At 38.5% G+C, this 144,179-nt stretch overlaps 15 protein-coding genes, 2 long non-coding RNA genes, 1 other non-coding gene and 1 pseudogene across 18 annotated transcripts; 5 read left to right on the forward strand and 14 right to left on the reverse strand.

Moving 5' to 3' along the window:
• Positions 1-3,347: 3,347 nt before the first annotated feature.
• On the reverse strand, positions 3,348-4,348 carry LOC102531181 (olfactory receptor 2H1-like). The gene has a single exon (XM_006215271.3). The coding sequence runs from the start codon at positions 4,343-4,345 to the stop codon at positions 3,407-3,409; it is 939 nt and encodes a 312-aa protein (XP_006215333.2). The 5' UTR covers positions 4,346-4,348; the 3' UTR covers positions 3,348-3,406.
• A 4,775-nt stretch (positions 4,349-9,123) lies between these two features.
• Positions 9,124-9,225, reverse strand: LOC116284525 (U6 spliceosomal RNA). The gene has a single exon (XR_004194312.1). It is a non-coding gene; the product is annotated as a U6 spliceosomal RNA (small nuclear RNA).
• A 1,423-nt stretch (positions 9,226-10,648) lies between these two features.
• Positions 10,649-11,620, reverse strand: LOC102541023 (olfactory receptor 2H1). The gene has a single exon (XM_072944704.1). The coding sequence runs from the start codon at positions 11,602-11,604 to the stop codon at positions 10,666-10,668; it is 939 nt and encodes a 312-aa protein (XP_072800805.1). The 5' UTR covers positions 11,605-11,620; the 3' UTR covers positions 10,649-10,665.
• An 8,487-nt stretch (positions 11,621-20,107) lies between these two features.
• On the forward strand, positions 20,108-22,032 carry UBD (ubiquitin D). Its single transcript, XM_015248775.3, has 2 exons — positions 20,108-20,229; positions 21,542-22,032. Exons 1-2 carry the CDS (start codon positions 20,212-20,214, stop codon positions 22,007-22,009), a joined length of 486 nt encoding a protein of 161 aa, XP_015104261.1. The 5' UTR covers positions 20,108-20,211; the 3' UTR covers positions 22,010-22,032.
• Positions 22,033-23,645: 1,613 nt separating this feature from the next.
• OR2I1 (olfactory receptor family 2 subfamily I member 1) lies at positions 23,646-27,441 on the reverse strand. Its single transcript, XM_072945819.1, has 2 exons — positions 27,436-27,441; positions 23,646-24,587 (listed from the first exon to the last, which is right to left on the reverse strand). Exons 1-2 carry the CDS (start codon positions 27,439-27,441, stop codon positions 23,646-23,648), a joined length of 948 nt encoding a protein of 315 aa, XP_072801920.1.
• An 18-nt stretch (positions 27,442-27,459) lies between these two features.
• Positions 27,460-77,193, reverse strand: LOC140687614 (uncharacterized). The gene is made up of 3 exons (XR_012062009.1): positions 77,015-77,193; positions 76,352-76,402; positions 27,460-27,867 (listed from the first exon to the last, which is right to left on the reverse strand). It is a non-coding gene; the product is annotated as an uncharacterized lncRNA (long non-coding RNA).
• Positions 41,794-42,735, reverse strand: OR10C1 (olfactory receptor family 10 subfamily C member 1). Its single transcript, XM_015248694.3, is given in 3 exon segments — positions 41,794-41,918; positions 41,921-42,170; positions 42,172-42,735. Coding segments are annotated over 3 exon segments (939 nt in total).
• On the forward strand, positions 53,001-53,930 carry OR11A1 (olfactory receptor family 11 subfamily A member 1). Its single transcript, XM_015248796.3, has one exon. It carries the CDS (start codon positions 53,001-53,003, stop codon positions 53,928-53,930), a length of 930 nt encoding a protein of 309 aa, XP_015104282.2.
• LOC140687612 (olfactory receptor 12D1-like) lies at positions 59,344-60,287 on the reverse strand. The gene has a single exon (XM_072944705.1). The coding sequence runs from the start codon at positions 60,268-60,270 to the stop codon at positions 59,344-59,346; it is 927 nt and encodes a 308-aa protein (XP_072800806.1). The 5' UTR covers positions 60,271-60,287.
• LOC102540039 (olfactory receptor 1f45-like) lies at positions 66,287-67,216 on the reverse strand. Its single transcript, XM_006215395.2, has one exon. The coding sequence runs from the start codon at positions 67,214-67,216 to the stop codon at positions 66,287-66,289; it is 930 nt and encodes a 309-aa protein (XP_006215457.2).
• LOC140687613 (uncharacterized) lies at positions 68,116-70,013 on the reverse strand. The gene is made up of 2 exons (XR_012062008.1): positions 69,467-70,013; positions 68,116-68,262 (listed from the first exon to the last, which is right to left on the reverse strand). It is a non-coding gene; the product is annotated as an uncharacterized lncRNA (long non-coding RNA).
• Positions 74,297-75,239, reverse strand: LOC107032889 (olfactory receptor 12D1-like). The gene has a single exon (XM_015234344.3). It carries the CDS (start codon positions 75,221-75,223, stop codon positions 74,297-74,299), a length of 927 nt encoding a protein of 308 aa, XP_015089830.3. The 5' UTR covers positions 75,224-75,239.
• Positions 77,194-85,483: 8,290 nt separating the features above from the next.
• On the forward strand, positions 85,484-86,434 carry OR12D3 (olfactory receptor family 12 subfamily D member 3). The gene has a single exon (XM_006215270.1). It carries the CDS (start codon positions 85,484-85,486, stop codon positions 86,432-86,434), a length of 951 nt encoding a protein of 316 aa, XP_006215332.1.
• Positions 86,435-93,348: 6,914 nt separating this feature from the next.
• On the forward strand, positions 93,349-94,303 carry LOC102539790 (olfactory receptor 12D3-like). Its single transcript, XM_006215394.3, has one exon. It carries the CDS (start codon positions 93,349-93,351, stop codon positions 94,285-94,287), a length of 939 nt encoding a protein of 312 aa, XP_006215456.1. The 3' UTR covers positions 94,288-94,303.
• Positions 94,304-108,289: 13,986 nt separating this feature from the next.
• Positions 108,290-109,388, reverse strand: OR14J1 (olfactory receptor family 14 subfamily J member 1). Its single transcript, XM_006215269.3, has one exon. It carries the CDS (start codon positions 109,328-109,330, stop codon positions 108,365-108,367), a length of 966 nt encoding a protein of 321 aa, XP_006215331.1. The 5' UTR covers positions 109,331-109,388; the 3' UTR covers positions 108,290-108,364.
• Positions 109,389-116,499: 7,111 nt separating this feature from the next.
• LOC102539541 (olfactory receptor 2B6-like) lies at positions 116,500-117,444 on the reverse strand. The gene has a single exon (XM_006215393.2). The coding sequence runs from the start codon at positions 117,442-117,444 to the stop codon at positions 116,500-116,502; it is 945 nt and encodes a 314-aa protein (XP_006215455.1).
• Positions 117,445-128,969: 11,525 nt separating this feature from the next.
• LOC102539298 (olfactory receptor 2G3-like) lies at positions 128,970-129,911 on the reverse strand. The gene has a single exon (XM_006215392.4). The coding sequence runs from the start codon at positions 129,909-129,911 to the stop codon at positions 128,970-128,972; it is 942 nt and encodes a 313-aa protein (XP_006215454.2).
• A 3,986-nt stretch (positions 129,912-133,897) lies between these two features.
• LOC102539050 (olfactory receptor 2G3-like) lies at positions 133,898-134,839 on the reverse strand (annotated as a pseudogene).
• An 8,116-nt stretch (positions 134,840-142,955) lies between these two features.
• On the forward strand, positions 142,956-143,888 carry LOC102538801 (olfactory receptor 2G3-like). Its single transcript, XM_015248777.3, has one exon. The coding sequence runs from the start codon at positions 142,956-142,958 to the stop codon at positions 143,886-143,888; it is 933 nt and encodes a 310-aa protein (XP_015104263.1).
• The last annotated feature ends 291 nt before the right edge of the window (positions 143,889-144,179 follow it).

The raw sequence follows: 144,179 nt of genomic DNA on the forward strand, positions 1-144,179 counted from the left end.
GGGCATGGTGAGCATCAGCTGATGGGTGTCAGTGTCATCTGGACGTACGTGATGGCGGGGCCTTTGAATGCTCACAGTCCTAGGAGGACAGTTCTTGTCTACCTGTCCACCAGGCTGCAGTCTTCCTCCAGACTTGGTTCCCTGCACTCATAGGCTGTTTTCTCACCTCTACAAAGTCGGGGAAAAGTGCATGGGGAGGGGTCCAGGTAAGACCTGCCATCCAAGTATAGTCCTGCCTACACTTAGGCTTCAAACCTCCCCTTGTTCTCACTCATACCAAGGCTCCTTGAAGTTCCCTCTATTCTTTTTAAAAATCTCTCCACTTCCTTGCTTCTAACAGACACCTTGCCTGTAACACACACACACACACGCACGCACGCACCACACACACACATTCATACCCTATAAAAATATTGGGAGAATTATATGAGGCAATACTTGAAAATGTCTTGCACAGTAAGATATAGCAGGTGATCCCTAATTGTTACTTCCCCTTTCCTGTTTTCATTTCGTTGTTCACGCACTCATAAATTCATTCATGCATACAAAAATATTCAGTAAGTACCTGCCACGCCAGACACTGAGCCAGCACTGAGAATGTAAAGACAAGCAAGCCTCTAGACCCTTCCTGTCTCCTGGGGGAGGTAGACAACTAAACGAATGTTCTATTACTTCATGAGATGTGCTTATACAGGGAGATCTGGGGAGAACAGAGAGGAGCATCTGCTTCAGAGCAGGACGGAAGAGAGTTAGAGATGGCTTCTTGGAGGATGTGGTTCTTACGCTGAGTTCTTACAAATCCACGTTGTTTCTTTCCTTGTGTGAAGGAGAGTTGGAGGGAAAAGTTTTCCAAGTGGAGAGAATAGCATATTCAAAGGCTAAATGTGACAGAAAGCTTGGCAAGGTTCAAGGACTTTTTCAGGTAGTTTTAGGCACTTGCAAGATCCCAGGTGAGTCATGAGAGATGAGCTGGTAAAATCAGAAAAGCAGGAACCTGATCTTGGAGTTTGGGATCTGTGTTTAATAGCAGAGTCTTTTTTTTTTTTTTTTTTTTTTGGCTAAGGGAGTAATATGGTCAAATTTGTATTTTAGAATAATTACTCCTGCTCCATCAAATATCTCTGGTTTTCTCTCTTAGCATATTGTAGATTTCTTTTTCCTGTTGCAGTTAGCTGTGGCTATGAGACTTACTTTTGCAAATGAAAGATAAATTGAAGTGTCATGTCACTTCTGGGTAGAAGCTATATGTGCCAGATTGCCATTTGCCACACTCAGTCTTCCCTCCTGCCCCAGCCACTAGCAATGTTCAAGATAATGGTTGTTCTGTCAGTCTGCATACTGAAGTGAGAATTACGGCTATCTGGATGGCTGGCAGTGGGCATACAGGACGTGCAAGAAATAAGCCTCTGCTGTTTAAGTCACTGAGATTTTGGTGGTGTTATCACAGCATAAACTATTCTATTCTGTCTGATACACAGTGATGAGGTTATTACCATAAAAATGAGGAACATTCGGTACTCAAGAAAGATAGAAGCAGTGGGGATGGAGAGGAGTGGATACATGTGAGAGCTGTTACAGAGAGAAATTGACCAGATGTGGTGATTGAAATGCGGAAGAAGAAGCAGGTTCATGTGGGGATGAAAGAAAATTTATATGCTAAGGCAAGGCAAGACAAGAAAAAATTAAAGATAAATTTCTCTCCATGTGTCCTTTCGAGCCTCCATCTTCCCTCCCTAATGTGCAGTGTGCATCTGCGCTACCAAACCTTCTCAAAGGTGGGAGTGTCTGTTCGACCACGAAGATCAGTTTTTCCCTTTCTTCTGACTCCAGTAATGTAGTTTCTCAAAAAATGAGAGTTCTTTCCCAACTCTGTGTGGGGTCCTGGTGGCTTGCTGCTTGCTCTGTACTTGCTTAACTGGACTATGTCTCCTTGGTGAGCTCGTTTTGTTGTATGATCCTTTGTCTTGAAAACATATATGACTGTGCCTTCGACTTTGAATGGGTGCAACAGTTCTCAGAACTTCTCAGAGTTTGTCTCCTGGGATGTAATTGTCTCAGTTTGGCTCGAATAAAATTCCTTCTTAAGTTGATTTTTTAATTGAATTTTCTTCAACATTTAAGATACCGATTAGAGAAGCATCAGTAGATAAACATTATTCTTGAGCTCTTTTATCAATGGCCTTAAGGTCAAGATTCTCTGCTCTCCCCCATGAAGTCAGGATTGGCATCAAGATAATGTTGGCCACTGAAGGGAGGGGGCAATGTGAAGAGGAAGGATGAGACAATGATTCAATTCAAAGCAGATTTTCTTTGTATTCTCCATTAATTCTCTGTTCCATTCACTGAGGATCTAAGAAGGTAATGGGCATAGATAAACACTGAGGTGGGAACAGGAGTTCGTAGAAATTGGGGCTCGTGCTGTTGCTCCCTGTCTTCCTTTCTAGGTCCTCCTCCATCCACACTTTGCTGTAGGACTGTCACCTGCAACCTGATTTTATTTTTGTGCCTGGCCATCAGAGGCTGGTCAGAACCCCAGAATCCCACTGAAAGATGAATGCAGGACAGCTGTTATCCACTGTGTTGCAGCCAAAGAACAGACCTGTGACTTCTAATGGTCACTGTCTATAAAGAGGTTGAAACTTGGTGGGGGAGGAGAGGGCAGAGAAAAATCAACTCTAGAAAGGAGAACAGGTCTTCAGGAATTGAAAGAATGGTGCTATGATTCCTGGCCAGCTGTGTGGTTAGGGACCCCTAAGACTGAAGGGTCTATCTGATAATTGGATATAAATCCTACTGATGCACATTCGATGATGAGAAGAAAGCAGCTTCATTCTCAAAGCTCAGCATCTAGTTTTAGTCTAACAAATTCCTATGTGTTCTTGGATAAATCATTAAATTCTCTGGGCTTCAGCTCCCTTTCAACCTTCCTCAGGCAAGTAGAGAGAAAGCACCCTGATGAAGAAGGAAAGAAGACATGGTAGGAATCAGAAATAATAATAAAGAGGTGGTGACAAGGTGACCAGTTGGAGAGAGATTATATAACCAGAAATGAACATGGAGGACTTGGGGAAGCTATAGTTGAGGTGAAGATAGTTAAAAATAGAATGGAAAATAAAATAAATACATGGAGATTAAATAGTAAAAGTGGACAGGTGTAATAATATTATTGAGTGTTAGCTATGATTTAGAGATACTACTTCTTCTTACCCAAGTTCTGGTCTCTCTCTCTCTGTCTTTGTCTATCTGTCACACACACACACACACACACACACTCACCCCAGACATACCGTGACCTACTGTAGTGGCTTGGATAGGTATAGGGAAGGCTGTAGACTAGACAGCTCAAACTTGTTCAAATAAGAGTAAAGAATATCCTCTCAATGAAAGCACATCAGACAGCTCTCCCTCAGCTCTCCCTGGAGTCCTTGTCCTTCCCCAGCAACCTCCTGAATGCCTTCTTTACCTCCTTATTCCTCAGGGTGTATATGAGAGGGTTAAGTGTAGGAGTGCCCACTGCATAGAAGAGACCAAAGAACTTGCCTCTTTTCTGGGCATAGGGATTTTTGGGCTGGAGGTAGACGGAAATGACTAAACTGTAGAAGAGGGTGACCACCGTGAGATGGGAGGAGCAGGTCCCCAAAGCCTTCCTCCACGCTGTGGCAGAGTTAATCCTCAGCACTGCCCAGGCAATGGCTCCGTAAGAGATAAGAATGAGGGTGAGTGGCATGACCAGGAAGATGACACTCGACACAGCTAATTGAATTTCATTGTAGCTGGTGTCTCCACAGGCGAGTTGAATTAGAGAAGGGACTTCACATACAAAGTCATCTATCTGCCGGTGGGGGCAGAAGGGCAGGTGGAGGGTGGGTGGTGTCTGGACTGTCGACTGGACCAGACCCATTACCCAGGCTACAGCCGCCAGCTGCCGGCAGAGGCGGGGGTGGATGACGTTGGTGTAGTGGAGGGGCTGGCAGACAGCCACATAGCGGTCAAAGGCCATCACTGTCAAGAGGATGCATTCTGTGGTCCCCAGGAACAGGAAGATGAAGAGCTGGACTGAGCAGCCTAGGAAGCTGATGGTCTTGTTTGGGCCCCAGAGGTTGAACAGCATCTGGGGAACAAAGCTTGTAGTGATGCAGAGGTCCAAGAAGGAGAGGTTGGAGAGGAAAAAGTACATTGGAGAGTGGAGCCTGGGGTCCAGTGTGGACAGCAGGATGATGAGTGTGTTGCCCACCAGAGTCACAAGGTAAGAAATTAAGACGAGCACAAAGAGGATTCTTTCAAGTCCTGGGTGTTCAGAGAAGCCCAGAAGGAGGAAGTCCACTGGGGAGCTGTGGTTGACCATGACCTGTTCCTGCCCAGACTTAGAGGGTGAGAGGTATCTGAGCAGTGTGCCGGACCTGTTTTATAACAACTCACCCTGGGTACTAGTCAGGTCATACCAAGTAGATGTGTCTTTTCCTGTTCCTCTAACCCAGCATCTCCAGGCACATCAGCATCCAGCAGCCCCTTCTCTTCCCCTGTTCCTCCAGGTCAGATGTTGTCCAGGGGGAGTCAAGAAACCGTGAACATGCTGAAAAACAGAGATTTACTCTGGTACCTCAGACTTACTGGCTGAAGGCAAAGAAAGTTGATATACAAAATATGAATTAATTAATTAGTTTTGATTAATTCAACAAACATTTACTGAGTACCTATTGTATTTTAAGTACTGTACTCCTGCGAAATTTTCCCTTTATTATGTACGGAAGGAACTACAAAGAAATGCGGGTTGAGTGAATTTTCTGATCACAAGAATTTCTGGAGAATTAATCTTACTTTCTAGTGATGGGCATGAGTTTCCTAGAATCATTCATGTTCTATTTATTTCACACTTTTGCAGGGGATTCCACCAGCAACAGAAATGTGGACTGTGGAGATTTCTTCTCCATGTATAGGGAACAAATCCCTGAAGAGATCAATGGGTAACCTTAATCTTTAAAAAATTAGTATGATTTTTTAATTGAAGTATAGTCAATTACAAATTGTGTCAATCTCTGGGTACAGTATAGTGTCCCCGTCATGCATATACATACATATCTTTATTTTCATATTTTTTCTATTAAAGGTTATTACAAGATAAAAAATTATGATTTGTTAAACTAAAAAATAACCCCCTGCAAATGGAAGTCCTTAATTTCAATTTTCCATTATGTGTAATGTGGAAAATATGAAAAAATACATCAGGCAAAAAATGATTATTATCTGGTTCTATACCAGTAAAAATTCCATAAGAATTGAGGCTTAGAAATGAAAAGCTGAAATTTCAGCTCTATCTTTTCATATAAGATGCAATTAGTAGTAAAAGTGCACCGTATTGAGTTTGGGGCATTTAAACAGAGTTTTGGTTTTGTACAATGCTTGGCAGTTTCATTCAAATGTGATTAAAAGCTTTTTATTTTAAAATGAGTTTAAACTTACAGAAAAGTTGTAATAGTGGTTCTAAAGACTCCTATATAACCTTTATCAAGATTCATCAATTTTAGTATTTTTACTTATTTGTATTATCATTCTCTTTCAATATATTTACATATGATAAGTTTTATTTGAGACATTTGGAGGTACGTTGTTTGCGTCATGACCTTTTACTCCTTAATATTTCAGTATATGTTTCCCAAGACAAGTTGGTCTCTTGAATAAACACCAAATTCAGGAAACGTATTGAGACAACACTACCAGCTAATGTTTAGTCCATATACTAATTTTGTCAATTGTTCCAATAATGTCCTTTGTAAGAATTTTTTTTCATATGGGATCCAGTTGAGGTCCACATATTATATACTTGGATTTCATGTCTCACTCTGGTGTCTTTAGCAATTTCTTGTAAGCCTCTGAACTAAGGGATCTGCTTCAAAACATCAGACCATGAGGTCAGTCCATGCTGGAGGAGCTTATAGGCTGGAAGGGAAAATGGGCTCATGCTCCTGAAAAACTTTGGCGAGGACACTGAACATTATCAGAAGACCCTAAGAATTGAAGAGAAATAAGGCAAACATATAGGGAGGATGAGACACTGTGAACTGTAGAGAAAAGGAGCAATATGAATGGATGAATCAGGGAATGCTTCCTGGAGGAGGTGACTATTGTTTTGAAAGACAGGAGAGTTATGGCACAAGGGGCCAGCTCAGTGGTAGAGCCACAATGGCAGTTGAGAGGCTGGCAGTTGAAAGGCAGGAACTAGGCAAGTTGATAAGGAGGTGCCTGGAGAGACTATAATGAGATGGCATTATCTACCCTTTCCAGTGTCTCTTCTTCGGGTTTAAAAGCCCCATCTCATCTCTTTATTTGTCCAGACTACCTCTTTTTGTTTCTTTCCCTTTACTTCCTCTCATTGTTCCTTCTCACTCTGAGGGATAAGTGTTCTTTCCTTTAATTTTATATATATATAAAACATAAATAAAATTTTACTATATATATCTGACTATTTAAATCTTAGAAGCCTTTCTGTGTGGTCTTCCCTGATCACACCCACTTCTTTCCCCAGAAAAGGCAATCATTATTATTCTGATTATTATTTTTTTTTATAATTCATTCCTGTGTTGTTTTATAGCATCATCCTTCGTGTCCCTATAAAGTAGTCAACCACTTCTTATTCATCTGTCAGCTATGATCCTAATACTCTTCTGCATCCCTTACTTTCTTATTCTCTTGGTAAATTTTTTTCTATTAAAATTTTTTTCTAGAAAATTTTTTTTCTATATTATTTCTCAATCTCTTCAATTTACGTTACCCTTTAACTCTCTTTTTGTTCTCTCTTGTTCTCTGTGTTTCAGAACATCTTTTCTATCAACTTTTTTCTCGTCTTTTTTTCCCTTTGACAGTAACAAAACTCAAGCACTACTTTACTCACTTCCCATTAATTCCATATTCATGGATGCATTTTTTTTTTATTGATCACCAAAGAGCTAGTTGTACAGTAGGTGCTGCAAGGAAATGAGATACCGATTCTACTCCCCAATCCAACAGCGATAACCGCCTTACTACTTTAGTGGTTACCATCTACTGAGCATTTCCTGTATACCAGGCACTGTGCTAAACATTTCCTGACTACCTGGGTCTCACAGGCATTCTCACTGCTTTCAAGGTAGTTAGTATTATCCTCCATGTACAGAAGAAGAAACAGTCTCAGAGAAGTTAAGTAGCTTGCTCAAGGTTGTACAGCCAATAAGCATCAGAACTAAGATTCTAGACCCTGTTTGATTCCAAATCTGGTGCTCCTTATGTCTCTACTGTTGAGGATTTGTGGAAACTGAAGAATTAACTTGTATCTTGTTTACAATCAAGTCAGTATCTCCTCATCGCCTTGCTGCCAGAGCATCTCCATGACAAAGAGCTGGAAGGGTTGCAGCTCCCACTTGATCCTCACAGTGGGAACTAAAAGCAAACTAAGGAGAGACGGCACTCCTAAAGGGATTGGAGGTTAGGTCTCAGGTAATAATGTTGATTGCTAATGCTGCGGCCACACTTTCCAAAGCACTTTGCAACAACCATATGACCTGAATACTATTACTGTATTCTATCTTTGTTTTCAGATGAAGAATCTGAACCACAAACAGGTTAAATAATTCTCTCACAGTAATATAGCCAGAGCTGAGACGTGAATGTAGGTGGTCTCTATCATCCTGCTAGACGGATGAGGCTAGGGGTAGCTCTTTGCCAACGACGTCCCCTCCTTAGTCCAGGGAGTTAGCCTCTCTTTTAGTGGCACTGGAGATAGAAAGGGAGGCATATGAGGTGTTGGAGGGAGAGATCCCAGGATTCCCATCCCATGGAGAGAAAAGCTCATTAATTCTGTCAAGACTCTGGAGCCCTCCAACCTGCAGACAATTAATTAGCCACTGGCGCTAATGCTGGTTAAGAAAGGAGGGGAGGATCCAGAGGAAATATGCTGGCAGTGGTGCTCCTTGTAATAAATAAAAGTTCACCTTCTGCTTCTCTGTGTCACTGGGGAGTATGAGTGTATTTTTTCCCTTGTTACCATCATCCCTTGAGTGTCCCATCCTTTCTTCTCAAGCCTCTTTGGACCCATTCAATACTCCATTATTTTTTGTTTCTTTTCTCCTTGTTGAAATGAAGATATAATTTGCATACAATAAGAAACACACATTTTAAGGGTATAGTTTGATGAATTTTTATGATCTCAGTCACGATACAGAATATTTCCACACCTTCCCCCTTGCCTCTTTCCTTGATACCTGTCCACAGCCCTGCCCAGAGGTAACCACAATTACGATTTCTATCCCCATAGTTTAATTTTGCCTCTTTTCGGACTTAATACAAATGGAATGAAATAATATGTACTCTTTTGGGTCAGGCGTCTTTCACTCAGCATAATTCTTTTGAGATTCATCCATGTCTTTTCATGTGTCAGCAGCTCATGTCTTTTTAAAAAATCATCTTAATTGAAGTCCAGTTAATATCTAATAAAATGCATATGTTTAAGTACATAGTTTAATAAGTTTTGACCAGAGTATATGCCTGGATAATCACCACCCCATTCAAGATATACAGCATTCCCATTGCCCTAGAAAGTTCCTGTATTTTTGTCCACCAATTTTAGCATCCAACATTACAAATTCTTGACTACAAAAATTATTTCTGGGATGTTTGCCTAATGGAAACTATTTCCATCATTTCTTCTATATTTATTATTTTGAATTTTACTGAATAGAGAAACTATTCCTTTCATCTTATTTATTTACTTATTTATTTATTGTTGATTTTATTTATTCTTATGAGTAATGACTTCCTATGTGTTTGTTTTATTCTCTATTACTCTGATTATTTATTTTGTTACACAAACTGTATTATGTTTGACTGTTGGGAGTGACTTTAAGTTGAGTTCTGTGAATTTTTGACATGTCCCCATCAATTTTTGAGCATTTCCTTACTTTCTGGCACCAAACCATGTTAACTGTAGGTTTTTTGTAGATGCCTTCAATCAGTTAGGAAAATTTCCTTCTGTTCTTAGTTTATTGAGAGTTTTTTGTTTGTTATGAATGCATGTTGAATTTTGTGAAATGCTTTTCTGCAGCTACTGATATGTTTATGTGACTTTCTTCTTTAATTTTTTTTTAAATTAAAAAAAATATGAAACGCTTCACGAATTTGTATGTCATCCTTGCTCAGGGGCAGTGCTAATCTCTGTCATTCCAATTTTAGTGTATGTGCTGCCAAGGTGAGCACTTATTTAATTGCTAATACGGAGGATTATTGATTGTGTTTTGAATATTGATCTAGGCTTGCCTTCCCTGGACCCCGCTTGGTCCTGCTGTATTAGCTTTTTAAAGGTATTGCTGGATTATATTTACTAATATTTGGTTGCAAATTTTCCTGCTCATATAGGATGCTGGTATGTAGCTTTCTTTCCATATACTGTTTTTATCTGGTTTTAGTGTCAAGATAATACTGGCCTCATGAAATGAGCTGGAAAGTTTCCCTCCTCTTCTGTTTCCTGAAAGAGATTTTGTGAAATTTGTGTTATTTTTTCTTTAAATAAATCGGTAGAACTTGCCTGTAAAACAATCTGAGCCTGAAAATCATTTGTTTATTTATTTGGTAAAAAACACATTAACATATTCTCCATCTTAACCATTTTTAAGTATATAATTCAGTGGTGATAACTATATTCATAGTGGTGTGCACCAGATCTCTAGGACTTTCTTATTTTGCATGCTATAAATATCACCCATTTAAAGCATACGATGTATTGGATTTGTGCATATTTACAAAGCTGTGCAATCAACAACCCTATATAAATCTGGAATATTCTTATTTGCCCAAAGAAAAACCTCATAGTGGTCACTCCCTTTTTCCTCAGTACTGGCAACCATTGATCTACTTTCTGTCTCTATGAATTTGCCTATTCTGGTCATTTCATGTAAATGGAATAATACAATACATGACCTTTGGGTTTGGCTTTCTCCGTATAGCATAATGTTTTCAGGATTCATCCATGTTGTAATGTGGATCAGTAGTTTATTCCTTTTTATGGCTGAATAATATTCCATTGTATGGCTACTACACATTTTGTATATCCATTCATTTGTTGATGAACTTTTGGGTTGTTTCTACTTTTTGGCTATTATGAACAGTGCTGGTATGAACATTCATGTGCAAGTGTTTGTAAGAACAATTATCCTTAATTCTCTTGGGTATAAAGCTAGGAGTAGAATTGGTAGATCATATGGTAAACTTATGTTTAAACTTTTGAGGAACTGCCAGACTGCTTTCCAAGCCCTTGCCTCATTTAACATTCTCCACATCATTCTAGCACTTTCTTTCTCTCCCTTTCTTTTTTCCTCCCTTCTTTTTTTTTTTAATTAGTGTGTGTGATGGCATCTTATTGTGGTTTTGATTTTCACTTCATTGATGATAAATCATATCAAATATTTTTTCACATGCTTATTGCCCATTAAAAAAATTGGGTTGTCTTTTTATTATTGAGTTGTAAGAGTTCTCTATATGTTTTAGATACAAGACCCTTATCAAATATTGATTTGTATATATTATCTCCCATTCTTTGTGTTGTTTATTCACTTTCTTGATTGTGTCCTTTGAGGTATAAAACTTTTATATTTTGAAGAAGTGCTTCATAATTCAGAAAGCACATCAGGCAGCTCTCCCTCAGCTCTCCCTGGAGTCCACATCCTTCCCCAGCAACCTCCTGAATGCCCTCTTTATCTCCTTATTCCTCAGGGTGTATATGAGAGGGTTAAGTGAAGGGGTGCCTACTGCATAGAAGAGACCAAAGAACTTGCCCCTCTTCTGGGCGTAGGGATTTTTGGGCTGGAGGTAGATGGCCATGACTGAGCTGTAGAAGAGGGTGACCACCGTGAGATGGGAGGAGCAGGTTCCCAGAGCCTTCCTCCAGGCTGTGGCAGAGTTAATCCTCAGCACTGCCCGGGCAATGGCTCCGTAGGAAATCAGGATGAGGCTGAGGGGCACGACCAAGATGAAGATACTGGCGACAGTCATCTGGATCTCATTGTAGCTGGTGTCCCCACAGGAAAGTCGAATTAGAGCCGGGACCTCACACACAAAATCATCCACCTGCCGGTGGGAGCAGAAAGGCAGGCGGAGGGTGGGTGGTGTCTGGACCACAGACTCCACCAGCCCAATGACCCAGGCCACGGCCGCCAGCTGCCGACAGAGGCGAGGGTGGATGATGGTGGTGTAGTGGAGGGGCTGGCAGACAGCCACATAGCGGTCAAAGGCCATCACTGTCAAGAGGACACATTCGGTGGTCCCCAAGGACAGGAAGATGAAGAGCTGGACTGAGCAGCCTAGGAAGCTGATGGTCTTGTTTGGGCCCCAGAGGTTGACCAGCATCTGGGGGACACAACTTGTGGTGAAACAGAGGTCCAAGAAGGAGAGGTTGGAGAGGAAAAAGTACATTGGGGAGTGGAGCCTGGGCTCCAGCATGGATAACAGGATGATGAGCGTGTTGCCCACCAGAGTCATGAGGTAGGAAGCTAAGACGAGCACGAAGAGGATTCTTTCAAGTCCTGGGTGTTCAGAGAAGCCCAGAAGGAGGAAGTCCGCTGGGGAGCTGTGGTTGACCATGATCTAGAGGGATGAGGTGTCAGAGCAGTGTGTCCAGAGTGTATTATAACAACTCACCCTCGGTACTAGTCAGGTCATACCAAGTGGATGTGTCTTTTCCTGTTCCTCTAACCCAGCATCTCCAGGCACATCAGCATCCAGCAGCCCCTTCTCTTCCCCTGTTCCTCTAGGTCAGGTGTTGTCCAGGGGGTGTCAGGAAACCATAAATGTGCAGAAACAGACGGAGCCTCACACTGGTATCCAGACTTACTGAGTGAAGGTAAAGAAAACTGATGTGAAATATGGATTAATTAATTAGTTTCCATTAATTCAACAATCAGTTGTTGAGGACCTGTTTTGTTCTGAATACTGTGCTAGTTCTCAGTATTCCCTTATGTATCCAGAAAGAATTAGCAAAGGAATCCTTTTGATTGAATTTCTCTTTCAAGAGTATTTATGCAGGGTAGTTTTCTACTCTGGAGCATAAATTTTCTAGGATCAATTGTGTTTTCTCTACTTTACCCTCATTTGTAGGAGAGCCACCAGAGTCAGAATGTATGAATTAAGGAGTTTCTCCTGTGTTAAGTCACCCCACCACAGAGATACTAACTAGATGATCCTGTCCCATTAAAAATAATGTAATTTATTTAAACTAAGCACAAGAGTATTCTTTACAAATAAAAAGCACTAACTTCAACTTAACCTTATGAGCAATATGGCAAAATAAGACTAAAAAGGCTGCCAGTTGTCTTGTTTTATAACTGCAAAGTCTGTATGTATTGGCCTTAGAAATAAGAAAGATTTAAAAAAGCCTTTGCCCTTTCAAGAATTAAACAAGAATTTGTTTACTCCTTCCTTAATTCTATTCACTATTTGAGATTTAAATAACTTTTTATATACAAATATCATACTTAACAGAAAATTTCTGTCCAAAAAACTTTTGGGTATTCTTTATCTTTATCAATAAATTGTTAATATTTGACACCTTTTATTGTTCTATCTTTTCTTTTTATATTTATTCTGAGCTACTGGATTATATATGCTCCTTCACTCCTTTGTATTTTAGCATGTATTTTCTAAGCAAAAGGAAATTCTTTATGTAAACACAGAACAGTTACTAAATACATGAAATCCAAAATTGATAAAATATTATTATTAATCAATAGTTTATACTCTTAATTTGCTAATAATTGTTCTTTATAGTAATTCTTCCCATAAAATATCCAGTGTAGAAATATGGACTCTATAGAAGCCTTTTCTTAGCCAATGAACAAACAAACTTTAAAGCATAGGGTGATGGATTCAGTCCCCACCAGGAGAAGCTGTGAGGATGGAGGAAGTGGTGGCCTCATTCACAAGTTCAGTGCTGGAGAAGGTATGGAAAACTGTCAAGACCCTTCCCCCACCAAAACTGGAAGCAAATAAAGCAAAAATAATAGGTGTGTGAGAGAAGGAAGGAGGAATCTGGGAGGGGTCAGTCAAGGAAATCCCCTGCAGACTGTTTGTGTGGGGACACGCGGTGAGCTCAAAGATGGGTGTGAAGTGTGGCAGCCACTCAGGCACTTAAGAGAAAGGAACTGGTTTTCTGAGAAAACCAGAAAGGAAATGGCTTTCTTAGGAAGCCATTTAGGTGATGTGGTGGCAAGCAAGATGGTAGCCTTGTTGGCGGAAAGGACCTGGGAGTTTATGGGATAGCATAAACGTCTCTTCATCATAAAGTCTCCATTTTGTGTTAAAAACTGTATCTCATTCCCTTTTTAATAGGACTCCTTTTTGGTCTTCTATATTCCTTCCTGTGTATTTCTTTCCTCTTGAGGATAAGATTTATTTCCCTTAAAAGAACTGTGAATTATTTGAATAATGAAGAGTATATAAAATATGTCATGGATTTTACAGAATAATAAAATAAACACGTGGTACACCTGCTCCCCTCAACCCCAATTTAGGAACAGAACAAATGATACCCATATTTTAGAGCTTTATGTGTGTCCCTCCCTGCTCACATCTCCTTTACTCTCAAAGAAGAAAACACTATTCTGGTTATTTTATTTTGTTTTATCTTATTTTTTTTATGGTATCTGTTTAGTAGTTTCTTTTTTTATTTAAAATTTTTTCAATTGAAGTGTAGTTGGTTTACAATTTTGTGTTAATTTATGGTGTACAGTATAGTGATTCAGTTATACGTATATATATTTCTTTTCATACTCTTTTTCATTATAGGCTATTACAAGATATTGAATATAGTTCCCTGTGCTATACAGCAGGACCTTGTTATTCTGGTTATTTTAAATTCATCATTCCTTTTGTTTTTTTGGTTTTGTATTTTTTTTCCATCATTCCTTTTGAACTTGGTAGTTGTCATATCTTTTGTATCTCAACAATTAACCACCAAGTTTTATTCATCCATCAAGTGTAGGATTTCTCACATTCTTATTCTCTTGGCAATGTATTGTCTCACTCTACGTTATCTCTGAATCTCTTCAGGTTATACCTTCCTTTGACTCTTTCTTCTTTTTTGTTGTCTGTCTCTCTGAACATGTCTATTCCTCACCCTCTTTCTCTAGGTTCTTCTTTTCTTTTACACTGAGAAAGGCAAGCGCTTCTTCCCAGTTCCCATTAGTTCTATATTCATGAAGCATTTATTCCTTCATTGGTCACCGAAGAGCCAGTCATTTACTAAGAGCTACAGGGTTATGAGATGCAAATTCTGCTCCACAATCCAGTAATGACAATCTCATATTATTTTAGTTGTAACCATCTCCTGAGTGTTTCCTAAGTACCAGACACTATGTTAAAAAAATTCCCAAATATATGGATCTCAGAAAAACCACGAAAAAAATTGTTAATATTATCCTTGTTTTATAGAAGAAACAGTCTCAGAGAGGTTAAGTAATGTGTTCAAGTAACTTGTGTCAGGGCCAGGATTCTAGACCCTGTTTGATTCCAAACACTAGTGAAGATATATGGAAACTGACAGGCTGTAGGAGAAGGATTAATGTATAACTTACCTACTGTCAAGTCAGAATCTCCTCATCGCCTTCCTGCGAGAGCATTCCCATGATACAGATACGGAGCCTTTGGGCTGGTTGGAGCTGCCACTTGATCATCACACAGAAAGAAAAGCAAGCTGTGAGAAATATTATACCCTTGAAATTGATTAGAGTTTAGATTTCAGAGAAGGGTAATGACTGCTAGTGCTTACTTCCCCAGCCCCTTTTCAAAGCACTTCACAGTATATAGTTCTTATAACAATTTCAAGAGATAGGTGCAATTATTATCTTCCTTTTCAGACAAAGAAATGAGAACAGAAGATGAATCACTTGTTCTGGAAAGTGTAGCTAGTAAGCACCTGTATTGAAATTTGAACCCAGGTGGGCTGTCTGAAGAGGTCATATAATAACCACATCCCACCATTACTTTGCTGAACATGTGAGGCCAGAGCTAGCTCTTTACTGTGGAGCTTCTGGATAGTAAACAGTCCTCCTCAGTCCAGGAAATTAATTTCTCTTTCAGTGGTCTTGGATGTAGAAAGGGAAGCAGAGTGAGGTGATAGAGTGATCCCGGGAATCTCATCCAGTGGAGAGAAACAGCTCATTATTTCTGCCAAGACAAGGGGGCTCACAACTCACAATTAATTAGCCACTGCCACTAACGATGGCTAAGAAGGGCGGGGATCTACAGGAAACTCGCCAGAATAGTGCTCTCTTCGGTAAATAAAAAGCTCACCCTCTGCTTCTCTGTGTCATTGGGGAGTACAAGGGCATTGTTTTCTTCTTGCTACCGTCTCTGGAGTCTCCAATATTTCTTTCTCTCTCTTTCTTTCTTTCTTTCTTTCTTTCTTTCTTTCTTTCTTTCTTTCTTTCTTTCTTTCTTTCTTTCTTTCTTTCTTTCTTTCTTTCTTTCTTTCTTTTTTTCATCCTTCCTTCCTTTCCTTCTTCCTTCCTTTCCTTCTCTCTCTCTCCCTCTTCCTCCCTTCCTTTTTCATAAAAGCCCTATGTCAAGTCTTCCCTCTCAAGCCTCTAATGTGCTTATTCAGTACTCCCTTACTTTGGTTTATTTCCTTTCTCATTTTAAATAGAGGTATAATTTAGATAATGGAGTGCACAGATTTTAATGTACAGTTCACTGAGGGTTTTTTTGGGGGGGTTATTGATTTTTTAATTTTTAACACCTTTATTGTGGTATGATTCCTATACAATAAACAACGTATATTTCAGATGTACAATTTGATAAATTTTGATAGATGTATACACCAATGAAACCACCACAATCAAAATAGCTAACATTTCCATCACTCCCCAAGAGGTGCAAATTTTGAAATCCCAACTTATCCATTCCCACCTCCTTTACCCTTTGGTAACCATAAGATTATTCTCTATCTCTGTTTTGTAGTTAAGTTCATTTGTGTCCTTTCTATGGAGAGTCCTAAAAAAACTAAGAATAGACTTATCATATGATCCAGCAATCACACTCTGGGGCATATATCCAGAGGAAGAGATCATTCAAAAAGAGCCATGCGTCCCAATGTTCACAGCAGCACTATTTACAATAGCCAAGACATGGAAACAACCCAAATGTCCATCAACAGATGACTGGATAAAGAAGATGTGGTGTATATATATCTATATTATTCCATACATATAATGGAATACTACTCAGCTATAAAAAAGAACAAAATAATACCATTTGCAGCAATATGGATGGACATGGAATAAGTGAAGTAAGTCAGGAAGAGAAAGAAAAATACTATTGTTGCTTTCAGGTATCATCCATCCATTTTTATTACTATGGTATTCTACAGTTTAGTTATCTATTTCCCTATTACTAAAAGGCATTTGGGCTGTTTTAGTTTGTCATGTCCATGTTTGACTTTGACAGGTATTTCCAAATTGTCCTTCTTTGAGAGTGGACAAACTTTCATCCCAACCATCAATAAATGGGAATTCATAGTGGCTATTTCATTGCATTTGACGGGCATTTCTGAAGCAATACTCCTGATCTCAAAGCAGTTTTACAAACTCATTCATGGGGACGAGGCTTCTGCCCCAGGGAGGCCTCAGTGGGGGCAGTGACTCGCCCTAGCGCACCCCATCAGCTGGGAGGTTGTGGATATCTGAGGCAGTTGTCTTATAACCTGCCAAAATCTCCACAGCATGATCTCTGACCTTGGCTGGTTTTCTGAATTTGTCATAGGGGCAAATGCAATGAAATCTTTTTGCCTCTAAAAAAGTTTGTTGTGACACAGAGGAAAAAAAATAAGTCAGATGGACACTGTGGTAAGAAGCAAGGAAGAGGTCAGTTTCCAAGAAGAAATTTTACCTGAGGTCAGCAAACAGGCATGGGGTGTTTGGGACAGCCCTCGCCTTGGCCTTAGGCCAGGAGGGAATTTCACACAGGAAGGGAAGAGGGAAGAGAGAGACAGAGAACAGAGTCTAAATTTGTTATCCTCGTTCCTTGAAAGGACACTGTTTCTCAGAATCCAGATCCTCTATAGGGAGAGATTCCCGTGGACTAGTTTTCCCTGGGAAAATCCCAGGCTCGCCCTCTAGTAATTCTAGGCTGGAAAGCCCCAGCTCCTCTGTTTACTGCCACGTGGATTGCCTCACCCTGTTGTCTTTCAACACCCACAGGCCCGGGAGGGCAGTTCTCCTCCACCTTTGCACCAGGCAGGTGGCCTCCAGACTTTGACTCCTGCATGTAAGCCAAGTGGGGAAGCATCAGGCTGGGCGTGCTACCCAAGAATGCTCCTGCCTGCACGTAGATCCCCAAGCTCTGCTTGCTCTCACTCACTCATTCTGAGGCTCCTCTGCTTCCCTTTCTCTCTTTCTTCCCCCAACTTGTACCTTTCCTGTAATAAAAAAGCATGCACTTGCGCCACCCCCGCCTCGATTTTCATTCCACTGAAGCACAATATAAGAAGACAAGGAGTGTAGAAACAGAGGTTTGCATTTGAACGCTTGCTTACCAGCTACTACTAATATGATTATGGATGAGGTGGCCTCTTGTTTATGAACTAGGATACCGACCTTACCACATTAGAATGCTCAAATACTTAATGGGGTACCATTTAATAATACCTTGTGCGGTTCCTCAAATATAGTAAGTGCTCACCACATGTTATTTTCCTATTTTTATTCGCTTACTTATTCATTGATTTATTGATTCACTCATGCATTTGGTAAACATTTAGTAAGGATGTGCTGTGCCAGACAGCATGCCTGGGAAGTGCTGAAGATACAAGTTAAGACACAACCATGACTCTCAAGATTCCTACTGTGTACTGGGGGTGAAGGACAAGTAAGCAGATGGCCTTACTGTTGGAGACACATGCTCTGAGAGGCTTGCTGAGGGAGTATAAAAGGACAGAAAATGGGCAAATAACCCAGAATAGGAAGCAAGAGAGTTAGGGAAGTCTTCCCAGGGGAGATGTCACTTGTGTTGTATATTCTTACAAATCCATGGTGTTGGGGAGTAGAATGGGATGGAAAGGCATGATCAGTGACCTGGTGGCAGAGAGTTTGGCATGTTCAAGGACACGCAGGGAGTTTAGGGAACCGCACATAAAAGCAGGTAGACATACAGGTCTGCAGCTCGGGGCCGGCTGTGGGTATAGATCTGAGGGGAATCAGCAGAAAAATATCATCCCAGGGAAGTGTCATTCCTCGGGCTCCCCTGAGAATGCAGACATCGGCACCAAGATGGTGTAGGATGCAGAGGCCAGAGGGGTAAACAGAGAAAAGGTGATTAATTTTAAGCAGCTTTAACCATCTACTGTCCCTCTTCTCTTTCCAGAAATAATGTGGAGATCTAAGAAACTGATGCGTGCAAATACAACTTGAAAGCTGAAAGCAGTTTACTCAAGTCTGCGTTGTTCAGCTTTTTCTTTCTTGTTCCAGACCCACCCCTCACCGCACCCTACTGCAGGGCTTTCTCTTTCCATATCACTCTCAACCTGATCTGACATTTTCTGCCTGGCCACTGGTGATGTTTCAGAGTCTCCAAATCCTATTGGACAGTGGACACAGCCCTTTTCTGCTGTGCAGCGGCCAAAGGTCACAATCTTTTGTTCAAAACACAGGGACAATTGGAACCTGGAGATATATCTGAAGGGAGAAGAGCAGGGTCAAAGCTTCCAGTCGATTCTATCAGGCATTCGTCCCCCTTCATAGTCATTCTATGTGTTTAAAAAAAAAGTATGTCTACCTCAAGAACTATGTTTAAAGAAAAGTTGTTCCAATTTTATTAACTGTCTAATAAGAGCTTCAAATAGGAGAATGTGATTTATGTTAAGCTTGTTGAAATATTGGAATGAGCTCTTGGATCCCATTACTCTAAGGAAGCACTTCTATATAACCTAGTTCTCCAGGGTGGAAACCTCTGAAGTAAAAAGTGATCGTGTGAAATTTATCAGTGAGTGAAGGTACAGTAAACGGCCACTGAAAGCACAGCAAACAGAGATGATGAGCTGGTATTTTTACAGACTTACTACTTCGAAAACATTTGGAGCACTTTTAATAAATGCTTTTTAAAAAGTGGGTTTTATGGCAGTGTCCTGAGACTTTGGGAGAGGGCAGCGATTAATTTGGAATGCTAGGAGATCAGGGTAATCAAGTCAATTCCCTGAGCACACACAGCTTATGTCCTCTTTTTTTTGTCCCAATTCAAATCTCAAAAGCCAGGGAGTACACAGCACCTTAGGCATCTCTGCGATCACAGCAGTGAGTCTCCAGGAGTAAAGGTAAGGAAATAGAGGGACTCTGGTGTGAAAGTGGATGTGTGATTGTTCTGATGCCCAGAAGTCAGTAGTCGATTGTCGACACTGGATTGTTCTCAAGTAGTGGATTTAGTTTGCAGGTCCTCATACAGGATAGGAAGAGTGTTAGAAAGCTCAAGACCCAGGAATCTAAAGTTCTTTGTCAAGGACATTTTAAGAACAAAGTTTTCTGGGCCTAGAGGACACTTAGGAATTCTCTTCAATCATCATTTTATAGACCAGAAGATCAACATTTCACAAGGTGAACAGACTTGCTCAAGTTAATTTAGCAAGTGGCATCCCTGGGGCTGGAACTCATGTCTCTTCTCAGTCCAGGGTTATTTATCCTATGTTTTCTCAAGGCCTGCTTCACACATTCTACCAGGCGAGTGTGCACAGGCTGCTCCTGGTCACATCACTCCATCCCAACTCTCACTGTCCTTTCCTGGGCGTCTTTGCTCTCAGGAAGCTCCCTGACTAATGGACAGCTCTTAAAAGCAGCAGGGGAGGACCACAAAGTGTTAAAGGTCTTCAGGTCAGTGAGGGTTCAGGACTACAGTCTGCAAAGTCATGTCAGGACTGGGAGTGGTGGTTTGTTAATCACAGGAAATTTTTCAACAGAGACGAACCATCCCATATTAGAAACAAGGAGGGCAAATGGATTGGCTGAGGGGAGAAGTGCTTGATCAGAAGATATTTTTGTTTTTGACAACACAATAGCAAAAGTGAAAGAAAATTCACCAGCTTATATAAAAACAAAGGGCACAGGAAATCTTACCATAGTCAGCAGGCTGGGGTTTTCCAGTTTAGCTGCTTATATAAACTGCATTCCAGATCCCTTTCTGTCTCCTGATTCTGCTCCTTTGTTCGCAGAGATGGCTTCCTGCCTCTGTGTGAGTTGGGACTGATGATGGGGGGTGGAGGAAGGGAATGGGCTTCCAAGGTATGGGAAGAGATGTCAGGAAGGGACGAAGGACAGTGCTCAAGAAGGTAGGGTGGCTGGGAGGGCGTCTCAAAGGGGATGAGACATAAGCATAGACAGATAGATACTGAATGTGAAGAAAGTTTCTGTGAAGAGAACCAGGTCATTTGGTTCCTGATTTCAGGTCGTTTGGTTCCTGATTTCTCTTTTGTGTGAAATCTTGGACTGACCACTGTTAGGGACAAATGATAGGAAGTGGGAGTGGACTCTGTGCTTAGCAAGATGGTGAGATTTGAAACTATGATAATATTGTCCTGATCTCTTTCCCCCTTATCCTGTCTAGGGGTCCAGGGCTCTCAAACTTAAGCTTCCTTCTCTTCCCCAAAGAGAGGTTCATAAAATTCATTTATCCTAAATTGTTAATGACCTGTTACATTACCTTATGTAAGAACATATGCTGTGCAGAGAGAACGTGGAATGAGGGCAAGGCTTAGCAAAGAGAAGTGACCATCCAGTGAAGGAATGTTGGTGGCATCTAGATTGGGAAGATATTTTTGAATGAAGCCTGAAAGAGGTCCTCTGAGGCTTTCAGATGACAGCACAGGAGTTAGCTTCCCCATTTTCAGAATATTGAAGGAAGACTTAGATGTAGTCCCTACTTTCCGTGAATAGGGCCCTGACCTGATTAAAGGAGGAGGTCATATTCTTTAACAGGTAGATATAAAAATATAGGAAATATAGATGGACAGGTGATATTGAACATAGCATCACTATAATGCATTAGTTCCTCTTATAAAGGAATGAGATATTAAAAAAGAAATTAACAGTACAGAGAATATGTGTCCGAAACAGAGTTTCCTTCTAAAGCAGGCATGGAGGACAGCCCTGTGGGTATTTCACTAGGCTACCAAGTCTTGGATATTCTCTTGGAGAGTTGTTTTTCGAATCTGGTGTACATCTTTGGATGCTTTGTAGTTGTATTTAGTTTTTGACATTTGACAAACTTTATCTGCAGAGGAGACAGGTAAATAAGGTGGGAAATTATTAATAACATTTTGGGATGGATAAGAGGTATGGTTACAAAGGAATACGACTGGTTTTCTTGCATTATAACCTGGAAATTTCAAAAGAGACGTTTCAAAAAAGAGAGGGACACAGCTTGTCTTAAAGGATCTGGAGGACCAGATAGGCAGTGAAGGATGGGAGCAATTAAGGAGGGGGAACAAAGGGTGTAAAAGGTGACAGGCATTCTAAGCAACTGTCTCTTGGCTTTCATTGTCCAGGTGGTCCATTCTGAGCAATGGAATTCAATGACCTTCAATGCCAACTTGGAAGACAGAGTGAAGAAGATCAAAGAACATGTCCGGTCTAAGACCAAGATTCCCGTGCAGGAGCAGGTCCTCCAGCTGGGCTCCAAGACCCTAAAGCCCCAGAGAACCCTGTCATCTTATGGTATCGACAAGGAGACGACTATCCACCTCACCCTGAAGGTGGTGAAGCCCAGTGATGAGGAGCTGCCCGTGGTTTTGGTGGAGTCAGGTGCTGAGGGGCAGAGGCACCTCCTCCAGGTGCGGAGGTCCAGCTCAGTGGCCCAGGTGAAGGAGATGATTAAGGAGAAGACCGCTATAATTCCTAAGAAGCAGATTGTGACTTGCAATGGAAAAAGATTGGAAGATGGGAAGATTCTGGGAGATTATGGCATCAGAAAGGGCAATATACTCTTTCTGACACCTCACTGCATTGGCGGGTGACAGCAATAAAAAAAATGGCCTTATTTTCGACTACTTCTTACTCACTAATAATTACTCATATTACTGATAATGTCCCCAAATTAATGAGAAAGATCAGTAGAAAGAAGATTTGGTCTGGACTGGGGAGGAAGACTGTAGCATATTTCTGACTCTTTGATTCCTTGATTCTAACATGATTGAATAAGTTTCAGGACAGGGAATAACATTTAATCCTTTCTTGGTTCCCTCTGATTCTTAGAAAAACTCCTATTTCTTTTCCTATCCAACAATAAAGTAAGTTTTAGGTTGGGACCTATGTTTTACTAAATTCTGTGTTTGTTGTCTGTGTGCTTCGTGTATCATATTACTCAATAATCGTTGAACCAAGTTGACTTTCCATTTAGTATAGAACAGTGAAATGGTTTATTTTGAAGTGAATTAATTACTTTAACATCATTCTAACCTTATTCATAAATAATTTAGAAATTCAGTCGAACTACTTCTCCTTTCCTTATCTAAAGCTGTTTGGTATGAAACGAAACTTGGCACCATGCCCCCTCTTATACTCTGTCTCATACCCAATTAAACTATTCATATTTCTGGGGATGATGGTGGGCATGGCAAGATATTTACCTTGGGGATCTAGAGATTTTATGTCTCTAGTGGGGGCTCCTTGGGAACAGATGTGCTTCGGGAGGGAACGGACTTTTTGAGACATGGGGGATTGTGGACCAGTTTCTGTCCTGCCTGCCTTAAGGTCTAGCAGGTCTTCTCTGGGTTGGATGAAGGAAGTAGTGTTGGTTTCTGGGTTGAACCCCAGCACTCTGCCCAAGTTCCGGCTAATGGAGCTTTTCCCTCTCTGCTTCTCCCACCTTTCTATCTTCATTTACTCCTCCATCTCAATCAGTCATGTCTCCTTACTGATCACGTGCATGTTTATCTCACAGCCTGAGTTATGTCCGCCTTCTCCACTAGTTTAGTCTCTTCTCTTCTTTATAACTTGCTCAAGAACCACTTTCTGCAGAAGAGTTTCCCAACTCTACCCCCACTCAGCACAAACCAGACTTGTAGGTGTTCCTCATTACACCTCTGGGTCAAGTGCTCTGTGGTGGGCACTAGTCAGTCCCCTGGCTAGGTGGGCATTAGGTTGGACTGATTCCCTGAGATGAGAGACCATGGTTTCTTCTTCTGGATGGGGACTCCTGCAGGGCAGAGTTTATGATTCTCTTGCCATTTAAGGGGACACTTTTGGTGACAGGCACCATGAGGTCTTTCATGATCTCTTCCATCAGACTGGAATCACACCATACCATCTTTCCAGCATATGGATTCCTGATAGGTGGTTATAGTGTCCTCTGTGGATGGGGAAGGTCTTCCGGAAATCAAACTTTCTTCAACAGCTTAGGAGAAAACCCGAAAGCCATTTCCCCCTCATTAAACCTGCATGTACATGGCTGTAGGGGTTCTCCCTACAGCAATGAACCTTTCCTGATCCCCAGGAGGAAAGGATCTCCCCCATTTCCCTTGGCTTCTGTGAGCACAAATCTTGCAGACTCTCATTCAGAAATGAACAGCTTGAAGGCTAAACTGACTGACTTTCCAGTGGGCATCCCATCCTTGGGCCCTGGGATAACACTTCCTTCCCTACCAGATACGCTCACTGTCCAGCGTGCCCTCTCCCAAGACTCCCCAGGAGCCTCCTCGCTGCCCCCTTCACTTCCTTATTCCTGAGGGTGTAGATGAGTGGGTTGAGGGCGGGTGTGACTACAGTGTAGAAAAGTGAAACGAACTTGCCGTGTCCCTGGTTGTAGCTGAGCGTGGGTTGCAGGTAGGTGTAGATGGCTGAGCCATAGAACAGGCAGACGGCCGTCAGGTGGGACCCACAGGTGCCCACCGCTTTCCTGCGGCTCCCTGTGGTCCTCATGCCCCATACAGCGCGGGCCACCGCAGCATAGGAGGCCAAGATGACAGCGGATGGCAGCAGCAGGATGACTACCCGAGCAGCCAACATCTGGCGCTCTGGGATGTCCCGGCCGCCGCCGCAGGCCAATTTGAGTAGCGCGGGCAGCTCGCAGATGAAGTGGTCCACCCGGTGGGGCGGGCACAGCGGCCGCGAGGCCAGGAGGGCCGTCTGCGCCGCCGAGTTGGCGAGGCCGCCCAGCCAGGAGGCGCCGGCCAGCGCGCGGCAGAGGCGGGGCGCGGCGAGCCCGGCGTAGCGCAGCGGGCGGCACACGGCGGCCGCGCGGTCCAGCGCCATCACCGCCAGCAGGACGCACTCGGCCGAGCCCAGCGCCAGCGACGCGCACAGCTGGGCCAGGCAGCCGCCGCGCTGCAGCCACAGCGCCCGGCCGCGCAGGCTGGCCAGCAGCGGTGGCACCACGCTCGTGGTGAAGCCCGCGTCCACCAGGGCCAGGTGGCAGAGGAAGTAGTACATGGGCGTGTGCAGGCGCGGGTCGCGCGCCGCCAGCAGTGCAAGCGCCGAATTCCCAGTCAGGGTCAGGAGGTAGCAGAAAAGGACAAGGGCGAAGAGGACAGGCTGCAGGGAGGGCCAGTCCGAGAAACCCAGCAGGAGGAAGCGCTCCTCTGTGCTCTGGTTGGCCTAAAGGAGGGAAACTCCCAGAACGTTTGAAAGGACGACATACAAAAGGGTGAGGTTATCCCTTAAAAGCGAAGGAAAACCAGGGCAATTGGGGGTGGGGCGGGGGAAGGGATGGAAGCACACACGATGCTTATGTAAGCTCCTTGACAGATCTGAACCTTTAGTTTAGGAAGGTAACCATATATTAGTTATCTTAGTTGATATATTTACCAGATTCTATGAGGGAGATACAATCTGCATTTTATAAATGAACGAACTTGGGCTCAAAAGGCTGAAGCATCTCAAGGTCATAGCTAATGAGTGGCCCTATGGGCTTTACTTAAGCCTGTCTGATTTCCAAAATCAGTGTTTTTCAGCTGCTTCCCTGCTTCTGGTTGTACTCCTAGGGACCAAAGTAGAAATCGAATCTCCAACCCCCACTACAATAACCCTTCAGATATTTGAAGACAGATTTCACTCTGAGCTCCCAACACCTTCTTTGAAATGTGTAGTGCCTAAAAACAGGTGTAATACCCTCAGTTTGGTATAACCAACATTTTTGGTAAATGAGAACTGTCACCTTCTTTGTTTCAGGTGCTCTACTTCTATTAATACAACCCATTATTACCACTGACTACTGAATTTTAATCTGTGGTGAATCTCTCTTCTAGGCTGCTTCCAATGTCCATTCCTCTCTTGCTTACTGTCTAGTGTGATGATCACGATCAACACAGACAGCACATGTGTACCAGCCTTTAAAGTCAGAGTTATCTGGGTAGAGGAAAGAACACTAAAGTGAAAGTCAGGAGGTCTGAGTTCCACCTAGCATAACTGCCTTTGGCTAGTGATTTGATATGAGGAAGTCACTTCACTTCCCTTCACCTCAGTGTTTTCAAGTGTGAAAAGAGGAGTTTGAACTAGACCTCTGAGTTTCCTGTGCCACCTTTCTGGCTCTAATTTTAATAGATTTTTGTCGGAGCCAGCCGACAATCGATCAGGTCCAGAAAACCTGTGCTGCAGGACTGAGAAAGAAAGACAAGACTAAAAGGTGGGGTTGAGAGGGTCTCACTCTAGCCCGCAAGACGCTAGGTCAAGAGTGGATGACGAGTTTATTTCTAGCAGTTAATTTATATGATTTTAACCCATTAGCTCATACATTCCTGCATGTAGGCAAAGGTATTGTTTTAGGGTACATTAACAACGTGTACTAAAATCATTAACTTGTATATTGTTGCAGACTTTACTATTGTTTACAGTTCTCATAAAACTAAGATTAAGAATTCCTGAAACCAAGATCATAAACTAGGGTATTGTTCCTCTAAGCTAACATCGTGACTCGTGTACTATTATCTCAGGTGATTGTTCTTCAGGCTAAGATCACTAACTTGCGTGCCAATTGTATCTCTCCTTCCAAAGGTCCTTAGTGACTTAATAGCTCAGGATGTTCCTTCAGGCCTTAATGCACCTGGCACATTCCTCAAAGGGGTGGGGGGACAGAGATTGTCCTTGAGAGATTAACCTCAGAGCCTGACGCCCTGCACTGTGGGAGTTTAGGCCCAACCTCTGTGCTCGGCAGTCCTCAGGTCATGAGTGGCCCCCCGCAGATTTTTTTTAAACAAATGAAAAGTCAATGTAGAAGCCTTTTAACCCTTGAGAGTGATGCTGAATCAAATTTCCTTGGTGTACCAAAAACACCAAGACTGATGCAATGGATAGAAGATACATAGAAATCTTTCTACTGCATGGTTCCTGACAGTATCATTATATAGATAATATTCACTGTTCTTAATTCAAGAATCATAATCCCCTATTTTTTTTCTTTTATCAGGAAAGAACTCTCTTCCCCTTAACAAAATGTTATGTTTATATGGTTCTCTGGTTTTATCCTCTTTAAGCAGAACAAGTACTAATATTGTGATTAAAAACAGCACTAGGGGGTCAGACTGCCTGAGTTTCAGTCTGGGTTCTGCCATTTCCTAGCTAAGCAGCCTTGGGCAATATTGCTTAACCTCTCTGGGCCCCAGTTTCCTCATATAAAAATAGAACTGGTTAAGTAGGTCAAACACATGAAGCTCTTAGACCAGTGCCTGACTTACAGTAGCTGTTTAATAAATAGTAACTATGATCCCTATTTCACATGAGGAAGCAGGTTTTTAGAGGGTTCCTACATCCAGTAAGGACAGAATTGGTATGTAAATTTATATCCCTTTTCATATATTAACTCTGATCTTTACTCATCTGAAAATTAGATAATACTCCTATTTTACCCAGTAAGATAGGAGGGTAACTGAGGTTAAATAACTTGCCCAAGGTCACATGGTTTGTAAATGCTTATCAGGATTTCAACCTAAATCTGACTAATTCCAAGATCCTTGCTCTGTTTATAAACCTGGCTCTATCTAGTATGCTGGGGACTGTGAAGGATAAAAGCACATACAAAGACTGACTTTCATGTCTAGGTAATTTTATATTTATACTGGAGATCACTGAAGCATGAGAGTTGGCATTCAGGCTTATGGTCCAGTGGTGCTAGAGATGCTGAGTTACAAAAAGTCAAATTTTCTAACTCTGTGATGACATAGACACACACTAGTTCAGCCAGGCCTTAAGTCATTCTTCTCCAAACATACCAAACCCCGAAAACAGGCACACAGTGATCAAATTGCTACGTGTATGCATGAATTCCCAAACACATAGCCCAGACACATTTGTACATACACACAGCCCATAATTCCCCTCAGGCATCCAGAACACAAATCAGTTGTAACTAATATTCTATACTGTGTCTCCACACCTCATTTGGTATTCTAGAATGTGTCATGCATATGTAAGACCTTTCTAAGAAAAGGTAATGTAGTAATGAACCTACCTTCATAGCTTATTCTCTGGCACTAATATTTTGGCCTTCAGTTTCCAGATGGGAAGTTGGTCTCTTGCCCCTGTTCTGGGTTCTCTGGGTTTACAACGACAGTGGGAGGGATGAAAGAAAGAGCCGGTCTCATGACTGTTGATTTCTGGAATGGGTGCCTGAGATCAGAGCGCGGACCTCAGGAAGAAGATGTGGGTGGGGGTAGTGCCTTCTTGCTGATCAGCAGAAGAATGAATAGAATGTCTTAGGGCAAGAAGCCCCTTACGTCCTGTGAAACATTGAGATCCAGACAGAGGTGGTGATGTGTGTTCCCGGAGAGCCTTGGAACAAGGTATAGACAAGGCAAGGACTTGATCCTTGTGGTGGTGGCAAATCAGTGTTAGCTGGTGGTGGCAGCAAGAATACCCTTCCTGATTCTGAAGGGCACAGCAGCTGTAGAGAAAGAGAAAGGGTGTTGATAAGCCTCTTACTCAGGATGAAGCAGGGGAATCAATTTTCCCTGTTATTAGAAAAGAGGATGGAGCCCTGGGGAATCTATGTCCCTCTCTCATTAGTCTTTTGTGTGGAGGTGTCCAGAGAGGGCTCCCCCAGGGTAAGGAAGGGAAACTTCCAGAGGGAAATTTCCTTTCGGGTAGTGTCCCTGGCAGTGTGTGAAATTCCTTCTCACCGTCATCACTGCTCTTTTTTTTAACTGGTTTAGGATTTCATTCTCTGGTTGAGTGACCTTAAGCCAGCTGTTTAACCTCAGTGAGTCTCAGTGCCATTATCTGTAAAACGTGGGTAGCAACCCTTACCCGGGGGAGATGTTGTAGTTTCGATGACGTCATCCTCAGTTTTGAATGCAGCGTTGACCTTCATGTCATTGGTTTTGCCCGCTAACCCTCCTTTGCTGTCACCCCCCCCCCGCCTCATCCCCTTTGCTCCTCTTTATTCCTTGAAGATTTTGTCCCTGACTCACTCTCACTCTCTCCAGTGCTGCTACCATCATAATTCTCGGTGAATTTGGTATCCATGGAGATTAGACTTTATACTGCCTCCTCTCAGTTCCTTCCTCAGTGGGCATCTGGACATTTATCACTGTCCTTCACCTCCCTCACATCTTCACTTCTCTCTCTATATAGCTCAGATTTTCCCTGGTCAGTCATTACAATTACTCCTTTGCACACATACTATCAATGTTCCTGTTGAAATCCAATCCAGATCCAGTCCTTTCCCTACATTTGTTCAGCTGATTGTGGCTGGAGAAATAGCCATAGTCATGCTGAGAAGTTCCACTTTACACTCATGAGCACTAATTTGAGTTTTTATTTTTTCCAGTTTTATTGAGATATAATAGACATTATACACAATAACATTGTGTAGGTTTAAGGTGTACAATGTTGTGATTTGATACACCTATATACTGTGAAATGATTACCATGCTCAGGGCAGTTAGCACATTCTTCATCTCATATAATTATCATTTTGTTGCTACTCTCATAGCAACTTTTAAGTAAGCAGGACAATATTGTTAACTATAGTCACCACACAGCACATTAGGTCCCCAGAACTTACCATTTTGAAACTGAAGGTTTGTGCCTTCAGAACATCATCTCTCAACTTCTCTTACCCCTCAGCCCCTGACAACCAATGTTCTTCTCTTTGTATGAGTTTAATATTTTTAGATTCCACTTATCAATGATGCTGTACAGTATTTGTCTTTTTCTGTTTGACTTATTTTACTCACATGATGTCCTTAAGTACATTCACGTGGTAACAAATGGCAAGATTTCCTTTTTTATGGTTGAATAATATTCCTTTATACATATACATATAAACAATATATATAAATATTCACGTATTTAAATATATAAAACGCACACACATATATATGTACCAATTTACATTTCCACTAATAGTACACCAGGGTTCTTTTTTCTCCACATCCCAGGCAACACTTGATATCTTACTTGTCATGTAATCTAACAAGTGTAGGGTGATATCTCATGATGTTTTGATTTGCATTTCCCTGTTGATTAGTGATGTCAAGCACTTTTCATGCTTCTGGTAGCTATTTGTATGTCTTTGGAAATATGTCTACTCAGATCCATTTTTTAATCAGTATTTTTTTCCCTAAAAAATGTCTATTTAAGTCCTTTGATAATTTTTAATTGGATTTTTTTTTTGCTATTGAGTTGTATATGTTCTTTTTGTATTTTGAATATTAATTCCTTATCATATATATGGTTTGCAAGTATTTTCTCCTACTGTGGACTGCTTGTCTTGCTGTGCAGATGTTTAGTTTGATACAGTCCCACACGCTGAGTTTTTATTTGTTGCTTATGCTTTATGTGACATATCTAATATCATTGCCAAGACAGATGTCACGGACCCTTTTCTCTTTGTTTTATTCTAGAATTATTATGGTTTCAGGTCTTACATTTAAATCTTTAATCCATTTCTGTTAACTTTTGGAAGTGGTATGAGAGAGAGTCCATTTTCTGCATGTGGATTTCCAGTTTTCCCAGCACCATTTATTAAGGGGACTATCTTTTCCCTGTTGAGTACTCTTGGCTCCCTTGTCAAATATGAGTTGACCACAAATACATGTGTTTATTTCTGGGCTCTCAGTTCTGTTCCATTGGTCTTCTTGATTGGGATGGATGACCAGTACATACTGGGTAGCTCTAAATGGAACCTAATAGCTTTGTGGAACTAACCTCTGGCTTTGGATCCTTCCTGGGTAGATAAGATGTTGCATCTTAGGATTTCCTTGGACTCAGGGGCATATCTGTATAACCCTCAATATGGCCCCTGCAGATTCCCTCTTGTCAAAAACAAGATGGGCTAGGTCAGTCTTTGACTGGTATGATCATTTGGCAGCTATTTTTATTCCCTCACTGGGACTTGAAGATGTCATTATTTTACAGAAGCTTTACCTAAATTTATCCAACAAGACCTAAATGACAGCCACCAAGCTATAAAAATCTTTTATATTCTGAAATGCCTTTAAGAAGAAAGGCAGTCTTACAAAATCCGATGGCTCTTAACATTGTTCTGGTCTCTCAGGGTGGTACCTGTGCTATAGTACAAACTGGATGCTGTGTTTTCACACCAGATGAGTCATCTACTGTCACCCACTTGGTAAGTCATATGAAAAAGCAAACAAATGTTATGAATGATCCAATACCCAGTCTTGGAGATCAAAAGGTTAGTTTGGCTCAGGTGATAGCTGGCTAAAATCTTTGCTTATGACATTACTATTGATTCTTGCAATATTAATTACCGTCTGTGTATTCTACAAGTTGTTAATGCTTTATATCTCTTGATGCTGTATTATGATGCCCTCAACAGGAATGATGATAGCTTGATGTCTGGAGATGACTGACCACTCCTATAACAGTTTTCCTAATGAAGATCCATGAAAGTCTTCTGTTTTGGATGCCACCTAAGATGCCCTTCCTTCTTGCTCAAATGTGCCCATAAGCTTTATGAAGCAGACCAGTCACACAACCACCCCTTTCTGTCCTCCATGGGACATGACTTTCTGAGAATGAGCCTTCCCAGAGTCAAGGAAGTTAGTGCTGATGCAAAAATAATATAATAGTTGATCATAAAGATATTTATTGGACCCTGACCCTAAATAACCCATGACAGTCTATCCCTTAAGGACAAAAGTTTCTTTTTAGTGTCAGAGTCAATCATAATTCTTGCAAAACAATTTTAACCACCTTGTGGCTTTTGCCCTGACTCTTTCTCTTTCCTAGAACACTCTTTTGGTTTTACCAGAATCCGTGTCTCTCAAACTGCAATTTCTAAGACCCCCAAAGAAAGCTTTTTGTTTTTTGCAGCCTAGTTGTTGATGCTAGTTCAACACCTTGTTACCCAGCCCCCTGGCAGGTGATGTTGTCAGTCCTAGCCGTGGAGAGAGGAAACATGCTCAGGAAATGCTCACACATACCGGTTGGGTGTGGTGGGCAGTGGTGATGACAGTTCTGGTGGATGAAGACTGATAATGTTGTATATCCCTATAGGGTGTGGGATGGGGTGACGAGAAAGGAGACAGGGAAGGGAGGCTCACAAGGGAGAGATGGAGTGGGTCTGGATTTGGATGAGCTTGAGGGAGAATGAGGAGGATAGAAAAGCAATGCTGAGTGGAGGAGGAAGGCAAATCCAGATCATGGAGAATGTTTAGTATAAAGCACACTGTGGGGCCTTGATAATTACTTGCAGATTTGAAAGACAGATGGGGACTGGCCAGAAGAAAGGAGAGTGAATAGAAGAGTGGGTGGTACCTCTGAAGCCCAAAGTCTGCCCCTAGATCCCACTTCCTGTTTTTCTCTGCTCTCAGAGGACCATTCCGGGATTCTTCCTAGCAGCAAGCCAGGCCAGCTCCTCCTCCTCTTTCCCCTTACATCTCTGGAGGACCCCGGAGCCCTATTTCTCAGCAGCGTGGCTCACTGACTTGCCGTACATCTGAGGTCATGTTGAGTGAATAGTAAATTTATAGATTATCCTCCTTTATAGCACATGCATAAGCATGAATCTTTTTGTGCGTGTGTTTGTGCCTCATGCTAAGGCAGAGAAAGTCATGCCTTTGATGACTTCTTATTTTTAAACAGCTGAAAACTGTTACACAGACCGAACCCCCCAGGCCATCGGTGCCCACTAGCCTACTGAGAGGACTCTGGGTATCTCATCCTTTCTCACAGAGATCATCTGTATATGCATGTCTCTGGGTGTATATATGTGTTTATAATTGTATAGTTCTAGTATGTGTGTGTTTGTGTCTCGTTTTTGTTTAGGAGTCCCATAGCTCATGGACAGATTTAGAAGAACTCAAAACCAAATAATACATATTCATGTAGTAAATGGAGCCCCTTCCCAGTCTTCAGGCTAATGGAAGGGAAGAGTTACAAAGAGAGCCCAATGATGGAGAAGACGAAACAGTAAAAAATTAAAAAGTAGCTTCTGTTTGGTTTGGGGGTTTGTGTGGTTAACTACTATTTTTAAAGCAAACTCATCACATTAGCCTAAAGTTTGTTTTTTTCCAGCTTATCTGAACATATCTTCTCTCAACATGTTTCAACTTCTTGCAACAGTATCTGCCTAAGTGTTTTTAACTCCAGTGTTTTTCTGTAGGCCCTATTTCAGCATTCACATCTTACTTTGACATACTTGTTCTTTACTTACTGAAAGGAGATTTACAGTGGATTTATAATTTTTAAGCAAAATACAAGGAAGAACCATAAGTCAAGAGGAGAGATGACATAGTTTGAGCCTCAAATCTTCCAAGATACTACTTCAAAAGTCGAAGAGCTTGTCTTCTCTGTCAAATCCATTTCTCTTTTGTTGAATTTCTTGTGCACAGCACATTTCCTGAAGAAACTTGACCTTGATTCTCCCCTGAGTGAATTTCTGTGGGGCAGCTGCCAAAGGGGCTAGTCTGGGGAGCAGGCAGTAGGAAGGAGTGGCAGGTGCTGTTTGCACTTCCTCAGTTGATAAGGTGCACTTTTATCAGTGCTGCTCCCCTGGGGAGGGGGTGTGGGGTGACTGTAATAACCTGGGACAGGCACCAAGTACCACATGTCTCTGTCTCCCTGTAGCACCGGGCACGTTGCCCTGCCTTACCCCTGGTGCTTGAGAGTTATCCATTACGTGATCTATTGACCTCTACCCCTCTCTGTGCCAGGACTCCGTCCTCTACTCCTGAGTGACTCATACTCATCCCTCATAATTTAACTCCATATTCTGAATCTCTGGTTCCAGCCTTCTCCTCATGGCCGGCCCTAAAGTCTGAACTAGGTGTTCCTTCTTTGAGCTTCCCTGAGACCTTCTGCTTATACCTATCACAGCCTAATCAGTGTCTCTATATATTTATTTTATTTTTTATATTTGTTTTTGGTTGAGGTGTAGTTGACACATAACATTGTATCTGTTTTAGGTGTACAACATAATGATTTGATAAATGTATATATTGCAGGATGGTCACCACATCAGTTTAGTTAACATCTAACACCACACATTTTTCTCTTCTGCTGAGAACTTTTGATTTACTCTCTTAACAACTTTCAAATGTACAACATAGTATCACTAACTCTTTAGTTTTCTGAACATAATTATAACAGCTGCTTTGAAGTCTTTGTTACATCTAACATCTGGTATTCCTAAGTGATAGTTTATATCAAGTGTTGTTTTATTGCATATCGGTCACACTTTCCTGTTTCTTTGCATGTCTCATGATTTTTTGTTGATTGCTGGATATTTTAGACGATGTAGCAAAGACTGATTCTGATCCCAAGGGTAGTTGTTGCTGTTTATTTGGTTAATGACTTGCTTGGACTGATTCTTTGGGCTGTCTTTTCCTGCACTGTTAGCCATGTGTTTTGAAATTTTTGTTTTCATTTTTAAGGCTTGTTTCTTAGACATCTCCCCTGTATCAATCTAGTTTGTTGGTTAGTCAATGATTGGTTAAAGGTTGTGCTTAAACACTTTGGGACGTTGAGTCTTCCAGCCTTAACTGATGGCTCTGTGTGGCTTGGAGAACGCATTCAAAGCTCAGGCCAGTTTGTAAATTTGTCTTGGTTTTTACTTTCTGGGTTTGCAAGTCCTCATGTTCAGTCCCAGATGAGTGTCTTCCTCAGGGTGTAGCCTTGTGCACGTACACAGCCTTCAGATCACGAAGGATATGTAGGATTTTATCAAAGCCCACTTTGGGTGTGTTACGTTAGTAACGGAACCCAACATCATTAATTTGGTATCATTGTGACACAGTTTCTTGCTTTCCTGTCTTCTGCTACATCACCATAACCTAAACTGCTTTATAAAACTCACAGGCTGAAATTTAATGTGCTGCGCGCACACCAGTGACTGGCCCTTCCGGTGCCCACAGGGGCCCTGCAGATTCAGCCGCAGCTCACGGCTGCCGGTGCACTGGCACACGCACTCGGGCAAGAGGTCCTACCAGTGCCGGGACTGTACCAAGTTTATCAGCCATGGTGCCAACCTCATTCTACACAGGCGAGTCCACTCCCGGGAGAAGCCCTGCAAGTGGCGGGGTTGCTTGCGGAGCCTCAGCGGGAGCTCGCACCCTATCATCCAGCAGAGGGCGCCCAGGGGCGCGGCGGTGACCGGGACAAGGGCTTCAGCAGATGCTCCGATCTCCTCACCCGCGGCAGGGGCCATGGGGCGGGAAGCCCTAAGGCTGCGGCGTGTGGGGCAAGAGCTTCAGTCAGATCAACCTGATCATGCACCAGAAGCTGCGGGGTGGACAGCCGGCGGGCGGTGGCACTTGGCGGCCTGTCCAGACCTGGGGCCGAAGCCTGAGGCTCTTAGCTGGGGCTGAGCAGAGGCGACCCGCTTTCAGGAGCCTGGTCCTGGGCTTCGCCCCTCCCGGACTTCAGCCTTTCTCAGTGGGAGTCGTCAAGGGAGGATTTGGAGCCACACTAGGGTGGAGGTGCAGTGGGGAGCTTAGCTGATGCTCAGTAGCCGGCCTCTGCAGGGATCTTGTCGCTCTCAGGCAATTCCCTGGGGTTGCCGGGTTTCTAAGCAGGCTTCTGTTCTTCCTGCCTCTTCAGAGTCTCCCCCTGGCTTCCCCCAAGAAGTGTGGGAAATCCGAGAGAGTGTCAGACAGCTAATCCCTAGGTCCCTGGGTCCCCAGGGAATGATCTGGGAGCAGGAGATATGAAGCGAGAGAATGGCAGGTGATGTGGAATCCAGTAAAATCTCTCTGTAGAGTTTCCTCATCTAACTTCCCTTATCTTATTTTCTAAGGTTTTCACTCCCACTCCTTAGTGACTCATTGGAGCCCTTCTGGTCTACTTCCTGGGAGACATTAAAGAGGGAGGAGGAGGTAGCCCCCTTCTGAAGTGGTCCCTTCTTAGGTTTCCACCCCCAAATGACCTTCTGAGCCCTGCAGCTCAAGTGCCCTCATTTGCATCAGCCCATCAACTTCTCTCTTCTCCTTCCACCCAAATCCTCAGTGTTCGATTGAGATGCCAGGAAGTTCTGAGCTTCGGTGGGTTGGGGGATGGGATTTGCTTTAGAACTGTACTTGGCCTTTGCTCAGTGGTGTGATTTCCTGCTCAGGTTTTACATAGGGCAGGATGTGGTGGGAGTTTGGGTAGTTAGAAAATTAAAAAACAACAAACTGAAAAATTGTGCTCTACACTAGAATTTGACACAACATTGTAAAATGATTATAAATCAATAAAACAAAAACAAAAACAAAAACAACACATTTTGTCTTTCACAGAACTCAAAACTCAAAAGTTGGGGTAGAAGTTCAACATAAAGGTGATGGGGGTGGAGGGTGTTAGTGGCCCAACTTCCTCTTAGCACTTCGTATTTCCTGGTTGAAGTGGTGTCAGAAGTGATGTGTTATTGATGCAGGAAAACAGATGTGGGGCATGAAGAGGGCTGTGTCCCAGGCTTCAGTTGAGCCCCTGGAACGTGCCCCAACAAGTGTGGGTCCTTGGCTTCGCGCAGGAAAGAATTCAAGAGCGAGCCACAGTTGAGTAAAGGTAGAGTAAAGCAAGAGAAAGGCCACAAGGTGTGAGGGTTGGGTGCTCAGACTAAAAGTACGTACACATTCCACAGACAAAGTGTGGGCTGTCTCTGAAGAGGGAGAAAGAGAGGCGGCGGCCGCGAGGCACCGTGTTGCTGGTTTTTATGGCCTTAGTGTCTTCATATGCTAATAAGTGGAAGGACCAGTCTAAGTAGCCTGGGGTAGGGGCTGGGATTCCCAGGAATTTGGCCATTTACCACTCTTTGACCTTTTATGGCTAGCTTTGGGACTGCCCTGGTACCTGTGGGCATGCTATTCACCATGTTAATATATTACAATGGGCGTATAATGAAGCTCAAAGTCTGCTAGAAGTTAAATCTCTCAGCATCCTGAGCCTCAAGGCCTATTGGGGGTTGAATCTTCCACCATTCTGATATTAATTGCTGTGGCATGCCTTGAATGGCCGTGCCCTGCACCCTTCCCTCGTATCTCATGGTGTTATGGAAACGACAGGCCAGCCAAGAAACAAGCACCACTCGGAGGGTTGGAGTACTCAGGGTTATTACACCTGCGGGCTCAGAGGGACTATCGCTCCGGGGCTCTGAGCACCTCTAAGACGTGTGCGTGAGGTTTTATAAGGTAGATTACAAGCTTGGGGTATATTGGCCAATAGGGTATGAACAGCTCAGCAGTATCACAAAGGCAGAAGCAGGGAATCAGTAAACCGGTACTTATCTAGTAAGAACAGATCAGTTACTGACACTTACTAAACTTAGATTTACAAGTTATTCCAGCCTGGCTTTTCCTTCTCAGTGGGTGGAAATACCATTCTTTGCTCAGTCCCCCGCCTGGAAAATCAGCCTTTCTGGAGGCGAATGTTATTGTGGAGCCAACTGGCACTCTCTGGAGCCATGAAACCCCCTCCCTGGGCTTTCCGTATGCCTGGGGCCTATTGACACCTTAACCCCTACTCCCCACTGCAGGAGCCTTCGCATACCTGCATTTCTTCAAGATGTAAATCATCTCCTCCTAACAAAACCCATCGCCCCAGGAGATAGCCCGTCTCACAGTACACTAGGCAGACAAGCCTCATCCTGCCCTTATCAAAGTCTGAAAACCTATTGTTCAGAGAAGTCCCTGACAGATCTTACAACCAATCAGGTACCTGTGCATGAATTTATCATGCAGCCCTTACTCCTTTGTGCACAGCCCCTTCCCCCCAATAAAGGACCCTGCACGCCCATCCCCCACGCTCACAAAGGCACCTCTCATCCGAGTGGCCCACTGTTACCTGTAGCAGCATCCCTATTAAACTCTTCTCGAGCTCTGGTAATTCTTTACCAACCCGCGTGTCACTGTCACCGTGTGTGTGCGCACAACAGTTATTACCAAAATCCATTCGAAGCACCTGGTGGAGGTTGGGGATTCCCGTGTGTTTTCTTGTGCACCAGCTCTTCCCTTCAATGTGCCACCTTCTCACTGGAAGAAGGAAGTTATTTTTAAACTTGTGGTTGGTGGGAAGCCAGCATTTCTCTTTCTAGGTGAATTATTTGGAACAGCCCCACTTTCCTGTGCTGTCTTTGGGAACTGGTTTAAAAGATGTTGTTTACAAATACTTTTATTTTGGCTTTTTAATTCTCCTAAACTTTTCAGGAGCCTACCATGTTCCGAACAGAGCCCTTTCCCTTTAGCGACCTTGATACGGTGCTGGTCACAGTTAAAATGTCAGGATGCCAGGATTGGTGTGCCACCATGTGGCCAAGTTGGGGAACTGCATCGTCTCCAGTATTGTGGAGGACAAGCCTTGGTCCTGTATTGTAGCCACTATCCCTTGAGCTAAAGTCTAGGGGAGTAGTTTGAAACTTTAAGCTGGTTTTTAAAAAATCACAGAATTTCTGATTAAGTAGGTCTGGGAATTTACATTACTGAATTCGTGTGTGATGCTGTTGCTGCTGGTCGGAGGACAGCATTTTGAGAACCAATTTTCTTATGAAATGATAAACCAATAGTTTTGAGTTCCTGTGGTGGCTCCACCACTCCAGATTCCCACCGTATTCCACATAATAGGCGATCAGGGTGTTCCAGTCTGTGCAAACTGTGTTGGAAAGAGAGGAGGGTAGTCTGTTCCACGTCCCTGACCACAAGGGGGCACTCTATAAAATTGTCTGTTGCCTCATTAGGTCATCAGGAAAAGCTGAGAAGTGCTGGGAAATGAGAGCCCAGATGGGGTACAGGTTACCCAAGAGAAGCTGTATTGTTGACTGGGGCCCTACAGAGACATGGACAAAGTCGACTTTAGCCACCTTTCCACCATTCGAGACCCTTCCTTTTTGCTTTGGCCTCTCCACCTGTCTGGGTTCCAAGTCCTGTGGCATCTTACTCCTAGAACTCTCCTTTAAGCTGTAAATGATAAATGGTGCAGGTGATGTACCTTTTCAGAAATTCCTGATTTGAAACATTATCCATGATCAAAAGGGAAGGCCTTTTATGAGTGTTTAGGGGTGCAGTTTCAGGCATCTTGTCAGGCAGTTGTATTAATTTTTCATCTTGTGCCTAGTTTGCAAACCCACCATGATATTGGGACTGCTTTCAAATAACTCCATAGATGGTTAAGAGCCTTTCCCTTCTTTGGGAGATCTCACCCAGACACAGAGCTGACGGCCCTGTGTAAGATGCTGCATCTTAGACGCTGTTTTCTAGATGAGATGCTGGTTGCTTAGATACAGCTCTCAGATAGGGTGAGCATCTATCAGAAAGGGAAGTGGGGCAGAAAGCACACTGGATTTGGGAAGCAGGTGTCATTTGGTTTCTTGGTTCCTCAGCCCTGGGCGAAGTTGGACAATGGCCAGTCAGAGATTGCTCCAACAACTGGCTCCTTCCTGTGTTTTTTCCTTCTCTCATGAGCACACACATGTCTGCTCTCTGCTGGAAATCTCTATGTGAATAAAATAAACAGAAACCTGTCTGGCTGATTTCTTTTAGATCTTAGGTCATAGTTCTGAATTTAGAAACTTGCTAGCTATTTTGACCAGTATTTGCCATGGCAACAAAGTGAACATTCTTATGTTTGGTCAGGATTAGCTTAGTTCAAGATCCTTTGGTAGCAATGGTGAGGAGGGAACATTCATCATGATGCTTTTGGTTCTTTATGGGAGAATCAGCCACAAGCAGCAGAAAGTCCTTGGGGAAATAGGCATGGAATAGTGGAGCTCAAGCCTGACCTAATGCTCATTTAGTTCAGCTCTACTGTTTATTGGAGAAGAAATTGGAAACCAGATTGATGATGAAAGGAGTTTGTGCCAGGTAATATAAGTCTTTAGTAGCAGAGGGGAGATGTTAACTCAGGGCTTCGGTCTTAATCCAGGCTTTTCCTTTCAACTTCCACCCTCTGTTGTTTTTGGATGCTCATAACTCTAGCCTTGTTCTAGGTTCTAGGAAGTTTTACAGAGTATGCAGAAAATAAAGATGAAGTAGATTGGACAAAGAAAACTGTAGAATAAGAAAAATATGGTGCTATACAGAAGAAACTTGCATATCTATTTTATATATAGTAGTTAGTATCTGCAAATCTTGCTACTATGTATAAAATAGATATACAATAAGTTTCTTCTGTATAGCACAGGGAAATATATTCAATATCTTGTAGTAACCTATAATGAAAAAGAATATGAAAAGGAATATATGTATGTATCTGTATGACTGAAACATTATGCTGTACACTAGAAATTGACACAAATTGACACAACATTGTCAACTGACTACATTGCAATAAAAAAGAGATAAAAACAAAGAAAAAAGGAAAAGAAAAAAGAAAAGTTATGGTGAAGTCACATACCAGATGAGTATTTCAAAAGTATACTGTGAGAGCATGTACATTTCCTGGAAATGAGTTACATATTTGACTAGTTTACTAGTTGTTGTACAAACAGGGCAAAGTGATTACCTAGTTTCTTAAAAAGTTAAATATACATTTTTCATAGGATACACATGTCCACACCCAAATATTAACCCAAGAGAAATGAAACATTAAAAGGCTTGCACACAAATGTTTATAGCAGCTTTTCTTGTAATAATAAAACTGGAAACAGCCCACATTTCCATTGTTTATCTGGATTATTTTGTATGAGTAATTAAGCTTGGTTATTTGCAAGTCTGTAAATCCTCACAAAACTCCAAAGAAATAGATTCTATTATGATGCCAAATTTATGGGTAAATAATTAAGGCTCAGAGAGATTATATAATTCTCCTGTGCTCACACAGCTAGCTAATCAGCTGGAAGAATTAGAACTTTGAATTAAAGTCTGACATTATAATCTAATCTCTTAACCACTGTGTCATACTGATTCCCATATAAACTTACATTAAAAAAATTATTGAAGTATAGTTGATTTACAATGTTGTGTTAGTTTCTGGCTTACAGCAGAACTATGGTTTATTACAGGGTATTGAATATATTTCCCTGTGCTATACAGCAGGACCTTGCTGTTCACCTATTTTATATATAGTATAAACTTACATTTATTGAAACTTAATCACCTCTCCTCACTTTTTAAGGTTTTTCTTTTCACCTAGTGATAGATTTAATTAAGTATAATTAAGTGTGCTATTATATAAATAAATAAATAAATGCTTTACCTAGGATGTATATCAAATAACTTTAAGAATCATTACTTTGAAATGCAAATCAAAACTACAATGAGGTTATCACCTCACAGTCAGAATGGCCATCATTCAAAAATCCACAAATGACAAATGCTGGAGAGACTGTGGAGAAAAGGGAACCCTCCTACACTACTGGTGGGAATGCAGTTTGGTGCAGCCACTGTGGAAAACAGTATGGAGATTCCTCAAAAGACTAGGAATAGACTTACCATATGACCCAGGAATCCCACTCCTGGGCATATATCCAGAAGGAACCCTACTTCAGGATGACACCTGCACCCCAATGTTCATAGCAGCATTATTTACAATAGCCAAGACATGGAAACAGCCTAAATGTCCATCCACAGATGACTGGATAAAGAAGATGTGGTATATTTATACAATGGAATACTCTTCAGCCACAAAAAAACAACATAACGCCATTTGCAGCAACATGGATGTCCCTGGAGAATGTCATTCTAAGTGAAGTGAGCCAAAAAGAGAAAGAAAAATACCATATGAGATCGCTCATATGTGGAATCTAAAACAAACAAACAAACAAACAAAGCATAAATATAAAACAGAAATAGACTCACAGACATAGAATACAAACTTGTGATTGCCAAGGGGGAGGGGGTGGGAAGAGATAGACTGGGATTTCAAAATTGTAGAATAGATAAGATAATTGTAGAATAGAATAGATAAACAAGATTATACTGTATAGCACAGGGAAATATATACAAGATCTTATGGTAGCTCACAGAGAAAAAATGTGACAATGAATATATATATGTTCATGTATAACTGAAAGATCATGCTCTACACTGGAATTTGACATAACATTGTAAAATGATTATAAATCAACAAAAAATGTTAAAAAAAAAAAAGAATCATTACTCTGGCTGGAAATTTTATTATCTTGCTAGTCTGTTGGTTACATTTTGTAACTTTTCCTGAGTTGCAAACTTGTTCTGCTTGTTAAGTTGATCCTCCATCCTGAATTTTTCTTGTTTCTTACAATAGAAGGCAGAACAGTGTGTGTGTGTGTGTGTGTGTGTGTGTGTGTGTGTGTGTGTGTTGACAGAGTCTGAGGACGGATTTGACTCCAGTGGTTCTTCGAAGGTAACTTAGTCTTTTTGACAGGCTGCGCTCTCTCAAGGTGAGAACCATGCCTCCTCTCCCTTTGATCTGTGATTTACAGCTGGCTAGTAGTAGGAGTCATCATCCTTTGTCAAATCTTCGCTGGACCCATTTTCTGGATGGTTCTCCTTAGAGCAGCCTTGACATCAGTGTTCCGTAGGCTATAGATGATGGGATTGAGGATGGGGGTGACCACGGTATAGAAGAAGGAGACAGAGGGTCAGTGGCTGGATCATAGCTGGCCTTGGGGCGAATGTAGGTAAAGATGGCAGCGCCGTAGAAGACGGAGACCACCACCAGGTGGGAGGAGCAGGTGGAGAAGGCCTTGAGGCGGCCAGCAGCAGAAGGGATCCGGAAGACAGTAGCCAGGATGCTCCCGTAGGAGCCCAGGATGAGACCGAAGGGGCAGAGGATGAGGAGCGCGGCGGCCAGGATAACCTGCAGTTCATTGAGGGAGGTGTCTCCACATGCATACCAGCTGCAGCACGGGCTGGATCTCACATAAGAAGTGCGGGATGGTGTTGGGGCCACAGCAGGGCAAGGAGAAGATGAAGGAGGTGTGGCCCGGGCCCACCATAGCTCCGCAGGCCCACGCTGAGCCGGCCAGCCCCAGGCACTTCCGACGGCTCAGCAGCAGAGGGTAGCGGAGGGGTGCGCATGTGGCTGCACAGCGGTCATAGGCCATGGCGGCCAGGAGGCAACACTCTGAGGCACCGACAAAGAGAAAGAAGAACATCTGGAGAGCACAGCCAGAGCGCGGGATGTGGCGCTGACCGGTGCGGAGCTGGTGAAGCAGCAGGGGCAGGGTGACAGACGTGTAGCTAATCTCCAGGGCCGAGCGGGTCCGCAGGAAGAAGTACACGGGGGACTGGAGGGCAGCGCCCGCTGAGACCAGCGCCACGACGAGCAGGTTGCCAGCCACGGGGAGCACGGGGGCCGCGAGAAAGAAGGAGAAGAGCACGCCCTGGGGCTGGGCCCGGCGGGAGGAGCCCGCGAGAGTGAACGCAGGCACCGTGGAGGCGTTTGCACTCATCCCGCCCACAGCCCTTCTGCCCGGTGGAGAAAAGAAACGGCAAAGGAAAGTTACCATTACGGGACAGAGAAGTGGGCAAAGATGACCTCTTTCTGCGTCTGTTGAAAGCACCGGAACTTCCTTTCTTTCAGCATCTCATGGACTTTGAGCTCAGCCTTGAGCTCATCAGTCTCGGATGATGGGTGAACACCTCTCCCAGCCTACTTCCCTCACCTGATTCCGCCTCCCGCCTCTCACAAGAACACATTGAATCCTGCTGTCAGTTTCTGCAAGGGTGAGGATTGGATCATTCTCGCCCCATTTCACTCTTTTCTCCCTTTCCCATCCTTCCCACAGGGCTGGGGACAGAATTTTCCCTCGCAGCAGAAGTTCTCCTGCTCAAGTCAGATGTGTTCTGCGTTCAGGGCATGACAAACCCCACTCCAAGCCGAGGGACTTTTCTGTCGCGTTCCTTTCCCTCTTGGGTCCTCCTACTTCTTTTTCGTTCCTTCTCTCACACGTTTCCTCTTTTCCTCTCAACTTGTCTCCTCTCTGAAACAATTTTTAACTCTTTTTCCTCCCTTTCCAGCTCTTTCTGCAGTCACCAGATCCACTCAGCCTCTCTCCTTTTTTTGTATCATTTTGCCACTAGTTACATTTCATGGTTTTCAAAGAGGAGGGAAGAAATTGGGAAGATTACCTCTTTCAAGCTCTATAGGCAGTGAAACAGTTCAGTTATCCAAAGGAATGAGAATCTCTCTAGTTTTAAAAGATCCCCAGAAGGTGTTTCTTGGTCACTTATTTCTGCATTTTACAGTCTCTCAAGCTTCACCCCTTTTTACCAAAACACTTGCAAACCCCCAAATCACATACATAAACTTCACAAATCCACACACTAACATATTGCATTTCTAAATACAAGCATAGGAAAATAACCTAATATCCTCAGATTCTAGATTCATCTAAGGTCACAAATAAATTATGTGTTGTATACACATATGAATACCATTACAAATAACAATGAATGAGAAAATACATTTAACGTAAAAATACAAGCACACCCACATATATAATAGCTGCATAAATCTAAATTCTTTGCAAAAATATAACCATATTCAGGAATGCTTATTAAAAATACAAGCTCACACACGGCTATCCCTTTGTAGTTTGAAAGTCCTTGGTTCTTTCCACCTCGGTGGCTCTTTGGCATTTCCCAGGAGATACTGTCTGAATGATGTCTTTCTGTTTAGAGAAATAACCAGCGATAAAGGCAGATGGTATTTGATGTCTTGCGTATTTTCTCCTTTTTCTACATAGTGGATCCCTCATGAGGAAAGTACTCTTCGATTTGGTGTCTCTTTAAGGTCTCCGAGGACCTGAGTCTCCAAGCATATTTGACTTTCCAAAGGGAAGAGCTCTTCATATAACCAATTAATCTGTTGTTTTGAAGTCTGATTTTAAATTACAAAAAGTATAGGGTGACCTGTCAAAAATATGCCAGAGAAAATGTCCATGTTTATTTTTTTCTTAATAATATCGTAATAATATCTCTGGTTCAATCATTTATTTCTTCTCCTTTCTCATTACTGTAGATGTCCTAGTACATTTATGAAAGGTAATGCAATTTTTTTTCTGTCTTATTGCTATTGATATAACTTAATAATCAATTTATTTGATAACCATTCATAGAGTTCCTTATATATTTCAGTCATTCTACAGATCAGTCAGGTATAAAAGAGAAATAAATATATATTTGACCTTAATGAACTAATAAATGTTAATTTCTTGGAAAACTAATTTTCCATGTTTTGAACTTCTCATTTTTTATATGAGACATTTCTTTGCACTATCATCACTTGGATTTAGTATTTGCTTTGTTTTTTTTTTTTTTATGTTGTTACACATTTTCAGAGATACAAAAAAGCCTGTGTATCAGATAAGATGTTTTCAAGACACGTAGCAATCATTACAACAAGAGCGTGGAATATCTTCCCCTTTATTTGTGTCTCCTTCAGCTTCCTTCATCAAAGTCACAGTTTTCAGTGTACAGGTCTTTCACCTCCCTAGGTAAATTTATTCCTACGTATTTTATTCTTTTTGATGCAATTGTAAATGGGACTGGGTTCTTAATTTCGCTTTCTGATAATTCATTATTACTGCATAGAAACACAACCGGTTTTTGTGTATTGATTTTGTATCCTGTAACTTTACAGAATTCCTTTATTAGTTCTAAAAGATTTTTGGTGGAGGCTTTAGGGTTTTTGATATATAGTGTCAAGTCATCTGCAAACAGTGACAGTTTTACTTCTTCCTTTCCAATTTGGATGTCTTTTACTTCTTTTTCTTGCCTAATTGCTCTAGCTAGGACTTCGAATCCTATATGGAATAAAAATGTCAAGAATGATCATCCATGTCTTGTTACTGATCTTAGAGGAAACGCTTTCAGCTTTTCCCAGGTGAGTGTGATATTAGTTGTGTGCTTGTTATAAATGGACTTTATTATGTTGAGATACGTTCCATCTATGGCCACTTTGTTGAGACCTTTTATCGTAAACAGATGTTGGATTTTGTCAAATGCTTTTCCTGCACTTACTGTGATCATGATAGGATTTGTATCCTTCATTTTGTTAATGTGGTATATCACATTGACTGATTTCTGGATGTTGAACGATCCTTGCATCGCTGGAGTAAATCCCACTGGATCACAGTGTATGATCGTTTTAATTAATTGCTGAGTTCACTTTGCTAATATTTTCTTGGAGACTTTAGCATCTCTGTTTATCAGGGATACTGGCTTGTAATTTTCTTTTCTTGTGGTTTCTTTGTCTGGTTTTGGTTAGAGTAATGCTGGCCTCATAAAATGAAGTTGGAAGTGTTTTCTCCTCTTTTATTTTTTTAGACTATGAGAAAGATTAGTATCAATTCTCCTTTAAATGTTTGGTAGAATTCACCTGTGAAGCTACCTGTCCTGGACTTATTTGTTGGGAGTTTTTATGACTGATTCAATCTCCTTACTAGTAATAGACCTGTTCAGATTTTCTATTTCTTTATGATTCAGTTTTGATATGCTGTATGTTTTGAGAAATTTATCCTTTGTTTCTAGGTTGTCCAATTTCTTGGTATATTATTGTTCATAATAGTATCTTAAGATCCTTTGTATTTCTGTGGTATCAGTTATAACATGTCTCCTTTCGCTTCCAATTTTATTTATTTGCTTTCCCTCTCTCTCTCTCTCTTTTTTTAATGATTCTAGCTAAGGTTTGTCAATTTTGCTTATCTTAAAAACCCCAGCTTTTAGTTTCATCCATCTTTCCTATGGTCTTTTAGTGTCTATTTCATTTATTCCTCCTAAGATCTTTGTTATGTCCTTTCTTCTACTAACTTTGGCTTCAGTTGTTCTTCTTTTTTCTAGTTCCTCAAGATGTAAAGTTAGATTGTTTACTCGGGATCTTTCTTGTTTCTTGATGGAGGCATTTACTGCTATTAACTTCCTTCTTAAAAAACTGCTTTTACTGCCTTCCATAAGTTTTGGTAAGCTGTATTTTCATTTTTATTTGTCTCAAAGTATTTTTTTTTAAATTTCCCTTTTAATTTCTTCTTTGACCCACTGGTTGTTGAGCAGCATGTTGTGTAATTTTCACGTATTTGTGAATTTTCCAGTTTTCTTCTTGTAATTAATTTCTAATTTGAGAGCCTGGAAATAAACATTCACATCAATGGTCAACTGAGTTTTGACAAGAGTGCCTTTAAATGGGCTAAATAATAATCTTTAATAAATGGTTCTGGGAAGACTGAATAATCACATGCAAAAGAATGAAGTTAGATCCTTGCCTTAAATCACATACAGAAGTTAGTTCGTTAGTTAAAAATGAGTTAAATTGGATCAAAGACCTAAACATAAGAGCTAAAACTAAAAAAACTCACGGAAGAAAACTGGAATGAACCTGAAGGCCCTTAGATTTGGGAATTGAAAGCGCACCTCAGATATGTTTATCCTGAAAATGTATTTTGGCTTCTGTATTTTTTTTTATGTGAAAAGAATCCACCCGAAAAAGCTGGGGCACTTACAAACGAGGACTTGCCAAATCATAAAAACATTTTCTTAGCGTACAAGGTAAAATTGCTTTCAAATTCCCAAACCAAAGAAGCCTGAGTTGGAGGATTTTTGAAGGAGGGGCCGTGGAAAAGGGTAGTTTGCAGAAGGGAACTGAGAAAAATTGGAAGCTATTTCTTTGTTAAAGTTAAAACTTGTTCTGGAATTGTTGATGTTTCTTTAAACATTTCAAAGTAGATCAACAAGGAACAGCAGCCTTCTGGGTCCTCTGTCGTGCACAGCTGGGTGAAACTGCAGATACCTCTTAGTGTACCAGCTTTCTCTCTCTCTCTCTCTTTTTGTTTGCTGTTTGCTTTGCTCAGCTGATGTTATCAGAGAATTTCTACTTTACGAGTTTTCTTTGTAAACTATTAAAACTATTGTTATTTTGGAAATGCTACAAGATTTTTTCAAAACTAAACTTTGTAGAGGAAATCTTCACACTCTGCTCAGATGGAGCTTCTGCGATGTTTAATGATACATCTGGTTTTGATACTTTAGTGATGAAGAAAGCTCCCAAATTCCTATCATTCATGGTGCTTTACATAGGCATGCTCTGGCAACAGATGTTTCCAACAATACGGAAAATCAACAGTCAAAATAAACATCAGAAGCAATCAGCAGCAGGGCTCTTTTCATAGAATTTAAAAAGATTTCGTCATGAAATGAGGTCATATTACAAGGAGCTTGTCTACCATGTAGAATGTCTGGCTTTCAGAAGTCTAAGTTTTAAAAATGAAAGTTTTTTTTTTTAAATAAAATCTATGTTTGGCTTATCTGGTAGATATTTTAAATCATAGGAATAAAAAAAAAATCTTTTAGTTGAAGGTCCTGCAGTCACCATCATGGATACTACTGAAAATCATTTTCTTGATTAAAATAGAGGATAGATTCATACTTTTATGTCATGCAATTTTTTAATATTTGACTTCTTTGTAATGAACATGCTTTGCCTTTATTATAAGAAAAAATTACATTGTGAAAAAATAAGTATGTTGGCAGAAGTCAAGTCTAATCTTTGTAATTATGGTTGATGGAGGCTAATGTAATCAAATAAACCAACACTTGTTTATTGCTTTACATGTTATTAGGTCAATTGAACATCAGAACTTCCCTCTGAGGAAAGTAAAAAAGATTCGATGTTCTTTGGTGTTATCTCTGCAGAAGTCTCATTGGCTTACTTAGCTGATGGTGACAAGTGGGGAGCTGGTTTCCAACCCAGATGCGTGTACCGCAAAGCCTGTGCCATTTCTCTGCACTTATACTGACATGAGATTATCTGCTTTTCTGGAGAAGCTGAGCAATTGAAGGAACAGACAGCTAATAGAAACAGTGAGCGGCAGGAGGAGAAACTCTCACTTAAAATGTGCCACAGATAACTCACAAAAAGCAACTATACAAACTTAATGATTAAAAAAGTTACATTGCACAGGTGAAAGTCAATGGTTAGGGGTTATATTCTGTTGGATATTCCACCAGCTTTGCTTTCTCTGACTTCTGTGGCACACTCACTTTGCCTGCCTGTTTGGGAGGCACTTTTTAGATCTGGGACACCAACACCTTCACAGCTTCCTTGACATCCTTGTTACGGAGTGTATAGATGAGAGGACTGAGAAGTGGGGTGATGACTGAGTAGAAGATAGCCACAATCTTGTGGACATTTGACGCATACTTTACTGTGGGGTGGACATATGTGAATACCAGAGTACTGAAGTTGATGGTGACCACAGAATGGTGGGCTGCGCACATATAAAAGGGCTTCCGTCGAGCAGCGGCTGAGGCCATGGCTGGAATTGTGGTCAGGATTAGGGCATAGGAAGCCATGATAAAGACCAGGGCCTCTAGGATAGTGACAGTGCTAGAAGTATAGCCCACTGTTTGGATGGCATACGTGTCTGTGCAAGAAAGGCGGAAAGCCTGATTGGCGTCAGTTGATCTGGTTGGGGCTGCAGAAGGAGATTTGTGTAAGGAGGAATGAGGGAAACATGGGCCAGAGGAATCCCACAAGCCAGCAGACCCAGCCAGAGAACCCCAAGTTTGAGGGCTGAGCAGCAGTGGGTAGAGGAATGGTTGGCAGATGGCAGTGTCACAGTCAAAGGCCATGGTGGGGAGAATGAAGAGCTCTGTGGGGGCCAAAAAGAAGAAGTAGTACTGGCTGAAGTGGTTGAGACCTGAGATGACCCCTTGGGAATTTAGAGAACTGGCCGGCATTTTGGGCACAGTCACCGTGGTGTACCAGAGCTCTACTAAGGAGAGATTGCAGATAAAGAGGTACATGGGAGTGTGGAGGCGCCCATCCACAGCCACAATGTGCACAATGAGTGCACTGCCCACCAGAGATGAGAGGTGGATCAGGAGGAAGAGGGAGAAAATGAGCAGCTGGACCCCTGGAGAGTTGGAAAATCTCACGAAGACAAATTCAGTGACCAGTGTGCGGCTGGCTCTCTCCATTCAGCCAGGTGGCTCACCCGGGCAAGGAGAAGACATATGAAGATCTTGAGATGTCCTCAGTTATGTGGTTTCCTCTTCAGCTTTATTCTATCATCTGGTCTTTTACATCAACCACAAAAATTACTGTGGGAAGTAAAATTAAACAGCATATGTGAAATGATGGAAGAGTATAAAATACCCAAGACATGGTATGTCCCCCAGTTCAGACCTTGACAATGAGACCCTTCATAAATTTGTGTTTTATTGGGAGTAAGGTAGAGTCGTGACTGAGTTCAGGTTTGTCAAAGTCCGTGCTCCTGGTGCCCGGGTGTGGAGGACTGTTTGAAGTGTTATTTTTCCTTTAAGCTGCGGTTCGCTAAAGGAGCTTATATCTAATTGAACAATGGACAATGTTTTACCAAATACAGAAATAAATCCTGTGATTAATGAGAAAATTGATCCAAATGCAAATGGGTAAAACAAAGAATAAGAAATAAAAAAAAATGGAAGAGGCTGTTCCTTCCCATTAAAGCAGGCGCAACGTTGGCAAGACTTTGATAATCTCTATAAAATTCTCGTAGTAAGGGCTGTCTCAATTGAAATAGTTTTCTGGGATGGTGGGGGAGTCCCAAAGCTGGAGGGTAGGGAGTGAGGGTTTGGAGCAGTCTTCTGGGAGGACCACTAGTGGTGGGCGTGGTTTAGGGATGCTGCAGAGAACTTAGGAGAATTTTGTGATGAGTTCTGGGGAAGAGACTGGAAATTGGGGGATTAGATGCTTGGTGGAGAGTATTAGCCTTCATGGGGATGGAAAGGTGGGTTCCCATATGACTCTTGGTTTCTGCCCTATTTTTGTTCAAGCCAACTGTTCAGGAACCTCGTCTGGAAAAAGCTGTCTCAGGGGGCTGATATTCCTTTTTCATTTAAGGCTGCTTTCCAGTCAATCAGTAATTGGTTCTCAGGGGCCTCTCTCCTCTTGGCAATTGTCATCCCTCCTTTGTGATAAAGAGAAGGACTTACAAGGAAAAGCCAGAAGAGTCTGGGAGCTAGAAAAGGTGATGGAGAGTGGAGGAGAGAATTGCTCTGGGGAGTGGAGGGTGATGCATGCGACATTTCTAATCAAAGTCCTACATTATTTCAGACTGAGCTCAAGGAGGGAGGAGTTGAAGGTGGGAAGCCTCAGCATTCTGAAGACTTCTGCTCTTAAGGTTTTTTTTTTTTTTCCTTTAGTATTGGTATTTCAGGTGAGTTTCCTATTTTTGTATAATGGTTCACAGCTTAGTTCATAGATCCTTGAAAAGAAGCTAAAGAATTGTTCTGTATGGAGTTTTCTCCTCTGATCAGTAACACGTTTCATCTAAGCCAGAGAGGCAAAAAGTCTCTTTTTCAAACACATTTAAGGAAATGCTGCCGTCTTCCTCCGGAATCGTAGTGCTGCAGCGTCTCCCACTGAATAGGTAAGAAGTAGGATTTGAGTCCTTCTGGCTGCATCGCAGCTTATTTCCTTTATCTCATCTCTCCTGGAGACGAAGAGCAGCAGATACTCACGAGAACAGTTTCAGCTGGAGTATATTATGGAGTAGGACATTCTCATACCGTTTTTATTTTCATGGTGGGAATTTATCCTCCTACTTTTTTTGTGGGATAACAAAACTTGTGGAATACACTTAAACTCATGTTGTTTTCTTTACAATTTTCTTTAGTATGTATTTCTGCCTTATTTTAGAGTAAATGCCAAAGAGCCTGGAAGAGAGCAGATGAAAAATTCAAACTAAACCAGAATTTATTTACAATTGTTTCCTGTTTATAAAGAGAACCAGCTTAGCAGACATTGCAAAACATATGAGAATAAGTTTGTCCTCATTTTTCAAAGCTAAATTAAAATTGGTTAGTTTGGTCTATATTTCTTCAAATATTTTTTTCTTGGAATGTACTTTGAATTTCTTTTCCAGAAATGATGATAACTTGGAGGGATCCATGCTATAACTTTCACCTTTATAGGGTTGAGTCTGTGATTGGTTGTTTTTCAGAAAAAAAGACACATATTTTGCACTGTTTTCATTTTCCTACCAGATAGTACAGTAAATTTTGTCTTGATTTCAAACTCGTCCTGCATTCCTTGGAGTCTTCCAATTTGAAATTCAGCTTCTTCCCCTATTCTATGGTCTTCTCTGCTTGTAAGGGAATGATAGCCTCTTACCCACTTAACCCTGCTGTTGCAATGTCTTCCCCATTTCTCTACAATACTCACATCCTACTACCTCCTCTTTACCTTCCTCTTTCTCCCCACTTCCCCAGTCCTTTCAATAATAGAGGGGAATGTGGTAGTCTGAAACGCCAGGGTTATGGTATAACTTGAAAATAGTTTTCATATCAGTGAACCTTTAAAACACTCCCAAGAGTGGAAATAGATACAGTTCAGCAGTAGAGTGTGTGCTTAGCATGGATGAGGCCCTGGGTTCAGTACCTCCACTTAAAGGAAACAAAACAAAACAAAACACTCCCAAAGAGATGGCAACCATATTTTCACAAATTCTGCTAGCAGATTTTTTTATTTTACTACACACACACACACACACACAGAGACACACAGGAAAATCTGCATTTTTCCTGTACCTTTCCCCTCTGCTTCCAATCATTTAACGTATCCTCATTGTTTTTAATATAAAACACATACGTCCCTTCAGATAGCATATGAGATCTTCCTTGCAGGTACACAGATCCATTTTTTAGCTCTTCAAGAACTCAATTACACATCTTTGCTTTCACTTATGTCTCTCCTGCCTGGAATGCTATGCTTATATGCCTGTCCTTTGCCTGGCCAACTCTTATCTGTCCTCCAAAACAGCTTACAACTACTTTCTTCAGGGAGCCTTCTCTGACCTCTAGTCTCACACCCTCCTCCTCTCCCAGTCTGTGTTTGATCTCTCTGCTCCCACAACATCTACACTTTTCTCAATGTTATAATTTATCACATTTGCACTAGAAAAGCTTGAATGATTTGATGAAACTAGTATTTAAAGAAGATTATTTTGAGATGGGAGAGGACAATCAATCTAGAGACTAGAAGGCTACACAGAGGGCAAGTGTGCTAAGATAGTTGTAAAGAGGTTGTGAGATTAATGGTAGGACAGTGAAGAGGGAATATATAGGCATTTTCCAAGCAATGACTGATAAGATTTCATGGATTGGGGTATGAGGAATGAGAGATAGTACTAAGATAAAAATGACTATAATATAGCAAGCTTGGGTATCAGGCGGAGTTTTCAAACCGCTCACAGTGGAGCTGGTTGTGATCAAGGAAGATAAAGTTGTTTGTTGTTGATCATGCCGATTCTGAGCTGAAGATAGGACATGTCTCGCAGGCGTTGTGAGGGTATTACATTGTTGCTTATGAGGAAGGCTCTATGGCTGGTTGTACAGATTAAGGTAATAGAATTTATTGTATCATAAAAATGTTATATATATTATATTGAATTAATAGGTTAAAGGACTCTGAAGACTGAAATGATGAGTTCGAATAAATTCTCTTGGGGCTTCAAGAATATGCACAATTAAGGAATGCAGGGAAGGACAGGAGTTGGAAAAGGTGTAAGCAACTAAGAAGGGGGACAGATGAGGACTTGTGTAGATGATTCTTGTTTTGGAGACTCACTTTTATTTTTTTCATTGTAGCTCTACTTACCTCAGGCTTGGTGCAGAAGATACAAAGATGCACTAAAATTTCTCCCTTAATCACTGCCAAGCAGAAACTTGGATGATCCTCATGGAAATTGTCTCCATTGGCAACCAGACTATTACTGAGTTTGTCCTTCTTGGTTTCTATGGCGTAGCTGAACTGAGTCTCCCTTTCTTTATTGTGTTCATGCTCATCTACGCCTCCATCATTGCAGGGAACATGCTAATCATTGTGGCAGTGGTTAGCTCTGAGAGGCTCCACACACCCATGTATTTCTTCCTGGCTAATCTGTCCTTCCTGGAGATCCTCTATACTTCCACAGTGGTGCCAAAAATGTTGGAAGGCTTCCTGCAGGAGGCAGCCATCTCGGTGGCTGGCTGCTTGCTCCAGTTCTTTATCTTTGGTTCTCTAGCCACTGCTGAATGCTTCCTGCTGGCTGTCATGGCATATGATCGCTACCTGGCAATCTGCTACCCACTCCGCTACCCACTCCTGATGGGGCCCAAATGGTGCTTGGGGCTGGTGGTCGTAGCCTGGCTCTCGGGCTTCATGGTAGATGGATTGGTTGTGGCCCTAATGGCTCAATTGAGATTCTGTGGCCTCAACCACATTGACCACTTTTACTGTGACTTTATGCCTTTGATGAGCCTGGCCTGCTCAGATCCCAGTGCAGCCCTGATGACAACATTCATTCTCTCTGTGGTCTGCCTCACTGTTCCCTTTGGGCTGACCCTGACATCTTATGCCCGCATCGTGCTGGCTGTGCTGAGAGTTCCTGCTGGGGCCAGCAGACGAAAGGCTTTCTCCACGTGCTCCTCCCACCTAGCTGTAGTGTCCACATTCTATGGAACGCTCATGGTGTTGTACATTGCACCCTCTGCTGTCCACTCCCAGCTCCTCTCCAAGGTCTTTGCCCTGCTCTACACTGTGGTCACTCCTCTCTTCAATCCTGTGATTTACACCCTGAGGAATAAGGAGGTTCATCAGGCACTACGGAGGCTTCTGTGCATTAAATAATTTGAAACACTTGATTGAGAAAGGATGGTGGTAAAAAATTTGTTTGGACTCTGGACATCTCTTTTGCGGTGTCTTCCAGGCTTGGCTGGGGAGGAATAACTTTGTTGTGTTCTGACATTTCTCTGTGAAAAGTTTTATAGTTATCATAGTCATATTAAAAATGAATATGGGAAAGAAGGCAAGGATATACAATGGAGAAAAATGAATATGGGGCTGGACCTAGAGGTTATCATAGTATGTGAAGTAAGTCAGAGAAAGATAAATATCATATGATATCACTTATATGTGGAATCTAAAACAGTGACATAAACAAATTTATTTACAAAACAAAATAGATTCACAGACATAGAAAACAAAGTTATGGTTACCAAAGGAGAAAGAGGGGCGTGGTAAATCAGAGTTTGGGATTAGCAGATTCAAACTACTATATAGAAAATAGATAAACAACAAGATCCTGCTGTATAGCACAGGGAACTATATTCAATAGCTTGTAATAACCTATAATGAAAGGAAACATGAAAAAAAGTATATATATGTGCATAACTGAATCACTATGCTGTACACCAGAAGCTAACAAAACATTGTAAATCAACTGTATCTCAATTTAAAAAGAGGAAAAAATGAATACGGTAGAGCAACAATTCTTAAGTGCTAACTTAAAATTTTTTACTTTTATCTCTTATTATTTCTTTATTTGAATAGGCTATGAATATTTAATATAAAAATAGACATGCAAAATGGCAACATCAATCAAACTTAGAAATATTAGTTACATATATATATGTGTATATGTATATATATATATATATATATACACAACAAGTTGGATCATGGAAGTTTGTAATCTGGTTTTCCATTGACTACTATGTCTTGAACATCTTATAGATAGAGCACATTAAATAGTATAAAATATGTCAGGAAAAATACAGCATGAATGAATGAGATAAACTTATAGAGCAGCATCTTTAGGATTTAATATAAAAGAAGATTTTAAAATCAACTAAAGTTTTAAAAATTATTACAGGGATAAAAGAAGAAATGGAAACCTAAAGAAAGATAAAGATATTATTTTAAAAACAACAAGCAGGTTTGGAAAAGAACCATGAAAATCTTCTAGAAATAAAACACAGAATCTTTGAAATTAAAAACTTATTGATTGGGTCAAATTGCTGATTGAACAAAGCTAAAGAGAACAATTGTAAAGTGAAAGGAAGATCTGAGATAAAAATTGAAATGCAGACCTAGACAATAAGTAGATTAATTATATGAACAATAAGTTAAAGAATATGGAAAATAGAAAATTTCCCACCATATCAGATAAAAAGGAAGTCACGCAGAATATAACAGGGAGAATGGGTTACATTTGAAGAGGTAACTGTGGAGAAAGCACAGTACAATGCTTAAGAAAAAGACTGTAGCCACAATGCTTGGACTTGTAATCCATCATTGCCAATCACTGTCTCAAAACTTTGGGCAAACTTAACGTACATGTGCCTTTATTAACGCATGTATAAAATAAAGATAAAGATTATGATGATGATTAAATGAGTTAATATGTGTGAAGTACTTAGCCTAATGTCTGACACCTAGAATGATTATGTACATTTTTGCTAAGTAGAAAGAAAAACATAACTCTTCAGGTTGGAGTGTCACAATGAGTCTCAAAACAGTGTGGTAGCCAGTCTTGAAACATGGATGGTCAGTGAAACATGCCTCCCAGAATTGATACCCTTTAGTGTTCTTTTCTTCTTTGATTCGTGCTGGTACAGTGACTTGTTCTGGGACTTTTGAGGGTAGATCATAAGATACCTTGCAACATCTTTCTGGATCTCTTGAAACATTTACTCTTTGGGTGCTCCCAGGAAACAAGAATGCATTTGCCAAATCAGTAAGGGTATACTATGCACCTGAAACCCTGTTAATCTGCTCTATTCATAATACCATGTCTGGCATGACAGCTGGGAGAAAGATTAGTACTTGGTTGGGTTTGGCACATTCTGTAGTCGTTAACCAGGATCCATCTAATCTCTGCAAGCGATCTTTCAGTCTTTTGATAACTGGGGGTGGGGCACAAATCTCGGCTATCCTTCCCAAGATGTGGTATTGTTTTAGTGTAATATCCTAGCCTGATGAAGCAGATTCAAAGTCTTCCACTTGGCTTTCCCCACAGACTAAGACATGAAATAGAGCTACAATACCTTTTAAGTATGTCAAGTGTACCTCTAGTGGCTGGAGAATGACGGTTGGGATGTACCTGCACTAACAGGTGCCCCACTGTAAGCCGGGCTAAGCATGACTTTATTTATCACCTGGCCTCTGTATGCTCACTCTAATAGGAGGGCAATGATGATGCTCTGGTGACAGCAGTTTTAATGTCAAGTCAGACCGTATGTCCAATAGTCCTTGAAATATCTAGGAATTTTTCTCTTTCTCTTTTCTCAGTTAACAGTCATCTGCAAAAGGGAGACAGTCCATTTGGGGAATTAATGGGGGTATCTTTTCAGTAAATCTTTGCCATAGTGTGACTGTCAATTCTTCCTGGGGGTCGTTTTCAGGCAATGTGTTCTGCATCTGAAAATTGGCTTTGGTCAGTGAACTGGGCAGGGAATTGTGCCATTTTATTAAGGAGACCATTCTCAGTCTCCTGCTCCTCCACTTTTTTGTTCTGACAGATATCAAGCAGCACCCTCATCGACTGCTCCCTAATTTTCCCCTAGGGACACAATATTACATTAACCATCTCCACAGCCCTCTGTGACCACCCCTCTGCCCACTGTTAGTTATGGACATTGTAAGCTGCTGAATTCTGGTGGTTCAGTCCTACTATCTGTTCGCTATTGCCCCTTCCTCTTCATTTCTACTCTCAGTACAGCTCTGTGATTACATCCCCAGTCATCAGCTCTGGTCTAAAATCGTTACTGAATTTAGTACTTCTGGTACTCCTCTACCAGAACATTCCTAATGGCCTTGTTGAATGGCACATCTCCCCTAAACTCTCCCATGTAGCATAATGTTATGGTGGATTATCTGGCCTCACATAATAGGTCCATTCCAATATCCCACTTCCCTTGAGTTGCTTTATTTCTTTCTCTGTGATCTGCCAGGGCAACGCAGGGATTTCATCATTGATTAGCATGTGCCACTGACTTCTTTCTAGGCTTCTAAGAGCCACACTAGTTTGCCCCATCCCCTGGTATCTCTGCCTAAGTCAAGTTAATGCATTCTTTTTTTTTTAATTCAGTTTTATGTTCCAGTCTCTTGATTAAGCATCCTCAAAATCCAATTCTGTGATTACTTCTACCAGTCCATAGTGGCTAATACTTACAACTCCTTTGGGTTTAATCTCTTTACTCCCTTCACAGCCCCAGGACATCCTCAGTTAATTTATGCAGGGATTTATCTCTAACAATTGGCTTGAAAACAAAATAAGATTTTCAGTACTCTTTATGGTAATATGGAAGATAGAATGGGTTAAACTCATGGATTAAATCCATGAATTTTGCAAATGAGATTATCAGAAAGAATGGTGAAAGTTACAACTGACTTCTTTTAGTTGACTATTATAAAATACAGAAGAATGAGATAAGCTAAAAACAAACCAATCTATTTTCATGCAAAATTTAGAGAAAAATTAAAGGAGTCAGGACTTCCCAGGGTCAAAAAATTAAACTATATAGCAGTCCCAGGTACTCTAGATGGCAGAAAGTTCCTTGGGTCCTTGGGTTCGTCTGTGAGATGACTGGCAACTTTTGGTCTGTTTGCCCCCCTGTAAAAAGTCTACCTGAAGCATGTCTGCTGAAGAAGCACGTGATAGCCACGTGGAAAAACCGGAGAGCCAGAAACAGACTTTGTCAGCTCCCAGCTGATTCGTGTCCAGCTGTTTAAGTCATCCCAGCTGAGGCCTGAGACACTATTAAACAGAGTCAGCCCTTCCCTGCTGTGTTCTTCTGAATTTCTGACCCACAGAATAATGTAATTTAATTAAATAAGTGTTTAACCCTCTGTGTTTTGGGTGATAGTATGTTATGCAGCAAGAGATAACCAGAATCTATGGGTTCCTCTATAGTTTACAGCCTTCACACAGGGTGGATTATATAAAAAATTCTGATCAACAGAAATTCTGGTCTGTGACAGTTCAGGATAGAAGATGCCTTCTCCACACATATACTCTTTTATAAACAAAATCAGAATTGAAGGACCAAAGAAGATAGAGTTAGAAGATAGAAAAAGCGTGTGATAAGCTTAGAACCAAATTGTTTGGGTTTACAAAGTGAATATAAAAATTTTGAACAGTCTGTCTATGAGCTCAAAATATTCTTTTATAGTCTGATCTGTCTGTATCTGTAAATAATTGTAAATGCTGGCACCCACCATTGTTTCAGCCCAGCAGCCACTTCTAGGAACTTACAAAGTAAGGAACATAGTAAGTCTTGCCTGTTAGCTCCTAAAATACTTCAGCAATTATGCTTTATTAGCTTTCACTTAGTATAGGTTTGGTGACAGGTAAGAAAAACAAGACAAAATTTTGATGAATTCCTCATATTTCACTGGTATTATTACATCATATTGCATCACATTACAATCTATAAAAAAGTATAGAAATAGAAAAGCAAAATAAATAAATAGGAAGAGTTTTGAAACTTACAATTTTTCATGACCACAAATTGAGGGGAAAATAACTAACTAATGAGCTAGAAAGGTATTCCTGAAATGTTTTTTTCAATCTGCCTCGACTTTTAACAGTATTTTACAGTAACCATTGACTGTCCAATTGAGTTATAAACCGTCTTTGGAGTCAGAGTTCACAAAACTCTAGGTAAACCATTGGTTACTTTATCTCTGTTAATTAGTATTCACAATTATTTGTTTTAATAACTTACTTGCCTCCTTGCTTGAAGAAAAAGAAATCATGACATATTGCTTACAAATTTCCTTTAAGTCATATGTGAGTCAACATTTACTTTTCCAGTTGAGTAACCATGGTCCTTAAAATAACAGCCGAAACATTTTATTGCTCACAGTATATGTTAATATACAGGGAACACACAGATAAACAGTGTAAGTACTACCCAACCACACAATATATGAGTGATATTGGCAAGTGTCTATATGCAATTTCATTCAACAACACAAAAGAATACACAACAAATTGGTTTTGTCAGCTGATACCTCCCAAACAAATTCAACATTAAGATTCCATGGATAGTGTCCCATTTGTTCAACTTTCCATTACATTATGTAGGAATGCATTGTTTAAGACAACAAGACTGGACTTTCCCATTTAGTTTTCCTTTATATAGTTTTCTTTGTTTTACAAATAGTAAACAACTTGAGAAGCAATATAATTTCACCTCTCAACTTTCTTATAGCCTATTTATTTATGCCTCAGAAGAGTTCTCTGGATTTCTTCAGGTCAGAGACTCCTTCTGATCACCCTCCTCAAGGTCCCCTTTACTTCTTTGTTTCTCCAAGTGTAGATCAGTGGATTCAGTACAGGAGTGACCACACTGTACATGATGGCAATGATCTGGTCCTGGTCCATGGAGCTACTGGAGGCGGGACGAATATAAATAAAGACAACAGGAACATAGAAAAGAACAACTACTGTGAAGTGGGAGGCACACGTGGACAGAGCTTTATGAAGCATGCTGCAAGAATGGGTCTTGAAGAAAAGATAGACGATAATGTAGAAATAGGACAGAAGTATTAGAAAGAATGGGACCATGCCCACTGTCCCTGTGACAGTATTGAGCAGCCACTGGTTGAGCTCAGTGTTCCCACAGGCTAACTCCAGCAATGGCTTAACATCACAGAAGAAGTGATGGATCTGGTTGGAAGCACAGAAGTTCAAGCGAGAGGTCATTATGGAGTGCATCAGGGCATGGGAAAAGCCAATGATCCAGACAGTGAGAGCCATCTGGGTACAAACCTGGTGATTCATGATCAGAGTGTAATGAAGTGGTCTGCAGATGGCCACAAAGCGGTCAAAAGCCATCACGGCCAACAACATGGCCTCTGTGCTGCCCAGGAAGTGGAAGAAATGAAGCTGGCTTATGCATCCCAAAAAAGAAATGGCTTTGTGTGTAGAGAGGAAGTTCTCCAGCATCTTTGGCAGTGTCACCGTGGAGTAGCAGATATCCAGACATGACAGGTTTCCCAGGAAGAAATACATAGGAGAATGGAGTCTTGGATCAGAAATAACCATTATCAGGATGGCTCCATTCCCAGCCACAGTAACAGAGTAAATGGCAAGGAAAAGTACAAAGAGAAAAGGCTGCAATACTTGGATGTCTGTGACGCCCAGGAGGAGAAATTCAGTGACTGTTGTTTGATTCAGCATCGCTTGAAAGACAAAATAATATATGGAAAGCTCTCTCCAATGGGAACCAGAGTCCTCCAGCTGCGAATGCTCCCACCTAGACAACAGTAGTTTGAGGGAGAGCATTGATGTTTTAAATAGTCTCTGCATCAGACGTTGTACAATATTTGGATCATTAGCTTATAAATTATTAAGGTTACATGTTGGTGATGGACTATTATGCAGTCCCTTTTCAAAATAAATTTATCATGAATATTTTTCTTTCTCCCAGGGATTCAAAACATGTTTCCAGTCTACCATCTTCTCTGGCTGTGAACCACATTCTGATATGACTTGCTTTTTATGGTCCTAATTCAGCTCTAACCCAGGGTACATTTTAAAGTACTTCACCACACTGCTATCTCCTGACCTAGTAAGAGACTACCTGAAGGGTTTTTGCTTAAGGGAATAGAAAATAAGAGACTAATAAGAGCTATAACAAACCTGAATAGAGATGCAGACATTGTAGAATTTGTTATAAAAAGGAAATTATTCAAAGTTTGGAAAATCCTTGAAAGGAGAAGAAAATGTTTAATGTGACTAGAATAAAAAAGTGAATTAACTAGGGAACATTTCAGGGGATCCCTTGGGATTCTGGGCTTTCTAGCTTGAGAAAAATTTGAGAGATTGTCTTCATTTATTACATGTCTGTGAAAGGATGGCTTCTAGGAATTCAGAGTAGCTTTCTTTGACAGCCATGTCTATTTGGTATATTGTTAACAACTTATCACTGTTGTTTAAGATACAAATCATATGCCAGATCTCATTTTTCTTTTTCTGACCCATAAAACAAAATCGTATCAAAAATTCACCTGGGGAATAAAACTCTTTTCCTAGCAATCAGACTTTCTGAACTAGATGACTTACTTCACTGCATTCTGAATAGTTACAGATGCATATTTACTCTGGAAAATATCTAGAGATACAGCAATAAAAATGTAGGCAGTAAGGAGCCTTCCTAATCCACAAGCACAATAAGGAGTCCATCATAAGATAGGAAAGCAGCTCTAAATCCTGGGCATTTAACTTTAATTCTAGCAAGAAGACAGACAATATGGGTAACTCCCCTGCCTGTCTCTTGTTTCATTCCTGTACCTAATTGAGTGTTCAAATTCCCAGGTAGGAAATCTTTTCCAACCTTTATACTCCTAAAAAGTAAATAGTAGAAAAACGTTTGAAGTGACATACCACCTTGGGATTGCAGCACAAGCTCTTCATCTTCCAAAATCTCTCCTTTCTGAGATTCTGCCTGTCTTTTATGATCCACAGATCTCTAGACATACAAACCCTGAGTGTCCCCTGGGTTTGAGAGGGTTATTGTAAGAGTAAACAAGATGCCTTTCTATGCCTGTAATACAAGAGAATTCTCATTGGGGAATTCCTATCTTGAGTTTCATTTTTTTTTCATTTTTCCTATTTTCTTTCCTTAATATGCTTATTTATTAGTTTCAGAACCACAAACAGTACAAATCTCCATGGCCTCATATTTTCTTGTTTATATTACTGTTCATTTCGTGGGACAGAGGTATTGACACACTTTTTCATCTTGGGAACGTCTCTGGGGAAAATTCTGCATAAAACAGAAGGAAATCAGACAATGACAGTTAAAGACGGAGGGCCAGTGACAGCCCATTGATCCATCCATACAGAAAGATGGTTATTCTATTCTAAGATGAATATTCTATTCATCTATTACTGTGGCTCTACGGAAAACAAAAAAGAGGAATAGGGAAAAGTAGGACTGATTTCGTTCCTTCTAAGTATGACTCTTCACTGTTGGTAATAACAGTAAATTATTTTCCTTCATTTTGGGATCCCAAAGCTCACATTTCTCTCTGGAGGAATGAAGCTGGTCTCCCAAGTGTGAGTCCGAATTTGTCCTTCTTGGTTTCTGTAACATAGCTGAGCTGCATCTCCTCGTCTTCATTGTATTTATACTCTGATCTGTGCTTCCATCATCATAGGGAATGTGCTAGTCATTCTGGCCATGGTTAGCTGCCAGAGGATTCATATCCATGTGTTTCTTCCTGACTAATCTATCCTATTTTGAGAATCTCTACATGCTTAAAGTAATGCCAAAAATGCTGGAGGACTTCCTGCAGGAGGCATTCATCTCTATGGCTGGTTCCTTCATCCAGTTCTTGATCTTTGGCTCTCCAGGAACAGCTGGATGCTCTGGCTGGCTAGCAAGGGATATACTCACCACTGGTACTCACTCTGCCACCCACTCCCAGATGGTGCTTGGGGCTGGTGGTCACAGCTGGCTCATTGACTTCATGGTAGATGGATTGGTTGCGGGCCTGATGGCGAAGTCGACGTTCTGTGGCCCAATCACATTAACTAATTTTACTGTGACTTCATGCCTTTGATAAACCTAGCCTGCTCAGATCCCAGAGTGAGTGGTCCAGGTGAAAATATTCATTTTTTTCTGTAGTCTATTTTACTGTGACTTCCTGCTTTTGATAAGCCTAGCTTGCTCAGATCCCAGAGTGAGTGGTCCAGGTAAAAATATTCATTTTTTTCTGTAGTCTATTTCACTGTTCCCTTTCCACTGCTTGTGCCTGGTTTGTGGTGGTTGTACTGAGAGTTCTTGCTGGGGCCAGAAAGAGAAAGGCTCTCTCTGCGTGGTACTCCTACCTAGGAATGTCCACATTCACTCTGCTTTATGTTGGGGTCACTACCATCTTCAGTCTTGTGATCTACACCCTTTGGGACAAATTGGTTCATCAGGCACTTAGGAGGCATCGCTGCATAAGGAAAGTGAAACACCTGATTTAAGGAGAGTGGTGATGACTTTATTTTGGAGTTCAGATGTCTCCATTGAGAAGTCTTCCAAGATTCTTTGGAAAAGAGTATCTTTGTCTATTCTGTTATTCTGTTCTAACCCTTTTATAGTTCCTCTAAAAGTGAGGAAGGTATGTCAATTTTCAAGTTCTAGATTAAGAAATTTTATTTTAAAGTCTATTACTTCTTTATTAAATAGGCCTTGAATATTTTATATGGAAAAATAGTTAAACACAAACAATAACATCAAAAGAAGCCTAGAAATATTGGCTGTTTATATCCTTGTATGTCATCAGAATTTCATTCTATGTGTATGTGTTAATAACAGAAATTGGATCATTATGTTTGTAATCTGGTTTTCCAGTGAACATTGTTATAACAATTTTTCAAGATCAACAAGTATGCAGTTTATTTTTCTGGGCTTCATAGTATGACTAAACAGAATGTGCTTAAGTAATTTTTTATCACTGGAAAATTTTAGTTGTATTTAATTTTTTCACTGTACAAACATTTTTTTATACCTAGAATATACTTATATTCTCAATGGTTTGATCATGCTGAAGGATTAGATATTTTAAAAATATTTGAAGCTGAATGTATTTTACTTAATCATTTAAACTTTTTATTGTAGAACATTTCAAATGTTCAGAAAAGTACAGAGAGTAGCAATAATAAATCCTCATGTGGTTATCATCCAGCTTTGGCATCAACAGTTTGCCAATGTTGTGCCAATTGTATATCTACCATTCCAATTGTTTTTTGTTTTGTTTTTACTGGAAAATATTAAAGCAAATTTTAGACATTGTATTTGTATTGTGTTGTGCAAGCTAATAAGATATTTTAATAAAACACATCCACCATGCCATTATGATACTTACTATAATTATCACTATTTTCTTAATATCATCAAGTATACAAACCAAATTTAAATTCCTCAGACTGTCTTTAAGTAATTCTTAAAATCAGGATGCAAACAAGTTTCACACAGTGCATCTTGTATTATGTTTCTTAATCCATTTATTGTACAGCAGTCCTCTTCTCCCCCTTTTATACCATTGACTTATCGGAGTAGTTGGTTTATCTGTTTTGTAAAATGTTTCATATTCAAAATTAAATTTATTGCTTACTTGCAGTTTTGTTTAACTTCTATCTTTATATGTTGTATTTTATATAAATTTTTAAAAGTGAAATAGAAACTTGATTGAATCTTGGCTAACTTTGTTTTTCAGCAAAATAGTACAAGTTTGCTATGTTATTACATTGCATCATATCAGAAGGCACAAAATATTTATCTTGCCCACTTTTAGTGATATTATTCATATTATTCACCAGTTGGTTCAGATTTCAATAGCTGTTGTAAAATCTTTGTCTATAGATCACAACATTTGAGCCATATCAAATATACTTTTATTGATTTTTTTGAATGTTGATTTCCCCATGTCTTTGTACGAGTAGTAATTTTTTGAGAGAATATCAATCTTTGTAGAAACTAGATTCTGTTATTTTCTTCTGAAGAGTGTTAGCTTTTGTTATAGAAGGCATTTCAGTGCTTGGGAAATCTGCCTGAACATGGGTAGGGTTGATTTCGTGTCTTGGTAGTGTATATCTATGTTAGCCCGAGGCATTCTTTAAGCCTGCCTATCTAGGCATGACTCAGTCTCCAATTTCTTTCTTTCCTGTGAACATTGTTAGGATTTAATTTTGGGCTTTGCTAGGCCAGATCTAGGCATATGTTACTCAAGAATATGATTTTTTTACTCTTAAATTTTGGTCATTTAGTGTCTCAGCGGGATGGCAGAGGTATTAGTGAGGTTTTAATGAGACTTCTCGGTTCAGCAGGCTCAGAAGAGCACATTCTCCTGCTACGGCTCCTCCCCAAACCCTGCTCTGTCACTGGTGTTTTTGATTTTAATCCGTTAGCGGTTTGTCCCTGGTAAGTCTCAAACAGTTTTTCCCTCACATGCGCAGTCTGGCTATCAGTCAGAGCTCACAGGCCACTCATCCAAATGTACCTCCAGGGGCCCCGAGGCACAGCTTCCTCCTCTCCAGTGCTTCAGACCACAGTCTCCAGCTGCTTCATCTGGATTACTCGTGCTAAGTTAGCGCTCTGTCAAATCCATGTAGCTAGAGTTGTTCTCTTAGATAGAATTAATTATCAGTTATTTAGTCAGACCCCCATGATGCACATTATCATGAACTATAGTGGGTGTCATAAAGAAATCTAATGCATATTCTCTGCTGTGACACAGTGCTTGGTACATACAGAGAGACAAGCTAGACCAGCAGTGACTGACCTAGTTAGAGTGCATTTTCTTTACAATGCAGTAAATCCTGTCTCTGTATCGCTCTTTGAGAGTCTATAGTGAACAAAAGAATTTTTTGAATGATACATAGATACTTTATGTTTGCAGAACAGAAGTCATAAATAGAATTTATGTAGGAAATATTTTAAAATTCTATTAAAAACCCCAAGAATATAACTTAAAAATCCTCCAAATGTTGCTGGTCTTTAAATTCTCAGCAATGACTAGAAGAAGCTCTATAGACAGCTTCAAATACAGCACAAACACACAACTAAATAAAACATTCATAAAAATGAGACATTAAAAGGGGAAAAAGTGTATAGAACCAGTTTCCACTCTCTCACTCATGATGATGGCACTGGTGGTACTGATGGGGATAGAACCAAAGGTGGTTATCTGTGTGGTGACTCTGATGACAACAAAGATGACATTGACCGTAGTAAAGCTGATAGCGAGGGTCTTCATTATTAAACTGGTGATAGAAATGGCAGTGGTGATCAAAATGGTGGTAATGAGGGCAACAGATGATCGAGTTTCAGTAATATTAGTGTTACAAGGCAATTTAAAGCACAGTTTATCCGATCTATCCTTATGTATATTATATCTATATAATACACTTGAGTATATATATTATTATGCAATACATATAATATTCCCTTTGACATATTACTGATATAATATTTTGATATAAAAGTAACTATAATATATAATATATATACCTAAAGCAAGAATATATAAATAAGCTTGCACCTATGGTGGGACCTAAAATCTAGTTTTCCTAATTTCTGTTTAGAGTTCTTTCCAATCTACCATATCATGGTCTGTGACATGCCTGGTATTAACTGACTCTATCAGTGTGCTGGTGAAGAGTGGGGATTTTCCCCAAAATGTCTTTTTTACGAGGATTATTTTTAACCCCTTAAACTCTGTATGCCCAGAACCCTTCTCAGTGAAGCCTTCACATCCTTATTTCTCAGACTATAAATAAAAGGGTTGAGAGTGGCAGTTACCAGGGTATACATGGCAGCAGCAACCAGCTCCCCAGAGGAGCGAGAAGTTGATGGGGGCCTCAGGTAGGTGGCAAAGACTGTGCTGTAGAAGACGATGACCATGGAGAGGTGGGAGCTGCATGTAGCCAGGGCTTTCTTTTTTCCCTGTGCTGATGGGACCCTAGCTACAGCAAGGAAAATATGGGCATAAGAACTTATTGTGCAGAGGAGAGGGCTGATTCCTAAAAGTCCTGTCAGGACCATCATCATGTCCTCATTGAGGTGGGTATCAGAGCAAGAAAGTTGAAAGAGTGGGCCAAAATCACAGAAAAAGTGGGGAATGTCTTGATTCGTATAGAATGATAGTTGGGATAGCAACAGGGCGTGGACAAGAGAGACAGCGTGGGCCACTCCCCATGACCCAGCCACCAGCAGTCCACATCTGCAGGGAGTCATTAGGAGTGGATAGCGCAGAGGACGGCAGATGGCAGCATAGCGGTCGATAGCCATGGCCGTCAAAAGTAGGTTGTCCATATCAGCAAAAACTGCAAAGAAATATAGTTGGGCCAGACATTCAGAGAAAGAGATTGATCCATTGCCGGTCCACGAAGCCGCCAGTATTTTGAGGGCTGTGGTGGTGGTGAAGCAGAGATCTACCAGGGAGAGCTGGCTGAGGAAGAAGTACATGGGAATGTGGAGGCGGGTGTCAGCACCAATGGCCAGGAGCAGGAGCAAGTTCCCTAGGAGGCTCAGTGAGTAGAGGGCAAGGAAGACACCGAAGAGCAGCCGTCTTTTCTCTGAGTCACTGGACAGCCCTGAGAGGACCAAGTCGGGATTCTTGCTGCAGTTCATACTGAATGATGTGCTACAAGGAAGGAATCAGCGTGGAGAGGATTCACTCACTATTAGCTACTGTGCTAAGGCCCTGGAGCTCTTCTCTTGCCACTGGGTTCTCTTATACCACCAATGTGGGATATTAAAACAGCAATGAGAGGGACACGATTTGGACTTTCTGAAGGAGGATCTGAGTGAGGAGGCACAAAGATGAGGGAATGAAGGGAACAAGAGCAGCTTGCTGGAGTTTTAAGTGTAAAAGAGTTCTCTTAAACTTGGTATTACGGGTGGTACGATTCCTTGTTTATGAATCAGTTTTCATTACAAGATCATGAACCTTTCAAAGCAGAGACTGCATGTCAAGACTTAGTGTTTGGCGCATAGTAGGAGCTCAATAAATGCTCCTGCCCACCTACACAATCACTACTCTAGTTCAAGCTGTTGTCAGTGACTACAGACTGCTAGCCTTCTAACTGGTTTAATATACCCACCTTTGCCCCATTCCATATGTCCTCCACACTGCCATCAGAGTGATCTTTTCAAAAGAGAAAATCTGATCATGTCTCTTACTTATTTAAAAATAGGTGTCTGGAGAACCATTGGCTTTATGAAAGTATAAAAATTCCCACCATGTCTAACAAAGCTTAAAGTGTTTTGACTTTCATGTGTCCCAGCAGCCCCATCTTGCACTACAGTCCCCACATTCTCGGCTCCCCAGTCACTCTGGCTGCGGTGCATTCCCTCAAGTGCAAAGCAATGTGCTGCTTTCTTCTTTCTGAGTCAACTCCTGCTCATTCTTTCAGTCTCAGATCAATTGGTGCCTTTCTTAGGAAAGTTTTCCTTTGCCTCTTTGACTAAGTCAAACCCACCCTTTATATGTTGTTATAGCACCTTCAAAAGAACTCTTACAATTGTAATATAGAGAATGAAATTCATATTTATTTTGTTAAAATATTGATTTAAGATATTTAGTTAATCCTGGACTCCTTCACCAGGCCAGAAAGTGCGTTGTTGCTATTATCACATCAGTTTTTCTTCTTCTTTGTATCCCCAGTGTTGACATCCTTTAGAAAATATTTGTCAAAAAAGGAATAAATAAATTAAAACTGCACACAGGAGAGGGCAATATGCTGTCCTCCCCAAGTGTTGAAATGTCCTCCCTTCCATTGCCACATTTTATGATTAAGAGTTTTTTCCTCCAAATATTCTCTTAATCATATTGGTTGGAAACATTGATTCATCTTTTTATTTCATCCCTAAAATCCAGACTAGTACATAATACTGTAACACTTTTTTTTTTAAACTACAAAGTGATTCTCATTTTAGTCTTTTTCTCACCACTTTCACAGTCAGCTTCTTTGGACTTTCTTTCATCAACTTGCTCCCAGCTTATTTCATCAGCAGCTTAACTGGCTTAATTGATTCCATTCTAATTATTATGATTCATGCTGCAAGCATTTGCCAGAAAATGTATAACTTTCTGCTTTTGGCCTGATTATCCCTTGTTCAAATATCTCCAATATCTTATTTTCCAAGGCACCACTTATACCTATCTGTGCCTGGCTATCAAGAACTTCTAATTTTGTATCCACCTACCAATAAACATGACTTTCCATTACTCATTGCTGTTTAGTGTCCTTTCTTCTCGGGCCAATCACCTCATAGCTCCATGAATATGCTCATTCATGCTTTCCCACACTGATACATAGATAGGATAATCTAGCCCTTAATTGAATATTGCCTTAAAGTGTTTTCTATTTTTTATGACATATAAATGCTCTCTTATCAATTACATTATAAATGCCTTGAGAGTAGGAAACATTTTTTCTTTTTAAAAATTCTTTAAACCAACAGCCAAAGAGTTGAGCACATGGTCTGTACAAAGGACTATTGCTCAGTGATGGCTCTCTAATTATATGAAACAGTCTCCATTTATGTTTCCATTGATACACTCATTAAAGTCCTTGCTTCTACTAATTTTTAAATGTTCTGGTGGATAATTGATTTAGGATGAAGGCACATAATCTTTTTCCTCTTTAAGCAGAGCATTTGTTAGTACTTGAGAAAAGAGCTTCTCAAACTTTCACCTGGAGAGCTAGTTAAGTTACAGATTTCTGGGTTCTATATGCCATAAAATATGTTTTAGTAGACTTAAAAAAAATTGGAAACTGAAAGATTTCCCTTTTTCCTACAAGATTAAGGCTTCCCTTACTTCTTTGTCTCTCAAGAACAACAGTTCTTCAGCTCAGGCCTGACCATATCTCTTACATTTTTACATCTTTTTCCAGGCTGGATCTTCCTGATGATTTTGCTTGAGAAATCTTACTGCTATTGTACACATCACCAGGGAATTCACCTGAAAAATTATCGTTTGCGTTGGATCTTAGATCAGGTGTAATTAAGAACTGAGGTTATGTGCATTTTCAGCATCAAAAATACGTGAGGTCCTAACTATCTAAAATCGTGAGGTTCTAACTTTCTAAAATTTCAACTTCGGATGGATGATATCCTAGTATTTTAATCTGTTCCCCACAGCCTTCTCCAGGGGCTCTTCCACTTCTCTGCTCTTTGTGACAAATCCTTCAAAAAGTTACTGGTCTCCATCGCTCATTGTCCATTTCTCTCCAAATTTATTGTTTTATCTTCCATGATCTTTTGAATCCTCTTTAATCAAGCTTTTGCCTTTGTCATTCCTCTGAAATCACTCTTGTCAATGTCAAAGCTCAGTTTTCAGTCCTTGGGGTATTTGACTTCACAATAAGACTTAACACAGTTGACTCCTTTCTTCTTATTCCAAAAACTTTTTTTCCTTTGCTTCCGGAACACTCCCACTGTCTCCTGGGTACATAGTGATCTCACTGATGACTCCTTAGTCTTGGCTGGCTCCTCCTCTTTCTTATTATTCACTTTTGGATCTCTTCTCTTCTCTTACTTCTAGTCTCAGGCTTTAAATATCCTAAAAAACTCCTAAGTTATACCTACCAATCCATCTTCTTTTCTAAACTCAAGATTCACATATTTAACTTCCTGTGAGATTTGTCCTTCCTGTTAGACAGTCCTTACGAACATCTGTTAGAAGTTTTACCATGTAAGATATTTCTTACAGATAGATTGATTTACATACTGATTTGGAAACAGACACAGATCTAGCCCCCAAGCACGTAACTTCTATCCACTATGTTCCACTCTGAAATCTGAGCTGTTAATCTGTTTGTTAAATGCTACCTTCCACACTTACCTACTGGCTTTCCTAATCTTCACCCTACGAGTGATGGCCTTAGAAATATGTATTCTATCCAGTGATCTTATTGAGCAAGTAGGACAGTCCAGAGAATCCAGAATCCTTTGTCTACATGGCAAGATAGTGTCCATAGGTAGCAAAGATGCAGCTTAGGAGCTGAGTATTATCGACCTTCATCTCCCTTGGGATTGGAAATGGTTGGAATCTTTCCTGTCCTTAGAGGCTTTCCCCAGAGTTACTCATTAGTGGCAAATCTGGAGGAATTTTCCATAAAGCAAATTGCCTCTCAATGGTGTTGTGCTGTAAAATCAACAATTAAACAGAGGTCTGCTAGTAGCAATGACTTGGAAGTAAAAGCAGAAAGATTACTGAAAACTCACAAAATCTTTCTAGTTACTGCTTTGCTTCCTTAAGTCAGATTATCTTGAAGAGGTGAACATGTGGTCATAACATTTCATAAACCTTAACAGTATTTATATATATATGTATATATATGTGTGTGTATGTATATACACACACATATATATACATACATACACACCCACATATATACACACTTTATAGATATATATTTTCAGTAACTATCTTTTCCTCTTTTACATAAATATAGATAGAAAGATTGAAATACTCAGGCTATTCATATGTCATCTACCCTTAGATATTTGACAAGCATCTCAAATTTAATTCTATCCAAATGAGAACTTTTGCCCCAATCTCCTTACTCTCCTCTGTTTCTAGCCTAATATTCACCATTTTAATAACTTGATCCATGGTATATCATTTCCTGAATTCATATAGGAATCACATTTAACTATTAGAGACTGTCAATATAGAGTTTTAAACAAGTAGAAGTTCACTTTTCTCTCATGTAAATGAAGTCCAGATGTAGGTAGTTTGGTGAGGATGTGGTGAATCATCATAGTCTAAAGCTCCTTCAATCTTTAGCACATGGCTTTTATCCTCAAGGTCAACTGCTGGAGCTGCATTAATTTCAGTAATCATGCTGTCTTCCAGGCAGAAAATTTGCCATGTCTAACTGTCTAGAGCTTAATCTCATGACTGCAGTCAATTGATAGGCAAGATGAGAAATATCATCTTTTAGCTGGTCTCTTTGACTCCTAACATAAATTGTAACTAAGGAAAAATGAGATAATAAATACCTAGTGGACACTAGTAGTCTCTGCCAAAAACACAGAACTAGTTTACTTCAATAAAAATTGTAAAATGTGATCATTGAATTCATTTTTGTTTTCTTGAACAAATGACATGTTTACAATGTTTAATTATGTCATATAAAAATGTGATATATTGCTACCTTTATTCAGTTTTAATTTAAATCCTTGGATGAAATTAAAAATGTTTGCAAGTTTTGTTTATTTTTTAAAAAGTGAATTTGTTTTTATTATAATTTTATCTTATATCCTATTAAATTTTCTATAAAATTATTTCTGCTGTAGATGAATCATTGATTTGTATATGTTGGTCTTGTATCAGGCAATATTTCTTAAGATTCGAATTCATACTAAATTGGCTTCTCGATTCCATAGTTTTTTCTTTTTAAATTAACGGACTATTTTTTAGAGCACTGTTAGGATTTTTGCATTATGTTTCCTTCTTTGTGTTGTGCATTCAATGGGTTTTGGCAAATGTATAATGTTATGTATCCACTATTAGAGTATCATACAGAATAGTTTTACTGCCCTAAAAATGCCCGGTGCTCAACCTCTTTATTCCTCCCTCTCCACAAACCCCTGGCAACCACTGATCTTTTTACTGTCTTCAGTTTTGCCTTTTCCAGAATGCCATGGACTTAGAATCATACACTATGTAGCCTTTTCATATTGGCTTTTTTTGTCACTTAGTAATCTGCCTTTTTAAGATGCCTTCATGTCTTTTTGTGGCTTGAAAGCTGTATTTTGTTAACTGTTGCATTATAGTCCATTGTATGGATGTACGAGCTTATCCATTCACCCGCTGAAGAACATCTTGTTTACTTCCAAGTTTTGGCAGCTATAAACAAAGCTGCTATAAACATCCATGTGCAGGTTTTTGTGTGAACAGAAGTTTTCAATTCATTTGGGTAAATCTACAGCATTTTAAAAAATGTAAATAATATACCCTACATTAAATAAGAGTTTTGTCTGTTCCCTTTCCCTCATTTCCTATTTATTTCATTATTTAACTACATTGGCTGGGATATTCTATTGTAGTAGGAAGAATGTACTAGTGGGAAACCTTTATTTTCTCTTTCAAATATTAAAGGAATATGTCTAAGGTTTTTCATTGCATATGATGTTGGCTGTAGTTTTGGTTGACGAAGCTTTAGTAAGTTTACAGACACCATTTATTAACTTTAGGTATGTTCCTTATATTTATTTCTAGTGTCCTGAGAGTTATTATCAGAGAAATATATTGAAATTTATCAAATATTTTCATCCATCTACTGATATAGTCATGTTGATTTTGCAGCCTACTGCAACCTGTGGCAGAATCAAGGGAAAATAAATAATATTGGCAGGACATTTTGATTACTCAAGCTACAACAGAATTCCACAGAAGTAAAGACGGGAGCATAGTAAATATTACAAAGTATGTCAGAAAAAAAGTGCAGTATGAATAAACACTATGAGATAAAGCAATCGATTAACATTATTAGTGTTGTATATAAAATAATTCTAAAACGAACTAAAATGTTTAACATTATTAAAGAGTTCAAAGAAAGAATAAAAACCAAAAGAAAGAATAAAAACCAAAAGAAAGAATAAAAACCAAAAGAAAGACAAAGATATTATTTTAAAAGATAAGCAAGCTTGGAAAATAACCATGGAAATCTTCTAGAAACAAGACATAGAGTCACTGAAATTAAAAACTTGATGAATGGGTCAAATTGATGATTGAGCAAAGCTAAAGTGGAAGTTATATCTGAGGTAAGAAATCAAAATGCAGTACTGAGCAATAAACAGATTGAATAAGTATATGAAAGAGAAATTTAAAAAAATGTAAAATAGATTGAGAACGTCCCACCACATCTGGCAGGAATGAGGTCCAGGAGAACAGGGAGAATGGACTATATTTGAAAAGATAACTGCTAAGAAATCACAGTGCAACGTTTAGAAAAAGACTCTGCAGCCATAGTACTTTGGGTTTTAGGCTATCATTTCTAATCGTGTCTCAAAACTTTGGCCAACTTACTTAACGATTCTGTGCCTCTATTTCCTCTTCTGTAAAACAAAGGCAAAGATGATGATTCAATGACTTAATATGTATAAAGTAATTAGAATGCACCAAATACTTTTCTACTAGGTAAAAAGAAAATGTAAGTCAGCAGATTGGACTGCCGTAACAAGTCTCAAGTCAGTGTGGTAGATAGTTTGAAATACGTATGCCCAGTGAATCAAGTCTCCCAGTATTGATGGCCTGTTGGGGATACTTCCCTCTGAATTGGGCTGGCCAGTGAATCATTTGACCGATAGAATGTAGCAGAAGTGATGTTCTGGAAGTTCTGAGGGTGTGTCATAAAGAACCTTGTAACTTCTTCTGGTGCCCCCAAGAAGCAAGAATGCATTTCAGAGACACATTAGGTTATATAACACATTGATTTTATCAACTAATATATCAAAAACAAATTCAGCATTAGATTTCCATGGCTGGTGTTCCATTGGCTCAAGTTTCCATTCTATTACCTAAGAAGTGTTGTTTAATACAACTAGACTATATTTTTCCGTATACTTTTTCTTTATCCAGTTCCATCTGTTGTGCATATGGTAAACAACTTGTGAAGCAATATAATTTCACATCTCAACTTTCTTATAGCCTGTTTATTTATATCTCAGAAGAATTCTCTGGATTTCTTCAGGTCAGAGCCTCTTTCTGATCACCCTCCTCAAAGCCCCCTTTACTTCCTTGTTCCTCAAAGAATAGATCAGCGGATTTAGTACAGGAGTGACCACAGTGTACATAATGGCAATCATCCGGTCCTGGTCCATGGAGCTACTGGAGGCAGGACAAATATAAGTGAAGACAACAGGAGCAAACAAGAGAACAACTACCATGAAGTGGGAGGCACACGTGGACAGAGCTTTATGAAGTATGCTGCAAGAATGGGTCTTGAAGAAAAGAAAGATGATAATGTAGAAATAGGACAGAAGTATTAGAAAGAATGGGACCATGCCCACTGTCCCTGTGACAGTATTGAGCAGCCACTGGTTGAGCTCAGTGTTCCCACAGGCTAACTCCAGCAATGGCTTAACATCACAGAAGAAGTGATGGATCTGGTTGGAAGCACAGAAGTTCAAGCGAGAGGTCATTATGGAGTGCATCAGGGCATGGGAAAAACCAATGATCCAGACAGTGAGAGCCATCTGGGTACAGACCTGGTGATTCATGATTAGAGTGTAATGAAGTGGTTTGCAGATGGCCACGAAGCGGTCAAAAGCCATCACGGCCAACAACATGACCTCCGTGCTGCCCAGGAAGTGGAAGAAATGAAGCTGGCTTATGCATCCCAAAAAAGAAATGGCTTTGTGTGTAGAGAGGAAGTTCTCCAGCATCTTTGGCAGTGTCACCGTGGAGTAGCAGATATCCAGACATGACAGGTTTCCCAGGAAGAAATACATAGGAGAATGGAGTCTTGGATCAGAAATAACCATCATCAGGATGGCTCCATTCCCAGCCACAGTAACAGAGTAAATGGCAAGGAAAAGTACAAAGAGAAAAGGCTGCAATACTTGGATGTCTGTGACGCCCAGGAGGAGAAATTCAGTGACTGTTGTTTGATTCAGCATCGCTTAAAAGACAAAATAATATATGGAATGCTCTCTCCAATGGGAACCAGAGTCCTCCAGCTGCGAATGTTCCCACCTAGACAACAGTGTTTTGAGGCAGAGCTTTGTTGTTTTGAATAGTCTCAGCACTAGCCATTGTACAGTATTTGGATCATTAGCTTATAAATTATTAAGGTTACATGTTGGTGATGGACTATTATGCAGTCCCTTTTCAAAATAAATTTATCATGAATATTTTTCTTTCTCCCAGGGATTCAAAACATGTTTCCAGTCTACCATCTTCTCTGGCTGTGAACCACATTCTGATATGACTTGCTTTTTATCATCCTACTTCAGCTCTAACCCAGGGTACATTTTAAAGTACGTCACCACACTGCTATCTCCTGACCTAGTAAGAGACTACCTGAAGGGTTTTTGCTTAAGGGAATAGAAAATAAGAGACTAATAAGAGCTATAACAAACCTGAATAGAGATGCAGACATTGTAGAATTTGTTATAAAAAGGAAATTATTCAAAGTTTGGAAAATCCTTGAAAGGAGAAGAAAATGTTTAATGTGACTAGAATAAAAAAGTGAATTAACTAGGGAACATTTCAGGGGATCCCTTGGGATTCTGAGTTTCTAGCTTGAGAAAAATTTGAGAGATTGTCTTCATTAATTACACATCTGTGAAAGGATGGCTTCTAGGAATTCAGAGTAGCTTTCTTTGACAGCCGTGTCTATTTTGTCTATTGTTAACAACTTATCACTGTTGTTTAAGATACAAATCATATGCCAGACCTCATTTTTCTTTTTCTGACCCATAAAACAAAATCGTATCAAAAATTCAGCAGGGGAAAAAACCTGTTTCCCTAACATTTAAAGAAAATAGCAATCAGACTTTCTGTACTAGATGATTTACTTCACTGCATCCTGAATAGTTACAGATGCATATTTACTCTGGAAAATATCTAGAGATACAGCAATAAAAATGTAGGCAGTAAAGAGCCTTCCTAATCCACAAGCACAATGAGGAGTCCATCATAAGATAGGAAAGCAGCTCTAAATCCTGGGCATTTAACTTTAATTCTAGCAAGAAGACAGACAATATGGGTAACTCCCCTGCCTGTCTCTTGTTTCATTCTCGTACCTGATTGAGTGTTCAAATTCCCAGGTAGGAAAGCTTTTCCAATTTACATTCCTGAAAAATAAATAGTGGAAAAATATTTGAAGTGACATATCACCTTGGGATTGCAGCACAAGCTCTTCATCTTCCAAAATCTCTTCTTTCTGAGATTCTGCCTGTCTTTTATGATCCACAGATCTCTAGACATACAAACCCTGAGTGTCCCCTGGGTTTGAGAGGGTTATTGTAAGAGTAAACAAGATGCCTTTCTATGCCTGCAATCAAGAGAATTCTCATTGGGAAATTCCTATCTTGAGATTCACTTTTTTTTTCATTTTTCCTATTTTCTTTCTTTAATATTCTTCTTTGTTTCAGAACCATGGACTTCTGCTAAGAAATTGGAATGACCCAGGAAAATCGTCACAGCGGAAAGTCACTGAGCTTCATCAAGTTTAGGAATTTCAGAGCTGGCCTTTTCTGACTTTTGAAGAGGGATGGAGACATCTCCCCAATATCCTGGTGCCCAGTGGGCGGTCTCCTGTGTTGGCTTCAGCCCTGGACTGCGAGCACCAGTCTCTCCTCTCCTCAAACCTGGCCAGAGAATGTTCCCACAGGTCTCTTCCCTATCTGTTTATAGGGGTGGCCTCATCCAACTTCCCCCCAGGGACCCCCACCCCCACTTCTCACCTGTGAGTCCTGCTAGAGAAATGGAAAGAGGCCCCCAACCACTGATGTCCCTGGGACCCCTGTGGGCTGTCCTCTTCCCCTTTATCTAAAGTGAATCCCAACAGGAAACAGACTCCTGGTCCTAGAAAAGCTGTATCTGTCTCTTGGAAGTGCCAGGAACAGGAGAAGGGATTTTGCCACCTGGCCATACATGTTCTCCTGGTCTTTGGAGGTGGTCATGGTGTCTGGTGCCCTGGCAGCCATCTTCTCATCACAATGACCATACTGTGAGGGATAAAGTCCTGGCTCTCAGGATGCCTGGGAGGCCAGACACACTATCTGCAGACTTCTGTGTATTGCGAGCAAAGACATTTTTCTTTTAATCAGAGTTAGTTGCGTTTGGGGCTATTTATAGCTCAGAGAATGTGCTCACTGACCTTAATGATGATGGTGTGATGCTGATGTGATGGCACAGGAAGACCACCAGCAGCAGCCACTTTGCAAAACGCCTGTCAGTTCCTCCAAAGGTTATACACAGAGTCACCAAGGACCCAGGATTTCCAGTCCTAGGCCCACACCCAAGAGAAAGGAAGCCGTGTCCCCACAGGGGCTGGCATCCAATGTTCACAGCAGCAAATTCACAAGAGCCAGGAGGCAGAAACAACCCAAATGGCCATCAGAGGGTGAGAGGGTGCAGGAGATGTCCGCCCCCATAGAAGAACACTGCTCAATCATAAGAGGAGACCAAACACTGAAAAAGCTTCTAGGTGGATGAACACTGACACCACGACACTCGGTGAGAGAAGCAGCCACAGAAGGCCACATATGTGTGATCCATTCACACCAAGTGTCCAGAGCAGGGAATCTGAAAGTCGATTATTGTTTGACTGGGGCCGAGGGGAAGGGGGTCAGGAGGTCACACCTAAGGTCCTCCGGTTTCTTCTAGAAGTGATGAAGATGTTCTAAAATTGACCTGTGGTGCGAATGTACTAAAACCTACTGAATTGTACACTTTAAATGGACGAATTGTATGGTTTGTGAATTATATCTCCATAAAGCTGTGAAGAACATGTAAAAAGACCCGGTTGTGGAAATGTGGAGGTCGGTCCTAGGGAGCCAGAGAGAGTAGTTAGGTGCTCTGCGGAGGGCTGGGGTAGGGTGCTCAGATTCAGTGCGGACTCACCAGGGCCAGAAAACCTCTGAGCCTTTGCCTGCATTAACCTGCTCATTCTGCAGGAGGCCCCCTGAGCAGAGGCATTGAATCACCTGTCCGAGGATGTGGGTTGAGTGGTGTCTACTAGGGTATCATGTTCTGCAGTGTAAGCCATTAGTGTTATTTGATTTTTAAAATTTACTTAAATATGTTAGCAAAAAAATGTTGATTTCAATTTTGGCAGAGAAATTGGCCTCCTTGAAACTCATCTGGAGGAAAAAATATTAAGTCCGAAACACAATATCACTAAATTATTTAGTTGAAATGTTTTATCACTAGAGACTTAGCACAAAGTATGATGTGAAGACAAACTTTGTTTCTGAAGCAGCACATCCTTCTGGAACGGCCCACTCAGGAGTTGTTCCTCTTTAAATAGCACTTCTGTGGAGGGCTGAGCACATCTGTACTTAAAACACCATTTGTCTACTCGCTCTTTTCTTGAACGCTACACCTTCCAATATTCTGTGAATTGATTTTAAATTAAAGTAAGATTTGGTAAAACAAAAAACAATAAAAAATAGATTAACTGGCTCCACACTCTTCTCCCCGCTAAACAGAAGAGCTGGTATTATTTCCCTCCAAGGGAGTTTTGTGTTCATTTCTTCAAAGAAAATCAGGAAAATACACATTTAATAAAAAGCTCGATTCGTATCTGAGAGCCCAGACCCATTGCTAGCTGAGATCCTGGGGACTTGGGGACCTGGGTCCCTGCAGCCCCACACTGGGTGTCACCTCGGGACACAGCCCCCTGTCACCCACTGCCCCGGGAATCCTGGGGCTCCACCCTCTTCCACTTCCCAGGGCTGTGAAAGATTGTGATAAACTAAATATAGGGTAAAAGTTATCCTGTAAGGTTTTTTATGCACTGGAGAAAGAGGGACATTTTTGTTGTTGATTTCAAATGAAGATTGGAGAAGTGGAGGCATTCATGCTGATGTGACAAAAGAACTTTTAGTAGAAAAAGTACAAGTGATATTTCTACATGACAATGTTCCCCTGTACATGTTTGTGTGCGCGTTTTAGGGCGCAGACTTCTACTGTCAACTGTAGTCTTATGGGGTTACATTTTTATAAAAATAATAATAAAAATGGTCTTGTTTTTTATTTCTATGTGGAGTTTAATTTACTAATTTTTAAAATATTGTTCCTCAGTTTATAGTGACTGATTTTTAGAGGTGAGCTAAGAGTAATCAGTATGTAAAATTTATAAAGTAACGACTTAAATGTTTAATGGTTTACCACCTACATACCTCATTTGGACATTATAAAATTTTATGGCTCAAAATAAGCAAAACCCCATAGTTTTAGCATAAGACAGTCATTCATATTCCAGGAGAGGTCTCAGACTGGTGCTGAGGTTGTTTCCATGGTTACTGCATGTCAGGAGGTGCTCAAATCTGTGCCTTTGAGATGAGTTGGGCATCTACAGGACGATGGTCTCAAGATTATAGTCAAAACACAAAACACCAGACACTGTTACCTGTAGGTCAGGACACAGATTCTCTGCACACACTTACATTCATGTTTTGTGTGAATTAACTTTAATCCTGTGAGTTAACGTCATGTGAGCCCTCAACACACCCCCCACCCCAGGTCAGGCCCCCAAGACCAGCTACTCCTGAGATGGGATAGAACGTGGTCAGAAACAGAGCCCAGGGTCCAAGGTCACATGCCCAGGACCCTTGTCAGACAAGTCAGATGTGAATGTCTCCTGATGGGAATGTTCTGTTGAGTGAGAAACCACCTGTCTGCAGACAGAGAGACTTCCACTTGGAAGGTGATTAAGAAGTGTGCAAGATTTGCAGATACTAACTACTATATATAAAATAGACAAATGACAAGTTTCTTCTGCATAGCACAGGGAACTATATTCAATAGCTTGTGGTAACCTATAATGAAAAAGAATATGGAAATGAATACATGCATATGTATGACTGAAACACTATGCTATACACCAGAAATTGACACAACATTGTAAACTGACTATACTTCAATTACCAAAAACAGAACAAAACAAAACAAAAAGTGTGCTCTCAGCAGTCCCAGCTCCGGTTGTAAATCCAAATGAGGGACCCTGGCTTTCTCTCACGGCTGGTCACTAGAAACGCACAAGTGTTCCTCGCACATGCTCACGTGTGGGCAGCCTGGGACTAGGAGCTGCAGAAACACCACATTTGTTTAAGACCAGAATTGGCATTTCCGGGAAATTGCAACAGCTTGATCTTTTGGTTATGGGACTATGAGTGTCTGTCAGTGGATAAAACTAGGCTGTGGCCTCTGTCCTGGTTTTTCTGTAATACTCCTGAAATCAGACATTATGTTCAGCACGCAAAAAGAGGAGAGAGGAAGGGAGGAGGCAGGAAGCATAGCTTTGTCCACAGGGACACTGACAAATGCGATCTTTCCCTCTATGTGGAGGAGAAAGCAGAGAGGACAAGAGTGAAAATCAGGATTTCTTTCTCTTAAACTATGGAAGACAGATATACTTGTTGAAAAGAAGTTGTGTAAATGTAAAACGTGTCTGCGTGTGTATGCGTACGTGTGTCCCTGCCAGCTGTGAGTGTAACTGCCTCTGAACCTGTCTGTCAGGTATGAGTTGATAACTTATGAGAAAAGAAATAGGGAGAGAATAAGTCTTTGGAGAGAAAATCCCAAGACATTAATGCCCAAGATGCCACTGGAGAGGTTTATACAGGATTTAGTCTGTTTGTTCTCTGAACATAATAAGAGATGGATTTGCTGAGATTCAATCTTACATGTAGATATAAGCTGTTTGCAATAAAATGAGTGTAAGAAGTTTTGAACAACTAGAATTATCTCAGATAATCTTATTTAAGGAGACAGCGAAAACACATGATCTCTGATTTTTGGATATCATTTTTGAGCCCAAAGTTTATTTTATTATAAACTATGTAAAGAAGGAAGTACAGGGCAAATTTGCTGAGAGTAAATAGGAAAAAGTGAGCTTAGATTAGGGGAAGAATTTTCTGATGACAATTGGTTAAGATCACCGGAAAGAGTGAGTGAGAGTAACTGGGGAACCTCTTTGAATCTAGGCTGTGAAAATTACAGAGTGAAACAACAGGTGGGCTCCTGATACAAGTCATTAGCTAGTAAAACTTTGAATTTCTTAATCTATTTGTGTATACATTTGTGTGTACATTTTTGCTTTTTTTTATTGTTTGTTTCTGGGTAGACTCCCATTGCGATCAAGTATAGGTATGTGTTTTAATTAAATGTCTGAGTGCTTATATCTGTTTTGTTGTGTGTGTGTGTATTATAAAAAGATAGAGAAAATATAAAGAGAAAAAAGACAAGGAGAGAGAAAAACTTAGGTGAGTAATATCTTAATATATTGCAAAATTAGTAATCATAAAAATGGTAGGCTCTAGTCCTAGTGTTAAACATGTTAGATTGCACCTAGTATTACATAATTACATCACTTTGCAATAGTATTATTTTTGGTGGAAGAGGGATGGTGCAATTATCCAGAAAAAAATAGTTTTCAGAATTGTAGTATAAAGCATTTACTTACGTATTTTCACAGGAGTACATCCCAAATCTCTGATGTAGGCATTGGTTACAATGTCCTTCTGTTACATTTCTGATTCCTGAGATTAACCCTCTTTTCACCCACTACCAACAATTCTATTTAGAATATTTCTTCTGTATCCATATCTGGGGAATGCAGCTCCTAGACTTGTGTGTTCTTTCACCAATTATATAATTACTTAAATTTTAAATACTGTCTATTGACAGTAATTAATCATAAGAATCACTAGTGTCTTTGAGAGCAGTCCATGACAAAAATGCATTGCTAGAAACTGGCCTTATGTGGCTAAAACTGCTTACTTAATCACAAATACTCATTGCTCACTTTCTGTATTGTCATGTCCTCTGATGAAGTGGAGAAGTCTTTTATGACTAGCATCACTTTCTGGGGAATATTGTGGATAGACTGTAGGTTAGAATGCTTACAAAAGGACAAATCTGACCTCTTGAGGGGAGTTTGTGTAGTTGACAAACATTTAACAGGTAATCACAATCCATTAGTTAGTTCAGCAAATACAGAGAGAGCATAAAGAATGTTTCACACAATGTTTTAGGTTCTGGGTTGCGCTAATGAATAAAATAGATAATAATTTTGGGGTTTTTGTTTTTTGAGACTGTAAGCTGAAGAAGAAAGACAACATGTGTAACAAAATCCAATACACCAGATTAAGATAAGTGCCATTAATAACAATATAGCGAGAAAGGATAGCAGAGTATGGTTTTTTTTGTTTGTTTGTTTGCAATTTAACATAGGGCAATCAGAGAAATCCACACTGGGAGAGGAGCTTTAGGGCAAAGATCTGAAAGGGATGTGGGAATCTGTCGTGTGAATGTATCAACTGTAAAATTGCTTCATACAGTTGGAAAGCTGGTGCACAGACCTTGAGATGCGAGTGTATTAGTGTGTTACAGGAACAGCATAGAGGTCAGGGTGGCTGAGTAATCAAAGCGTAGAGTGGAAGTGGAAGCCTAAAGCATTAGGCTTATATTTAACAGAATAATCCTGGATGCTGTCTTGAGAATAGTAGGCTGGTCAAGAGTGGAAATAAGATCATTCCAATAATCCAAGTTAATGATGATGATGCTTGGCACAAACAGAATCACACAGAACACAGTAAGAAATAGATTTCGTATCTGTATTCATGAAACAGATGGTTCTTCAGTTTTCCTTTCTGCTAAGTCCTTTCTCAAGTATTGGTAGCCTTACAAAAGAAGTTGAGAAGTATTCGCCTTTTCCTTCTTTAGAAGAATTGGTCTAAGTTGCTAATATTTCTTGCTTATTATTTGGTAGAAGTCATGGATGAAATTTGGATTTGGTATTTCATTTTGCAGGAAGATTTTAAATAGTAGCTCCAGTTTCTTATATTGATAAACTATTCAATTTTTTTCTTTTACTATCAGTTTTAGAAATTTACTTTTGATTTGAAGTAATTTGTAAATGTCATCTAAATTGTTAAATTTATCGGCATAAAGTTATTTCTAATGACCTTTTATAATTTTTGACATTGATCTTACCTATAGTGACATTACATTTCAAACTGATAATTTGAATTCTTTCTCTCTCTTTAACAGTCTGGCTGGAATTTGTCACTTTCACCAATCTTTTCAGATAATAATTAAGTTTTGACTTTATTGACTTCTCCCTATTGCACTTTCATTTTATATTTTTTCATTATTTCCTTTTCTTTACTCTCTTTAGGCTGAGTTGCTGGTTTTATTCATTCATTCATTCATTCATTCAGCTTCTTGAAATGAAACTTTAGGAGGTTGATTTTCAATATTTCTTCTTCTTTAACATATGAATTCAAGGCCAAAATTTTCCCTGTTTCTTTCTTTAGCTGCATAATAAAAGTTTTGATATGACTCATCTTCATTATCACTCCGTTAAAATACTTTTAAATATCTATTTAGATTTCTTCTTTTATCCATGAATTATTTAGGGATGTATGTCTTCATTTCAAGCATTTAGTGAGTTTCTAGATATCTTTTTCTTACTGTTTTCCCATTCTACCATAGTCAAAGAACTTTCTTTGAATGGCTCAATCTTTTGAAATTTTTGAAGCTTTTTTTTTTAAAAGACTCAGCCTATGCTTGATTCTGTAAATATTCAAGGTGAACTGAAAATAATATGAATTTTCTTTTTTCTATTGATGCATTCTATTCTACATAGTCTTAACATCCACAAATCATAATCATCACTGCCTTGTATAGTCATTTTTTACCTTTGTAAAGTCAGTTTTTCCTTATACTTTCCCAGACACATACCCATTCTGGTGGTCTTTGTTTCTTTCTGCATTTCCATTCTTCTGCCTAGCAACTTTTCCTACTGACTAAAGAACTTCCTTCAGTGTATATTTTAGTGTAGTGATATATTCTCTCAGTTTGTGTTCTCTTTTTTGTAGGTGTGAATTCTTTTCTTATTGGGTTAAATGTTTATATACGTTAATCAAATTGGTAAATTTGGTTTATATTCTTACTAACCTTTAACCTGTAACAAATTGGTTATATTCTTACTAACCTTTTTTGGTTTTTTCTTCTAAAGGCATAGAGACAGCTGTGTTAAAATTTTCTATTATGACTGTGAATTTGACTATTTCATCATTATTTCTGTCCACTCCTAAAGCTATTTTACTGGGAACTTACATTGGACTATGACATTGTGGACCAGTTATTAGTGGGGACTTGCGGTGTATATGTGGGGGGTGGGGAGGGAAGTATATCAGGTAGTTTTTCCAGTTTCTCAGTTCAAGGGCTCCCTCTTCTGTTAATAAGGCGGCAATTATTCTCTTTTACAAATGGCAGGCTTTCTTTGTTTTTCTTGCATTTATTATACCTTTTTCTTTCTATTTCCCTCAATGCTTATGCCTTGTCTTGCTCTAATTCCTCCCTCCACTCCCAAGTGTAGAAATTCCCACTGAATGTGGGGCCCTTTTTTCTGGGGCTGAAAATTTTGGAGTGACTTAAAAATTCTCCTGTTAGGATTTCTCACCATTTCAAGTTTTTCTCCACTGCGCCTACAGCTCCACCACCATGCTGCGATCTTGTGACTACTGATGCTAATTATGCTGTTTTTTTTTTTTAAACAGGATAAAATCAAACAAAAGTTTAATAACATGTATATAGGGGAGAGATCTGAGAGAAAAACTGAGTAACTCTCTATGCTGTTTTTATTCCCTCTACTTACACAATATTTGAAGTTTCCGGGTTTTGTGTTTCTTAGTTGTACTGAAGGTTTAGGTTTTCACACGGGCTGTGCTAACTTCCTGAAGCTTTTATGCATCTTAGGGGAAAGGGGAAATCCTCACTAGGCTACATCTGTGTTACTGTCAGAACTGACTCGTGAGCTGAACAACCAACTATTCCCTTTGTATGTTTTAAATTTGCCTAAGCTGTAATTCTAATGCCATAAGTAAGATTACGATCATGCTTTACATTTATGCTTTGTAAAAGTGTCCTTGATCTATGTCTGATTTGTTCATAATATGCTCCTTTTATTAGTCTAAGGTGTTCTTACTGCTTTAGAATTTATCAGGTACTGTGTCAGTCTTCCTTCATTTTCTTGTAAGTAAATTTAGCTCCTAAATTCCTCCTAAATATTCTGCATGTTGTAGCTCACCCTTAGACTCTTCCAAATAGTAAACTTGCTTCACTTAACCCACACAATGTAAAATTAACAATTCAGAAAAATCAACTCATCATTATCATCACATTTTCTCACCAAAGCAATGGAGAACGTCACTACAGTAAATGAGTTTCTCTTACTTGGCCTGACCAGTGTTCAGAAGCTGCAACCTCTCTTCTTTGTGATTTTCTTAATCATTTACTTGATAAACTTGGTTGGAAATGGAGCTATATTAGTGATTGCTGTTTTGGAACCTAAACTGCATTCCCCTATGTATTTTTTCCTGGGAAACCTTTCTTGTCTGGATATCTGCTATTCTTCAGTGACACTGCCCAAAGTGCTTATAAATCTCCTCTCCACTCGCAGGGCCATATCCTTCCTAGGCTGTATCACACAGCTACACTTTTTCCACTTCCTGGGCAGCACAGAGGCCATCCTACTGGCTATCATGGCTTTTGATCGTTTTGTTGCCATATGCAACCCACTTCGCTACACTGCCATCATGAACTCACAGGTGTATATTCTCTTGGCAGCTGTGGCCTGGATCACCAGCTTCTTTAATGCTCTGATGCATTCCGTCATGACAGCTCACCTGAACTTTTGCCACTCTCAAAAGCTCAATCACTTCTTTTGTGATGTCAAGCCCCTCTTGGAACTGGCCTGTGGTAACACACTGCTCAACCAATGGCTTCTTTCTGTTGTCACAGGCAGCATTTCAATGGGAGCCTTCTTCCTGACTCTTCTCTCCTACTTTTATATTATTTGCTCCCTTCTGTTCAAGAATAAGTCCTGCAGAATACTCCGCAAAGCTTTGTCCACGTGTGCCTCCCATTTCATGGTGGTATGTCTTTTTTATGGACCTGTAGGCTTCACGTACATTCGTCCTGCCTCGGCTACCTCCATGATTCAGGACCGAATGGTGGCCATCATATACAGCGCAGTCACCCCAGTGCTGAATCCACTGATATACACTCTTAGGAATAAAGAGGTGATGCTGGCACTGAAAACAACCTTTGGGAGCAGGTTATTTAAAGGCTGCCAGCAACACCACTGATACTAATGAGACATACCTTATTTCCATTAAGATTTGTATCCCTTCAGCAACCACTGTGGAAAATAGTATGGAGATTCCTCAAAAGACTAGGAATAGACTTACCATATGACCCAGGAATCCCACTCCTGGGCATGTATCCAGAAGGAACCCTACTTCAAAAAGACACCTGCACCCCAGTGTTCATAGCAGCACTATTCACAATAGTCAAGACATGGAAACAGCCTAAATGTCCATCAACAGATGACTGGATAAAGAAGTTGTGGTATATTTATATCTATTTATATTAATACAATACTATTCAGCCACAAAAACCGACAACATAACGCCATTTGCAGCAACATGGATGTTCCTGGAGAATGTCATTCTAAGTGAAGCAAGCCAGAAAGAGAAAGAAAAATACCATATGAGATCACTCATATGTGGATTCTTAAAAAAAAGAACATAAATACAAAATAGAACCAGACTCATAGACATAGAATATAAACTTGTGGTTGCCAAAGGGGCAGGTGGTGGGAAGGGACAGACTGGGATTTCAAAATGTAGAATATAAACAAGATTATACTGTATAGCACAGGGAAATATATACGAGATCTTGTGGTAGCTCACAGTGAAAAAAAAAGTGACAATGAATATATATATATGTTCATGTACAACTGAAAAATTGTTCTCTACACTGGAATTTGACACAACATTGTAAAATGACTATAACTTAATAAAAAATGTAAAAAAAAGATTTGTATCCCTTCATTGTAATAAATGGATAGTCTACTTGATTTCTGTTCTTCTCTCAGGAAGTTATAGCTAGGTTTTGCACTCATTTGTGCAGAATCACTATTTGTTCCTTTTTTATTCATCTAGTCATTTATTTAAGAAATTGTCATCGAACATCTATTGTGTAAGGCAGCATAGTAGGTGCAGGAAACACAGAAGTGAGCAAAAGAAATTCCACAATTTCATAAAGCTGAAAGTTTAGTGTGATAGGGGACACACAATAAACAAGTTCATAAGTACATATGCAAGGGTAATAAGTGCCATGGAGAACTAAAAGGAGATAAGGAGCTTAAACTATATGATACATAATTTATCTGTTCTTTGTCCTGGGTTTCTGACATTGAGCTTCTAAAATTCTTGGAATTTTCCAAGTTATAGAAGTATCTTTGTTATTCATGAGCTTCTACAATCACACCTTTGTTTATGCTCATAAGGTGATGTGTGGTGGGCCCCAAGATAGCTTCAGGATGAAGCTGGTCATGCTAGAAAAACCAACTGTATGATTAGAGGTTTGGGGCTTTGAGTCATGACCTCCCAGGGAGAAGGGAGCCTGGAGACTGAGTTCAGCTACATGGCCAATGGTTTCATCAATCATCCCTATGTAATTAAACTTCTGAACAACAAAGCTCAAATGAGCTTCCTTGGTTGGCAATACTCTGCACATTTTGGATCACTGTGATGGTTAATTTTATGTCAACTTGACTGCTCCAATAGCTGATAAAATATTTTTTCTGGGTGCATCTGTCAGTGTGTTTCTGAAAGAAATTAGCATTTGAATCTATAGATTGAGTAAAGAAGATTATCCTCACCAAGTGGGTGGGCATTGTTCAATCCATCATGGTCCTAAATAGAACAAAAAGGTGGGGGAAAATGAATTTACTCTCTGCTTGGGCTGGAACATTTATCTTCTCCTGCTCTTGAACATTGATGATCTTGGTCCTTGGGCCTTTGAACTCAAATTGAATTACAGCACTGTCTTTCTTGGTTCTCCAGCTTGCAGTTGACAGATCATGGAACTTAGTGGCCTCCAGAATTGTGTGACAAATTCTTACAATAAAAAGTGATAGATGATAGCTAGCTAGCTTGATAGATAGACTATTGGGTCCACTTTTCTGAAGATCTGTGAATAATACAAATATCAATAGGCCAGGAAGTTAACACATTCTGAGGACAAAGAAGCTTTGCTTAATGTGAGAATGAACTGATCCATGGTTGTTGGACCCAGGAAAAATTGAGACCCAGAAAATAGTGTCCTGGAGGATGACAAGCCAGGAAGCTAGGGATCATTGAAATAAAGGAAAAGGCAGAGGGAAAATTAGGATATGCACAAAGTCAACATATTGTTAACTCACAGCTTGATTCATTAAAAAAGTTGAGGCAGGAGAGAAGATAAAATCTTTTTACATACCACGTGGATTTAAATCAACTGTGGTTTTCAACTGAAAGATTTTTAGCATGGTGATTTGCAGAGCTACATGGCATCAGTGTCAATTTGTCATGTAAATACTTCTATTCTCTATAATTAATAAAATATTTATTTAATAAACACATATAATGATAAATATGTGTCTGGTATATTTCTAAAGCACTTTGTAAATATTAAATCATTTAATTTTTACAACAACAGAATGAGGTAGCACTTATTATTGACATTTTGGATTAAAAAACTGAGGCACAGGAAGGTTATGTTGGAGGCATCAAACATCTTGATTTCAAATTATATTACAAAGCTAGAGAAATCAAAACTGTATTGTACTGGCATAAACACAGACACATAGATGAATGGACTAGAATAGGGAATCCAGAAATAAACCCACAGATATATAGTCAATTAATTTATGACAAAGGAGGCACATATATATATATGGAGAAAAGATAGTTTCTTAAATAAATGGTGTTTGGAAAACTGGACAGCTATACGCAAAAGAATGAAACTGCTTCACTATCTTAGCACGTACAAAGAAATCAAATCAGAATAAAGACTTAAGCAGAAGACATGAAACCATAAAACTCCTAGAAGAAAACATAGATGGTAAGCACTTTGACATCAGCCTTGGCAATGATCCTTTTGGATTTGGAAAAAAAAAAAAGGAGAAAATAAACAAGTGGGACTACATCAAACTCAAAAGCTTCTGCACAGCAAAGGAGGCATCAACGAAATGAAAAGGCAACCTATGTAATGAGAGAAAATATTTGCAAATTACATATCTAACAGGAATTTATTATCCAAGCATATAAAGAATAAATACAACTCAATAAAATAAAATTTAAAAATCCAAATTAAAAATGAGCAGAAGATCTGAACACACAATTTTCCAAAGAAGACGAGCAAATGGCCAACAGATACATGAATATATGCTCAATGCCACTAATCGTCAGGGAAATGGAAATCAAAACCACAATGAGATATCATCTCATGCCTGTGAAAATGGCTATTATCAAAAAGACAAGAACTAATAAATGTTGGTGAGGATGTGGAGAAAAGGGAACCCTTGTGCACTGTTGGTAGAAAATGAAATTGGTTCAGCTGACTATCAAAAACAGAAAGAAGGTTCCTCAAAAATTAAAAATAGAACTACCAGATGATTCAACAATTTCACTGCTGGGTATTTATCCAAAGGAAACAAAATCGCTATCTTAAAAAGATATATGTGTTCCCATACTTATAGCAGCATTATTTATACTAGCCAAGACATGGGAAAAACTTGAGTGTTCATCCACAGATGACTAGATAAAGAAAATGTGAAGATAGATAGATCGATAGATAGAAAATGGAATATTATTCAGCCAGAAAAAAGAAGAAAATCCTGCCATTTGTGACATCGTGGATGAAGCTTGAGGGCATTATGTTAAGTGAAATAAGTTAGGTAAACACAGTTACTGTATGATCTCACTTATATGTGAAATCTAAAACAACAACAACAACTTGTAGGTAAAGAGAACAAATTGGTGGTTGCCAGAGGCGATCAATAGGGTGGGAGAAACAAATGAAGGAGGTTAAAAGATACAAACTTCTAGCTACAAATAATTCCTGGGATGTGATGTATAGCATGGAGACTATAGTTTATATTGTATCATATATTTGAAAGTCAGTAAGAGAATAAATCTTAAAAGTTCTTATCACAAGATAAAGAAAGCTATGTGTGGTGACAGCAGTTAACTAAATTTATCATGGTAATCATTTCACAATATTTATCACAAATCATTATCTTGTACACGTAAAAGTAATACAATTTCATATATCAATTACACCTCCACAAAAATTGTATATTACATATATTTTAAAGCTAATTTTTTGTTTGTATTTTTTGGGGTGGGGATTAGGTTTATTTATTTATTTATTTTTAATGGAGATACTGGAGACTGACCCAGGACCTCATGAATGCTAAGCAGGCACTCTGCCACTGAGCTATACCCTCCCCACACATATATTTTAAATATCAAAAAGAAAAACCTAGAGATTAGCATGGCCTGTGTGCAAAGAATGTTTTTGGCTCAGGCAGATTTTAAGAGAAATCTGTCAGTTTCTCTTCCATTCATAGCCAGGATCAATTTTGAGTCTAAGAAGGTAACATAGCTTTCATTTTGGTGGCTATAAAATTTTTATTTTGTTGTCATTTTCTTTTCCTCTGACATTTCTCAAGTTAAATCATTCACCTTCTCTTGCTGAAATGATTCAGTTTAAACTTTATCATCTTTTAACTTCTTAATATATTCCTCTAAATAATGACACACTTTGTATCTACTAGCTTTAGAGTTTCCAACAACAGGCCCTGTATCTTTTTAAAATTATTATATTTATTCTTTTGTTTAGTCTTTTTGTGAAAAACACTGGCTCTGCATACCGTTGTTTCTTGTTAAAGGTAGCAAAACATTCTCATAAGCACACTGAAGAAATGAAAATAATTATTTTTTCAAAGAGAAAAATAGAAAGAATAACCCTTTGAGAAAAGATCCCAAGACATCTATGCTTGGGGCCTCTCCTGGGAGGGTCAGAGGGGATTCAGCTTGTTTATTTTATGGTTAAAATAGGAATGAAGGCCAAATCTTCTGTGATTGATTCTTACACTTAGGTATACGATATTTGTCATATGAGACTTTGAGCAGTCAAAATCGTTTTGTTAATTTTATTCAAAGAGACAATCAATACATTATAGCCCCGATTCTTGGAATTCCTTCTGCACCAAAAATATATATATTTATTCCAAGGTGTGTATACAAGGAAGCACAGGGTAGGGTGAATTGATATAGTCTGTAGGTAGAACAAAAGAGATTAAATTGGAGGGAGTTTTTTGCTTTGTATTGTTTTGTTTTTTGATAGAATGAGTTGAGACCATTAGAAAGGATGAGTGAGAGAAACTGGGAAATCTCTTTGAATTTAAGTTGTCAAAATTCCAGGATGAAGCAAGGGGGCTTATGGCACAAGTGCTTAGCTGGAAAAGCTTTGCAGTTCCTAATCTATTTAATCATCCAACTTTTGTTTAAAGTAGGGATAGGTGAATATATGCATTTCTACCTGTGTCTTTGTGAGGATTTTTGGTGCAAGTGACTAAGTACCGTATATAAAGAGCTGCCTTGTTTATTTTAATGTTTGCTATGTGCTGAAAATTATTTAACTAGCCCCCTGTGGTCCTTGAGTTTGTTTGCAATCTTTTGTATGACAATGCTTAAATAAATATCATCCTAAATATATAATGTTTGACATTTGCAAACATATCTGAAGGACAATCTATGAAGCAGAATTGCTAACTTAGAGTTTGAGATTTTTACATTTGACTACTAAAATGTCTGTTAGTGGTTCCATCAACTGACATCCCCATCTGTGTGTATTTTACCACCCTTGATAAACATTTTGATTTTATCAAAATAGCATCTCACTGTATTTTAATTTGACTTTCTGTTTTGAATACTTAATTTTTTCCTCATTAAAAAATTCTGTCATTGTTTTAGTTGTTTCAATTAGGAATGTTTTTCTGCTTCATCTCAGACATTTTTTCAGGTGAGATATTCTGTTGCGAAATCACAATTTTCTATTTTTTTTTTATTTTACTTTCATGTGGATACAGAAGTTTTTCTATATACTGGGGGGTTTGTATGCGAAAGGGGTTAAGAAACTTATCATAGATTCTTGGCTCATGGGTTCCCTCTTTTTATTACCCCCTTTCTTTGGTTTGTTCATTATTTTGGGGGAAGGTAATTAAATTTATTTATTTAATGGAGGTACTGCCCAAGACCTCATGCGTGCTAGGCATGTGCGCTACCACTGAGCTATAGCCTCCCCTCCCCTCCCCTGTTAGCCCTTTTATGCCTTTGTAGTAACATGCTTTTCTCTTCACACCATCATTACGTGCACGCTGACTTGCTCTTTCTGATATTCCCAAGAAATTCATTCTCTCTGTGAAGCAGTCTCTTTCTTGGACTAATTATTTTCTGCGGCTTCCAATGTTCTCATGCTACTAAAACTTCTTTGTATCTTAGCTTTTTCCATCCTGCACGAACAGCCCTGCTGCTGTGGTGCCCTCTTGTGACGGTTGACACCAGTTCTGCTGATTTGTATTCCCTCTCCCTACACATTATTTGAAATGTATGAATTAAAAAACAAAACAACAACAAAAAAAACCCTTCTAGTTTCATGAAGGTTTAATTTGCGAGGAAATTATTCTTTTTTTTAGAGAAGATTTAGGACCATTGCTGAGTTTCTACCAGTACCCCGAAGTGGGAAGTGTGTCTATTGTGTCCATTTAAAAATATTTAAATGTTTACAAATACATCTCACAAGATTCTTGTTAGATACACTAATTTTGATGTTACAGTGAGGCTTAAATTGAGTTCTGTTCTCTTACTATATTTACTGAAATGTCTGCCTTTATTCTGTATGAGTTACTTTACAGGTTTAACTCATCATTCTAAATATGCTTCTTAGTTCTATGTATCACATATATCACACCGAGTCGGAATTGACCACATATATTTCTGTTTCCTTAATTATGTTGCAGATGAATTTAACGCCAGCATTTCTAATCATTTTGCTCACCACAGATCATCCTTATACACTTCTAGGTGATGAACTTGCTTCATTTACCCCGTGCGCTATACTAGGACCGTTTTACTAATTGTCGCTGTCGTTATTCCGTCTCAAAGCAATGGAGAACGTCACTACAGTGAATGAGTTTATTTTGCTGGAACTGACCTCCATTCAGGAGCTGCAACCTATAATCTTTATGACCTTCTTGATTATATACATGATAGATCTGTTTGGAAATGCGTCCATATTAGTGATTGTCATCTCAGAGACAAGACTCTACTCCCCTATGTATTTTTTCCTGGGAAATCTTTCTTGTCTGGGTATCTGTTACTCTTCGGTGACACTGCCCATACTCATGGCAAACCTCCTCTCCACTCACAAGACCATATCCTTCCTCTGCTGCATCGCGCAGCTACACTTCTTCCACTTTCTGGGCTGCACAGAGTCCATCTTGCTGGCCATTATGGGCTTTGACCGATTTGTGGCCATCTGTTACCCACTTCGCTACACTGTCATCATGAACCCCCAGGGGTGTATTCTCTTGGCAGCTGTGGCCTGGATCACCAGCTTCTTCTATGCTCTGATGCATTCCGTCATGACAGCACACCTGAACTTTTGCCGCTCTCTGAAACTCAACTACTTCTTCTGCGACGTGAAGCCCCTCTTAGAGTTGGCTTGTGGTGACATACGGCTCAATCAGTGGCTCATTTTTATTGTCACTGCCGGCTTAGCTATGGCAACATGCTTCCTCACTCTCCTCTCCTACTTCTATATCATTGGCTTTCTTCTGTTCAAGAACCGGACCTGCCGTGGGCTCCACAAGGCTCTTTCCACTTGTGCCTCCCATTTCATGGTGGTATCTCTGTTTTATGGAACCGTGGGGCTCACCTACATTCCCCCTGCCTCTCCCACCTCTGTCACACAGGGGCGGTACGTGGCTGTCATACACACCACTGCCACTTCAGTGCTGAATCCACTGATATACACCCTTAGGAATAAGGAAGTGACGATGGCTTTGAGGAGAGTCTTTAGGAGAAAACTGAAGCTGTCTGCCTAGAGAAAACCATTGGCAACACTAGAAGAAATAAAAACTGCATGTTCAAAAGAAAAAATAGAAAGAAAATTGCATGTTCTTTTTATGACATTTATTTTCTCCTCTATAATAAACTGGATACATTTTTTTATAAGGTCATAGATTTTCATAGAGAAAATTTATTTTCTTAAAAGCTGCATTAAGTGGTGGCTATATTAAATTATTCAATTTAAGTGGTGGATATATTAGCTGCATTAAGCGGTGGATATATTAAATTCTTTATTGATCCAAGGGTAAAATAAGCCTAAAGATAAATATAAAATCACTTGTATTGCTCAATTGTACTATTTTTTAAATTTTATTTTTTATTGAAGTGTAGTTGATTTACAATGTTAGTTTCAGCTGTACAGCAAAGCGATTTAGCTGTGTGTATATATATATTTTGTGTATACATATATACATATATATATATTAGATTCTTTTCCATGATAGCTTATTACAAGAAATTGAATATAGTTCCCTGCGCTATACAAGAGGTCCTTGTTGTTTATCTATTTTATATTATAGTAGTCTGTTGATACGTTTATTGAATTCTGTTTTCCTTTGAGAAATTTGTACCATTTGCAGCTATGTTCTTCACATCTATGATTCCAATTACTCTTCATTTAGTCATTCATTTGCTTGAATATTTTCTTCAGCAAGCAGTGTTCAATTTGCAGAGGATAATACAGTGGAACAGATCCATGAATCCATGACATAAGGACATGGATCTTTTTCAGTTGAGAAGGTGGGCAATGAAAAGATCAACAAGTAAATGCATGTCTCTTCCAGAAGGTAAAACACACGGAATGTAAGGAATAATCAGCTGCCATGGTAGGCCCTCTTTTGTAAGGCTGGGTCAATGACAGCCTCTTTAAGAAATGACATTTGAGCAGAATGCTGTTGGAAATAGGGGGGTTAGCCATGTAGATATATGAGAATATAGCACTTTTTCACAGAAATGACAGCCAATGAAAGAGCACTGATATACAGTGTGCTGCTGCTGCTGCTTTTTTTTTTTTTTTGGTGGGGGTAGGTAATTAGGTCTACTTATTTTTAGAGGTACTGGGGGCTGAACCTAGGAACTTATGCACGCTAAGCATGTGCTCTACCATTTGAGTTATACCCTCCTCCCAAGTGTGCTTCTTGTGAGGAAAAGCATGATGTCCAGCGTTCCTGGAGCTCAGTGGGTGATGAACAGAGTGGCAGAAAACGAGAACAGAAAACTGGCTGTGGTCTTGTAATGGATGTCCTGTTGGTCATCTGAAGGTTTTCAGCACTTACTCTGGGTGATCAGCATAATATTGGGGCATTTGAGCAAAGAACTGACTTGATGTAACTTCTGTGGTAAAAGAATCACAGTATTGCTGTTACTGAGTCCAGACTTACTCTGCTCACCGCATGACAGGCCAATAAATTAGGAGACGAGGTGTTGGGGCATGGGATAATGACTTTATTTAGGAAGCTAGCACACCGAGAAGATGGGAGACTAATGTCCTAGAGAACCATCTTCCCCAAGTCAGAATTCAGGCTCCTTTTATACTAAGAAGGAGTGGGTGTGGCTGGTTGTTGCAAATTTTTAGGGTTGCAATGTTTGGTTCTTGTAGCTGTCCACGAAAGTCAGGTCATGGTGTTCCTGTAAACCTCCAGCAAGATAAAAGTTATTCAGCTCTCCCTGGGTCCCCAACCTGCCAGCCCACCTGCAGATTTTGGATTTACCAGCCTCCATAATCACATGAACCAATTTCTTAAATAAGTCTCTCTATAGATACACATCTTGATTCTATTCTCTGGAGATGCTAGACTGATACAGATTTTGGTATCCCTCATTCTGAGCATTAGGAATTCCTTTTCATGCTCCTTGAGCCAGAGAATTTCAGCAGGCGTCTCCTAGAGCTCTCTTGGACTGTGGACAGTATTAACCGTGTCATTTCTGTGCTTCTGACTGTGTTAAGCTCCAGCTGGGGGATACTGGAGGGAAAAAGTAGTAAACTCTGCCAATTTGATGATGACTTGAATTCTAGTATGCTTTCCCAAACCACCTGCTAATGTTTACTTTTCAGGTTGCTCAGATAGGTTCTTCTTGCATTCTGTTCAGGTTTTATGGCTACATTTATGGAAGAAACAGAGTGCGTTTATGCCATCATCTAGGAACTAGACCCTATGTTTTGAAATTTGATTGACAGTCAGTGAAACAAAATAGCCAGGGCTTATCTCTCCCAGGTTTAGTTTTCCATACTGTTTTCAACTCTGTCAGTATTGGAAGGGATTGACTATAACAGCAATTGCAGGTGTAGAAACAGCTGTGAGGTGGTGGAAGCACCACCAGATTGCAATCAGGGTACTTGAGTTTGAAGCTAGACATTACTGTTAAATACCAGTGCACTCTAAGTCAAGACTGTCATTTCTTAATTTCAATTTTTTTCTGTAAAATGAACATAATTTTTGAGAATGTAAATGCAAAGGTAAGTTTTGAAATAAATTACTGTAGAAAACAGCACTTTGTTGTTTGAATGGCAAAATGATGAGAACTAACATCTCTTGCATGCTGATATGTGACACTATTTAATGTGACAAGTATATATATATATATATTTTATTAGTATATATTAATCTATTAGATATTCACAACAGCCACTATATTTTTTTACAGATAAAAATTGAGCCACAGAATTGTTAACTAGCTTTCCTAAGTCACATATCTAACAACTTGGTGGGCCGTTGTTCAAACTCAAGCAATCTGATTCTAAAAGCTGTGTTCTTAACTGATGTATATAATACACTAAGAATTATTGTTTCTGTGGAATAAGTAAAAAAGAATGAGGAATTGGATCAGTTCATTTGGAATATTTCATTAGATTATTCTAGCTCATCACCACAAAACAAAGAATTTGAAATTTTGGAGTTTTAGTTCTGTATGTTAATATAGAGTAGGTAACTAGAGTAACTTTGGAGCCCTCTATGGTATTTTCTCCCCAAGACTCCAGATTATGGTGATTATGAATCTGTACTAAAGACACATGCTCACCAAAACCTGTACCAAGAAACAATCCATTCATTTCACACGGATCAAGCAGCAGCTGCTTAAAGCCATCATTTTGCAGGTTCCAAGCAATTAAAACTTGTCTCCTTAGAAATTAGCTGCTGTCAAGCAAGGTCTTGTTCTACTAAGGTCACTAGAGGGCTCATTAGAAAACTTACAGATAATTGGATTAAAATGTTTTCACAAAGTCAGTAAGTACATAATTGTTTAAGTGCCTCAAAACTATCTTCCCAGAAGAGCAAGATGATTTATCAGAGTCTGCACACTAAACATCTTCAAGGGTGTCTCCAGAGGTCCCAGCTCTGTTAGGCACTCGCTGGTGCTTCTATCTCAATTTTGCCTCTTGGTTTTAACAATTTCACAATTTAAGTTCTGGAAGAGGACCCTGGGGGCAGGCTGCTTAACAAAGAACATTGAGATAAACTTTCTTCAAAGTTTAAGCCCTCCTCAGGGAAAAAGAGATTGGTAACTGCACACAAAGCACCACTCAACTGTAAAGTAGAGTCATTATTATTGAAAAAAGGAAGGCACTTTAGGAAACCTTGAGGGTGTTTTATTTTCTCTAAGAGCCACTAACTCCAGAGTGAAGGAGAACTGGAGGCTTGTTAATATCAACTCTATCTATTCATGCAACCATTCATTCAATTCACTCATTCAGTTCACCATTCAATTACTCACACATTTCATTCAATTATTTATTCTAATATCCTGGATCATTGTTATAATGGCCTTCCACTTTCAAAGTTCTAGTTAAACCAAATTGGACAATAATTCAGGTCACATAACTGTTAAGAATGTTCCTCATCTTGTAACGTGGAAGCTTTTTTTCCCCACTTGATATTTATATTGCAGCATTTTCAATAATTTTCTTCAATTTTACAAGTAACCTCATGCTTTTCTACAGGATACTGCTATTCATGAATCATGGCATAGATTTTTCATATCTGAACACAATTCACTGTTGGGACTAGAGTCTTACGTGTGATATTTGTAAATTATTTTCATCTAGCCTTGAAAGCTATATGCATTATATATACTATATAATAATATATACAGATTACAAACATACATATATATAAATATATTATTGATATGTTTAATAAAATTGTATATTTGGAGTATTTCATTAGATTATTCTAGTTTGTGAAACATGTATTATCACACTTAAGAATCTACAGAAGTGGGATGCTGAGCCAAGGAAGAATAACTTTAGATAAGAACAGAACAGTGATAACAGTTCTGTGAAATATCCTCTCCTATGTCTTTAGCTGCATCTTTTCATTCTAAACTCATAATTAAGTTGCCTTGCTCTAGAGCTTCTTCGTGGTTACATTTGGATTAGTTAAATTAACCAACACTCTTCTTTCCCCTCAAATCTTCTGTCTTTTTGCATAATCAAATCTTGAAATGGTGTAAATAATTTTACCTTAAATTGTAAAGCACTTTTCATATATATCATCTCTCATATATATCATCTCATTTAATCTTCATGGTGACTCCTTCAGGCTCTAATAGCTTAATGAAAAAGTACTAGATTTAGAATTGGACTACTTGAGTGTTGAGAAGACTACACTTACCCATTATGTGACATTGCTCAATCAATTCATTCACTCACTCACACACTCACTCACTCACTCACTCACTCACTCAATAAATAAATAAATAAATAAATAAAACAAAGGAAACAAAGCTGTTTTCCCAGATAACTGACCTCTGGTTTTCTTTTTCAAACTCCTGGAGAAATAAATACAAATATCAATTCTTAATGGACTACAAATAATCTCTTATTTTGTTCGGTTTGATGTACAACATTTTCGTAATCAGTTATTCACAGGATCTCCTTACTCTTCTTTCTCCTTAACCCCAAGAATCAGTGACAGTCTCTTTGTCTTGAATGCTAATTAAACCAGAAACTAAACACTTTGGTGGGTAGTCACTTGGCACCTAGCCAGGAATATACAATTCTTGGACCAATTGAAAACAAAGCAGAGTTTATTTAATTCAACACTGTGTAGAATGAAATAACCGAAACTTGCCTTGATGTTACTACTAGAAGAGTGAAATCAACATTTTAATATTTTTTGGTGATTTTTATTTTCTTATTTTATTTTTTATTTTCATTTATTTATTTAATTGAAATATAGTCCTTTTACAATGTTGTGTTAATTTCTGGTGTGTAATTGTCCTCTGGATGGGATGAGTCATTCTGATTTGCAGCACAGTTTGAGACCAGATGTGGTCTTAAACAGATGTGGGCAGACTGAGCAAGGAAATTATCAGTGACAGACAGCACTGAGATATGTAATGAGAACATAATTCCTTCTCCACTGGATCTGCCTTAAAAAATTAAAGAAATTATCTTGCAAGAGCTGATTTCCTGGTAATCACACACAGGAATCACGAAGGAGTGGGCGTGGGAGTATGAACACAGTTGACTTTAACACACCTCAAAGGCTGCCTGTAGAGTCTGATTTCAGCTGATTGGCAGCCACTTTTAGGCAAGGCAAAAACAGGAGAAAGAGAAGGAGAAAATGGAAAGAAAAGCCACGTCTACTACTAAGTACCATTTATTGAATGACAACCGTGGGCAGGATCTCTTAATAAGCATTGTGCCAAGAATTTTACATGTTACTCTAATTTTTATAACAACATTGCCCATATATTATAGGAGAGATGACTTGGGATAAGATTTAAAGTAATTGCAAGAGCAAGTAATGAAAGAAAATTAAGAGAGATTCAAAGAAAAGAAACCCTTGTGCATTGTTGCTATTATTATTATTATTATGGAACAAGGAAGAATAAATAAATTTGAAAGAAAACATATCCAATATTTCATGGAATCTTCATTTTTCATAAAGTCTGATTATATAGAGCTTCATCTGGTATCTAACAGCTTTCTCTTTGAAATTTCATTTTATTTGACGTATCTTCACATTATCCTCAATTAAAGTCATTAATATTTATTGACCATTCACGTCTTGGCATTTGCCAAGAAGAGGAAGACAGAGCGATTGCCCTGAGGTGGCTTTAAATGTAGAAGGAAAACATTCAAATACCCAATATACAACTTCAGAAAGAGAATCTGAAGAGATATAAAGTGATCTACATTTCAGAGAAGAAATAAATCAAGTATTAATTCATTGTCCAGTGTTTTGGGCTTTGTGGGGTGGAAATAACCAAGAGTTCTCCCCTCATTAATATGCATCATTATACGAGGGCTGATGGATCACGTAGTAACAAGGCTCTCATATTCCTTAGTTTTTCCCTCCATCTGTGAGTTCTATGCAGCAACTGGGAAAAAACTGCTGAGTGAGACAATTTCTTTGTGATTTATTTTAAATTATGTGAAATCTCACTAAAGTTTTTTTGTGTGTATCTCATTGATTCAGGTTCTTAGTAATGGTAACTGGGAGAATTCTAAATCTCTAAATCAACACCCCCTCCCTATTTCTCATCAGTCTGAGAGGCTTTTGTTAGTCATTTTAATGGCCTCTCTCATTCACTTTATTTTTTTGTTCTCAAATGTTCATCCTTCCTGTTGACAGTTCAGATTTATTCTCTCTCCCTCAGGTCTCTTTCATGAAGAATTAACTTGACCTTTGCGATCCTCCCCCCGCCCCCGCCTTCCCCGGCCCTTTCTACATTCTATTGTCAGACAGGGGTCAGTACTTTTAGATTTACAAGAAAAATCGATATTTAATTTAAAATGTTAAACTTGTTTTGGTTGCCAAATTTAAAAGGCTTTTCCCTCTTACCTCGTGAATGTGAATGGTAATCTTTCTAAAACATCCCCAACTTAATACATTTTTATTAAAGCCCCACACCGCTATTAGGAAACAGGAAGAATTCAAGAGTAAGGCAATGCTTTCAACACATTTTCTCTCTTTTTGTGTCTTGTTTTGCGACTTCTTTTTCCTTAAACTGATAAAATAATAAACCACATTATTATCCATACTTAATTTTGACTTTGGTACATTAAATATTTTAGTCTGTCAAATTTATATAGGTAGTGATCAACAGACTGGGAAATTAAAAAAGGAACAATTTTGAGCATTCATTTTCATGAGGCAGACACCGTGCTAGTTTATCATAAAATATGTTTCATTTAATCCACATGGGATTAAAAAAAAAAAAACTTCTATGGCTTAAGCATTTTAATCTCTATTTAAAAAAAATTATTTTTTGTGGTTTTTTTGTGGGGAGGTAATTAGGCTTATTTATTTTTAGAGGAGGTGCTGGGGATTGAACCCAGACCCTTCTGTGTAGGCATGTACCCAATCGCTGCGCTATACCCTGTCCCGTTAATCTCTATTTGTTTAATCGCTATTTTTAAAAGAAAAAATAAGATTCAGAATAACAGAACTGAGTCTGAGTACCAAGCCTTTTCTTTTGCAATTCATACCTCTGTCTTATATCTAAAAATCTGTAAGTATTTGTGAAAGACATAAAGAAACATTGGGAAAATAGTCAAAATTACACTGAACGTTTATCTAGCCAAGGCTTTCTCTTTCACGGTGATATCAGAGTCTATCTGAAGAAGCATGTTACAGTATAATTACTTTGCTGAATATTTATATAAACTTATAAAATATTGATCATTCCCAATTTACTGGTTTTCCTTAAATTGCTCATTTTGTCATACATTTATATGAATTGAATATATGTTATTAAATCTGCTCATTTTCTGGGAAGTAAATATCCTTCCTTGTTAGAATTAACAGTCTTGCTTTTTCAAACTCAATTTAAAGAACATAACTTTCTGTCGGTTTCCATAGAATATTTTTCTCTTTCTCATTCAAGATCGGAAAACTTACTACAGCTGCTCTTTGTGTGTGGGTAGTCATCAAAGCTGATCACAAAATTCTGACCTTTCTCATCTATGATGACATCTTTTTAAACATGTTGTTTCCCTTGAAAATCCAGGGATTTTTTATTGGTGATGGTTTTTTCCTTTTTCTTTTCTTCATTTATTTTCCTTCCTTTTCCTTCCTTCCTTCCTTCTTTCCTTCCTTTTCCTTTCTTTCTTTCTTTTGTAATGGGCACCTGAACTGAATGATAAAAGTATTTTATCTTTTCTACCTCTCTGTCACCTGGGACTTGGAGCTTCTGAAGTTTTCACGCAGGGGGAGTGGTTTGGTAAACGGTAGGGTTTTGTTGTCCCTAGCTCAGTGGTAGAGGTATAAATCACCTGGAGAAGCTTGTTAAAATGTATGTACCTAAGTTCTACACTTAGTAGTTCTGATTCGGAAGGTCTGAGGTGACATCCATGAATCTGATGCCTAATACACTCTCAGATGTTGCTGCTGCTGTTCATCTGAGTACCACACGTGGAGAACCACTGTGATAGCTGTGTCATGTATTTCAGAAAGGCAAACAGGATTTTATACATTAAAAAAAATGAATCTCTAATGTCAGGTCTCCTGGAAAGCTAGAAGCCAGTGTTTATGGTTATTTTTCATGTTAGAAACTGAGGCCTATGCATTGCATTTCAGATTTAGAATAGCTACTTTAGTCTTCCATTATCATCTCTACTAAACATAAAACCATCTACTTACTAGAAGATCCGAAAACAAATTTAATAACAGTACCTGAGAATATCATAAAGAGGCCTAGTCCATTAAAATTTTTTATTTAAAGCTTTGCAACTACTTTATAAGTACTTAGAAATGAATGTAAGCCTACAATGCTGTTTTGTGATTTCTGAATTCTCTTACCATCTTTTACACAGATTATTAATATTTTCAGTAATAATCACATGACTATAAATTTATAGAATTTGTATTGCAAAGATTTCCTCTGAGGCTTTCTGGAGATATATTTACCAAATTTTAAAGGCTACATAGCATTTTGCTCAAATTACTTTTCATTTAATAATTTAAAACTTCCCCCCAAAATAAAGTCAAGTACCAGATGGTTTCAATGGTGAATTCTACCAAAAATCTAAAGAAGAATTAATATTCTTTTCAAACTTTTCCAAAAAATAGAAGGCAAGGGAGCATTTCCAAACTCATTTTATGAGATCAAATATACTCAGATACAAAGCCAAGAAGTACACTACAAGAAAAGTAAGTTACAGACAACATCCCTGATTAATATAATGCAAAGTCCTCAAAATAATATTAGAAACAAAATTCAATAGCAAATTAAAAGGAATATACAGGATGATCAAGTGGGATCCATGGGGTGCTTGGATGTTTCAACATAAGCAAATTAATAAATGTGATACACCATGTATATAAAATAAAGGATAAAAAATCATATGATCATCTCAATAGGTGCAGAAAAATCATTTAACAGAATTAACATACTCTCATGATAAAAACTCTCAACAGATTAGGTAGAGAAGGAACATACCTCACCATGATAAAGGTCATTTATGACAAGACATGCTAACATATGCAATGGTGAAAAGCTGAGTGCTTCCCTCAAGAACAGAAGAAAGATAAGGGGGTTCACTCTCATCACTTCTTTCAATATAGTGCTGGAAGTCCAGGCTGGAGCAATTGGGAAAAAGAAATAAAAGGACTCCAAGTTGGAGAGGAAAAAGTAAAACCGTCATTATTTGCAGATGACATGATATCAACATAGAAAACTCCAAGGAAGCTATCAGAAAACTATTAGAATTAGTAAACAAATTCAGTAAAGTTGTAGGGTGCAAAATCCTTTGTGACTCCTACATATCTAACAAATTTAAAAAACTCACATCAAAGCAGGTAGGAGAGACTGAGACACAATTTCACAATAAACCCACTCCAGCATGATAACCCATTTTTGAGAGAAAACTCAGAACCCGGAGCCTCTTCCTGAGGAGCCAAGAGTTTGAACTCAATATCAAGCACCACAACTTTTAAGACCTGCATCTGAGAAACAAGCCCACTAAACATTTAGCTTTGAAAAACAATGGGGCACCAGAACAGATGACTTCTCTGCTGAATTTTAGCAAACATTTAAAAAAGAATTAACACTAATCCTTCTCAAACTCTTCCAAAAAATTAAAGAGGAAAGAACACTCCCAACTCATTTTATGAGACCAGCATTATTCTGATAATATAAACCATAAAAGAACACTACTAGAATAGAAAATACAGGTCAATATTCCTAATAAACATAGTTGCAAATATCCTCAATAAATACTAGCAAACCAAATTAAACAGCACATGAACCAGCTCATTCACCACGATCAAGTGGACTTTGTACCTGGGGTGCACGGATGGTTCAACATATGAAACCCAATCAATGTGATACATCATATTAGAGCAAAGACAGGTGTTCGCAGTAAGTCACCTTATTAGCATTAACTATCTGATCAAACTGGTACAATGTGGTCCAAGGCCTCAGGAATTAAAAACAACAACAAACAATTCTTATCAGGCAGACTATTCCAGGAGATGAGCATTCATCTCCCAAGAGCCCGCCAAAGCTGAACACAGACCTGTTTTTGAAATGTGCTGGGTTTGATCAGTACCAGCCTTCTAGGTTAACCTTTTTATAAACAGTGGTTATTTAACTTAATCTGATATGCCAAAATGCCCAAAGTTTATTAAAATTGCAGAAAAGAAATGTGAAACTATTATTCATAGAATGATACCTTAATTTTTATTTTAAATATCAGATTGTCAGTAGGAAAGTGACAATGCAAAATATTGAGGATATATCACTGAAAACCATGCAGTGGGTCGGGGGAAGGATATAGCTCAGTGGTACAGCATGTGCTTAGCATGCATGAGGTCCTGGGTTCAATCCCCAGTATCTCCATTAAAACAAAAATAAATTTAAAAACCTAATTACCCCCCCCAAAATTAAAAATTAAAAAAGGAGAAAGAAAGAAAACCAAGCAGTGGTGAGAATGAGGGGGCTAGATATAAACATTACAACATACTGGCTCCTAAAATCACTGTATGAGTGAAAATAAAAAGGTAAGAAATGGAAAATAATTATAATACAATACTACTTATACAAAATAATAACAAATGAACCCAAAACAACAATACTACATCAAATAAGACCCCCAAAAGACTTGCAGACAAATATTTATAAAAGTTTTATTTAAAATACCCCAAACTGCAAACAGCAAAATTGTTCATAAATCTCTGAATGAATAAATGAAATGTAGCAGCACATCTATTTAGTGGAATACAACTCAGCAATAAAAGAAAACTCAACTACATGGATAAGTCTCAAAACCACTATGCTCAGCAAAAGAAGCTCGACATCAAAGTATGTATATGATTTCATTTATGCAAAATTCTAAAAAAGGCAAACAAATATTTGATGACAAAAATATCAGTGGTTTCTTGGGGGCAGAAGCCAGGGGAAGAAAGGACTACAAGACACACAAGAATCTTTCTGAGATAATGGAAATATTCTGTATCTTGATTGTGGGTGGTAGTTTAATGACTATATACAATTATCAATATTCACTGATTTATACACTCTAAATGGATACAATAAAGCTTATATAAATTTTACCCAGAATAAAGCTGGTGAAAATGTAAAAGACAAAACAACAACAACAACAACAACCCCCCCACACACACCTGTATTGTATGCAAAATAGAAGAGTGTGGGAATCAGTTATGAGTCTGTCCCAGTGCACCAGTCTAAGGTAATATTGCCTGGACCAAAGAAATGGCAGTAGAGATGAAAAATTTAATCAACAGTACTTTGGTGGGATATCGGGGTTTGAGTGAAAGGGAGTATTCATTGATCTAAGGAGAACAACTAGGTGGACAGAAGTTGTTTACTGAGATGAAAAAATTGGGAATGAACAAAAAAATGAATACATGAACAGAGAGTGAATTGAAGAAACTGCCAGTGATGACCTGATTATCGATGGGGGCGGCCTCTTAAGGTTAACCTCATCTTAAAGTCAATAACCTTAATATCCATTATCTGCAAATATTTTCCTTCCTGTTGATTGGCAATCTCTTTCTTGGGTGGCTTACCTTGCTTGAATGGACACATTCTTTGCAAATAGCACATTCTCTTGATCTGAGAGTATTGGTGAGGTTTTCAGGAATATTTTCGCTCTTCAATCTAGCTCGAAATTATCTCACTCAAAGAAACAAAAAATTATATAATGTTAATTATCTTTATTTAGTGCCATTTCTTCTCTTTCCCCTAAGAATTTTAAAATTCTCTCTGTGAGAGAAAAACACTCCATGAAATTAAGTTTTAGTATTAATGCATTTCAGGGAAGTTTCTCTGTTTTAGAGGCGATAAAGACCAATGGACACTGAAGGAGGTTCAATGATATACTGAACACATACAGCAGATGGGACAATAAAGAAGTAATTCGATTACTGGGCATGTTGCCTAAGAATTAATCATACACATGTACAAATATGTACATAGAGTAAGATGTACATTCATCAAAGTATTGTTTAGAATAATGACAATAAAAAGAGAAACATCTTAAACAGGAGATAACTTAATGGCTGTGATTTTAATCATAGCTATTGAAATGATTTTACCTATTGATCTAGAAACATGCTTTTAACATTGTTTCACACCAAAAGAGTTTATCGATCATTATATACTGTGACATTGCAATACAGTATAATATCTACACATACATACACATACATTTAAAAGAATCTAGAGGCAGAGTCACAAATAGTACACTATCAGTTCCAATGGATTTATGGTTTAGTTTTAAATTTTCTTTATCTCCATTTTGGAATTTTTTAAATCAACAATGTACAATCTCTTTAAAATAATACATAATTTAAAAAAAATGTGCATATAAGGAAAGAGAAACAGTTGTTGACCAAGCTTCAGGGCTGTAAAACAGGGCACTAACAGAGTTTTTGTCATCAATTCCAGCTTCATACTGGAAGAGAAGAAATGTATAACCTTTAAAAACAAGCAAAAAAATCTCTGTGTGTATGCATGTGCATATATTATAGACAGAACCATTAATCCAAAATAGCATTTAAATAATATCCCCCATTACTCAGCAATTGCTCGTTCTGTTAATAGAACATGTACTTTGATTTACTTCAAAATTGGGGAACTGGTAGAATATTTTCCCCTTGTGAATTATGAGTCCTTGAAAAAAGTTACATTCCCTCAACAGGAGTCAGATCTTGAGAGTCACAGAATCTGTGACTCTTATACACATAGATTTGAGCTTTTCACTCAGTTTTGTTCTGTTTCATGGACCCAGGAGGCATCCCCTGCCTAACCGTAAAAATCACGTCAAGCTCTTCTGTGGATCAGAAGAGAAAATGAACTAATAGAAACATATTCAGTAAGGGAAAAGCAGGTGTCTGATGGCTATCTTATTAGTGAATTATAGTAGAATATGCTAATTTTTATAGATGATACATATACACACACACTGGGAAACAAAGCATTTGCAATGAGCAGAGGCAAATAAGTGAGCTTGGCATCAGACAAATGTTAGTTTAAATCATGTATTTACTACTTTTTGTTTGAGAAATCTCAGGAGAATTAATCTCTCCTAAATTTAGTGTCCTAATTGATAGATTGAGGGCAAAGTGGCATAGCTAGAAGAGTTGTGTGACAGAGTTAAAAGAAAAATGTGTGTAATGCACCTGACATTTATTACAGACTAAATAGCTGTGGGAAAGGCTATTATAATACATAAAAGGAAGGGAAAATTAACGGATACTTGATGTACATAAGAAACTTGCAGGCCTATTGGAAATCATATACATACACCATGAATAAAATATCTCATAAACACAATCAGCTAACCTGACAGCAGTTTGGAATTTATTTGTTAAAAGCCAACTTTAAATTATGGTGGTCAAGTCCCCAAATAATTACCTTTTCTCTTTTATTTAAAAAATTCCTGATAGATGCCTAAAAATAAAAATTGAATTGGTGGAAAGAAGACCAATATCCTTAGAAGCATAACATCTTAAATTTTGAAGAATTATGTTTTGAAAAGAATATAAAGAATAGAGAAGATGGAAGGGAGTTCTGGGAAGAAAGTAGATTTATCCTTCTTACAATCTGAAACATTACAGAAGTTTTTATTGGTATGGTTCTTCAGAGTTTGAAAATGGCTTTTAAATACATCTTTCTCTGAGCAAATTCTTCTTTTGACAGTACCTTCCTCAGAGCTGCCTTCATGGCTTCATTCCGTAAACTATAGATAACTGGATTGAGTGTTGGAGGTATCACAGTATAGAATATGGAGAAGGTGAGGTCCATAGCCGATTGGGAATCAGAAGGCGGCCCCAGAAACTCAAACCCTGCAGCTGAGAGGAAGAAGGTGACTACGAATAGGTGAGGTAGGCAGGTGGAGAAGACTTTGGTCCGGCCCTCAGTTGATGGGATTCTCAGCACTGCAGAGAAGATGCGAATGTAGGAAAGCACGATAGAGATCAAACAGATAAATGCTGTTGAGGTTGTGAATGCAGCCACTGCAATCTCATTAATGAAGTCATAAGAACAGGCTAGTTTCAGCATCTGAGGAACATCACAGAAGAATTGGTGAATGACTCTCTCCCCACAGAGAGGTATGGAGAAGTTAACAGCTGTGTGCATGAGCCCAGAGAGGCCCCCGGCAACCCACACAGCTATCATGGCATGCCTACAAACCCGGGGATCCATGATGGTCTCATATTGCAGTGGTTGACAGATGGCTACATACCGGTCATAAGACATCACCGTGAGGATGGCTACTTCTGACGAGGCCAGAGCTATGAAGAAGAAAACCTGAAGAATGCACTGACCAAGGGAAATGTAACCATTGTCCATAAGAGAATTTGCAATGGACTGGGGGACTGTGATGGAGATGAAACAGAGGTCCAAAAGAGAGAGGTGCTTCAAGAAGTAATACATGGGGGAATGGAGGCGATGGTCCAAGGTAGTTATGGCGATAATGAGGAGGTTGCCTGTCAAGGCCAGCAGGTATGTCACCAAAAACAGCAGTGCATGTAAAATCTGAAGTTTACGCTCCTCAGAGAACCCCAGGAGAAGGAATCCACTCATTGAGGTCAGGTTGGCCATGATCACTCTGAAGATGGCAAGGATGACTCTGTTTAGGAAGCCAAAGAACAGAAGGAAAAGGATGTATGATATTAATATATCTATATGTCAAGTAACTAAGTGTAGTCAGCATAGAGCTACTGAAAACAAGACAAATTTATCTCTATGGTAATTAGGTAATATTTAATAGAGAAAAAATCTTTAGCCATTATTCAAAAATAGAACTTCTAAATATGATCAACAGCTTCATGTAGGTTGAAATGAGTTATGAGAATTTTCTGGAGAGCTAATGAGCAGATAAAGTCTCGATGGTTGTTTAGTGTCCAGGAAAAAGGGAAGTTGTTATTCTTTGAAATAGATAACCGTGACAGGGAGATGGCTGGGAGAAGAGATGAGTTCTGATGGGAAAGCCCAGTCTGAGGTGTGCCAACCATAAAGTTGGATACGAGGATCTGGAGCTCAGAAGACCTATGGTCGTGCTTGAAACACCACCAGTTCAGTAATAGCGTGAAAAATCATGTTACAAAAACAGTTAACCTGGCTCCTTTAAATGGCACTTACAAGAATATTTTTGAGTTTAAAAAAAGGACAGAAAAGAGATTTGAGGACAGATATCATCAAATTTAAATAGATGTGCAGAAGGGCACCCAGTCAAAGAGACTGAGAAAGAATATTTGGAAGGAGAAAACCAGTAGGGAGTGACATCATAGAGCCAATGGAAGACAGATGTTGAAAAAGAAAAAAACTGTACAATAGAGTCATTTATTTAAGAAAGGTGATACCTCATCACAGTTTTGATTTGCATTTCTCTGATACTTAGTGATATTGAGCATTTTTTCATGTGCCTATTGATCATTTGTATTTCTTCCTTGGAGAATGGCTTGTTTAGGTCTTCTGCCATTTTTGGATTGGGTTTTTTTTTTTCTTATTATGTCATATGAGCTGCTTATATATTCTGGAGATCAAGCCTTTGTCAGTTTCATCGTTTGCAAAAATTTTCTCCCATTCCATAGGTTGTCGTTTTGTTTTCCTTATGGTTTCCTTTGCTGTGCAGAAGCTTGTAAGTTTAATTTAAGAAAGGCAATTTAAAATAACAATAAAAGTACATTGACTTTACTATTGTAAAGGTCATTTGTGGATTTGCTAGAGGCATTTGGGAGGACTAATAGGTACAGACGCATTTTTAAATATGGTTCAAAAAGCAAATGAGATGTGAAAGGAAACACAGAAATTATGAAGCATGGCTATAAATTTTGTTAAATATGGAGAAGTTTCACTCACCAGAATTGATCTTAGTCAGTAGAAGCCAGTCTCATTTAATCTTAAAATTGAGCATCTTTATTCTAGAATTGAGCTGGTGGCTCAGTCTTTGAAATTTTCACATTTAAGGAAAGGACTGAGACGCTTTCATATAAGACCAAACAGTGAGCATAGACCCAGGAATATTTTAACTTCCCACTAAGCCCATGACACCTGGAATGAAGCCAGTGCTGCCCAGGCACTAGGGAACAAGCCTGCTCAGCATGGCTGGTGTTCCAGGTAGACACTGTGAGTTCAAGCGTGGGATTTCATGGACCTCTCCCTCAAGGATTGCCTCGGTGAAAAGTAGATAATTACCATCTGGGTTTAAAGGAATCTTACAGTCTATGCATTCCAGGGAGAGAAAAATGTATATTGTATACAATTTATTTTCCAAAAGTTCTGACTTAGTTTCTCTAGTAAAAATTAACAATTTCAACTTTACTGATCACCAGTAAAATCATGCATGCTTGTATGGACCTCATGTCAAAAAGGGAATGTTTAGTAATTCTTACATAAACATATAAAACTACAGAATCAAAGGATCTTAGAGTTTAAACAAGACTTAGAGGTCACTGAGTCCAAGCTTCATCCAAACATTATATCTTTTCTAAAATAACTCTGAACCTGATAATCCAGTAGCCATTTTAACAATTCCATAGATGGGTAATTTTCCTCCAAAGATGAATGTGTTTCATTTTCAAAAACCAATGACTACAGGAAAGGCATTTTTTTTATTGTGGTAATAACCTTTATATAAGATCTACCTTCTTAACGATGAAATAAATTTAAAAAATTTTAATCTTATATCTACTCCTAAATGTCAAAAATTCATTGTAAGTTATATTCCATTGACAACATTTAAAAATAGCTCTAAGTTCCCCTGTTTTTATATTTAATAAAAATATTTTCATATCTTTAAGGTTAAGAAGTTGAATGCTAAAAATTGCAAACTCAGTTTTGATTCCCAGTGACTATCACAGTGCTGCATGAGTATTTGCAATAAGAATCACACTTCATGTTTTAGACATAATACTATTTCACACTTAATAGACGTAAGTATAGTGTCAACATAACTTTTATACACACTGGGAAACCAAAAAACTTGTGTAACTTGCTTTATTGCAATAATCACTTTGCTGCAGTGATCTGGAACTGAATCCACAATATCTCAGAGGTATGCCTGTATTTAGATCCTCTGCCCATTTTAAAATCAAATCATTTGTTTTTTTGCTTAAGTTGTATGAGTTCTTTACATATTTTAGATATTAATCCATTATCAGATATATGATTTGCAAATATTTTCCTCTTTTTGTTAAGCTGTTTTGTCACTTTGTTGATGGTTTCCTTTGCTGTGCAGAAGCTTTTTGGTTTGATGTAGTCTCACTTGTTTATTTTTGCTTTTGTTGCCTTTGCTTTAGGAGTCAGATCCAAAAAATCATCTCCAAGATTGATTGAAAGAACTTACCACTTATGTTTTCTTCTAGGCATTTTGTGGTTGCAGGTCTTACATTCAAGTCTTTAATCCATTTTGAGTTAATTTTTGTGTATGATGTAAGATAGTGGTCCAGTTTTATTCTTTTGTATGTAGCTATCCAGTCCTTTGGTTCTTTTTTATAATTCATGTTTCCTTATTTATATTTCTTACCTGGCGAGACATTATTACTATATCTTTTTATTCTTTAAACATAATTTTTTTCCCTTTAAACATATGTATAATAGATACTTTGAAGTCTTTCTCTGCTGAATCCAAAATTGGGGTTCCCTAACAGGTAATTTCCTGTTACCTGCCTTTCTTTTCCTGTGCATGGGTCATATCTTTTTTTGTGTAAGCACGTATCTTTGTTGTTGAATCCTGAGTGCTTTAACTAAAATGTTGCAGCAACTCTTGATACTGATTCTACTCACCTTCTCTGTCTTGTTAGTTGTTTGCTTGTTTTTTTGTTAATGATTTGGCTGAATCAATTTAATGAAATTTATTTTCCCTACAGTGTGAAGACTTTGATGTTCCTAATAATTTTTTTCTCCTTTTTATCTTGAAGTTTGGCTTTCTAGGGACCACATCTGAGTCATCATCATGTAAATGGTTAGCCATCATGATGGCTAATTTTATGTGCCCTGATAATTGATTAAGCATTATTCCCGGTGTACCTTCTAGGGTGTTTCCAGATGAGATTAACATTTAAATTGGGTTATTTAAAAAATTGCATTGGGTGGTGCCCTCGTCTTTGGGCTTCTATACAAAATACCATAGACTGGATGGCTTATAAATAACAGAAATGTATCTACCACAGTTCTGGAGACTGGCAAGTCCAAGATCAAGGCACCAGCAGATCTGATGTTTGGTGAGGGCTTCATGGTTTGTAGACAGCCATGTTTTCACTCTGTCCTCACATGGCAGAAGGGGTGAGGGCTCCAACCTCATGACACAGTCAGCTCCCAAAGGCCCCTCATACATGTAGTGTCAAATGGGGATAAAGTTTCAGCTTAGGAATTTTCAGAGGACACAAATATTCAAGCTATAGCAGTGGTTAATCTAAAATAATAGTAAAAAACTGTGAGAGTGGGAAATCGTGATTCATTCTGACATTACTGGGAATTTTCTAGTGCTCCTCTAATAATAGACACTAAACTTTATTGAATGTGCTTCCCTTCTATATCACAAAACATTTTCCTATTTAATGATTTACTGATATTTGCAAAATTTACTAACATATTTAATAAATCTACTGATTTTAGTAATACTTTCAAGAATATTAAAAAGATTTCTTCATTAACCATGTTTTCAACATTGCACTATATTGATTTGTGTGCTTGACAGTACATGTACTGTACAGTCATTTCATTATGTATTTATACTTATAAACTTCTAAAATATCAGGCATCCTTCATGTAAAAATATTAATTGCATTTATGAAATTAAAAATTCAGGTTTTTTTTGTTTTGTTTAAGTCTCAGGGTGTTGCTCTGATATATCTCTAATATTGAAGGTGAATCAAAATATACCCCTGGGGTTTGGGGGCATACTTGGAACAACCTCCCACGTCAGCACTAAATTTCTTTAAGGGCCCATGTTTTTGTTTAAAAATGTATGCAACTTCCACAGCATATTATAATTCATGCCAGTTTCAATGCAAAATAGTAGTTTCAGTGTTTCTTTATTTACATTTTATCTAGACCTTTTCTAAAAAAATTTGGGGGGATGGTAAATAGGATGATGATGATGATGATGATGATGATGATGATGATTAATGGAGGTACTGGGGATTGACCGTCATGCGCCCTAAGCATACACTCTACCACTGAGCTATATCCTCCCCCTTATCTAGACCTTTAAGCAAAATTAACAAGCCCAAGAAAGTGTATCATTTTTATTTAGTGACCTCAGATACCCTTTGGGAAGTACAACACACAACCTCTGAGAAGACACTGCTTTAATAGAGTGAAAAAATGAATACTATAAAATTTTTTCCCTTAATACATATTAGGATACATAGGATATTGGTATGAGGTCACATGGAAAAATGAATCATGACTTATGAGAAATACTGTGATCCAAAAAATTTCTAATGTTTATATCCTTTTCCAGATTGCATTAGAACTGAGACAGATTCTCTTTCCCTTTTCAAACAAGAACCTTCATTTTTCTAAAAGTTTTTTCCTCATGTTCTAGCTTCATCTGTCTCACAACTGGGCTAGAAAGTGGGAAGTGCTCACTGCACTTAATTGGCAGACAGTAGATCTTTGCGCTGTTCCTTTTAGGTGGAGGAGAGGAGAGAAAAAAGGGAAAAAGAAGCAGCTCCAGACCTATTTGTGTTTGGTGCATTAACTAAACATTTATCGTGTGAAGAGCCTGAAAGAGAAATCTGCAGAAGTGTGGGAAATTACAAATATAAATATTACACGGGCTTGGGAAGGACTTATTTTGAAAGGCAATGCACTTGATGAAGTGTTCAAATGTGACCCATCTGAGGGGAGGGCACCTCATGTGGTTGGGGTCAACCAGTGTTGTAAAAAAAATTTTTTTTTAATGCAATTGAATATGCTGTGTTGGAAAACACCAGGATTCATGCTGATATGTGGGGAGAAAAGAGAAGTTCATATAAAATATTCCATGATATGTGGTGATATCAATTTACTAGAATATTTTATCTTGGTGGGGGGAGATTTTATGTATATTTGACATTACTTCCTATCTTTAATATTTATAATTCTAAATTTTTATGATTTGTGGCAGTGTTGAACTCACATAGATCATTAATGATCCCAGTCTTACTAATTTAATTCAGACCTCAGAATTTATACCATCCAGTGTATTTATGCTCCAAAATTTAGGAACCTGATGAAACACACTAATGGATTAAAAAATTCATGTTTATCAAGACCTTAGAGAATATCTTATTAAGGGACTGTGATCCAATACTTTGAAATAACTAGAGAGAACTGAAATAAATAAAAAAAAAGATTAAATGCACTTATAGATAGCTTGTGCTTTGGAAAGGATAATTTTATAAAGAAAGCTTGGGGTTGTGTGTTATAAAGAAGAGAATGACAGAAAGTGTACTGATGCCTTAGAGTAAGTGCTGTGTTCATGATCTTATAAATCATCAAATAGAAAATGATGTAGAGCTCTACAAATTTAGAATTAAAATTTTATTATTTAGATTTGCTTTATGGGACTCAAATCTACAATGTTAAATATTAAATTCAGTGTTCTATGAGAAAGATAATTTCATACACCTTTGAATTAAGGCAAGTGTTAATCTCCCTATTCCATTTGGTGGCAAAGAAACTATAGTCAAAAATAATAAATGGTTTTCCCCAAAAGGTACAGAGCTTTTTCATCACTCTGTTGATGGGGCTACATATACTCATTAATGAAGAATGAGATTTGATTTGCATTTCAGGCAATGATGCTGAGTTTTTGCTGAACTCACTCTATTTCCTTTAGGCATCTTTGACTACTATGTATTTGAGAGGCAATTTATAGCCGAAGCTATAAAACATTTTTTTAAATAAAGCTAGTAGGTCAACCAAGGCTTTGAATTCAACATGATATTCTTATAACCCTCACATTGAAATAGGCCTAACTTACCCAGTTAAGTAGTGAAGGAAGTTACCATTGCAAACTCATAAATTACTAGTAAGTTTTTTCCAGTCAGAATATTTTCTGCCTTAGGTTTTTTTCCCACTGTTCACTGTCCAAAGCATCCATTTTCTCTCTTTCTTCAGAGTAAGTTCTATTTCTATTGGTCGTGACCTCATTGTTGCTCATCATAACAGCATAAGATTGATTAAGGTTTATGGCAAAAGCAATTTATATTTAAAATCACTGTCTCTAAATTTTTTAATGTATTTTCCTTTGCATAGATATAAAATCATCTATCTTATATGCTTTTGACCTAAATGTCTCTTGATTTCATTTGCCTCTGAGGCCTTAAAAAAATCTTTGGACATTGAATGTTAGAAGATGACTAAATGCTGTCAATGTATGTTGGTTAAAGTTAAGGCAGGTAGTAGTGGCATTTTTTAAAAAGATGGGATTATTTCCAATTTACTTGGGATTCATTTAGAAATAATTTATGCTAAATATATTTTCTAAACTTTCTAAATATATTTTCTATAGCTCTTACACCAGTTTCCCCCCTGAAACTAAGTTAACTCGTAGTTAGGGTTAGGAGAAAAAGTGATATGACTTGGTAAGATGCAATACTGTAAAATAGATGAAGTGCTGCCTAGAGATCACCAAGAGTTGATTGTTTCTTTCTTGTCTGATTCCATTTGTGAACTTTATGACACCTTATGACAGTGTTCTCTCATCACTTCCATGTCTGACATTATTTAAAAGGCAAACACATCCATCTTTATTTCTTAGGTCTTCTTTTCAGAGATCATCTTGTCTTGACCCAAAATTCTTTAGTCAGTGCCCTTCTAAGGGCAGCTTTCACATCCTTGTTCCTCAGTGTGTAGATAAAGGGATTGAGGGTAGGGGTGACAATTCCATAGAAGAGAGCCATGATCTTCCCCCTGTCACGGGAGTAACTAGAGGGAGGCTGTACATACATACTGATGGCTGTAAAGTAGAAGAGGAAGACCACCAGCAAATGTGAAGCACAAGTATTAAAGGCCTTCCAGCGACTTTCAGAAGAGCGAATTCTCATTACTGCCTGACCAATGAACACATAAGTGCCCAGGATGAGGGCGAGGGGCACCAGAAGTAGCAACGCCCCTAGCACATTGAGCTCAGTTTCATTCACATGAGTATCAGTACAAGCTAGTTTCAAAAGAGCAGGAACTTCACAGAAGAAGTGGTCCATCACCCGCTGTCTGCATCTGGGGGTCAACACGGTGAGAGTGGACTGCACAAGGGAGTTAGCAAAGCCACTTATCCAGGTCCCAGTGGCCATGTGGATACAGCGCCTCTGGTTCATGATGACTGGGTAGTGAAGAGGCTTGCAAATAGCAGCGTAACGATCGAAGGCCATGATGGCTAGAAGTATGCATTCAGTAGAACCCAAGGCCAAGAAAATGTAAAGTTGGGCAACACAACCACCATAGCTAATGGTCTTTTCTGGTCCCCTGAGGTTGACTAGCATCTGTGGGACAGTGCTGGTAGTATAGCAGAGATCCAGGAAGGATAGATTAGAGACAAAAAAGTACATGGGACTGTCAAGCTGTGGATCCAAGCGGGAAACTAGGATAATGGAGATATTTCCAAATAGAGCAAAGATGTAAGCCACCAGAAAGATTACAAAGAGTGGTGTCTCCAGCCAGGGGCGATCAGAGAATCCCAATAAGATAAAATCATCTAGTGAGCTCTGATTGTTGATCCACATATTGGCACTGATGGGGAAATTCCAGCTGAGACCTCTAAATACCTATCAAGGGGTGGGTATTGATGGTAAAAGGAAGCCACTGAGAATTAAGGATCAGAGATGTTGTGATGAAACTCTCATTTTTGCTGTAATCTGCATCCTTTATCCCAATTTTTGTAAAATGTTGAGCCAACATTATCTATGTGATATTGAAAGATTGTCAAGAAAAGAATAAAAAGAATACTAGCAAGTAGCAAGTTGGGAAATCTTCCTTACTTAGTGAGTGTCTTCTGGTTAGCTATCATTCCTTTGGATTTCAATGTCTTCTCTTTTAAAAAGTTTCAACAGAACTACCATCAACCCTGTCATGAATATTTAACGGAAACAACAGAAGACAGATTAAAATAGATTGGGGGAAGGCAAAGCTTCCCAAATACAGGTTGAACAAGGGACAGCATGAAGAAGGCAGGTGGATCAGCAGCTGAGGGGGAGCCAAGGCATCTTGGCATTTTCGTCTTCCTCAAGCTGACTCTGCTCAGAAACATCATGGCAACTGGAGCACGTCACGAATTTTGCACAGTGAAAGGATGGAGTATCAGGACTCCTTTTACCCCTCCCAAGCATTAGTGCTGATGCTATTAAGAAAATTTAAAATAGGGAAAGAAACAAAAAATTCAAACAAGATTAACACACACAAAACAATCAAACCTTAGAAACTTGCCTGTTGTGAAATGCTGTTTTAAAGATATCTAAATACATTTGATGAACTTTTAACCTCTGAGTGAAAGAAAGAGTTTCAAAGGCTTCTTGAAATTTGGGGATGTATACAAATTCCTAACCCTTCAAGATAATCATTAGCACATATAAATGAAAACATTTCCCCCCCTTCCTTATTTTCATTTCTTGCTCATTAATTATACTGTTTCTATCATCTGAGGTGCTTCTATCCAGCTCTTCCCCTTCCAAATCACACAATTCCTTTACTATAACATTTCTGAAGGATAACTCCAATGATTAACTTTTTAATTCTTTAAAATCTTAATGTAAATTGTGTATATAACTCAATTATTTTTATATGCTAATAATTCAATAACTATCATCAATTATTTATTTCCCAAATTGTGAATTCTCTAAAATATTGGATTTTTCTTCTTTTTGTGTATCTATATGCAGTGTATAATAGTATTTGTAACAAAGAAATAATTAATAAATACTGAGGGATAGTAAACATGATGCGGCTGCTAGGAAAACAGCCCTGGAACTTCTGATTCCTTGTTTTTCTGATCCTCTTAGTTGGCCTTACATTATGTTCTTCTTGTGCTCCTAATGTATAGGATTAGCGGATTTAGTTGGCCAGGTCTATTTTTTACTTTGGTGTCATTGAGTTGTGGAATTAGACAACTTGGGGGGAGTGAGTGATCGTGAGAAATGATAGGAGTGCTTGCCTCATAGTCAAATGTCAGAGCCATTAAATCTAAAACAGAGCTCCTTATCCATCCATCTCAACACTTCTAATTTCTTTGCTTTAGTTATAAAATTACAATTCTTTTGCTACTCAGAATCGAATAGCTATCTTTGAATTACAATTGCCTTGTGTCATCCAAGTTGTCAAACTGGACCAATTTTTCTCTAACATTGTCTCAAACATCTATCCATTAAGTCTATATCTACACAGAAACATTAAAACAGACAGAGAAAATGGTTTAGTGTTTCATGGTTCTAGCTTTCAAAGTGGTCTCCTCACTCACAATTGCTGGCTCATCTTCAAAGCATCCTTGTATGTTCAGAGAACAGTCTTTCCTTAGTTCAAATCCGATTGTGCCCAAGAGTTCTCAGCTCAGAACTCTGCAGTGGATCTCCCTATTGTAGCACATTATATTCAAATGCAGCCTTCGATTTAAGATCTCATGTAATAATGGTTCAAACCATGCAAACATATCCATTAGTCCAGTTAAACTATTTACCTTCTCTCTTGTGTTTATGTTGATGTGAAACACAATTTTTGCTATCTATCCTGTAAGGACAATTTCAAGTACAAGTATTCTTCAGTATTTCCTGCTCTCACTCTTTACTAATCCTCCAGAACATTTATTGATAATTGTCTTATGATACACTCTATATTTTATCATATAATCTTTTTCTGTTTCTGTATCTGGCCTATTTTCCTAATCAGATTGATTATATACTCTTTAAGAGTAAGCATGTGACTTATAGAAGCAAAAGTACCTGGTAAGTATTTACTACATTTTAATTAATTTCGATTCAGTTGAAGCCAACAACTGTGAAACTCTTCCCTCCGGTGTTCTTATATGTTAGATTATGTTAGCATCTTCATTTTATTATTTCTTTTTAATGATCTCAATTTGTTTTATTGATATTTCATCACAATTGAACCTACCTACATCATTTACTTTTCCATTCCAAGCCCCTCAAACAAAGCAGAGTTTAAGTATGTCCTGCTATACTCTTAATGCAAACATTTGAAGGGTTTAACTGCTAATTCTCAAAATTATGTAACTAACCAAACAATAAATACATTTATTTTACTCACTAAAATCAATGGACTTTGAAGATGTCACTTCCTACACTTGTGACTAGATTTGTTTACCTAGAGAATAAGAATCAAAATACTTGCATATAAACTCCATACTGCTTTCATGACAACTGGATATAAATTTGCTTTGTAAACTAAACAAAAAAACTACACAATATATAATGTTAAGAGAAATATAAGCAGTAGTTGAAATACCAGTAGGAACACTTACATGGTAAAATGATATAAGAATGCTTCTGGAAATTTCCAAGTCCCTGTAACCTTCTGTGGAAAATTAAGTTGATTATTTTCTTGAGACTTCCTCTTTAATAAACCCTATCATTTCTTATATTTAAAATAACACTCTTCATTCAAAACTGGTCTTATCCAATTTCTTTTCTTCTCCCATTTCTTATCCTATAGTAGTGAGACTTTAGGAGTAGAGTCTTGGAAATATGATTATGTTTTATATTATATTATATTCCCAAAGAAATGGGACAGATATCATTGTCAGTTGATTAGAGGGTTATTATAGAAATAAAAAAAAAGTATTATGATTCAACATTAAGAAATGACTTTATCTTCATACCTAATTTCTGACCAAATTTTGCCTAATCTATTTTGGTCAAAGAAAAATCACTCTTGCATTGCAGGGTTACTTTACAAAAGAATGTCCCTTAATAAATATGCAAGTAACTTCTTATCCAATTAGAATCCTAAAAGAAACAGTTACAGAATTCATCCTATGTGTATTACTTTCTTGCTAAACAAAGACTCAAGATCCCATGATTTAGTTACCCAGACTCAGATAATATTTTTCTAAATCTCAAGAAAGCTGAATTTCTTCTCCTGCCTTGCAAAGATTACTGCCATGTGATTTCACAATCTTTATTGTTTTCTATGGCGTCTCTCCAAATGGACACAGCATACTGTAAGTCTCTGAGATAAGCTTGGACTGTTATGAACAAAAATCAAATCACATACTTACTTCAGGGGAACAGTAAAGGTATTAAAGATGAATATGTAGCATGTATTATTGGTTTTCAGAATACATGATAGCATGACTAAACATTGAAGATTATAAAAACAGCGGTAAAATGAGTGATGATGAAATGATAGCAATAGATAAACTCAGAAAATAGAGTTAAGAGGGAAAAAGATGAAGAGAAAAGAAATATATAAAGAGAATAATCATCTGTCTAGTACATTTCAGATGGTTAGTTAAATAAGAGTTTCCTAAATATGCGAAGAGAGAGAAAAAGAAAAAAAAATTGGATATAAAGATTAAAGGGGTGAGACCAAATGCAGTAATTCAGTTTATTTGCCTGGAAAGGACTGTGGGGAGTTCTTGCCTCTCTGGTTGTACATGAAAATTATGGGATTAGTAGACTTAATTTGTCTAAATAGGAAGGTAAAGAAAAAGCTGATGAGTCCCCCAGAGGGTGAAAAAATGGAGCTGGGTGTGCAAAGGAATGAAAGGGAAGCAAGAAAGAAGCTTCGGAATATGTGACTTAAGGAAACATGGGGCCCATTATTTTAGATGTTTACATCCTGATACACTCGTTGACAGCTTTGTAAGCATGATTCTGTTATGCTATGTTAAGACAAAATAGAACCAATATTTAAGTGTTCATTTTACCTCTGATTCACTTTAGATATTTCTTCTAAATGCTACTGTCTGAGGATCTCTGTTGTTAATTTCAAAGCCATGCTCTCTGTCTACTGGATTTCTTTATGTGATAGATTTAAACAACCTTTGATTTGTTTGAATGGTAGGGTTTTCAGAGGTCAACTGGCTTCTACACCAAATCAACATCTTATTAGCCACAAACTTTGGAATGCAAATAGCAGTTTTAATCTAGAGAAGTGATAAAAGGCACACCTAAACATATTTCAGTGAAACACAAGGTCCCAAAGGTAAATAGCACTTATAGTAAATTTGTATTTTCCCATAGCTTTCCTCATAATAAAAAAAAAATGTATTCCAAGGATTTAGAAACATCAGAATGTTCTTATCAAACTTTCCATAAACATATATAATTACATACATACATTTGCTTTTGTATTCATGTACAATTCTCCTTACATGTATGTTTTCTTTGTTCTCATAATAATCCTCTAAAGTAAAAATGATCTTTTCAATGATAGAAGAGAGGAAACTGAGACACCAAGAAGTTACAGGACTTGCCCAAGTATACAAATCTAGAAAATTCAAAAGCAAAGTTTTGAATAATACAAGATTTTGAATCCTAGGTCAGAACACTTCATAATTTCATTGTTCTCACAAACACATAGGCAGCTGTGGAATCAAGCTTTTTAAATTAAAAAAAAAATACTTTAAGTTTCCACCCCTAAATGCTCCCTTTACTCCACTTTATGAAGCAACTGATGACAACGCAAGGTGACCTTTGGCTTTTACTATCGTTCCCTCCCCAAATCCCTTCTGCATTTACCTGATGCTGGGTTGTAATTCATCAGTTGTTCAGTTTGTGACAAAGAGATGGGGAGTTACGAAGACTGACCTGTGCCGCAAACATAACACTCAGACACTAGTTTTCTGTTTAAGCTTCTTCTCAATTCTGCAGAATATCAACCAGGCTCCCTCTGACCTACTGAGGGGTCAACTTCAAGAAATGAACTCCAATTTATGGCTACCCATAGAATCCATAGATCCATCCACAGGGAGCTCTCCCATGAGTTTTCAAGCCGTTACTAACATGGTCCCATCCTTCCATTTAAACCTCTGAGATTCAGTATAATTAACATCTGTTGCCGCCAACATGTCCAGGAGAGAAGAACCAGGGGACTGGAAGGTGAGAGAACCTCAAAAACAATCAGGAAAATGTTTCTAATAAAATACAAACTTTGGGCATGACTCTCAGTTTGGAGAGTCATCTCAGAGGAAACCAAGCCAATTTCAACAAGACTTTAGTGGTTGTCAAGATAATTTTTACAATGTAGATTATTAAATAGGTAAAATTACCCTTTACATATGCTATTCTGAGAAAAACAGGACAACTATGTATAGCTGCAAAAGTAGTCTTTCTAATGTATGATTTTATACCATTTCGAAAAGCTACTTTGCTTTAGCCTTTTTCAAGAGCATCTTAGAATTATATACCATATGTGAAAATGCATGTGTCTGTTGGCTCAGCAATTCCATTTCTAGACACTCACCTGGACAGGTACTCTCACGTATGCATGCAGAGATGGGTATACAAGACCTTACTGCAGCACTGCTGCACTAGCAAACGGCCACAAACATCAAAAGTGCCCACCAGTCCTGAAGTTGTTAAGCATGTCCTCGCAAAGTAATATTATGTGTTTATTAAAGTTAATGAGGCAAGTCTATAGCTACAAAATTGGAATGATCTCTAAGGTACATATACTTAAGGAGAAAAAAGTTACAGGAGAGTACTGATAACACAAGATGTTATCTATCCACCTGTCAACAGATATCTACATATATATATACACATATATATATATACTTACAAAAACACACTTGCAAATACCCCACATGTATGTATACGGAATATCTCAGGAAGAGTAGAGAGTGGAGATGTGGAGTTAGGAGTGGAAAAGAGATTTGTTTGCCTTATGAATAATCTTATTATGTGTATTTCTTGTTTTAGACTTTTTACATTTTCTAAACTTTTAACAATAATGAAGACAAAACACCACCACAACTACGGTGTCCTTCATGGAGGATTCCTGAGGAGTACAAGTAGAATGTGATTGCAACTATGAAAAAATTGTACTTAAAGCCTGAAATTAAATAAACCAACATTTTACGTTAACCGAATTTTCCTTAATATGTATCTCTTTATTTTTAAACTTGATTTTTTCAATTTAAATTTATCTCTCAAAGTAATATATATGTAAATGATTTAAAGTCAAATAGTTCTACATAGACTGAAAACAAACAAACAAACCAGCAGCTAGCATCCCACTCCCTCTCTACCTCTATTTCCTATTATTACAAAGAAAACACATTCTGCTTTTTAGATTTTTATCTGGCAGCTTCTTGAATATTTACAGATTAATTCAGCATTTTCAAAAATACTCATTTAGTGCTATGAGTGCCAGATATTGCTCTGTGTACTTGGGAAACATCAGTGAACAACAAAGATCCTTGTCTCTCTGAAGACAAAATTTTAGGGGAAGAGGGTAGATAATAAATAATAAGCCTAACAAATGACACTGTGTCATCTGTCAGAGGATGAGAAGTGCCCTGGATGGAAGAATCCACAGAGTAGGGTAAAGAGTATTAGGCAGGTGAGGTGGACAGACGGTGGAATCAAGCAGAGTGGTCAGGAGATCTTTTCTTGAGAAAGTGAGTTTTAAATAATTGAAGGAGGGGAAGAAGTTAACTAAGCAGGTATCTGGGATAAAGCATTCCAGCCAGAGAAGAGTCTTAGAGCCGAAGGATATCGGTGTATTTTAATAACAGTAGGGAGACCAGCAGGGCGGAGCAGAGTGTGTCAAGAGAGGAGTTATGGGAGATGAAGTCAGGAGAGGCAGCTGTATGAATTTAGGCTTTTCCTGTGCATAGACATTCTGCTTTTAAGTTCTGTTTTTTTGTTTGTTTCATGAACCTTCATTAAGTATATCAATTATAAGGATTTTTACTGTTTTTTATTCTGTTTCTTACACGTCTTTCTTCTCTTGTTTTTCCCCCCTCCGTTTATTTTTGTCCTTCTGTGCTAGAGGCTTCACTCAGAGGTGAGGCGATGCATTCCCTAGAAAACTGACTGGAAATGCTGTGTGCTTGGGTAAAGCTTGTTGATAGATGTGGATAGGATGATCAAGGCATCTCATTGGAATAACACAAATGTCATACATTTTTGGTCTTTTTGTAAAGGCCACCTAGGATCTCCACAAGAAGAACTTTATTTTCCTGCCTAGAGAGGTATAAGGCTGGCCAGTGTTCTGGGAGCAGAATGAGGAAAAATTGCGGGGAAGGATGCTGTGGGTGGCACCTAACAGAATTCCTTGCTTTCGGGGTGGCACCACAGTCACATCTTACCCAGGCCTGGTGAGGCTCTCCGATCTAACTTTTCTAAGGGTGTCCACTTCTTTTATCTGCTTTGATATCAGAAAATCCTTCATCTGGTTGTGTGGGATAGTAGGGGATGTCTGTCCACTTTTTAGGCAGATTTCTCAGTTGTTCTGATTTAGCCTCGTCTGCAATCTGCCTTCTAAGATTCCCAATGTTTCCTTTCCTAAGTCTCCATTGCTACTCCAGGGCTCTGCTGTACAAATTGCCCTTGTTCTTACTGGCTGTTTTTCTCTGCCTCCCAATACTTTAAAAGCAGTTAGGTGTTGTCCTTTTTTGGGTTTCTTTAAGTCTTTTACTACCTTCCATCTAGTTCCTATCTTCCAAAAGTTTATTGATCTCTTCTCTGCTCTCAGTTCCCCTCCAGTTCTATTTATCCTTCCAGATTCACACAATTTTGTATTTAATACAGTTTTTATGGTTTTTTAGAAAGGAAAGGGAATAAGTATTTTTGTCAATTTGCTATGCTTAATCAAAACTCTTTTTTCTAAAAAATCCATTTAGACAGCTGGTTATGAGGATAAAATAACAGAAAATATGTGTTAAGCGTGAAAATGTGCACCTTAACTTTTTATTCAGTAACAATTTATGCAGTTATAAACGTGTAAGGTGCCATATTATTTTTATTCCCTATATATATCATTAGAAGCCGATGACCTGATTTCTGTCCTTCAAAGATGATGCGCTCAGAGCCTTAGCGCATTCAGGACATTCTTACCTGGAAAGCAACTTTCTTGACTCTACATCTACTTGTAATTTTATCTCTTCCTTCAAATATACTACTCAGTAGTCAGTAGATTTATCCTTTACTATGAATTTCTCAAACACATAGATATTCAGTATACTTGTCCTCTTGTTTTATTTTATTATGACCTTGAATTGGTTTTTGTTTCATAAATCATGGAATATATTTTATGGGAGTACTATGTATTTTTTGTCAGTAATGCTAGGATGTTCTAATTCTTCACAGTGATAAACATACAGTGGTGCATGAATTATTACTGATTGAGTGAACAGTGAATAAACTGCTGGTATGTTGATTTATGACTCAACTCACCAGTTCTTTGTACACATGTTTTCATCTTAAGGGAAGTTCTTAAAGGGCAGAGATTACAGGTTTGTTTTCCTTAATATAAATTTCTTATTTAGTTTTAATGTGAGAAATTTAGTAATGCTGTGAAAGTTAAAAAGGGTAACTGTGAGGATAGTAGGGGAAAAGAGATAACATAGTCATAAAAACTAAATAAAAGAAAAAACAAAAATATGGATAATTATACAGGTGAGTAATGGATTATGCCGGTACAGCTTTTCAGGAGAAACTTGCCAATCAGAACCTCATCTGATACTGTCGTAGTGGGTGAGTCCAGCTTGTAGGGTAGGAGGGGAACTATATGCCTAAATGTGAGGTGTGCTATGATGCTTGGACAGGGATCTCTTCATTCTGAGTTTACATGAGGAATACATTTTCCCCCAGACTCTGGGAATGGGAAACCACAGAAATCAAAGCAAGAACTAAATATTATAATTGAACTGCAATCATTAGATCACAGTAGGCTAACTGCTATTGGCTTGTCTATGAAAAAATCCATGTTTAAATGAAACAACTAGCCAACATGCCTAGTTTGATGTCAAAAGCAGAACTCATCTGATCATCACAAGTGAACTTAGTAGAATATTAATAATGACTTGTGACTACCTATGTAATTTTTGATTTATGCCTGGAAAACACACACACATATATATATATTCACCATCAAAGCCACTCAGTCTGACACCACAATTATCACTGAGATCAGCAGAGTTTTTTAATGATAACTGACATTTACCAAGTTCTTACTATATGCCTTCTAACAATTCTCTTAAAATACAACAAAGCTCGGAAGTTGTCCTCATTTTAGAAATGGAGAAAATGAGGGTTAGACATGTTAAGTGATTTACCTGCAGTTATGCAGCTGGGAAATAAATGATGGAGACAGGACACAAACTTTGGCCTCTTTGAGTTCACACACTCTTTACTACCACACTAGAATATCTGTCCTTCTGGAAATAAAAGCTTCATCTCTGTTGTCACCATTAAAAGCAAGAGTGTCACTTGTTTTTATAAGTGAGTGGAGAACATTAACTATATGTTTTTTCCATATTATAAAGACAAAAAAGATTAACTTATTTTTGCCATATTTTCAGGTGATTTTATTTCCTTCAGATATAAACATAAGTGGGTAATTAATTATTGACTGGGTAAGAATTTTTATTGTGTACAATTGAAAGTAATAAGCATATATTAGATCAGATGGGGGAATATTATGATCAGATCAGAAGATTGAAAAGATGTTAATTGGTATTTATTGACCACTTTTTGCAGGTGCTTTACTTACTGTTTTGTGCTGGTCTCAGTCTATCGATAAACAATGCTGTCGCTGGACTGGCCCTTGTGGTTCTTATTATGACTGCAAGATGCCCTCAACAATAGCCATTGGGGAACTTTGGAAAAAGAACAAGTTTTATTACTAACAAGTTCAGGGGGGTAGGCCGCAAGTCTGGGCTACAGCAAGGTCTCCGGTAGAGAGAGAGGTCAGGCCTGGCTGGGGTTCTGCTTTTATTGGGGTGGAAGATGGGGGTCTGGGGTTTCTGGGTTCCTTTTTATTGACGAAACTGTAAGAGTGGGAATTAAAAGGGAAGGAAGAGGAAACAAGCAGCCCAAATTGTCAGTTTTGTAAAATCAGCCAAGCTCTCTAAAACAAACGAATTTAAGGGGGTGGGGTGGGAGGACAGCCTGGCTCTTCATCTAGTCGTGTGATTTGCTCTTTATTTAGTCATGTGTGTCTTTCTGAGATAGCCATCTTTAAAGTGGATGCCTCCAAAATCAAAGCTTAAGTCAGGCACTTGCATTACAAAAAACAAAAAACCAAAACCAAACAAAAAACTGTCAGAGCTTATGCTACACTTACGTTACTTTTTTGGTCTTTTAATCAACATAATTATAAAGCTCATTCTTTTTTACTCATAAGTAAATGTGGATACAAAAAAGTTTAATAAAACTTGCACAAGCTCAAAAGGAAGCTGTGGAGTTAAAATCCGAATTCTCTAGTCTAATCTCTCCACTGTACACCACCAGGCAAATGGAAGCTCTTTATTGCGATAAATGGGAAGTTAATTTTAGAGAGAGTTGTTTCCAGGAATTGTTATAATACTGATAGGAAGGGATATAATGTAGAAGCAGCCAAGGAAGCGGTTGTTAAGCACATCGTGTAAATGGAAAGAAAGAATGAAAGCGGGAAATGAAAGGAAGCAACAAAAAAGAAGGAAGGGTAGGGGTAAAAAAGGAAAGAACAATGGAAAAAATAGAATGGACGATAGGAAAAAGGAAGGAAGGCTGAAGAAAAACACAGGAAGGGAGAGCAAGAAACAGAAATAATATAAATAATAGACATTTAAAGAGTGTGGGGAGATATTGCCTGACAAAGGGCCCATTGAGAGTTTGCGATTTGCAGATACTAACTGCTATATAATAAAATAGATAAATGATAGGTTTCTACTGTATAGCACAGGGGACTATATTCAATATCTGATAGTAAACTATAATAAAAAAGAATATGAAAAGGAATCTATGTATGTATATGTATGACTGAAACATTATGCTGTACACCAGAAATTGACACAATATTGTCAACTGACTATACTTCAATAGAAACGTCATATAAAATAAAATTAAAATAAAATAAAATAAAATAAAATAAAAGGTTTAAAAGGGGGGGAAGGCTCAAAAGAAGCCTGGGAGAGAGGTTGGTGAAGACAGCTAGTTCTGAGGCCAAGCGAAAGACAAGAATGCAGACTGTGAAGATTACATGTGTCCCTTATAGATTAGTAAAGTTCTTGAGGGAAGGCTTATACAAGATGACCTTCAGTTTCTTTTTGCCATTAAAAAACTGAGCACTGTATGCTCTGCTTCACTTTTTATGAGCCTTGGTCTCTGTCTTTGTGAAATAGTCTTCCCAGTGCTCCTTTCACATCCTTATTCCTCAGAGTGTAGATGAGAGGATTGAGAGTTGGGGTCACTACTGTGTAGAAGAGGGAGATGAATTTCCCATGCGTGTGGGCATAAGAGCTGTTGGGCTGGATGTAGACAGCTGTGATGGTCCCGTAGAAGAGGGACACTACCAGCAAGTGGGAGCCACATGTCCCCAGAGCTTTGCGCCAGGCCTGGACTGACTTGACCCTCATAACTGCTTTGACTATGTGTCCATAGGACATCAATATCAGGGCTAAGGGCAAGAGGAGCAAGACCAATGAAGCAATGAATAGCTGGACCTCATTGGCGTGGATGTCCACACATGCAAGCTTAATCATTGAGGGCACCTCACAGAAGAAATGATGGAGCCACTGTTGTCCACAGCGAGGCAGCCAGAGGGTGACAGTGCTCTGGATAAGAGTGTTTCCTACTCCGCTCAGCCACGCAACCCCTGCCAGGGCCCGGCAGAGCCGTGGGTTCATCACAGCTGCATAGTGAAGAGGTTTGCAAACTGCCGCATAGCGATCGAAAGCCATGACAGCCAGGAGAACACACTCAGTGGAGCCCAGTGCCAGGGAGACGTAGAGCTGGACAGCACAGCCCAGGGCTGTTATGGTCTTGGCCGGTCCTCTTAGGTTCCACAGCAGCTGGGGGACAATACTGGTGGTAAAGCAGAGATCAACGAGGGAGAGGTGAGTGAGGAAAAAGTACATGGGTGTTTTGAGTTTAGGGTCTACGGAGGAGATGAGAATAATGATTGTATTTCCCACCAGCGTCAGGAGATAGGATATCAAAACAACCACAAAGAGTATCTTTTCCAGGTTGGGCTGATCAGAGAAGCCCACTAGGATAAAGTCGTCTTTGGCACTGCTATTGTTCATGCCCATTATCCTGTTCAGAAAAAGGAGGAAAACATCATAAGAATTTAGAGAAAGGATTATGTGTTAGCCTCTGGTTACAATATCAACCTTTTAAAAATAACTCTTTGAAACACTGACTCTAAGAGAAATTACAGTGCCCCATGGAATGAATTTTGGCAGTGTCTTTCAGAAGTTGCAGCAAATGACATTAAGGACCAGACTGTACAGAGAAGCCCATAAAGGCTAATTGTAAAAGCAAAGAGTTTCCTTGAGAGATAACTATTCGAAGGTGAGAAAAAATTTATCACAGAAAAAAGATAAAGGCAGAAAGAGAATACCAGAAGAATAAAATGCATCTGATTAATTTGTAGCCTATGACAAATCATTCAAATTAAATGGAGAAAACTCAGTAATGCTGATGTTCAATATATGTAAATAATACTTAAATTCTTCAATCATAATTCTGAGGTGGGCATTTTTTTCCAAGGATTTTTATTATATAAATGACAACTGGCTCCTGGAAGTTAGAGGTATTTTTTGCTATAAAATGGCAAACTTGGCTATTGAAAGTAATAATATTAAGATGTATACCTAAACATTTAGTCATTATGCACACACAATTTCCAAAACATATTTCCTTTAAGGACTGGTTAACTCATTTAGTCCACCAGCTTGTTAGTGATGTAAATTCACGCAATGTGTTCAGAACAAACCTCCTTGCCTTCTTTGGTATGTGGTGTTGAGGAGGGAAATCAGCTCATTTGTCTTGCATGTTGAAAGAAGTGGTTGAATCTGAATGGAGGGAGTGAAGATGAAGGAAAGGAAGGTTTCTTGATGGGATGAATAGAGGCTGCCTCAGTGTATGCCAAAACCACAGAGAATTTCTACCTTCTAGAAGATTACAGAGACCAAGATTTTTAATGGGTTTTTAAAAGGCCCAAACAGTTATAAATGCAACAGTTCAAAATATATTCGTTGATACAAAGCACATTCCCAAAGACCATAACTATACTTCCCGTTTAAGACAAATAGGCACTTTTGCATGTCATCACTGAAAATCACTCAGGCTTCAAAATTCTTCCCTAAAAATAACTGCATATCCTCAAATTGTTTATTACTTGTTGTGAAAATTAATCATGGAATATACACTCAATGGTCAATATCTTATATTAATTTAACTTATCATGTAAAAATGATACTTAGCAGAACACAGTGGAAAGGAAAGGAAGTCAAGGGAAGGGTCAGGTGGGGGATCTGGACATTCAACAACAGCACGAAGTCACTGAGTGATCTCTCAAACAGAGAAAGTAAATAATAGTAAAATGAAACTATAAAAGGGCCGCTAAGGAAGAAACTAGTTTATATTATATATATTTTTCCTTATAAACACACTCACAACTATATACATACACAGCCATGCACAAAAACTCTGATACATACACACATGCATAACTCCTTCCTTTCTCTCATTCATGGTCAGTTCCCATCCATTTAGCTACCCTAAAAACTACTCATTTTTCCTATCAAAGGAATAAGATAAAGCCAGACTTATGTCACTTGTTCTATTCCCTTTAATCCAGCCTGCAGCAAATTGCTACCTTATATTCTCAGTCATATGAGAATTTCTCTTGTGTTTTAACCTACTCCCCACCCCTCTACACATGCATACAGACAACACAACCTTCAACAGGAATGCCATGAAAGATCAATTCACAGTCATGAACTGGTTCCTTATTTATAAGGATAGTTATAAGAATATGTTCACTTTAGGCTTGGAGGAGGATTCTATTCCACTATGATGCAAAATTTATCATCAAATGTGTACCATGTGATCTCTCCCCACCCATACGAATATCACTTTAAGCCAGAATTTCAATTTGCCATTAAATGTTAAGAGTCATAGGCACGGTGTAGATATAAAATCTAGGCATCAATAGAAGTGAATAAGTTAAAAAAGAGGACGTTTTCCAGATTTTTTCTCGGCAGACTGATAAGCTCACTGTAATGTGAAAAAGAACTTTAAGCCATGGAGTTCAAATTATTATTACCTTGAAATGACAAGTCAGTGCCTAAGGCCCATGTGCTGGTTGTAGGGACTGTTATTTGAGAGGGAGCTCCCTGAAGATCAGCAAGTCAGGAGAGACTGGGACGGGACACAGGACACCGAATCTGAAAAGATCCCAGGGACACAGTTCTCCCAATATGGCAATTAATATGAGACTCTGTAGTATCCAAAGAATTGTCCCAGGAGGTCATTCTGAAAGACATACTTTTGCCCCTCTGATTTTTCACTTTTTTTTTTCTATCTAGGCCAAACCAGAAAGATACTTAAGTTCTGCCCTTATAACCACCCAACAAGGGGTTGTTTTCTCATTTCTGCCATATTCATGTTAAATTTCCAATAATATAATCTACATATTTGACTGAGAGGATAAGGTAGTAACTTGCAGGCTGGATTAAAGGAAATAGAACATATAAGTACATATATAATTATGAACATATCCTGTTGGCTCATAACTTCATATTTTCTGTCCTTTTAATTTTATCCATTTTGGTGGTATTTAGTAGATATCTCATGATTTCAATTTCACTGATAACTAGTGAAGTTAACTAGATCATTTCACATCTACAGGTCATTGAGAGATAATATGTGTAGTACCTGTTTAAGTCTGTAGGCTTTTTCCTAGTGATTTGTAGAAAGTCTTTTTATATTCCACTGGTTTGAAAAATAAAAAGTAAGATTCAAATCCTTTTTAGTCAAGTATAGCTATGGCAACAGAACAACAAAAGAAATTACAGAATAGTCTTACTAGTTAACATGGATTTTAAAATCTTCTGAAAATATTATCAAGTAAGTCGATTATTTAAAAATCCTACCCATTGCCCAAATAGCCAGAACCAAAAAAAATCAGTCAGTGTAATTCACCACATTGTTCCCAGCAAAGTAGAAAAGAAATGCAATGTACAGTATAATACAAAATACAAGACAGTTACAAACAAACAAATCAAGCACAGGTTAGGTATGATGGAGGAAGAGTGTGAAGAATTTGGAAGTCTGTAGAGCACCATAATATTTTAGAAAGTATCTTAATAACCCTTAAGATTCATTCAGCACTTAACCAGTGCCATGAGTGATTTTTAAGTACTTTGTAAGAGTTAATTTACTTACTACTTCTCACTGCAAACCTGTGAGATGATTAAACTGAGGAACTTAGAGGTCAGGTAAAGAGCAGAGGGTTATACATAGCTAATGAGAAGAAAAGAAAAATTTCAACGCAAGCAGTCTGGCTTCAGAGTCCATGTGTTTTACAGTCACAAAGACAGCGGGGAAAGGAATAGGTTAACAAATAAGGCTGAATACAACATCGTGCCCAGTAGACCCTAGGTCCATCTGAAACTAGATTATATGAATTTTTAGCATTTTGTTAAATTATTAAGTAATTCTTTATAATTACTTAACAATTATTTTTATGAAAAACAAATATTTTCTTTCTTAATAGCATTTTAAGTAGATCCACAGATCTGGTCCTTTACTATTAAAAAAAGCCCACATTTTCAAGTTTTGTTGTGTTTATTTCTTGAAAGAATTGAGTTACCGTGTATAAAATGTTTTAAATAATATTACACTATGACTCTTTTACAAAGGAAATTTCTCACATTAATATATGCTTTTCAGTTTTTTGTTTGCATATTAAACACTTTTTGAATTCCCTAATTATATATGTAAGCACACATATATTGGGTAGATCACAAAATCTCTTAGTTTTAGTATATGCTGCAGCTCTTCAAAGATATTTGATAAGAGAAAGTGCGAACATGTTTTTAACACATGTGCATGCACACAGACAAGAGGTTCCATGAGCTATACAGTATGAATCTAAATGTGCTTCTTTTTTCTAAACCATGCTAGCCATAATGTATATAAATACAGAGAAGTAAGTAACACATACACTATATACTTGGGAGTAGTTGTTTAATGTTATGTCTCTTTTATAATTTTCCACAACAGAAAGTCACTGTTTCCCTGAGTTTTCTGAGGAATTTTGTTCTCTTCTCAGGGCTCCTTTCACATTTTTGTTCCTCAGAGTATATATGAGGAGGTTGAGTGTGGGAGCTAAAACATTATATTATATATAAGGAACTTGCCCTGGCTACGGCCATAGGAGCCCTTTGGTTGAATGTATATGGCTGAGCTGGTCCCCCAAAAAAGGAACACCACTAGTAGATGGGAACCACAGGTCCCAAGAGCCTGGTGCCAAGCTTGGACTGACAAATTTTTCTCACCGCTTGCACAATGAATCCACAGGATACGAATATCAATGCCATAGGAAGAAGAAGGAGAACTAACGTGGCCACAAAAAGCTGGACTTCACTTGTATGGATGTCAACACAAGCCAACGTGATCATGGTAGGTAATTCACATAAGGAGTGGTGCAGATGGTAATGTCCACATTAAGGAAGCCAAAGGGTGAGGGTTCCTTGGACGAGAGTGTTTCCTACTCCACTTAGCCAGGCTATTCCTGCTAAGGCCTTGCAAAGTGATGGGCGTATGACACTAGTGTAACTGAGAAGTCTGTAGACCACTACATAGTGGTCAAAAGCCTTGAAGGTAAGGAGAACACACTCAGTGGAACCCAGTGACAGGGACACATAGAGTTGTAAGGCACAGCCAGTCGATGTGATGGTCTTGGCTGGTCCCTTCAGGTTCCACAATAGCTGTGGGACAAGCTGGTAGTGAGGCAAAGGTCAAGGAAGGAGAGATTTGTGAGGAAGAAAAACGTAGGTGTGTGAAATCTGGAGTCAAGGCAGGAGACCAGGATGATGGTTGTGTTGCCCAGGAGGCTGAAAAGATAGGATATCAAAACTGCTACCAAGAGGATGACCTCCAGCTGAGGCTGGTCTGAAAATCCAAGCAAAATGAAATCTCCCCTAAACATTTCATTGTCTGGTTCCATTAGTCTGTTATTGTAAAAGAGAAAAATGGACATGAAATTTAATTGAGGGGAATATCATTATTACTATTTACTTACAATATTTGAAGTAAACTTATAGTTTTTGTTTTACTAATGAATTTTCACAGAGAAGGAAAAAAGGTCATTCTTAAAAACAAAGGCATTCTTTTGTGTCATTTCTTGACTCAGTAAGTATTTGACCTATCCTCCTTTCTTTCAAGTGACCATCCTCTTTTCCCCATTTTTTGATAATTATTTTTAAAGGTAACTTGCTTCAAGAAGGAAAGAAAAGCTTTCAATCTGGGTGACTGCATAATTTTGTTAGTGGAAGTAGGAGGGAAAGAGGACAAGAATGCTGAAGCAGATTTAAATACCCAGTATGAAATGAATTATGAGCAATCACTGTTTCTACAGTGGTTATAATGCAAAAATAATGGATAACAGTGAGGTAGTGAGTTAGGAAAATAAGTGGAATATATTTTGTGTCCTTTGTTACTTATAGACAAAGCAGGTTATGATAATGTTTCTTACAACTAATTATCTAATCAGAGTGTGATATAGGGCCAGACACAAATGAATTTCAATATAGAGGGAAGCTAAATAATTTTAAAAGTTATTTAATAACTGACATGATTAGTTATCACTAATTTTTATATCTCTTAAAGTTGATGAAAAAAAGACATTTGTGATACATTCACATGAAAACACACAGACACACAAACTCAGACATGCAGACATTTGTCAAGTTTTTGGTAAAAATATTTAGATAAAAATAAGATAAAAACTCACCTACATACCTTTAGTTAAAAACAAGGTCTTGACATTTGGTAAAGTCATAAAAAGGCAAAATACATCTTTGTCGCCCATTTCACATTGTTCTGCACAATGAAAACAGTCTGGATTTTATATATTCCACAATACATCTTCACTCACTATTTTTCTATAACATCATCTGTGTCCCCAAATTTTATGCTTTAAAGTCAGTATCTTATTCAGCCACTTACTTTTGGGAATAATGAAAGCTAAATGTGCCATTTTATTTGGGTATGTTTATACTTCAAAAGGTAAAATGTATCTTTAATGGAATAAATATAATCTAAAATTTTCATTTTTTAACTTTATTGAAGAATAAATGACAAATACAATTATAGGTATTTAAAGTGTACAATGTGGTAACTTGGTATACATATACATTGTAAAATGGTTACAAAGATCAAGAATATTAACATATTCATTACCTCACATAGTTAACATAGTTAACTCTTTTCTTTGTGTGTAGTTGTAATAGGGAAGAAGAAATCTGACTCCATAGTAGATCTGTTCCTTTAGCTCTAACCCTGTGTTCTTTTTCCTGTGCTTAGTCCTGCTGGTTCTGCACCGTTTGTGAAAGAGTGTTGCCTATCTGAAATATACAGGGTAGCCCATTCTCAAGGCTCAGACTTTTAAGGATGTAACGCTGTTCCACTCATACAGAGATAAAAAGTTGCAGAACAGAGAATAACATTTGTCTTGTTGGAGGTTTACTGAAACATCATGACCTGATCTACATAGACAGCTATAAAAAGTTTGCAGCAACTAACCACACTCCCTCCACTTTTCAGTATATTCTGACTTGGGTAAGATGGTTCTCTAGGACATTAGTCCTCATTTTCTCAGTCTCCTGGCTTTCTGAATAAAGACATTGTTCCTTGCCCCAATACCTCATCTCCTGATTTATTGGTTTGTCGTGCGGGGAACAGAACAAGTTTGGATTCAGTAACATAGTGAGAATGTTTAAGATCCACTTCCAGCAACTTTCAATTATACAATACCATATTATTAACTAAAGTCACCATGCTGTACATTAGCTCCCCAGAAATTATTCTTATAACTGATAATTAGTACTTTTTGACCTTCAGTAGTCTCCACAAATACTCAGATGAAATGCAGGCATAAGAAGTTATTCCCATTGCCTCCAGAAAATAATATAATAGGCATTCTTTTAAACATTTAGAATTCATCCTAAGATTGGCCTTTTTCAGAATATAATGTCTTTCTAAATATGAATTTATGTTCCCTAACATACGTAAAGAGAAGTTTGGGAATTACCAATTTTTAAATTTGTTATCAAAATTCAAAATCTCATAATTCAATAGGATGTTAGATTTAAAAACAACTTTAGAGACAAATTTTTGACTTTCAAATTTTACAAACAAGAATAACATTCATGACTGTGCTCATGAATGCACTACTTATGTCAGAATCATAAATGATATCAAAATCATCTAATTATTTCTCTCATATCTTTTTATTACAATATTCTAAAATATTTTTTAAACATTTGGATTATAAACAATCCATCAAGAAGTTCCTTCTAGCCCCACTCATTACTTCAGGACTAACTTTCTATCCTGATTATGTTGAATAACTTTACTGTCTCCCACTCACTGAGAACCAGCTTATAAACTGGAGGTAAAGTGTGTAGGCCTTCTCCATAGTTCAAGTATAAGAATTATGGCTTGAATAGAGTCTCTTAACAAGATCTGAGAAAGAGAGTGGTTGAAGATTAAAGTTTGAATATACATAATCTATGTCTGTGTATATACGTGTGCATGTGGTATGGATGTGGCTTGAAGGGAGTCTTTGAACAAGATCGAGAAGGAGAATGATTAGTGATCAGCATATGTAGGTAAATATACATATAAAATTTCACCCCCATAATAGGATTGTAAAAAACTATCTTTCCATATCTGAAACACGGACAAAGGCTATCCATTGCTATTTGGAAAAGAAGAAACATCTAGAGGAAAATCTTTTTCCTTTGGGCAAAAAGTTCAAGAACTTTCTTTCCTCCATATATTTTCCTGATTATTCTTGTGGTAGGAACACTGATTATATTTGACATAGATGTGTAGAGTTCAGACCTCAAAAAGGACACCTGTAAGCGAATCTATAGGAGAGACAAAGTGACTCATTGAAATAGCGGAGTCAGAAAGAGGGAGAAAATGTGGTAGTATGAGAAATTAAGACAGGTTACCTACATAGTCTAACTGTCTTCTGCCTTTTATCTTTGTCAGCATGCAGAAAAGAAGATTGGTGATATGATTTAACATACTAGAATTTCTCCACTGACGAGAATATCACTGCCCAATGCCTATGAGCTAGGTGAAAGTAAATATTCCATGAGCAGTAGTCCTTGGAGAAAACCAAACTAGAAAAAATGAGAAGTACATAGGATATAGATTCTCAAGACCTGGGGGATCTGGATCTCCCAGTTGCTAATTAACATGGAGTTGTATAGTGTCCAGAACAGGGCTTTCTCTAGGGAGAATCAAGAAAGAAGGCATTTCTCAACTGGACATTTGTTTTATCTCCAGCCAGACAATATCACAAATTCTGTCACTTGCATCTAAACCCTTCAAATTTATGAGTTCTTATACTCTTTCCTGTGGGTAAAGAAAAGGGGAAAAAAAGCAATGTCTTTGTTATTGGAAGTTAGCTACCTAATTGGATAAGTGAGACTTGTTTCTCTTTTGTAACTAGTTATTTTCATTAACAAGTATAAACATTTTTCAATGTCAATAAATATTAATCATAACATCAGTGCCTGAGTAATATTTTACTATAAGACTAACCAAATTATGTGAATAAATTCCATATTATTGGTCATTAAATGTGTTTATAATTTTACCACAAGTTAAACGGCAGTAATGAAAATTTTTTTATAATCAAGTATGTGCTTTATAATAAATATGTTCTCATATAACTATATACCTACATATATAACACTGTTATATTTAAAGGAATTGAAAAAATCCATATTCCCAATAATGTTGGTCCATAAGAGTGCCCTCACTCCTTCCAATTCAGTGATTCTTTCTCTTATAATCTACTAGGTAAAAAATGTACTTATCACCATGGCTTTTGATTTGTCTTATGAAAGCCTTTCAAATACTAAGTTTATACAAGTATTCATCTATATTTTCTCCCATGATCCAAGTAAAATTCATATTTTGCAGTAAAATCTTTACATATTTAATCCTTTTATGTGTATTTTCATCAAATCGGTTACCAGAGGTCTATTATTATTATGTTATTGGATAATCATTTGACCCATTAAATAATCTATTAATTCCTCACTGAATAGAAATATCAAACATTTTGTAGTGATTGTTTAGTCATTGAAAGTTGGCAATTAAGCAAGAGGAAATATATTAAAAGATAGTGTTGAAGTGAGTTATCCAAAAGTACTTTCTGGAAGTTGAAATATTATATATTAAAATGATAAGCTGATTTTCAGGCAATCAATGCTTAACACTAGAGCAATCTGCAGATTTGGTGCCATTGTGGCCTTTTAATTCGATACTGATCAATTATTCTCAGTGCATAAAGGAATCTTAACCCCAGTCGATTACCATCCAAAGGCATTTGTGGGTATTGAGACAAGATTATAGATAATGAATGTCTCAGAGTAATCTACCACATCATACAAATCGGTGATTGAGTTCTTGATCCTGATACAAAACGAGAGCCAACATTTTCAATAGTCAGAGTGTTTCTCAAGTAGTGTTTCAAGGGAGAAAGAAATATTATTAGTTTCAGTACCCTCCAATTATTTTAATGCTATATAAATCCAACTTAGAAATTCATTGCTTTGGATTAAAGTTTTGTCTTTTGTGGAAATTTGTAAAAATAGTTAATAGAAAATGGATTTTATTAACATGATTAAAATTGGATTTTAAGTATACATTATGGACAGGAAGAGAGTACAAAGTCCAGATTAAGGGGCCAGCTACAAATTATTTTCGATCCTTCGCAATAGCTGATGGGGTAGCTGTAAAAACAAACTGGAATGTGAGTTGACCCTGAGATTAGAAACAGCGGGCAGCCACTACCACTGGGCTGAAGAAGCAGAAGTAGCAAAAGGAACAGGATCACCTGGTGGAAGCAAGAACAATGGTGAGACTGTCAGTGGATCTGAAGCCAAAAAATGAGATGGCGCCCCAGCTAGAAAAGCCTCCCACAGCATGGTGGAAGGCAGAAATACCCTAGCTACTCTCTTATTCATTCTAGGCTCCTGCCAGTGTCTCCCATTTGAGAGCCAGTTGGTATGGGAGTCTTTGGCAAAGCAGCCATCAGGCATCAATCCTTCTAGAATACAGAACAGTGTTGGAAAGGGACAAGGAAATAATCTGAGGGAAAACAAACCCAGGACTAGCACACCTAGCAAGTACCTTTACCCCTTCTTGGCACTACGGTTGAAAGAAGAGTTTAGAGAAGGAAGATTCTGACAGAGTCTATACATCAGTTGTTTCTAATGTTTGCTATCATGTACCTCATCAGAAACATTGTTAACAGGCAACCCCAATCCATGAACATCTTAATTTTCAAATCACATGCATGTATTATTCTTTACATATACTTATATTCCTCGTAAAATATAAACTGCACCCCAGTGGACCATTCCACAGAAAAATGGGATGTGCACCATCTGTTTTACAGACAGCTATAGAAAAACACTGCCAGTCCTTTAAGAAGTGATAACAATGCTGTGTGTAGAGCATACTTCCTTTCTGATTTGAAAGCTTTATTTTTAACCATTTCTTAAGAGTCTGTAAATTTGCAATACTCTCTCCCCTTTTTTACTGAATATCAGTGTCCACTTCTTCCCCATCACTTCCTGTTTCCCAAGAGTCTATACATCAGTTCTTAGACCTTCAGTAATTGTGTATTAACTTCATGCATGTTGTGCACATATGTACAAAACTGAGCTTCACTAATAAAAATGTTTAATGAATTGATTTTTAAAAATAAACCTGTCACTATACTGTCTAAATAATATTGACACTTTTAATAGCTTTATTATTTAATAGCATATGTGATAGGAAGTAGGTGAATGAACTTAACTGGCTCTGCACAGTTTATGAGAAGAGCTGAAGGATGTTCTCACTGCCTGAAGCTTTGTCCTTTCCATCTGTTATCCCATATAGGCATAGACTTATGACAACATGAAGGTACCTGTAATGGATACTTTTACAGCAATATGCATGTGTACGTGCATGTGGGTGTTTAGAAGGTGATATGCAATTGATTATCTTCCACTGGAGACAGAAGCCAAGCCTCTGTGGCCCTTCTCTCTCCAGAGACCTGTTTCCCTCTCTAATATAGTGACAGGAAGTGTGGGAAGGAGAACTCCAGAGGTGCGTGCTAAGTACACAAGCTAACCACCATCCATCCATCTGAAGAGAGCTACAGCCAGGAGATTACAGGAGAGAGTAATTACAAATGGCCCATGTGTGGTTCCTCCACCACTGCCTGTCCTAGGTCTGTGGTTGTGATTGAAGTTTTCATCAAAACCACCAAGAGCCTCTACAGCTGGTTTGTCATTCTTTCTAGAAGGTAGATCTTTCTCTCTCTTGTTTGAACAAAAAAGGGAAATTAATTTTTAATAGTTGAGGAAATCCGGAGCTAGTTCCCTTAGCAGTGAGAAGAAGCAGTTTTTCCTGTATAAGGCAACATTTACTCCTAATCATGGAAAGCTGACCACCTTCCTCTCTCTGCAGACATAAACCCGCTTGTCCCCATCCTGATTAACAACAGGAATGTGAAAGGGAGAGAGAGCAGTTTCAGTGTGTTGTATCCTTGGATAATATTGGCTATTCTTGCAACATAAATACACAAGGAAAAAATTGTGATGATGTAGAGTTACATCAAACAGTGAGGCCACTCACATGTTATTTCTTTTCAAGGACTCATTGACTCTTTCAACAACACATTTCTTTTACTCTTTACTGAATAGTACAGGAAATTTATCCAGGTAGGATCGATGTTTATTTTGGTGCATCATAACATTCAGCATTTTTATATTACCACCAAGACACATGGCCTGATAGACAAATGCTAACCAATGTGACCACCAGTATCAGTTTCCTTCTTTTGCTGTAATTCTGGGAAAAAAGTTGTCCTCTACTCAAAACACATAATAGTTTCATCTTGGCAACAATTCAACATGCAACTGATTATTACCATGGATGCCAAAGAAAGTGAGCCTCTTACTCACTTTAAACTGGACTATGTAATAATTGCCTGAGACCAGGTATAATGGCTGAGGGTTTTTAGAAGTAAATTTTTATTTCCTAGTTGAGGTATTTAAAGGAAAATAAGAACTTTTCATTGCAGGCATTTTTGTTATTGCTGTTTATTTGTTTGTTTTTTAGGAATTTCTTTATATTTGACCCCACAGGAAAATGACTACAGTCATTTTGGAGACCTCAGCATTGAGCACTCAGATGTACACATCTTCCTACCTACATTTTTCCATCTTGGCAAGTTAACAGTTTAAAAGACACCGATAAATTCCACAATTTACTTTATGAAAAGTCAATGGATTGTATCAGATGGCTGAATTCATGTACTCTTGTAATTAAAGCATATTAAAATGTGTGGACTGTAGGTGCCACCAGGGAGAAGAGCTTGCTTACTGGGGAATGGGAATTAGATTTTTCTAGAGAATAATATTTATAGAGTTTGCAGATGAATAACTCAAATAGATCACATGTTTTCATTAATGCTATTATCCATAATTATTTCACAGAAAAACAATGAATGTTAATGACCACCACATCTAACTGTTCCTATCTGAAAATTCTAACTCCTTATTTTGCCTGACTGTCTCCAATTCTGCATACCTTCTCTCTCAGACTCTGCTCACACGATATATCTCTCAATTTACCTATTATATCTATAGTCCATCATGTATCTACACATTTAATGATCAATTTATTTTCAATTTCTTTGCTTTTTCACAGAACGCATATTGATGGCCTGTGTATTTTATCTCAGAGAGTTTGAAATTATCTCAATTTCAGTTTCAATAATTTGAAATTATTTGGTATATGATCTAATGTCTAATCTATGCTTATATATTTCCTTTCAATGTATTTGTCTCTCTTTCTATATAACAGGTCAATCTATCATACTTTTTATTTTACATTTTATTTTGTCTTTTTATATATATAAAAAAAATCAGTGTCCAAATGTTAATTTTACTCAGTTTATTATTTTTCCATTGGTTACATCTAATTTTCTTCCCACAGGAAGAAAATTGGAATGACCAAGAAAAGTGACTCACAATTAAGCAATGAAAGGGACAAATTTTAGCACTCCAGCAGGTTTTATCTTACTGGGCTTTTCTGACCAGCCCCAGCTGGAGATGGTTCTCCTTCTGGTCATCTCCATCATATACATTTTGACACTGATGGGGAACACAGCAATCATACTGGTCTCATACTTGAACCCCAAACTCCACACACCCATGTATTTCTTTCTCTCTAATCTCTCCTTCCTGGACCTCTGTTTCACTACCTGTATTGTCCCACAAATGCTTTGGAATTTCAGAGGGCCTGAGAAGACCATTAGCTACACTGGTTGTGTGATCCAGCTCTATGTTGCTTTGGGGTTGGGCTCCACGGAGTGTGTCCTGCTGACTGTTATGGCCTATGACCGCTTCAATGCTGTCTGTCGACCCCTCCACTACGGTGTTATCATGCACCCAAAGCTCCTCCAGCAACTAGCAGCTCTGGCCTGGATCGGTGGTTTTGTGGAGTCTACAATTCAGACCATCCTCGTTTTTCAGTTGCCTCTCTGCAGCCACCACAAGGTGGATGATTTTATGTGTGAGGAGCCTGCCCTGATTAAAATTGCCTGTGCAAACACAACCTTTCTGGAAAGTGAACTCACCATAGCTAGTGTCCTCTATGTGGTTATACCTCTGGGGCTTATTCTGGTCTCCTATGGCTGCATTGTTAGGAGTGTGCTGAGGATAAAATCTGTGGAAGGCAGGAGGAAAGCATTTGGGACTTGTGGGTCCCACCTAATTGTTGTGGTTTTGTTCTTTGGGACTGTAATATCTGTCTACATCCAACCCAAGAGCAAGTACACACAGAATCACAGTAAATTCATCACCCTTTTCTATACTGTAGTGACACCCTCCCTTAATCCTTTGATCTACACTTTGAGGAACAAAGAGTTTAAGTGGGCTCTAAGAAGGTTGCTGGGAAGAGACTCCAGTTAGGGAGGAAACGTGAAATATACTCATACAGTCCCTCAGATATTAGGGACTTTTGACATCATCTAATTATAGTTTCTTTTTTCATTGCTAAGGATAACAACTAACTCTCCTAAATAAAATAAGTGTGAAATATTTTTTTCAATGACATCCTGAAGTTACCTACCCTAAATCCTTCTCATCCTCCTTTCCAGGAATGTTCTTTTTTTTTTTTTTTGGCTAGTTTGTAAAATTTCTATGAGTAAATAAATAAATATATAAGGCATGTGCATATGTATATGTATTATACTTTCCTAA

Source organism: Vicugna pacos, chromosome 20, assembly GCF_048564905.1.
Source record: "Vicugna pacos chromosome 20, VicPac4, whole genome shotgun sequence".
Classification (NCBI taxonomy): Eukaryota; Metazoa; Chordata; class Mammalia; order Artiodactyla; family Camelidae; genus Vicugna; species Vicugna pacos.

Coding starts and splice junctions, on each gene's coding strand:
- OR12D3 (XM_006215270.1), top strand. CDS start 85,484: ATGGAGAACGTCACTACAGTAAATGAGTTTCTCTTACTTGGCCTGACC.
- OR11A1 (XM_015248796.3), top strand. CDS start 53,001: ATGGAAATTGTCTCCATTGGCAACCAGACTATTACTGAGTTTGTCCTT.
- OR14J1 (XM_006215269.3), bottom strand. CDS start 109,330: ATGGCCAACCTGACCTCAATGAGTGGATTCCTTCTCCTGGGGTTCTCT.
- LOC102541023 (XM_072944704.1), bottom strand. CDS start 11,604: ATGGTCAACCACAGCTCCCCAGCGGACTTCCTCCTTCTGGGCTTCTCT.
- LOC102539298 (XM_006215392.4), bottom strand. CDS start 129,911: ATGGGCATGAACAATAGCAGTGCCAAAGACGACTTTATCCTAGTGGGC.
- LOC102540039 (XM_006215395.2), bottom strand. CDS start 67,216: ATGAACTGCAGCAAGAATCCCGACTTGGTCCTCTCAGGGCTGTCCAGT.
- LOC140687612 (XM_072944705.1), bottom strand. CDS start 60,270: ATGCTGAATCAAACAACAGTCACTGAATTTCTCCTCCTGGGCGTCACA.
- LOC102539790 (XM_006215394.3), top strand. CDS start 93,349: ATGGAGAACGTCACTACAGTGAATGAGTTTATTTTGCTGGAACTGACC.
- LOC102531181 (XM_006215271.3), bottom strand. CDS start 4,345: ATGGTCAACCACAGCTCCCCAGTGGACTTCCTCCTTCTGGGCTTCTCT.
- LOC102538801 (XM_015248777.3), top strand. CDS start 142,956: ATGAAAGGGACAAATTTTAGCACTCCAGCAGGTTTTATCTTACTGGGC.
- LOC107032889 (XM_015234344.3), bottom strand. CDS start 75,223: ATGCTGAATCAAACAACAGTCACTGAATTTCTCCTCCTGGGCGTCACA.
- LOC102539541 (XM_006215393.2), bottom strand. CDS start 117,444: ATGTGGATCAACAATCAGAGCTCACTAGATGATTTTATCTTATTGGGA.